Source organism: Anguilla rostrata, chromosome 9, assembly GCF_018555375.3.
Source record: "Anguilla rostrata isolate EN2019 chromosome 9, ASM1855537v3, whole genome shotgun sequence".
Classification (NCBI taxonomy): Eukaryota; Metazoa; Chordata; class Actinopteri; order Anguilliformes; family Anguillidae; genus Anguilla; species Anguilla rostrata.
In genome coordinates, this window is record NC_057941.1 from 18,935,524 (window position 1) to 19,043,402 (window position 107,879).

The 107,879-nt window shown below is 40.2% G+C and overlaps 7 protein-coding genes across 14 annotated transcripts; 3 read left to right on the forward strand and 4 right to left on the reverse strand.

Annotated features, from left to right (window-relative positions):
- Positions 1–916: 916 nt before the first annotated feature.
- Positions 917–41,966, reverse strand: LOC135263193 (protein FAM168A-like). 3 transcript variants are annotated; one of them, XM_064350910.1, is made up of 9 exons: positions 41,728–41,965; positions 27,853–27,959; positions 24,048–24,139; positions 11,318–11,398; positions 7,919–8,041; positions 3,993–4,135; positions 3,625–3,799; positions 2,851–2,984; positions 917–2,463 (listed from the first exon to the last, which is right to left on the reverse strand). In XM_064350910.1, exons 2-8 carry the CDS (start codon positions 27,921–27,923, stop codon positions 2,869–2,871), a joined length of 801 nt encoding a protein of 266 aa, XP_064206980.1. In that variant the 5' UTR covers positions 27,924–27,959; positions 41,728–41,965; the 3' UTR covers positions 917–2,463; positions 2,851–2,868. The 3 variants fall into 3 exon arrangements, with proteins under 3 accessions (XP_064206980.1, XP_064206982.1, XP_064206981.1); XM_064350912.1 differs by lacking the exon at positions 7,919–8,041 and having other exon boundaries at positions 41,728–41,966; XM_064350911.1 differs by lacking the exon at positions 27,853–27,959.
- A 2,146-nt stretch (positions 41,967–44,112) lies between these two features.
- On the forward strand, positions 44,113–49,391 carry plekhb1 (pleckstrin homology domain containing B1). Its single transcript, XM_064350881.1, has 6 exons — positions 44,113–44,293; positions 45,723–45,875; positions 46,593–46,695; positions 46,777–46,816; positions 47,195–47,294; positions 47,512–49,391. The coding sequence occupies exons 1-6, from the start codon at positions 44,257–44,259 to the stop codon at positions 47,643–47,645; spliced, it is 567 nt and encodes a 188-aa protein (XP_064206951.1). The 5' UTR covers positions 44,113–44,256; the 3' UTR covers positions 47,646–49,391.
- Positions 49,392–51,461: 2,070 nt separating this feature from the next.
- rab6a (RAB6A, member RAS oncogene family) lies at positions 51,462–75,961 on the reverse strand. Of its 4 annotated transcripts, none has more exons than XM_064350880.1 (8): positions 75,508–75,961; positions 62,574–62,632; positions 61,443–61,496; positions 58,825–58,930; positions 57,332–57,443; positions 54,995–55,088; positions 53,456–53,522; positions 51,462–53,079 (listed from the first exon to the last, which is right to left on the reverse strand). In XM_064350880.1, exons 1-8 carry the CDS (start codon positions 75,575–75,577, stop codon positions 53,015–53,017), a joined length of 627 nt encoding a protein of 208 aa, XP_064206950.1. In that variant the 5' UTR covers positions 75,578–75,961; the 3' UTR covers positions 51,462–53,014. The 4 variants fall into 4 exon arrangements, with proteins under 4 accessions (XP_064206950.1, XP_064206949.1, XP_064206948.1 ...); XM_064350879.1 differs by lacking the exon at positions 58,825–58,930 and adding an exon at positions 59,039–59,144 and having other exon boundaries at positions 75,508–75,956; XM_064350878.1 differs by lacking the exon at positions 54,995–55,088 and adding an exon at positions 55,822–55,915 and having other exon boundaries at positions 75,508–75,949.
- Positions 75,962–77,022: 1,061 nt separating this feature from the next.
- Positions 77,023–84,209, forward strand: mrpl48 (mitochondrial ribosomal protein L48). The gene is made up of 8 exons (XM_064350875.1): positions 77,023–77,228; positions 77,472–77,530; positions 78,334–78,365; positions 78,601–78,686; positions 81,450–81,619; positions 81,838–81,940; positions 82,407–82,496; positions 83,531–84,209. The coding sequence occupies exons 1-8, from the start codon at positions 77,211–77,213 to the stop codon at positions 83,600–83,602; spliced, it is 630 nt and encodes a 209-aa protein (XP_064206945.1). The 5' UTR covers positions 77,023–77,210; the 3' UTR covers positions 83,603–84,209.
- A 1,017-nt stretch (positions 84,210–85,226) lies between these two features.
- On the forward strand, positions 85,227–90,393 carry dnajb13 (DnaJ heat shock protein family (Hsp40) member B13). 3 transcript variants are annotated; one of them, XM_064350871.1, is made up of 9 exons: positions 85,227–85,365; positions 85,873–85,941; positions 86,064–86,167; positions 86,354–86,515; positions 87,676–87,833; positions 88,051–88,164; positions 88,628–88,741; positions 89,715–89,791; positions 90,185–90,393. In XM_064350871.1, the coding sequence occupies exons 2-9, from the start codon at positions 85,874–85,876 to the stop codon at positions 90,336–90,338; spliced, it is 951 nt and encodes a 316-aa protein (XP_064206941.1). In that variant the 5' UTR covers positions 85,227–85,365; position 85,873; the 3' UTR covers positions 90,339–90,393. The 3 variants fall into 3 exon arrangements, with proteins under 3 accessions (XP_064206941.1, XP_064206942.1, XP_064206940.1); XM_064350872.1 differs by having other exon boundaries at positions 85,290–85,314; XM_064350870.1 differs by lacking the exon at positions 85,227–85,365 and adding an exon at positions 85,468–85,486.
- Positions 90,394–90,537: 144 nt separating this feature from the next.
- ucp2 (uncoupling protein 2) lies at positions 90,538–94,251 on the reverse strand. Its single transcript, XM_064350873.1, has 8 exons — positions 94,092–94,251; positions 93,749–93,904; positions 92,726–92,938; positions 92,008–92,218; positions 91,636–91,833; positions 91,307–91,408; positions 90,914–91,094; positions 90,538–90,824 (listed from the first exon to the last, which is right to left on the reverse strand). The coding sequence occupies exons 3-8, from the start codon at positions 92,849–92,851 to the stop codon at positions 90,710–90,712; spliced, it is 933 nt and encodes a 310-aa protein (XP_064206943.1). The 5' UTR covers positions 92,852–92,938; positions 93,749–93,904; positions 94,092–94,251; the 3' UTR covers positions 90,538–90,709.
- Positions 94,252–94,934: 683 nt separating this feature from the next.
- On the reverse strand, positions 94,935–99,361 carry LOC135263181 (dicarboxylate carrier SLC25A8-like). Its single transcript, XM_064350874.1, has 8 exons — positions 99,190–99,361; positions 98,860–98,947; positions 98,377–98,591; positions 97,914–98,121; positions 97,218–97,415; positions 96,276–96,377; positions 96,002–96,182; positions 94,935–95,876 (listed from the first exon to the last, which is right to left on the reverse strand). The coding sequence occupies exons 3-8, from the start codon at positions 98,500–98,502 to the stop codon at positions 95,762–95,764; spliced, it is 930 nt and encodes a 309-aa protein (XP_064206944.1). The 5' UTR covers positions 98,503–98,591; positions 98,860–98,947; positions 99,190–99,361; the 3' UTR covers positions 94,935–95,761.
- Between the last annotated feature and the right edge of the window lie 8,518 nt (positions 99,362–107,879).

Sequence of the window (107,879 nt, forward strand, 5' to 3'; positions counted from 1 at the left end):
ATATTGTGCTAAATAAAATTCCATTTATGGTTTCAATTAGTGGTTAAATATTCTTATAGAATAAAAGATGGTGTTCATATGGATTTATGTTTTTTATCTCAAGACCAAAGGGTACCATTTTGGGATTCCTTTTCCTAATCTCTTCATAGTTTTAGTACCTGTGAATTATAGAGTATTATTTATACACATTTGTGCACTGCTCCTCAATGTCCTGTTTAACAAAATAATTCTGATATGTGGTCACATTATCTCTAAATATACACGTAATTAATATTAGGAAGGCTGTGCAAATATCCATCATGGCTGACTCCAGGTAGACCTGCACCAGAATCAGTCATTTTGGTTTCAAGCCAGGGACGAAAACGCCTGAACCAAACCCTCCCTTGGGTGAAATCCTGTATTTTTGCACACCAGATGAAGTCTTCAGTTTTTTCTACTCATAGTTTTTCCTTTCCCATACATTACTCCCAAGGCATCCTCTGGTCCCTCCTCTCTCCTCTCTCCAATGTGCAAAGACAGCGGTTTCTCTGGTCTGAGAGAGGAAGAGAGAACGGAGCAGGGATCCATGCATAAGACGGTCACTGAGGAGAGGCGGGCTCTACCACTCCCTCAGTACTCACGGGTGAGTAAATGCTAACTCCATGCAGAGAAATATTACTATAATGGCTCCTTACAAAAAATAAATCCTAACCTACCACCACTACTCAGCCACAGGAGTCCTGTCGATAGACCCTCCCCCCCCCCCCCAGGAGAATGAAACTGGATATGTTCGACAGCTGTACTCAAAAAAGGAACTGTCTGTCCCCTTGTGTCCCCGGTCCTGGCACTTTCAATTACCCCTTCACCACTTCCACCCTGCCCCTCTCCCGTAGGCGGATTATGGCTCACTACCGCCCCCATCAAGCCCTCCACGGAGTAGCTGTAACTATTTATTCTGTTAAAAAACAAGCACAATTACAACCACATCACAAACAACAATAAAGGGCCTGCAAGTAAACATTAAGTTCAATCCTTATTGCAAATGACAGCTCTGTCTTTCACACTGTATATTTAACTATACACATGGGAATTGTCTGTACAACACACATTATTACTGTCATTATTAACTGTAGTACTGTGCACACCTGTTGTTATGAATGTCATCCATTTAAAAAAATCCATTCATTTAAAATTAGTGTGGTAATCTTGGCTGCATGCTTAACCCATGTTCCCTGCTGATCAAAGACCACTGATCAGGTAAAAAGCACTTGGTGTGACGTGCTGAGCACTGATCAGAGATCAGTAGAGATCGTGGGAGTAGGTAGCGTAGGGGAGGAGGGGTCTGGACGGTACCCCCGTGTCTTTGGCACCTGAACTGGTATCGGAGGGGCAGGCTGTTGGTGAGACAGGGTCTCAGACCTGGGTCACATCGCTGCTCTGTCATTCCCTTCCACTCAAACTCTCAAACGCATGTCGAGGATCACACATTTCTAAACTTCTAATCGTTTTGTTTCCCCAGTTACACTCAGTCCCTTTGAATCCTTGACATGATAGATCCTGAATAACTCCAATGATGACATCATCGCCCCTCCACCCCGGCTCTGTTGGCACATGGCTAACACTGGGCTCACATTAGTGCCTGCTCTGCCAGCTAAGTGCATTGCAAGGACATCTAAATTCTGGTTAACATCCAAAACAAGAAACCCCATGTTGTCTATGTGTGCATGCGTGTGTGTGTGTGTGTATGTACTGTATATGAATACATACACACACGCTCACACTTCAGAATATTCTAAGTTTTAACATTGCTTACTATATTTTTGATGCACAAGCTAATTATGTCCACTGACTTAAATATCCTCTACAGAGTGTATAACTAAGATTACTGCATTACTGTTTTCCTAGAGAAGGGATTACCACATTTATACTCTCATACAGTGGATATATTAATAACATGTCTACTCAACGAACTGCTACAAGCTGGAAGACAACCCTTTTATCGGTATTAGAAGATGATCGTTTTAAACCAAATTGGAAGGCAAATAAAAAGAAAAAGGAAAAATATGTAATGTAATCCAAAGCCCTTTCCCGGGAGCCAACAAGGAAACAATAACAACAATAATAATCTTAATGATGATAAAAAACCTGTACTAAAATCTAATTGTTAGAAAATTTGGCAGCATAAGAAGATGTATGATGTCCAGCACTGAGACTGGCCTTGTGAATACACCAGTGTTAATGTAAGAGATCCATACTGCTGCTGCAGGTCAGTGTCAGTATGGAGTATCTGAGAGTCAAAACAAAAGCAACCCAACGAACAGAGGCAAATCAAATAAAAAAGCAGCATTTACAGAAACACTACAGAATGCAAAAGTGACTCTTGCAGTATTTTTTTGTTCTTGCAAACAGGCTTGGTGCCCCAAAGTTGACGACCCAGCACCAATGTAAGACTTGAGAAGTTGCATACAATGTTTGACTCCAGATCTGAAAAACATGGAGGGTAGGGGGAGCAAAGAATGACCAGGGTTACTGAATGAAAAAAAGACTATAATAATTGGTATAATTTGTGTTATATTCATACTTTTTTCTCCATGAGCATGGAGCCCACACAGTTCCATAACATTAAATGTACACTGTCATATCATTACACCCAATACATTTTTGCTACCTAGGTAACGCAGAACCAAAAGGCACCTGTTTTTGATCAGTTTTAGCCTTTTAAGTAGCTAGTTTAAAGACTTGAGCTGGTTTAGATTATACAGTATGCTACCAGTGTCCACCATCAATGCAAGGATAACAGTAAAATTCATGGCACATTTGACAGGCCTGAAGAACACAGCAGGTAAGTGGTGTAAGTGTAAAACGGCTTACATGAATTGGCAGGTGGGTTTACCAGTGAGGAGGCACATAGCTGTACCCAGGCGTTCCTTGGGGCCTGTAAGTCGGCACAGTGACTGGATGTGTGCCAATGTGCTGTGTGTGCTGAGGTGTGGTCAACAGAGTCCCTGTATACACAGAGTAAAACGTACGGTCATCACCTCAGCAACACGGCTACAACAATACAGGATGAAACAATTCACTCAAAAACAGACACCCCCGCAAACTTTCATTTGCAGGCTACTTTGAGCACAACACTTGCTTTTCTTGTTATTTACACCAATTCATAAATTCACAGACTAAAATAGACCTGTTGACAGATTCAGGGCGGCATGCTATACCATGACAGCCCACAGGGTAGCACCAGAGATGCTTATTTCCAGAGCCACAGCTACAGACGTGATGTCAGCCGAAACACTTTGGTTGTAAAGCTGATGAAATGGATAATTTATAGGAAGATTCTGTGGCGTAGTCGGTAGGATGGTCAACTTTCAAGCCATATACAAACCTCCCTGCGGCCAGGGGTACGATTCCCCGCCATGACCATTTCTGTACTGTGATCCCACCTCTACCACCATTCCTACCACCTGTCCCCATCTGAATATTGAAAAAATAAATGAGGGTGGATGGTGCACTGTCCTTTAAAAAATGTAGATCATTTATTTTGCTGGGGCAACAGATGACTGCTGAAATGAATCAAAGGTAGAGAAAGAAGAGGGCAAAACTGGACGGTAAGGAGAGTGAAAAGTTATCTATTTCTGAACTCACCTGCTGACATGGCCATGGTGGTTCCAGCCACCATGCCCATGGCCACGCCGTTGGAGCGAGGGGCAGGGACGGGGGCAGGGTAGATGGCGGAGGGGATGCTGTTGGGCTGGACCACCGTGGTGTGGTGGATCACATGAGGCTGCGCGGCATACACAGGCTGTGTGTAGTAAGCACCCTACAAGAGGGAGGGAGACAGTCACATGACCGCTCTTTACCAACCACAGGGCCAACACAAAGGGTTATATGTCTGTACCATCATCTGAACATAAGCGTCCTGATGGGATCCAATCAGGAGGCTTCCAAAATACTTCATCACCTACAATCTGAGTTAACCAGTCAAACTCCCTCACAAAGATCATACAACTTACCTGAGCATAAAGGTTCTGCTGGGGATAGGCACTTCTGATTGGGTACATGGCCGTCTGGTAGGGGTTAGGGGACGGAGAGTAGGGTGGGGGGGCTCCATTGGTCTGGGTGGGGGGCACCTTGTACGGAGTCCCCGTGGTGTATCCTGCAGGAGAGAGATGGCCAAAGAAAAAGGGTGGGATCAGAGAGAGAGGGGGGAGGAAAAGATAGGAAAGAAAGAGCAGACGGGGGAAGGGGTGGTGAGGTGGTTGGACGTATCTGTCACAGACATGCAACGTGCACAGTGTGGAAGGCTGTAAGGGGGGGGAAAGACACTATTCAGCGGCTCCTCTTTCTATAATCATTTATCATTAGCAGTTACTAGATGGTCACAGCTCAATTTGCATTGAGCCTCAGCAGTTCATGCAAGGCGCCCCCTGTAAAATACATTAAAAAGGCTCATAATTACTTCATTACAGATGTGAAAATATTTCTTGTATAAATAGCTATTTTTTAACTGGGGGAAAAATTATCAGACTTTGTTGAGCATTTTGTAGTTTTCTAACGTTATTACACGTTTGAGGAACACAAGACTGACACAGTGATAGCTCTTGGTTTGTGCACCAGTGCACCACTGTTCCCACAAACACCATAAACTTGACTGTATGCCCTCAAGCTCTACACAGTCAACCAAAGTGGTTTTTACAGTCATTAAACTCCAGAAAAAACATTTCACACTTACAAAAGTTATTCTGCTCTTAAGCTCAAGAATACATAAAAATTGAAGATACTACATGTATGGCGTAGTTCTGTATGGGTCCTAGCCTTCCAGCCTGTTAACACAGAATACCTTTAGCAAAAACAGGGCCCACGATAAAAAGAGGTGTGCGTGACAAGAGCTGACATATCACATCATAAATAAGTCAATAATATGCAGCTCTGAGGAAATGTGCATCAATGTCTGAACAGCCATACAGGGGGATTCCAGGGCAAATCAGTCTGCTCCGAAGTTTGCTCCTTGGGCAGAAACATCAAACACAAGTTTTGTAAAGGAGCACATGGGAGATGAAATTCAGGGGAAGCTAGTGGCTGCGAGGTACATTCACACAAGCTATCTTATCTTGAGCACTTTCAGTCCCACAAGGCAACCGATGTTCTACACCACTGATTTAGGCTTTTGTGCTGTTCCGCTGCTGTTGTGAATCATGCTACAACATGGTTATTATTGTTGTTCTGGGGTTTTGCTGCACTGCTGTTGCGTGAGTTATTACCTTATTGATTTTCACATTTATTGTGCTGTTGCGGTGTGTGCGTTCCTGTGAGTACAGGACTTAACGGTCATAAATATTAAGACAGATACCCCATAAAGGTCCTTCTCTCTCCACTAGGGGACACACCGTCACTTTAAATGCTGCTTTGAGGTTTGCTCATATAACAGCTTGCTTTTGTAATGAAAAATAAAACAAAAGCAAAAAAAAAAAAAAAAATCAACAGCCAGATTCCACAACTGGTGTCAAAAACCACTATTGATGCTAGCATGGGGAATATTCACAAACTTACTGTATCTACAAGGCGCATATGGTAGATGCAGCACAGTTCAGGTTTGGAGGTGGTTTCATGTTACCTGCACTGAATTCTACAGCACCGGACATCAGACTAGTTATGCAAGACGGGTACATTTCATAGTTGAAATGGTTGAAAAAATAACTAAATTGAGTATGCAGATGGTATTTATATTTAAATGGTGCAACTGACAGCAGGACAGGGCCGCAGATTTGAGCTTACTTAACACAAACTACAATCAGACAGCTATGATTAAACTAACTAAGTTGCCACATTTGAAACTTCAGTATGAAAACAGAAATAACTAGCAAAATGCTAATCACTCACAACACCTTTAACAGTGATTGGCTTATTAAATGACAAATTTCAAGCCCACTGCCAGATAAGTTTATTAAAGAAAAACTAATTAACAGCTAATGTTAAATACAGGTTCCTCAACCTCAAACTGCATATAAATTTACTGATATGTTCTCTTGGGTGCTCCATAATGCAAACACAAACTCAAAATACTGATAAATGCTTCTTTGACAGACTCCATAGGATGAAAAATGAACCACTCAAATTAATTCCAGGAAGCAAAAATATGACCAGGATTCATCTGCTGGTAATGGTGGGACTGCCAGAGAGAACATGTTTTTATAAGTTGTTCTGGAAGCATTATCCACTTGCAAAATGCCTCATTTTAGTCGAGCTGGGCTATAAAAGTGAAAAATTAATGCAATGTGCTTTATTGCTTGCAGTTTGGTCTCATTTTGTGAGCCATACTTCTGTCAGAACATTCAAGAAAGACATGCTGCTCTGTGTAAGATAAATAAAAATCCTTTGCATTAACAGTCAGGTATGCAGTTACAAGATTAAAATCACAAAAATTAAGGTGGTTCGCACCATCTTTGACAGCTGTGTTTTGTGTACTTTTAGTTCAATAATGTGTAAATAAAATAAATTAACTCAAGATTATTATCAAATTAAATACAGGTATGACTACTAAAGGCTGTATCCCGTCCACTGCTGGTAAGACAACGATCACACAGCAGTTGTGGAATACACGTAGTGAGTGTAAACATTAAGAATAGGTTGTACTAGAACAATTTCTTGGCGATAGCGTATAGAATATGTTTTTTAAACAGCAGTGCCACTACTGGCACAGGATTCAGTTATCTGTATCAAGCAAGAGAGAACCTGAAGAGAACCCCTCTTGGTATGCAGACACTCATCTCTAGATATATCAACACTGAACTGCAAGCCCATCTACGCAACCTGCTGTGTGAAAATGCTATTAGTGTCTAAGGCAAGGGTGTCAAACTCCATTTCAAGAGGCCTGCATAGCTGCAGCTCTAATAAATTAACTATATATTACTGCCTAAGCACTTTACAACACACTGTATGCTAAAATAGCCTTAACCAATAAGTGCGGTAACTAGTGTAAGAAAACAACCACAAACAACCTTGTTAGAAATTATTGCACATTTTTGGCTAACTGGAGCAGGGCTGAATATATAAAATGGCTCCACAAGAGAGCTGTCACATTTTGAATACTGTTAATTTCTAAATATGAATAATTATTTTCATTAACGAGCATGACCTTCACCATGTTTAGTACAAGAGCTGTGCACCCTGGGGCAGCAAAGAATAAAAACAGCAGATACTCTAAAACTGTAAATAGCCTTGTATTTACATATACGCTCAGGATCACACTGGAAAAAACTGGAAACGCAATGAGTACTCAATGCTAATTACATTAAGCTATGTTTTATGTTAATCTCTTCAACGCAACCAGAAAGGTAGCCAAAGAGACGAGAGGGTGGAAAGGTTCAGCAACTATCAGTTACTCACAAATACACAAGTAAACAAACAGTCAGCAAGAGTGCATTCCACCCGGTCAGGCAGTGACTTAGGTGTGTAATCTGCATCCTTTCTACATCACAAAATTGAAGTTCACAAAAGTGAGCAATAATGGGGTAAAAAATGTAATGCATCATTCCACATTCCAGGCGGTTTCTTACATGTGAAGTAACCAGCTTTAAAGAACACAAAACATTACCCAAGCCTCTAGCACTGTTGATTCCAATTACCTATTGCCTTATTCAGAGACAATATTTAAGACAAAATGAAATGGCAACGCTGTAATTTACACATGATCTCTCAGCCACTCGAAATCAAAAGCCAGGTTGGTCCACAGCCTCCTCTGTGTTCTGTTTCTCCCAAAGACACCGTGCACTCACACCGCGCCATGCTACATCACGCTCGGCTCCTGTATCGCGCTGTCCTACACCCTTCTCTGTCCTCCCGTCCTGCACCCCCTCGAGCCCCCCCGAGCCCCTGCAGTGCAGCGCGTGAGCTCCGTCAGTGATGGGGAGAACGGCCAGAGAAAAGGAGGGATATTTACTGAATGCTGCAGACGAGGCCTGGTAAGATCTGCTCTCTGAGCCCGTGTCCACTGCCAGGTCATAGGAACCCTCAGTGGGCCCTGCTGTAGAGGTCTGTGCCCAGCCCTGCTTCATCAGCAGCACTGTCCCAGCAGATACAACAGAAGAAGGGGAGGGGGTTGGAGGGGGGTTAACCACACACAGTACACAACGACACAAACGCTTCCGGGGATAGTAAAACATACCAGCAGCACCACCACCCCTTCCCCTGCCCTGCCCAAAAATCATGCATCACATCCTTCATAGTCCCTCACAACCTGTCTCTCCTCCATACAGCGCGTTAAAGCACAGTCGACTGCAGTTCGCCTTTATTCCCCTCCCAGTGTCCTTAGCTGACCGTGACGTCACTCTCTTTAACATCCACCGCACTGCACAACACCAGCCAAGACATCACACCTCCTGCCCCTCGCATTTACAAGCACCACTCCTGTGTCTGCTCGAGAAACTGTGCTAGCATAATTACAAGGGGGGCTTCAAGAAAGCCTGCACCTAATTGTACCTCCCGAAAAGGAGATCAAGCCAGCATGCCAACAGTCACAACGACAGAATGCGTTCTGACAATCTGACAACCAGGGTTTTGACAGGTAGCTAAAAATACCTAATCCAAGCCAGGGCAAATTCCCTAAAAACAACATTCAAGAGAAGTGAAAGAACTGAAAAAACCTCACGGCACAGGAAGGTTAAAAGGCATTGGGAAGCTATTGTCTGACTGTGATATCGGACTTCCGATAGTCTAAAGCCAAACTATTTAGCCAACAGCACAGAACTGCAGCATTGTGCGATGCTAACAAAAGGACAGTAACACTCTTCTGACTGGTCCCATAGCAAAATGGCAACAAGAAAGCGAAAGGGAATGTGAGTGGGAGGCAATGGTTTCTGGGAGAAAGGTCAATATTTGAGACATGAGCGCATAATGTAGTTCTAAAACCTTGTTCATTCAGACAGCATGTGTGTAAAAAATTGGCAGAGTACATAAAATATGTGGCTGTTGTGAGATGAGGCACATTCTTGTCAGAGAAATATTGAGCGTGCAAACACACTACAAGTTAAGAGCCATATCTGAAGACACTGATTTATGCATTCACAATTCATGCACTGTAAATTATAGATCACATAAATCTGAATTTTAACAGATTGTGGGAGATGTTCGTTTTTAGGGAAATGTCCTCAATTAGTGCAAGGAAGTATGGAAAAACAGACATGGCATAAATGGAAACACTCACACACACCAGCCTAATGAACCCAGCCATAGATCTGCCCCAAAATAACACACTTGTACTGACATACAATGCAAAACATTTGGGCTTGAATAATCAAAGACAAATTTTAGTTTATGAACCATATCTCAAAATGAGTAATAGAACTTTCAGTTGGGCTACATGGACATTTGGTAAATTTATGACTTCACCACAGTTTTAAAATCAACTACAGACCATACAGTTCTAATTCCACTGGTGAAAATTCAATAGTGTAACATGCTTAGAGTTAGCCTATGCCTTTCCCCTGTTCTGAAAAAGAATCGTCTCAAATAAAACCATCAACAAGGCAATGAACACCTTCATCTGTCATCAAGAGGTCTCCATAGTGAATTATTCCATCCCAACTGGTACTTACAAAAATGTAATAGCTATTTTGGCCAGAAAGGGGCTGAAACACTAGCATGATGTAAGACCAAGAAATACAGCCAGTCAAAGATCACATGCTCTGCAGGCTTACAAGAAATTTCCCGTAGTTCATTCCCTTTAAAAACTAAAACTATATTTATTTTCATCACTATCTAAGAAAAAACATTCTTAGCTAACAGGTTTTCCTGTTATCACTGATCACAAGATCGCACCATGAAAACTACCAAGCTCCTTTCCCTTAGGCCTGTGGCACTGTCCCTTGCAAAAAGGAAGCATTAAATATGGGTTATTAGATATGACTGTCCAAATATCGTTCTTTATACCATACATATACTATATAATTTAAAAAAAAGGTTTGACCAATATCTTATACAGACTATGTATAATCATAATGTTGTCATCATAGTGAAGTCTACATAATTCTGTGTGTAGCTATACATGGCCACACAGAAGTAAAAGAGGTAACATTTTAAAAATATATTAGTTGATTTGAGTAAGTTTTAAGTGGGCCAAGCATCAAACACGGAACCCGCTAACCTTTTAATTTTCTTTTTCAACCAATCTTTAAAAAAAGTCAATGCACAAAAATCTATCTGAAAAACTCACTACATCTCTGGAAGGACCCCAAGGGCTGTGACTACAATCAATGTGCCGCAATAGATGGCAATAATTTTACACCCTGAAAACAACATCTTATACATGCATCATGTGCAGGAGCCCAGAAACACTCTTCACACATGCAACTCCTCATACTGAACATTGCTGGAGTTTCCACCATTTTCTATTGATTTTCTACAATGCCTACACAACCTAAACACGAGTCGAAGAAAACATTCAAAAGTTTCAAATCATATAGCCTGCTGCTTTTGTGCCATTTGATTAAATCCAGAGTTTCTTTTACATGAACTGATAAACACTTAGTTCTTGGTCAGTTTTGCCCTACTGTATATACATAAGTCACCACAGTGTTTTATTTGACTGATGTGAATGTCTACGGGAAGTGTATGACATACAGCTAATTATTTTTCCCAGGAATATATCAAGACCCACATCAACATCACTCATACTCGGACGGGTCCCAACGCACAGTTCTGAGACCGCGGATGAGCGGTCAGGCATGAACCATTGGGGGGCAGCAACACTCTTCTTGGGGACAGAAGCAACCAACCGCTTTTACTTAAACCTGATAAAATTGAATGCAAGATAAATGAAGACTAGGTTTCTTGATCACTGACAAAACTGAAAACTAATGCATGATTTTAAGTGCTTGTCTCTGTGAGAGGGGTCTCATTTTTTAGGGCAGCAAACAGGAATACCTTTCACTTAGATTCAGTGAAACAGCAAAAACCCTGAAATGAGATGAAAAGGTGAACCATCTCCTGTGATTCACAGGCACTAGGCCTTGTTCACCGAACACAAGCATATTAAATGGCTCTTGCTTTGCTCGTTCTTTTGAAATAAGCTTTTTAATAAACTATTAACCCATTTAACAATAGGCTACCATATTGTTTTATTCTCTTTTCTGCATTAAGTTGGGGCAATGTGGATACTGACACAAAAGAGGCAACCCCACAAAAACGCCTTTTTTTGCTCACATTTGTGAGATCCTCTCTGCTAGCAACTCTCTTATCTTTGTACCGGACGTGTCCGCAGGTGCCGCCCAGGGGAGTCGTGTCTGTGCTGAAGATTCACAGGCTTTGGCCTGAGGCCAGGCTCAGGCAGAAGGGGTCTTACCTGGAGGGTACCCAGGGCTGCTGGTCTGGTAAAGGTTAGGTGTGTAGGTAGGAGCTGTGGTGGGATAACCGCCAGGATAGCCTGAGGAGAGAGGAGAGGTGATTAGAATGTAACCTCAGGCTGGCAACAGGGAGCATTCGGGTGTAGAAAATTACAACAAAAAACTGACAAGATCACAGATCCAGTGCTCCATCTGTTCTTCACATTATACATCAATTGCTTTGTAGACCAAGTCAAAAGGGTGCCTGCACAGATTCACAATCACATGAAAACAATGCAGATATACACCAGTCCAATATCCTGAATGACACAGACACCATCTCATTACATCACAAGAGATGGACAGAAAACCACAATGTCAACGCTATTGTACAAACAAAGAGGACAACGCAAGCCCACACGCGCCATTTTAAACATTAATACTCCCTTCAAGCGGTGTCGGAAAGGCAATCTTCTTAAAACTTATTTGTGGTGTGAAGCTCTAAAGGTTTCAGTGCAGCAGACACACAAAAACCTGCCTGCAACTACATTCTAGGGCCTGGTCTGTTACATTGGCCAGCCTCGGTCCAACCTCTTGACCACATACCTGATTCCCAGAACTGTTTAGAAGATGACCCATTTCCATCATTAAAGTTAATGGTGGTGGAAACTGTAGGATAGCTACCTGCATCCCTCAATTTTGCTGTTCAATCACATTCTCAGTTCTTTCCTGCCAGTAATCACAGCTCACTGGGTGAATACAGAGCTCGCTGAGCTCCCTTGGTAAAACACAGATGTGTGGAAATGATTGATTTCCCATTTCATTTCTGATTTCTACGTGGCGAGTGGCTCCGGTCCGAGCAGACGCCTGGTTATTTCTCTCACGCTTCCTTCCTCCTCCATTTCGACATGAGACTGCAGCGAGACAATTCTCCACCTCCCAGAGCAATCAAAGCCAACCCCTCTTCTCCTGCCTGAAGCCCCTGCGGGAGCAGTGGGTGGTCTTAGCGGGGGAAGAGAAGAGGTTTCTAATGGCTGCCGTAAGCACCCTGATTTAATGCAGTGACTCCCGGCTGGGTCCATCACTGCACCCCACTGCCTCTTCCTTATCACAGGGAGATGAGAGAGTAGAGCGGTACTCTCAGTGGTGTCCGCAGAGGAATAACAGTTCATTATTGTCCTATAGAAAACACAAAATGCTATGAGAGCACATTCCACTGTTGGGGGGCCAGGGAGGAAAAAGGGCGAGCTTGGGATGTGCGGCAGCCAGAGATGGGAGAGGAACTGCCAGACAGTCAGGGGGGGTGGGGGGGGAGAGGTCTGATAGCAGATTAGGAGCCTTGACCCTAACAGTCGCAGAGAGCTAGCACCAGGGTCTGGGATTATCAGCAGTCAGAAATCAAAGTCCAACACAGGGATACAAAGAGAGGTGAGAAAGGTCACACTGAGAATGAAGACCAGTTTAATGGCAGGTTACTGAATGAAATCAAACAGTCTGGCAATGGGTCCAGGCAACAGAGTGAGAGCTAGAGAGAGTGAACGCGAGAGAATGAGTGAAGAGGGAATTATGAGAGATATGGGAAACTGAAACATGTCTATGATGACAAAAAAAAACTACAGGTCTGTTACAGAAACAATCTTCTCTGTGAAGATGCACCCCCTAAATCCTTGTGCTTGCTGTGAAAACAAAAATGATATCCAATCAAGGGTTTCAAGGGAAAGGCTGCAATACTGGGGCATTGCTGGCTACTAGTGAGCAACCTATACAAATAAGTATAGGCTAAATGTTTCAGGAACACCAATATTCCCAAAGCTGCTCATCGTTCAGTAGTGTTTCATGACCTCACAAACTCAGAGCAGTGGAGGTGGATATTTTGCTCGTGGTAGTGTCTGCTTTATCTGGTCCTCCACAGATGGCTAGGCTGACAGCCATCACTACATGTTAAGGACAGAAAACGGTGGGGGAGGGGGCAGGCTCAAACAATGTTTCTTTAAAAAAAATAAACAGTATCAAAATTTTTAGACAGATGGCACAGTTTGCAAACCATCTGCTCAATGAGATACATTTCACTAATCCTTCATAACTACAACAGATGAAGAGGATGAACAAATTTGGGGATAAATGGGTGATTTTTCTGATTTATCTATTCGTTTGTATGCCTATTTGCCAGAGATAGTGCATAATTTTCAATATTGATGTTAATGCCTCAAATATCGTTTACCAGAGTTACTTCAAAAGCTCATTTCCATCGGTAGTCCAAGCTACCATCTGAACAGGGCTTGGAAGAGGCTTGCAGTACTCCGAAAGGGAGAAACACATTGTACATGTGGACCAGACTGAAATGCAGCAAGTGTAGGTGTGGGGCCAGTGCCCTCTACCATGGAAACCACTAATGCATAAAATATAAATATTGATTTTTAGTGGTGGGCTAAGAGCTGAACAGAGAGAAGGGGGAAAAAAACATCTCTGCCTAGTTTCTCAGAAACAAGATTTAATATGCCGTTTTATTTATATTGCTACCTGTATTCGGGGTAATGACAGAAGAATCTCTGAAAATAACAGTTCTGAAACATCACCTCAAGAATGTAGCTATATCACAAAGAATGCATTCCAATAATCCAAGACAGTGTGTGATAAAGTGGCTAGTGTATGGGACTTCCAAGTTCCAATGAACCTGATTAACCCCAAGCTTTAGCAGAAATCTGACAATAAGCACAAACTGGATATTCCACTCAATAGCCAAATGCCAAATCTATTGAATGCAAGGTCATCAGCATTGATTTATTCCAAAAACTGGTCATATTATGCAATTAATATCTTGGAATAAAAAAATCTCTGTTTTGCTCAAACCTGGAGCCGAACAGTGGATTTATTCTGAAATAACGTATAAATGTTGGGGGTGCTGGGCGGCTCACCCTGTTAAGGCATTGTTTTAAGGCACAGAGGAGCCTTAATCAACTTGTGACTTTAGACGCTACCCAAGAAGCGTGATTGATGGCACCTTACATGGCAGAGGAAAGAAACTGCACATGCAGCAAGCTGGTGACAGAATGAAGGGTAGTCTGTTTTTATAAGGGTAGCCTTTTTTTATAAGGGTAGCCTGTTTTTATAAGGGGAGTCTGTTTTTTATCGTTCATCCTGGTCCTACAGAACAGCAGTGAGGAGCTGTGGCTAACGGGGCTCACTATGGAATTAAGTTGTTTGGGTCTCCTTCCTGGTGAAGTAGCAGTATCCTGAAACTGAACATAGGACTAAAAGTAGCACACGTCCTTGAGAACCTTCCTTGTCAGTAGTAAATCTCTGATCAATGCCACCCGTGGTGGAAATACAAAAATTCAATTAGTGTCATCATTCCATTTACAGAATTTCTGTAAATCAAAAGAGAAAGAACAAGATTTTGGTGCTGCACCACACTATTCTACTTTTACTTAAACGGTACTACACATCTTCCAAATTCCAAAATTAAAAAAAAAGATAAATTATAGGCTACTTTAAAACATTTTGCGCAAATTACCTTACAAATTGATTCCCCTGCTTTTAACACACCAATTAATATGGAATCATATTAGTGCCAACACCAAAGACTGTGTGAAAAGTAAATTACTGTGCAAATTATACGGACTGGAAACCTGTCACTGTCACACAGGCCTTAATCACTTCCACTTAAGAGCTACAGGGCTCTCAAACTGCCACTGTCGGAGTTCCAGGAGAAATCCACAGGACAGCTCTTCGTTCTGGCTGTGAGAGGGCCATAATCCAAAAGGTTTCTCCAGCTCTCTGTCCCCAGACAGCACTCAGAACTGGGGCAAGTTAAACTGGCATATAAAATGGTCTGTTTGACTGCCTCTCCGGAAGCATACCCAGTTGAGTCTCCTGTTCTTAGTGCAGCATTGTACTAATGCACACCTGGGTCCAAAATCAATTGCAGACCGTGGCCAGGAGTCACCTGTAATGACGCACAGCTTCCTGTAGCGTCACCCTGGAAGGGAGGGCTTCAGTCCGCCTCACCACGCGGAAGGAACGCTTCTGATCCACTGAATTTTTGCGCCAGATTCACAGTCCCCGGGCTCAGAAGCAGGCCGGCTAGTGGACTGCAGAGCAGAAAGGAGCACAGGCTGGCTGCAGCACAATCCGATTGGTGCATGCCACAGGCCTAAAATCATGCATGCGGCACATGAAAAACTGGGGCGACAATAACAGAGCATGCAAAAAGGATCAGTTTTATCAGGTGGCCAAATTATCAGAGAGAACACTTGGGGATACTGATGCTGCCCACAGCCAGGGTACATGGCTTTACAATATTGGGTGCAATTGCTATTCAGGTCATGCCAGTTTAACTTCCAGGAGCAGACCTAGCCGTAAAAGAGAACAGAATGCAAATAATGAGAAAAAATTATCTAAAGCAAGCCTTCTGTTACCCCAGTATAAATAAAAATCCACTATTAAAAGCCCTCTCATCTCAAATACCCCTGCCAAAAAAGCTAAGCACCATCTCAGCCACTGGCTTTCTTTCTCATATGAATTTTGGAGACGACATAAGGAATGAACCCATTCCCTCATGTTTAAGTACAAAATAATTATCCCCCCTTATTTCAAATTGCAAATAAATCTGGTTTGTTTCTCATTTACATGTCATAAAGCACTTGCCATCCATCAACAGAAAATAAAGCTAGATAAAGATAGCAAACAGATGAAGATGAAGCTAAAAAACAGAGGGGTGCAGAGGGGTGAGGTGAGAGCCCATAGGCGGCAGGGAGTGGCATCAGGCTACAAGGGCACACTGTCAGTGACCCACCAGGGTGGAGTAAGAGAGGGGAGTCAATGGTAGGGCCCCAGTCATGCTTTAAAGAATATTCCAGTCTGATAAGAACCAATCAGCGATCAGCTGGCCCTTCAGGGAATGCTAAGTAAAGCAGCACTGGCTGAATGGTGACTACAGAAAGAGGTGGTGAAATTAAAACTGGGTCACCTCCGCTGTGGCTCCACCCTCCCTGGGAGGAAACCTGACCCTGCTCACAGGTGTGGCTCACCTGAGTCACACCTGTGACTCAGGTGGATAGATGGATAGATGTATGCCAAAACCAGACACAGAACCCTAAGTTTAAAGCAAACAACTGAATTCTAATAAATCATGACTTTAATTGAATGAAAAACACGTGTGATAGCTTTCTGCATTAAAATAAAGTACACATTTAAAACACAAAAATGTGCAGTTGTAGTGAATCGGAGTGACGCCATCCAATGTCCTATTAGAGCAATATAATACTTGGGTGTATTCTAAATAGTTACATTCATACACATACACAATTTGCATAATTTACAATAACTTGCATCATCTCAAGGCCTCATTGTCGGAGGACAGAGAGTACCTGCACTCTGCAAACCAACAGCATACACAATTCGGTAATTCTACAAACTGCATACAGAGTAGGTTGCCACTGTACAGCTGCCTCTCCATGTTGCCTTCATTCTAGGCACAGGCAATTCCATAACCATTTTGAACATAACCATTTCTGCCACAGTAGTGGGACGTCATCACGAAAGAACATTCTATACTCTAGCCGGAGGTATTTGCCAATTTCTTCTGTAACAGGGATCACATGATGCCCACACAAGTGAAAACCAGCCTCCCACGCTGTGCTAATTAGCCTCTATATTTATGGAACAGTTTGTGACCAGGAGCTGCAACTAAGGGTGGGTGGAAAAGAGAGACAATTATACAAATGAGAGCAAGTGCTATTAATTCCGATTTCCCATTCAAATGTACCGTCTTCTCAATTCCTTCTGGCCGGCCTGTGCAAGAGTCCCAGATACCACACGTGACACCTCCAAAATGTATTCAGCTCACAACTACTGTCCTGTTCTCTTGAATCCACAATACAATCTGTAACCCTAGTAGTGCCCTACGGAATTCACACCGAGATGACGAGAGAAATTATTGTGGAACTGTATGAATTTACAAGACATACAGTTCATTCAAAACATACACATAAAAACATACATAAAATTTGTTTTATTATTAATTGCACGATATACATACACATATCTATTATGTGCAATTATTAGTAAAACAAGAAAAAAAAAATGAAACAAAAAATTTTGTAAACCTTGTAAAATACCCCTATGGTCAAAGATATGTGTATCTTCACTTGAAAAGGTTAGAGATAAAACAACAATTGCTTATGCAACTGGCCACAGGCTGTAAACCTAGACCATATTAAGAGCAGTTATTAGGGGCTGGCTAACTTTAGGGACAGACAATTACAGTCCTGAGGGCCACCTGCTCCATTTAGTTCTGCCTCACCACTTACGCTCTTAATTAAAGCCGTTAGTTTTACTGAAAGTCAGCTCACTTGGTGCATAGAGTGAGAATCAATGATCAATTTAACAATAACAAAAGAATTAATGTTGGTTCCATCCCTGGGTCAAACCCCTCAAATCCCATTGGCTGACTTGAATTAATTGGGGCCTTATGCCCAGGGGATGACGGACAGTAAAACAAGAAACTGTCTTATTCCCAAAGCATACTTTTGTGAGATATGTCTAGAACATATCTGTCAGTTGCAAAGACTCCATGAAAGCATAAGAGAAAGTGCAATTTTAATCAAATATAAAGTGCTTTGTTGGCTGTTCTTTACCATACAGTATACGAGGAAAAATATGTTTCTTGTATCCAGATTCGGGTCAAACTACATTTGCTATTAACGTTCTGAAAACTTCAAAGGTCTAATAAAGTGAACCAAGTCACACTAAAAAATAATTTTAAAAAGAAGGCAGTCCTTTTTAAGCTTTGAGCACACCCTGTTCTGAAAGGGGTGGAAATGTACCTATTAAAGGGATAGTTCACTTTGTGGGTTTATTTATTTATTTTTTTATTATACAAAATATGAAATATTTCTGACTAAAACATAATTTAAAAATAATTTTTGGATAAATTGTCATAATAACCGCATGTATGACCTCTGGAGGCTTAAGGTCATTGAAGAAGCTGCTGTTTTCTTGTTTTAAACCAGAAACACATGAATACCCACAGCAGCATTTTTAACTAAAAAATCCTTCATTGAACACAAAAACTGGCAGAGCCAATAAAGAAACAATACAACAAAACAGAAATATTTTTTAAATACTCAAGATGTGAATCTCTGTTGAGTCAAAAGAGGGGAGCCATATGATACTATACCCCTGAAAATTTCTCCATCCACTCATCTGTGCTCTACTTGGTCCAAATTTCCTTTTTGTTGGAGGATGGTTCATCCAAGATAAACAAGATTCAGAATTTTTAACAAGCACGGTTTTTCAGCATTGGCATTTTACAGACTCAGTTTGCTTGCTTCATTTTACATTTTTTCCACAGAATGCCAAGGCAGGAAAAAAAGTGAGGAAAAACATACAGCCTGGGGCATCTTTAAATGAATTTGCTTGCATCCACTGCCCCTCATCAATATCCAGCGCCATGGCAACGGCCTCTCCTCTGGCTTGCTGCTGGAATGCTAATTACCAGGCAACAAGATAGCAAGACAGACATGTAAAGGTCCCCTCTCGTCCGTTTCTACCCTTTCTTTCACTCACTCCCGTTTAATGGTGTTTCTAAGGTGGTGTCAGCTACCTCCCTCCGCAGATGGTGAACAAGAGCCAGGGGTCCAATGTCCACCCTTCTTGTTCCTGGTACGAAAGGTGGTGTGGTGGTGGAGGTAATAGGAATATGCCCAAACCCATAACAAAATGGTGTTTCTGCTCCACCTCCAAGTAGTCTTTGATCAGAGGCTCAGCAATGACAAAAAGGGGCGCAATAAATCTGTTGGCCGCCCACACGTTTGCTGTTTTAATGCCTTAATCCCTCTGGAACATGTCCAGCGCACTGAAGGTCAAAACAGGAAATCAAGGGAAAAACCATAAAGGACACGGGGGGCTGTGCTATGCATCAGTAGTTTACAATTATCATTGAGCCAGCTGTGGGATTAGCGGTTATGAAACCAGTCTTGATATAGAAGGCAGCGGGTGCAGGCTCTTGGAGGAGAACTACTGTTATACCCTTGAGCAAGGTACTTACTCTTAATTGCTTAGGTTAGACTACCATACAGCTATAAACTGAAAATATACCAAATATAAGCTCTTTAAGCAGCCTTGGATACAGGTAATTGTTAAGGAAAATTGTTCCAAATGTATGCCTAATTTGATGTTTTTAGGGAATTTTTTTTTTCAAAATGAACTCCTGGGACGATGTTCAGGAAGATAATGATATTATTAACAGCCCAAATGTTCTTTCCCAGAACCCTGCAGGCGTATTGAAAAACATGCATACCCTTCGTTCCATAACCACTCGAGACAGATTTTGCCAAATACTTTGAGAATTTTTCAAAGCAAATATGACAGGCCTCTGGTAGACAGATAAAATTCCAATCACTTTAGTCCCTCAGGAATGTGTTTTGCTTCAGTCCCTGAACATGCATGCTGTGGGTGGTTATCACACACTCTGCCATATTCAGTACTACCATACGGGAAACAAGGAAACAATTTGGACAGATAGTCATATTGAAATAAAAGATGCTTGAAGCATAGCTATGTTCTGCAGGGTAGGACCCCCTGAGGCTGATGGTTCTATCTGAGAATAAACCGCTCCAGTAGAGTTTGAAGTAAGTTAAATTCTTCTGATTTCATTGTTTCTCTTGCCTCGCTTCAGTGCCAAAACTCAGCAGCACTACTGAGCATGTGCAATATGTCACCTACTGGAGCCAACACAAGCATCCTTGTGATCTAACCCAGCGTTTCCCAACCGGTGTGCCGTCAGGCGAGGTCAGGTGTGTCGTGTGAAAAATCCTTTAAAAAAATTTTTAATGTTCAAATGAATTAAAAAAACTTAAATGAACAAATCCCATTCACAAAAGCCAAAATAAATGTCATTAAAATGCATATCGCTTAATTAAAACTCCAAAAGAACATTTTTATGCCTACTGTTGGCACGTCACATCAACGTCAGTACGTCGTGTGGAGGGGGCCTGCAGGGTGTTTATTTTTTATGCTTTTGAGGGTGGTGTGCCATGAGATTCTGTAGATTTGGCAAGTGTGCCGCGGAAGGAAAAAGGTAAAACGCTGGGAAACGCTGATCTAACCGGTCACCTAATAAAACCTCCAATATCATTAACTACAGTAATGATAACAGCAAGCGCCCCCTTGTATAACAAATAATGACAGCAATCCTCTTTGCAGTTTGGTAACTGCCACAAATTAATTGATCACATCAAAGTGAAATTTAGCCTTTTTAAAATTTTGAATGAGTACAATTAAAAAATGAAAAATGAACCATTTTTAACCATTTAAAATGAATTGAAATTTGGTAAATGTTTTAGGAAACTGTAAAAGACAAAAGTAAAAATGATCCTGTAGCACCACAGTAACTAGATTTGCAACAGTCGAGGGGGTGAGCAATATTGCCTGACTGCCCGACCCCATCATCAATTAATGTATCAGGCTGACTGCAGAAGCTCTATGTCCTGAATCAGTCTCTCCCTCTCTTACACACAAACCTTTCACAAACTATCATTCTGAAGGCTTGGCTTTGATGAAAAGCATACATGACATCAGCTGACAGCAATTTGGCTATAGACATTGATACATGCTGATTTTTGACAATGTTTGAGCACTGTCAACCAACCAGTGACATAAAGATTATTGACACAGAAAAGTTGGGACAACTGCCTTGAAATAAAACCATATACATTGTTGTCTAGCCTCGTAGCTTAGTTTATATACATACTGTATTTTATTTGATATGGTGTCCTGAATATATGTAAATACAGTAATGATATCCACAGTTTCTATTGCAAAATAACTCAGACTGGATTAATTTTATTAACTGCCATACACAATGTCAGTGCAGCGCTTCAAAAACTCAACAGTATAGTGAGAACCATTCTTGTAGAGACAGAAGTATCGCACACGCCGTACCTCATCCCTACAGGAGTCCAAACAGAAAGCAAAGCGCAGGGACCCAAGTGGAGTGATGGCTCTGTCAGTGGGGGAGCACTTTAAACACTATCCTGCGCTTGTAAAACCAACCACCACGCGGTTCCACACAGCTAGTAAATTAATCAGGACTACAGCCTCAGTCATCTTCAACTGAGAGCAGCAAATAAATAAATGCACAAAAAGGGCCGTATATTCGCAGTCAAGCGGTGCAACTGTCGAATGCTAGTGGTAACTGCTGGCAAATTAGGGTGTGACCAACTCAATATCGGTTATTTCATGACTCTAAGCATTAGCGCAATTGTGGCGAGTTGTAAAAGGCTGGTTCAAAAGAATAAATTAAGTGTGGGTGTTGTGGGGGTTTCATTATGGCCAGTTTGATCACCCCATTTCCTTCCATTTTAAAACAGTGCGTTAGCGCCACAGCCAGATGCTATTTCGTCATGGGCTGAAGAGCAAGCGTGTTAGAGAGAATGTTACGAGCATCTCCATGAACCATTAAGCATGATATCAAAAGAAAGGTGAGACTGAATAGTTTTCATTTTAATATGTATTTTCCCCCTCAAACAAAACATATTTTATATGCCAGTGCTAAAAACTATTACTGGTTTCAGTGAACAATTGTGCAGGCAACTGACAGGCAGGAGGCAGCTGACTCCACTCAGTCTTTCCGTCATGCAGCTGCTGCTGCTGTTCCAACTTAGCAGACATCAAGCTTGCAAATCAGAGGACAGGAACAAAGACAGCATGTTTACTTTGAAGTTACCACAGCATTTTTGTTTCTTTGCTGTCAATTTTTAATACCACTACTACAAATAAACAAATTTCACCACATCTACCAAGTTTCATGCACTTTAAGCATGCACTTGATAAGATTAATGAAACTCAACAGGGAAACAGACACCTCAGCCCTGCTCTCTCATGCACTCTGTGCCTCTGCAATCTACATCACAATTGTCACATGGCACTCTCTCTGTATAAAAGTCCTGTAATATGTCCATTGAGGTCTATGTCACATCTAAGGTGTATGGCTATGTTGTGTAGAACACAGCACGGTAAGGAGAACACACGGACTTCCTGGGGGCTGTATTGTAATGTAGCACCCGACCCATACTGAAACACATTTTCAACATTCCAGAGATTCACCTAACACTGCCAAACAGATGCCCATCTTACACTATTTGATGAGTGTAAAGTCGGTCTACCAGCTTGCGTCTCCTATTCAAGTAGCTTACACTATGAATCCCATACAGATGCATTGCCTAAATAGCCGGAATTTGACTGCATAACTGAACACAGTATGCATATCAAATATTAAAACTGAAATAGAATATTTCTCGCATCTGTGTTATATGCATTCATATGTGGCACATTCATAACGACGCCAAAATAACACAAAAAGCGTCTGAATGAACGGGTTTGGTTTGATTTAAATTTAAACATATTATTCCGCATCAAACTTGCAGTGCCAAATGTTTTACTGATCCGTCCCCTATTGCGTCACCCACCCCACACTGATGCAAATGGGTTTACTGCAGACCACAAAACTACCGAACCTGGCACAGGCAGAAAGACATATTCTGTTTCCATGAGACGAAACTAGCAATTCCACTTGTGCCCAGGCACGTTCGTGCTTGTGTTGTCACCAAAAAAGGTCCCTAGGAGTTCTTATACAAAAAAAACAGCAAGGGAAGGCAAATGGCACAATCAAAGAATAGGAGGAATCTGGAACAATATACTGGAAGAACGTTTTCACCCCCACACCGAGTAGACAGGAGGGAAGGCAACAAAAACTGTGTACGTCATTGGGCACCTTTAACTTCCTCCTGCAGCTATCTATATATTATATAGTTGTCCACACACTGTAGGATCAAAATGCATTTGATGAAACAATATGTTTGCAGTCTAGTTACTGTTGTCCTTCCAGCAATAAGTTCTGAGTCACACATTACTGAATTCAATAACATCCTCAGCAGAAATTTAATTTTGTTATTAACTGGATTTACAGCAAGCTGCAGGCTCTATGTTCACTGTAATGCAATTGTCCAACACCACACAGGATCTAAACAATAAAAACAAAGGTTTTATGTAATCATCACTTTCTGCAAGAGCATCAGGGAAGTTTGACTAGAATCCCCCTCTTCGCTAATGCACATTCATGCTGAAATTGAACAATGACCATGTTCCAAACATTTGTGGAAAAATATCTAAAGAAACAGTTTATTTGCAAGATAAATTAGATATTACCATATTAAGAAACAAGAAATGGAAACGGTAGGCTATTGGGTTAGCATGTGAATATAAAAACAATGTCAGAACAATCAAATAGGAATAAGCATCAGCTAGCAATATTTAAAGCAATAACTTGTGGCCAGTTTCCATGATCATTTTTAGTAAATACCCTACAGACCTCAGAACAAGAGTGAATGCATACTTTTACAAGAGGTGCATTATTTTGTGGCTTATAATTTTCTTCGCATATTTTGCTTGAACTACCTTGTAGGTTAAAAGGTATCAATTTCAGTTGAACCACTGCTCAGCAGATACTATCGCACAAATTGCTATTCAAACCGACTGAACAGACCGACAAGGGCCGATTTACCCTTTGATGGATGAAACAAACCCTGCAAACACTGTCAACAGTGTCCAAGGAAAGAGCAGTATATTTAATGAAAGCGGTGGCAGTAAACTACGTAATCATATCTGCCCTCTGTCTTTTTTTAAACCACCCAAAACCGCATGAACCACAAGCCAGAACCAATGGTTTGGCACCCAAGTTCCACTCACCTGTGAAGGCCATGTTCTTGGGGTTGCCGTATGGGGTCCCTGGCTGAACGGGACTGTAAACAGGGTTCATGGTGGAAGACAGTCGACCCTTGCTGATAGAGGAGACATAAAGAACAAGTTGAAAATTGAGAGAAATCACATTTAAAACAATGGAGCCTTCAGGAAGAAACTTGACCAGTAATTAAATAATCAGCAGTCATAGGGAGACACAGTTCATGTTTGCAATAAACTTTCAACTTGTTCAACACACAATACCTCTTTCTACAAAAAAACACCAAAGAAAGCACTTAAGTAGAGCATATTAAAGAGCCTATAAATATGGCTTAAACATACATGCATACAAACACAATGCAAATGGTCAATGTCATTCATAGACCATGTATCTACAGAAATGGAATTCTCAGGATCAGCCAAAAAATAAATAAAACAAATAAAATGGCTTTATCATTTGGGGTTTTGAACCAGCTTTATTATTCATTGAGTTATGAACTATCAAATTATGATGATACATAGAGCCGGTGTAACAACGCTAGCTGCATCCTTGACACTGGTGTCATCCCCGCTTCTGGTTCTAGTGCCATCGTGATATAACAACCCCTTATTAGATACAACGCTATCACATGCGTACACGAAGGAAATTACTGCCTGTTAATAGCCTGCTGGCTAGAAAAGCAAGCTTGCTAGCAGTTGTGAATTACACTAGACAACATTAGATATCTAGCATAATTAACAACTGCTAACTAGATATCTAGCTAATGTTACCTATTAAAAGTAATTCACAACTGCTAAATAGCTAGGGAGATAACCTTGTTAGCTACCATTATAGCCAAGAAGGCCTTCTACATGGCTACCAAGTCAACTATCATACCAGTAGCTTGAATGTATGCAGGCGCAAAACTATGGGCCGAAGTGATAGCGTTGTATCTACTAAGGGACAGAACATCAGAAATGCACCAGAACAGGAATGCAGCTATGGGGGGAAAAAACCTGAGATTAAGCTCAAGACCAGCAAGAGAGTCCAGAGAGGGGTAACAACCCCCCCCCCGGAAAAATCACTTCACACAAAGCTGATGCAGTATGCTTTGTGCGCCTTACTTCAGTTTCCTTTTTACAAAAAAAAGAAGAAAAAACATATTAAAAAATGCAGTAAAGATATATGTAACAATGTTAAGTAGCTTGAGACTCTGTAGGCCTCAGCACTGTAGTTGCCACATCAAATTCAGCATTCAGCAAACAGGCCCCAATGCACTTTGCCCTGGGGATAAGCACAGGGAATACATCTACAGCACATCCCACAGGAAGGCACAGCCTACCCTGGAGAAAACACCACTACAGAGCGCACAGGTTTCCCATTTGCACTTCAAACAGTTATGTTTAAACCTGCTAGGAGCACTCTACAGTGAAGACAGCAGTGCACAAAAAGATTTACTTGTACAGGCATCCATGCTTACAAGGTGCAACTGCTACATGGAGCCAAGGAGACACCAGAGAAATATATAAAAATGTGAAAACTGAAAACACGTGGGATAGATATATCTTAGCTTATGTAACAAGACAGGCATAGAGAGGACAGGCAGATATACAGTAGACATACAGGATGGATGGATAGCTCGTGTTTATTATACTGCTATATGAAAGGAGGCCGAGGACAGATAAATCTCTAAGATGAAAGGATAAGGGGAGATGGATAGTTCTGATAAGAAGACAAGTCTGGATTTTTGAGGCACTCCTGTGAATAGAAGTGCATTCCACCTGATTTAAGGACGCCAACCGTCTGTGGCGGTAAACTACACCAACACATCACATTCCAGCCTGGTTATTATGGCATCAGCGCCATGCATGGGGGCTGCAGGACCGTGACTGCAGTGATCAAGAGCGCGCCTGCAATGGCTTCCCCTGCCACAATAGGCTACGGTGTCTGGTGCATGTGTAGAAAGCAGACTCTTGCATCAGACCTTCTCTCTCATGATGAACAGTTTGGCTGTTATGGCGAGAAACAAACAGCTCCTCTTCAGATGGGCTTTGTTGCCTTTACACAACATTTTAGCAGAGCTAAGTCATCAGGCACATTAAAAACAGGCAAGGGTAACAAACTTCATTGTGACATCGTGTCAATCAGCTCCAGAGCTACTGAAAAGCAGTACATGCTACAGGCAATTCCATTAGTACAGCTAGGAAATTAAGACTAACCATCAGAAAATATCATCTTCATCAACTAAACATTTTTTTGCTAATCAAATCCAAGGACCAGCACAGTCTTCAGCACACCATTGTTAAGCTTGGTCAGAGCCACATTAAAATCATGATTTAAAGGAAATGCAAAATCCCTCTATTGTAGTGAGAGGCAGGAGCTCAAATCATTGTCACCCAGGACAATGCCTGCATCACCCACGTCTTCCAACAGTCACTTTCTTTCCCCTACATAAGAAAGAGAAAAACATAATTTTCTCAGACTAGAAGTGAAGCTTTCAGACCTCAAAAGGAAACTAACAAGCACTTCACACAAACTGTAAAGACTGTCTTTTAGATTAGCTGCCCACCAGTTGAATGGTCAGTCTACTGCTTTGCTATTGTGCAATGAGGCCAACCACTCACAAGCCTCAATTTGCTGCATGTTCTGGGCGTTAAAAGCAAGGTGGCATCATTCCTCACCATTTCAGCAGTGAAGTGTAGACAAAAATTGCAAAGAAAAACACTTATCCAGGTATAAATAAAAATAGTCAGAATCTGTTAGATAAAACCATGAGACTCAGCTGTTGTCTTGCCTGTGATGAACAGTATTAGCAGATACAATGCAGAAAAAACTGAAAAATGAGCTGGTGTACAGGGACCCAAACAGATATGTACCTACCAGGCTAAATACACACAGCGTATTACATGAACACTACAGTGAAAGCAAACAGATGTATGTCTTGTAGAAATAAACCCAACATTCCCTAACAGTAGATTGGCTTGTTAAATGAACCACAAATGACCTGCATTTTATCAACATGAGTGGGCCTCCTGAGCGAATCGGTCAGTAAACATATGTGGCTCTGGGCGTAAGGGGACCCCCTAACAGCCTAACTGTGTCCGGGCTATACCAGAAAGGGGGCTATGACTAAGCATAGAATAATCCTCAGCACAGTTGGTTTTGCCTCACTCGGGTACAGTGGGTTTAAGCCCATAACCTTCCAAGTAGCACCCTGCAATGGATTGGCGACCTGTCCAGGGTGTAGGCCTGCCTCTTGCCAAATGCATGCTGGGACAGGTGCCAGCCCCCCAGCAACCGTGACCAGGAATAAGCGGGTTAGATAATGGATGGATGCATGGATGGATGCATGGATGGCACAATATGCAAAAATCAGCACCATAAAAATACAGACATTCAAAGGTAATCAATGAAAATGAGCAAAGCAGTTTGGCAGTTTTCCCACATTCTCAGGACCTAGGCCTACATTTAATCTGATTCCAAAAAAGCTAGAAACACAGAATCGTACATTAGCTGGCAAATGATTCAAATAAAATACTTGGTTTATTCAGTACCAACAAGTTATCTGCGGGCATTGAGCAAGTTAATAAACTACAAATTAATACAAATAAATAGATTCAAATGTATGAGCTAAACAAAGCATCAAGTGTTTTTAAATAATTAGCTAATTTATTAAACATTGTTATAATTAACACGATTCAGTTCAGACACAATAAAATCTGTCTCGTTTCATTTTGAATGTTAACAATCACCCTGTAAACACTGCTGCCGTGGACTAAGCCACCACAGACACATGGTCGCACATCAAAAGTATTCAAGTGGTTCTACACTGACCTCTTCAAGTTTTGACAGCTTTCAGGTTGGTACAAGAAACTGAATTTGTCAGTGGGGTGCCCGCTGGCCATTCTTGGAAAAGCTAATGTAGGGAATGGAAATGCAATCTGAAAAATAATACAGCAAGAGGTCACGATTATAATGGGACACAGCAGGAAGCAAAGTAAAACAGCAGACAAAAAAACAAAGCAAACAAACAAACCAAAGAAAAATTAGCAAAAGCAAAGACAGCTGAGTTCAAAGGTTGGATAAATGGACCTTACTTAACATTTAATAATGAACGACCTTAAAAGATCCATAGCACATTATACACATACTACAATTTTAATTTTTGAATTACGGGCCAGAATTTGACCAATTTTCAGGCTAGTTAATTGCGCGTTATGTCCACAAGAGGGCAAACCAATGCAATGAGAGACATAATTAGCATACGTACATTTTATTTGAACATAAACATGAACGCAGTCCGGTTGAAAAAACTGTTAACATGAACACTGCACATGGCTTAGGATCTAGGCCTACACACAGTACACGGTTATAATCAAGGTTTGACATAAATGGTATGCAAGTACGCATGCACTTCGGAAAATATTAAAATATTTGACAATTTTGTCATAAGGAAAAGTGTACCTAAATATAGATAGGCCTACATACCTAAAGATAGATAAGTGCATTTTTCTCTTTTTGCCATGCATGCATGGTTGCATACTAATTGTCAACCCTGGTCAAGGGCCCAGTACCACGGGAGTCCAAAGGGGGCGTTGCCCCTTCAACTGGACTGGACAGTTTTGGCGAAAAGGATTTTTGATGTCAGCCAAAGGCGCTGCATGAGTTTGCTAGCTGGCTAGAATTATAAACATGGATATCAGAAATGGATGCATAAAAAATACACCTAATTCACAGGACCAAACCAGCCTAAACTATTTGGATATAGGCTACATGGGGCCCAACCAACCGATGCTGTCAACCCAGATAAAAATGAGGTGCAGTCGGTTCTACCTCATCCCAGATGCAGCCAGAGCTCAGACGAAGTTCCCTCCACTGTGGCTGAGGACCTTGGTAATGACCAGCCAGTTCAGGTTTGCCTCAAACCATTCCCTAAGCAACAGTTTAAGAATGACTGCTACTGATAATTTTTGGGAGAGATTGGTTTGAGTATTCACAAAAAGCAGATACTGCTTTCTGTTTTCCATGTCGTAAATTTGGAGGGAGCGATTCAGCTTTTACGAGGACTGGGTTTTGCAACTGGAAGCACACTAATGATAAGGCAAAAGGATTTGGGGGGCATGCTAACAATAAAAAGCATCAGACATGTGGCCATTTGGAAAGAACAACTGCGACAATCCACAGGCAGGAACATTTCAACACTAGTTAATGCTGATCAGCTTGCTCAAAACCGACTTTATGGGTCTACAATTATAGACATTATTGAATTTCTTGTCTCAAATAAATTGCCTTTGAGGGGTCCGACAGTTTCAACTGATAGCCAGGCAGTGGACCTTTACTGTCTTTATTACAATACTTGAATCTTGAGACAAAACACGGCACTCGGGCAAGGTTTCACTACAGTTCTAAAAAATTATACATAGGCTACACCTCACATGACATGCAAAATAAAATTAGAGATAATGAGTACAATTGTGAGGAGAGTCATGGCTCTCAATTAAAGTGAATAGTAATAAAGATCCAACAGGAAATATTTCCATCACCTTTATATAGATAATATTTTCCATTATCTGTAAACCAAAACTACAAGATATAAGAGGCTGCTGTCAATGTCAAGCACCGAAAACACTGTGACACCCTGTCACTCACCAACTTAGTTTTAGAAGAGCTTCCAGATGCTGGACTCAACACCAGAAAAGTACACGTTTGAGAAAGCCCACTGTAGCCGCTCACCATACCGGAGAAATTTTTAAATACGTTACTGGATCACCTGGCCACCTTGAAACTGTGACTGTGATACCGAAATCGTTCTACACACTTTGAGTTACTGACAGAAATCAAAACCACCAGAACTAACTGTGCCATCGTGAAAATCGAAGCAGCCGGTTTACTCAAAGCAATCACAGAACTAAATTTCCAATTTATTGCTGACATAACTAACGGATGCTGAACCCCCCCCCCCAACAAGATGTGGGCAAACTGCAGAGGCACGGATGCAGCGCCTTCAAAATGAAAACTGGTGTGCAAGTCTCTACAAGGTTACATGGTTGAGGGAACACTAGCTCAGCACGATGAGCAGGAATGTAAAAGGTTACAGACTGTTCTTGGGGAAATTGCTCCGTGTTTCAGCGAGCGCAACGGCAAGCTCACGGGAGGCCTTGAGCGCCTACGATCCAAGCAGTCAAAGCTTTCTGCATGTTGGGAAACACAATTGTGAGAAATGTGAATAAAAAGAAATATGATTCAAATTCACAATTTGCAATAAAGTGCTATTAAAAAGTGAAAAGCACTTTCTTGGACTGTTTGGAGAGGGACATACGATCGGCATAGTTTTAACACAATCCTGCCGAAATGCTAGAACTCCCTAAATGCTAGCGTGGAAAAAAAGATAACCAAAATAACCAGATGGTCCACTTGCAAAGAGGCCAGGGCCAATCTCTTATTCTTCACTATATTCCCAGCGGAGGAAGACGCATTACGATTCCAAAGGAATCAGGGATGAAATGAAAGTGCCATATCCATCAAATAACAGCATAGCAATGAGCCTATTACCCAGTGACTTTCATTTTCAACAGAGGAGTCACTAAACTGTAAGTTTTATTTTTGGTTTAACACAACCCAAATTGAAAGGAAGACAGCAGCAATGAGACCCACTGAATTTTTTTCCCTTTCACGTTCGAATGTTAATTTTCACGCTCAAATGTCATTTTTTAAAACAAATTCAAATAGCATCTGAATATCGAACAATCGTTTGATAAAGAAGAACAGAGGCTCTCTTTGCAAGGGGAATAACACAGGAAAGTGACATGGAATGCACAGTCTTTGTCTGCTGAGCTGGCAGCGAATATTGCATAAGCAAGAGAACATAGCTAAAGCACAAACATGCACCACCCTCAATCACTAACCCCCAATACACTGGCCAAATCACTACAGAGGGGGACTCGACAAAGATTACAAATGGTTTGATAGATTTTATCTATGTGCTTGCAAAAACAATTTTTAAAAGGGGTTCACACAAATATGATGTTAGCAGTCATCTTGGAAAATCTGACAATATGAGAGCATGATCCAAATGTGGACCAAAATGATACTTTTCATAATAAATGGAACAAGTTAAACAAGCCCTCACAAATTAGGTATTGATCATCGTATCATAATTATAAGGTTGTCATAAAACATAAGAAAGGCAAAATGTGAAATAAAATATGCATTTTGGACAATAAGTCCAAATAATTTACACTTGCATTCTTGCCAGCAAATCACAGGATGACTTATCCCACAGAAAACTGATTCTTCAATTAAAAAAGGATAAGGATTGTAAGTCAGTCTATTTATGTTACTTAACAGAACACACCAGCTTACTTATTAGTAGGCTAAAGGTTGGAACCAAAAAATCCCATACCACTCAGGCCCTATCCCCAAACCTATCCCCAAATCTAGTGTATGACTACCCAGGCACCTCTTCTCCAATGCCTGTGTAAAACTCAGGTACAAGAGTGATGCCCCACTGAATTTGAACTCCTGGGTTGATTGTGTAACATACTTTCATTTTTATAACACGTTTCTGAAGAATCATGTGTACGTGTGTGTGTGTGTGTGTGTGTATCCATGCTTATTGTACAGGCTGGAAGCTTCTCTTTTGTGCCTATTAACAGTTACAATCATAGGATTACCACCAATGGTAAGGGTAATGTTATTTCATAAATAGCACGCGTTTACAACAATCCCCTTATTAAATGTGGCTGCATTTCAGACACAAAAGGCAACATATTGAATCATAAAAAAACACATCAACATAGCTTACAGTTCATGCAAACACAGTGATCAACACCACTTCCAAACAGTTTCCAAGTCCCCCTGTCCATCTGAATAGCTTCTACTAGGTCAGAACAGTCTCCCTGAGGGGTCTCCTTCCCAGAATCTTGATCAGAGCAGCAAAACCATGGAAAAGCGGTGAATTCTGGCCAACACATTCCATCATTCTGAGCCCTACGCACCAGCCTCCCTCCCCCAACCGGAGCTCAAATCAAAGAGGACTCCCAGCTCGAACCCAGGCTCCACTGCAGGTACCACTCTAATGTAAGCACCAAACTAATCCCTGCCAAGTTGGGTCTGGTTCAAGTCTGTGAGTCAGAGGGCTGGAGTAATGCCAGGGCATCAAGAGGCGCTCGCCGTGAGCCAGAACACTGCTCAGAAACGCACAGCAGTCCAGTGCACATTGCACACAGTGAGGATGTCTGCACAGCGCTGCCCTCTCCATGAACTACAAAGGCAGATTCACACAATATAATCTCCTGTTCCCAACTACCTGGAACTAACACAGGTACAGTATGCTATCGCAAGCATATAAAGAGCGCTCGTGTTAACTCAAGATTGTGGTTTTTACACAGGAAAAAGAGCCAAAATGCAGGGTGGAAAATACAATGCATTTCATAAACGCAGATATTCCATAGTCTTTTTTAAATATTGCAATGGGCGATGATCCAGACATAAACCACAAAATTATTACTATTCCTCTTAGCCAATTGTCTTTCTTTGTCTGATATTTGTGTGGTTGATTGATCATATTTACACAGCCGTTAGCAGCACTGCGAAAAAATAAATAAAAAATGAGATATCAAGATCTAGCTAATTTTCTTAACATGAGTAGCCTAAATTGAAACTGAAATAGTAACTTGGATTTTTAAATTACTATTAGCTTGCGTGGCAATAATTTGTCTTGAACACCAAAACATTATTTGTAGCTTACTGCATCCCACTAATCCTGATATTTCATCCCGCTTTTTGTGAAGTGTCATAAAATAAAGAGCGACATACTTTCATTATGTAATTATTGTGCGTTGGCATTAGGGATGTATCCAAATCCCAATACTGTATTCGGGAAAGCACAAATAATGCGATGGAAACATATTTCTTCTACACGAAGTTGTTCGTTATTATTTCGGATTCGGGGGGGGGGAAGTCAGCTCCATGTCGAGTTCTCATAGTCTCTATCTAACGTTACACAGGCAGAGAGAGAGAGTATCTGGAAATTCGGCACATACCAGCTGCCTTGTGCAAAAGTAGCTAAAAAAAAATAAAATAAAATCCCCACCATGACCCTTAGGGGGCTCTGTAGTTTCTCAATAAAGTTTAAAGTCACTAGTCACCTAGCCAATACTAAAATTTTTGGTTTTAGGTCAGAAAGGTGTCGCGGCATGCTTGTTATCCCAGCTAGCTTCCAGTCCAGTTTGTTTTTCTTCCAGTCCAGGTTTTATTTCTTCCAGTCCAGGTTTTTTTTTTGTTTTTCTTCCAGTCCAGGTTTTATTTCTTCCAGTCCAGGTTTTATTTTTCCATCAGTTTTTCTCTTCCAGTCCAGGTTTTTTTTTGTTTTTCTCAGTAAAGGGATATCTCGGCCTTTTAAAAGTTCTAAAATCAATGCGCTACAAAATCCAGCATTCAAAAGCAGTTTAAGGGGAGGCACCAACGTCAAAAACGATGATTATGGTTCCATATGTCGATTTTGATATTTTGCTTCGATAACTTCTATAGTTTCCTAAAATGAACAAACTAAAGATAAATAATCGTTATAAATAGTTTAGATTATAACACCATTGTCAAGTACACAAAGCATAAAATGAGCTTATGATAGCATCTTTTATGATTAAATGCCTCTGCGGTTTTAAAACTGACCTAGTTGAATCATATAGCCTATCGTTAAAAAGCTTGTTTCCTGGAGCATACTGCTAGAATGACCATATATGGCTATTTCTGTCACTTTGCTGTCACTTGGGTGGACGAAAGACGAGTAGAACTCTTCGAATTCATTGGCCACTAGCGTTTAAAGTTCCCTTTAACAGCCATTTTCTCAAAACTGTATATTGCCCATAGGGTATTCAATTAATCCAACTTTAAAAATAGATACAGCTACATAATGTTACATACTGCTTCTTAAATGTTATAGCTAGGATGTGTCAGAGGCTTTTTTTTATATGTTTTGTCATTTTCATTTTATGTGGCATTTTATCTGTAAAAATAGGTTAAAAAAGGTTTAAATAGGTTTTAAAAAATGAAAGGCAAAAAAGTTCATGTATTACCGTTATGTAATTACTGTTGTAAAGTAGTAGCCTAAATCACGTTTCCCTAACGAACTACAGTAACGTTAACACATCAAGAAACGCGTACGCAGCATCATTGGAATTTAAGATTATTCCCTTCAAATTTTTCTATTTATCTTTACTGTAACTAGTTTCTATTTCCAATGCAAAACAGAATATTTCAATTTATAAAACATTTTTTCCAGTTTCTGATTGTTCAATGTCCCCAGTTAAGGGGGGGTTCAGACAGTTCATAAAACTTAGTTTAGTTAAAAATACAAAGAGAGAGAGAGAGAGATGAAAAGTACAGTATGAGAATGTGGAAATATATTTCATAATGAATTATATGCCAATATTAAATTGATTTGATTCTTTGAAGGCACAGCAATTACATTGTTAATGAATATTAGGTTAGAAAATAAAACATTTGCCCCATTTAACGTGACTTCCGGTCTTTTATCCGAATACAGATACACAGACAGATAATTTTGTTGGTTGAACAGATACAGATACAGACAATGACGTCTCTGTACACCCCTAGCTGGCATATTATGGCAAATATTGTTATTTTTATCAGAAAGAAAGTGAATTAGTGTAAAACAAACATTCTGAAATGTCCTGCCTTCAAAAAAAGAAGCATTCCCTGGGCTAGTGAGACCATCAATAATTATACCTTTAAAAAACACATATTACACCACTTACAAGCATGCATCCTTCATTGCTGCTGATATGGAAGAAAACACCAATGACATAGCAGATATTCAAAAGTAGCCTACATTTTAAATTGATTAAGTCTGATCTTGTACCAATAGTCAGGAAGCCCATCGCATGACAACAAAACAATGATCACAGTTTAAAGACGCTGACTGAGAAAATTCATTACTTGGAAAAGAGTTCTTCTATCCCAATAAATACATTTAGTTTAGTGCTGCTAAGCCCAGTCCCAGTTTTCTGAGGCAATCTGTATCTGCCGCTACACAGCACACTATCCTATTTGGACAAGATAAATGTCTCCTGCTGCTCACTCCATCGATCCCTTTCCTTCTGCACTCACGTCCACCAGTATAAACCTACTGTTCAATCTGTCTCAGGTAAATTCAATCAGGAATGTACAGGTGTACCAGCAGTATCTCATGCTCGCTAGGTAGCTCTAGCTCTTCTCTCCTAACCACTAAAGAAGTAGTGTCATTTCCCTCCTTCCCACGCGGTTATCTGAATGTATTCTGCGCACAGGGCTAAGACAGCTCTCATAAAACAAGAGGAAAAGCAAAGCAGTGGCAATCTTTATAGTTCCCAGGTAATACTGTCTCCTCTCTAATGTACTGGGTGTATGTGGCGATGAAACCATCTCTGGCATGACACAATGGGAAAGTTGCAGGTATGGATAAGCTACTGCATACTTAGTCCTTCATAGGTCTAAACAAACCCACAGTCACAGTTTCCTCCGTTTTGCTTGTAAAATCACAGATAAGGTGTTATGGAATAATACAGAAACCTATTCCCTTTTTCCTTGATTTGGACTGGGGTGGAGGGGGCAGTCTTAGAATGGGGTGCTAGGTGGGTGGCAGGTGGTGCACTGGGAACAAACGGGGCGAAAGCAGCAGACATGGTCCCGTTCCCTTTCGGACCTGCCTGATCACTAGATCCAGCGAGCCCAGCAAACTGCCACTCCTGCACTTTGTCCATCAGGAATAATAGGAACAATGACCACGTGGCAGATGGAAAGGGCCTGGACTGAAGTCGCAGGTCAATACTGTGTCCATGGTGACAGGACAAGTGAGGTCGGCACTGTGGCTCACTGTTAATGTGAGCAGGCTGCCCAGAGAGAGCAGACAGGTCCAAACGGAAAACCAGGTTGAGAAACACATGACCAAAGCAGTGTGCACTGCTTCTGAGATTCATGTTACTTTTGGGCGTCTTTTCGTTTGATCGATAGCAGCATCAAGCTTGACCTACCTCCTTTTACTATCAAGTAAAGCTCTAGATCCACAAAAGCATCCGCGTGGGTTTTTAATGGAAAATTAATATGGAACAAACAGAAATAAGTTATTCATTAAGTACAACACAAGACACAGACTACAACCCTCATAGACAAGGAAGGATAAATAAGTATCCGTAACACAGACAGGGTGATAACCAAGAAGGCACACCGGAAAGAATAAAATTCAAGTAAACTGCAAGGCTGCCATCCAAACCACACAAGATAAATAATTCAAGCAAAAATAAAAAGAGAAATAAGGGCAGGGGGACCTCAGGACCCGCAAGGCTACGGTGTGAGAGACAAGCACAGCTGGTGCCTGAATCAAAGAGAGCGTTTCGATGGGATTCACCGCATGCAGGGGCACACATGACACGGCTGCCCAGCAGGTAATCACAACAGGAGCTGTTCACCAGCCTGAAACACCTGCCAATGCTCTTATCTACAACAGCGCCTATGTCTTCTCAGCAAGGACAGTATCGCTAAAGGGTACGCGCGTGTCCTCTCACGATGGAAGCACATAATACAATTCTCAAAAGTGGCAGGCGAGAGTAGGACAAAAAAACCTGACACGCTATCGGCTACAACCTGGCTTTAGTGGGACTGTGAGGCTGTAGTGTCACCGCCTCAGGATGCTGCTACTATGTAGCTAGTTGTGCACGTTTGCCTTTTTTGAGGGCCTTCTGAATGGTTTCAAAGTACAGAACTCGCTCAGGGACTCCAGTTGTTTCTTTCCATTTTGGTTCAGCTCCAAACGCAAGTAATTTTCTACCTAGCAGAAAAAAAGTCCATGTCTTCCATCAAAAGTCTTCTGCCTTCTTGACGTTGACATTTTGTTGAAATAGGTGCAGGGTTTGTTTCGCACAATAAGGTATATTTTAATCATGACTTGGCTCGTTCCATTCACTGAGCCGGCTATAACAGCCAACCAAAACACTATAAAAACTCACCAATCTGCGCACCACCAGTCCAAGGAAACATTTAACAAGCATAATATGTTGAGTGGTCATTTTCCGATAGCTCTGGCAGTAAGCACTCCGAGTCAGCTGGCCTCCTGAAACCTGATATTGAACATAATTCCAGCATGCCAGAAAAATGACTTTCACCAGCATATGCACAGGCAGGAGAACACTGTAACTCAAACGTAGTGAACAAAGTGTGGTGTGACCACACGAACATTGTCGTTTCAAACCCACAGTAGTTCAATACCATTATATGCCCTTTACACACTGTGAGTTCTAAGTTCTAAGTAATGGCAATCAAAATGTTTGCATGCACATGCAAGAATCACAGCAACACATAAGATGTGCGCTATTGACAGCAGATGTGAAGAAAACCGCAGCTGCCGACAGCTCTCCTGCTGGCAGCCGTGGCGATAAAACATTTAAAATCATCTCCCAACCAATCTCAGCCACACAATAGATCACTCAGTCACATCTATTGGATGTGGAGACGTGAGTTAATGGGCAAGAAACACCTTTTTGATTTGAGGTAATTTTTTGAGAAATTATCATTTGCACAGGTGTTGCTGGTAAATTTGGATTGTTAGCATATCGCTTTAACTAGGCCTACATACTATTAATGCTATGAATATGCCAAAACAAATTAAATACATTTATAATTTTATTTGTTCTGATAAAGATGCATAATTTGCTTCTTTCTGATTTGTTATGTTAACATCTGAAAGCCAAGTCCATGCTGAACTGCGAGACGGTACATCATTACCCCTGAGCAAGCAGAGAGCGTATTTCTCTGTACAGTCTGTTTGACAGGTTAAAACTTAGAGAAGCAGTGAGAAGCAAGAAGACTGTATACTGCAAGCTGAGAAACCCTGTGGCGGAAGACATGCCTGCAAACCTAGCACCCCCTCAATCCTATTATCCAAGAGACTGGCATAACAGCACACCGACCCTGGGGCGCAGCTGACATTTTTCAAACATCTTAGAAGCAACTGGAGAAGAAAGGCGGAATGTCGCCTAGCATCTAGAAAAAGCCACCTCAGGAGCCTTATGTACATGTGGAGGAGAAAGCCTTTTTAACACCATTTCTTTTTACCTCAGGAAAGACTGAATTAAATATTAATAATTACTCTTGTATATGGTGCAAGCACAACCTTTTCTGAACATGGAATGTTCGCAGGGCCTTTGTTGCCATTTGTGAACACTCCCAGGACTGGGCGCCAGTCTATGACATTACAGCTAACCAAGGTGAAAATACATTTCTACAGATGCATTCAGAAGGTCAACAAGAATGAACCCACCAGCTCCATTATGGAGAAATCAGGCAGATGGAGTGACACATACTTAAGGAGCCATGTCAGTTGGGAGCAGGACAACAAAATCCGAGACCTAATTGTTCACCATGATCTTAAACGTCAATTAAGCTAAATGTCTAAGGTTCAATGGCAATTTCTAGACTTTTATTATGCACTCAGCCATTTAACAGCATTTTCCCCAAGATTTCACCATGCTACTTCTGCACACACAGCAAATATTTCAATTTGATCAAAACTTCAAGTGGAAACCCCTTGACTCACACAGGTAAAAAAAAAAAAAAAAAAACAACCACTGTATGATTTTTATCAAAATGAAGACTAGTAGATCATAACGTTATTTCTAACACTGAAAGTGATGATTCAACTGCATAACACAATCACATTTTCATACACAACTAAATAAAACATATGAAGAACAATTAAACCTATTTCATTAACGCATGATAAAGCCAATTATATATCAAAAGCAGAATTCAAAACAACAAAAGGGATCATTTTCACAGAACCATTATGGCCCACAATAACTGTATAACTACATTTTAAATCCCGGGATGTAGTCTGGTTGAGACTAATTTCTTAACCTTATAAAACAATAAAAATTAGTATGAATATAAGACAACTGTACACTAATAAACAAATTCCCTGATAAACTCCCCTATGATGTTGTAATTCAAAGATTCATTAATACTAGCACCTACAGTGCCCTCTATTGATCACATGTCGGCATAATGGAAAAGAAGGCAGGTCAGGTTCAAAATTCCATATTTAATACCGTTTTCAGTTTTTCCCCCCATTCCTCCTCTCGCTCAAGGAAATGAAACGCATTTACTTGTGTGACTGAGCAGAGGTCGTTGCTGTAGAAGCAGTTGGTGTCGTGTGCAAGAACAAGTGATTGGCAGAGCTCTGTTAAGTACATATTTTATTAGTGTACAATAAAATTTTGCACAAGCAGAAATGTCCCAGAATTTGTCTCACTATGTTTTCAAGTTTAAGAGTATTTAAATTTCCTCAATTCATGAATCCACCATTTTAAAATGTTCCCTAATCAATGGCTCACATTAGCCTTCCTCCCCGTCACATGAAAATCCCCACTTATGAAATTTCCTGTTGAGCTGTCGCAGTAACCACATCCATTCTTCACATTAGAAACATATTAGGTCACTGTACACTACACTGCTGAATATCCAAGGGATGGGATGTGTAGCTGTACATTTTGGTGGACATGGTTTGGATTGACCGCATTCATTGTTATTGTCCCCTTGACCGTGTGTGTGGCAACTCAGGTCCAGTCAAATATTCACATAAAAATTAATCTAACATGTAAAGCTATACAATTCAACCATTCAATACAAAATCAACCAACAAAAAATAATGACGCATGAGGATTTTTTTAATAGGTCAACACTTGGGCTGAGTCAGTTTCTGTACACATTCATGATACAAGAATAAATTGATATAGGCTACACTCATGGTAAATTAATGTAGAAAACAGTTTAAAGCATTAATAAATAATCTTTCTAATAATTTATTTTAAAAAATCTTTGTGAAAAATAACTTATCAATCCAATGATAGGCTGCTGACTAACAGGGGCCCTCAAAAAATATGGTGTGGTCAGAGTAATGTGCAGAGATGGGGTGGACTGGGATGGTGGGGCCCAATGTGAGATCTTTTCATCATGACCAAAATCCATAGGGACGCCCCTGTATATGGTTCATCATTTGCACAGTAGCATTACAAATACGCTACTATGCAAATGAAGTACTTTAGATGATAATAATTGTGATTTACAAAACAATGTTGCGCAGTCACGAATTTACTTAATTTTCAGACTGCCTCACAGTGGCCGGACCTGCTAATTTAGGCTATGCTCATTTAATTTCTGACCTAACTAGTAAACTCCAAACTATAAGAAATCACATTAATGCTGGCCTCTGCGTTCATTTTGCAAATTAATCACAAATCGTTTCGCTCCATCGATAGCGGAGGAAGACTATGTTCTTTAGCATCGGCTCCTTGCTGACAGTTTTATAGATGCATTGTTTATCCAGTCATTCCGCTGCGGAACGCCAAATAAACTGCAATAAAGGGGCACGTGGCTGGGAGCAGACAAGTTCATTCATTGTTGCTTTACAGTGTCCTCCTCTCCCGAAACTGTCTGAAAAATATGTAGCTGCGTGTGTTGCCTATTTATAACTGCTGCACCATATAGATTTTTTATAAATGACAATGGTAGGCAACGAATTTTTTTGCGTCGCATGATCTAACGTTCGCTGACATTAGTAAACGAGCTTAAATGCACGGTTAATAATATACACAGACAGCACATTAGCTAATCGCTTACACTTTGTTTCTAGATTTTTGTTAAAATTATAATGTCAAAATTTTAGTTTTCATTTGTGACCCGAGTTAACTAACGTTACAATAGCTATTCTACGTATTATATCTACCTAGACATAGTAAATGGAGGTCACATGCATACTTGAATATAATTTTAATCATATCCGTGGATCGTGTTCCTAAATGGTCTCAAGTTCCATACACCGTGGTCATAATCACACAATAAAATAATTAGGCGTACAACAAATATAGCAAACCTGCATCAAATCAAGCAAGCAAGCAATCTATTTTACCGCAGCTTGATAACCAGTTATGATCAACCAACTAGTCTAGCTATATATATCCTGGCAGTCTCCTTCTTAAAACGATAAAATCTTCAAAAGTCACATTTAATAAATGAATATGTGGCTAATCGGCTATAAGCAGCGTGCTAACACTAAACAACCACAAACAGCTAGCTAATCGACACCACGTCGTCGCTAGCCAGTTCCCTTGTTCTGCAGCTTGACTTCACAATGGTTCATTCTTAATGATTGTTTGCATAGAATTAATTTTTAATTTAGGCTCTCCATGCAACTCGCGTCTAACTACCATGCCTTTTTAACATGTTAGCTAGCTAGCCACTACGCTCAAAATTGCTTTTAAAATGGTCACAGAACAAACTACAGACACCATTTTGAGAAGCCATCTCCTTAAAGGGCTGCAGAATGGAAAAAAAATGTATAGCCGGGCAAAAGTAGGCAATATAATACTCCACCACAATCGTGTTCACTGCCCGGCCACGTTTTCCATTTTGCATCCTGTGTTGTCTGTTCATTACATATTCTTTCTTTTACAATGTTATGAGGGCATTATGGGCACGTTTTTTTGTATTTATGCCCTTTCTCCTCACTTTACTGATCGTCAAGGTCCTGCTAGCTTCACCATTTGTAATATTTTCCTGCTTTCACTATGCCCATTCCATTTTGGGACTGGACAGTTGAAAAAAGAATGTAAAAGGAATCTTAGCACGAACAGGAATACATAAAGAATTTGGTCTTACCAATGCAGTTAATCCAGTTGTAAATATGAGTAATTCTTCCCAATATACTCTAAACCTGTCCTTAATTTCTTCTGCGTTTAATATTCTGTTTGTCTTTAACGTTGGCGTGTTCCTGCAGTGGTTTGCTTCGCTCCTGCGATTTCAAGCTTGCAACGGCGTTGGTAACATCGACATACACAGAGTGGGGGATGGTGATACGGGCGAGAGAAGGAGGGGGGACATTCTGTTTCTGACGCTACAGGGGATGGAACAGACCGCCCACAATCCTATCGCTTTGCGCTGAACTGAAGTTCACTTTCTAATCGGACACAGTGCATTGGGTTCTGATTAATAGGTCTTGATTGTCTGGGAGTATACTAGTCTATATTTTGGTGCACTTGTTGAGACAATACAGCTCATGTTTCTCACCAATGTATGTGAGTGCAGGGGTGTTTCTATAGTTTTTCGATATTTAAAGGCTAGACATAACATAAGCCAAGAACAAGTGTATGTTACTAGCATTGTCTATGCTTTATCTCTCGTTGCCAGCAGCGTGATTAGAACACAAGCTCGTGATACACGAAATTAACATGATGCGCTACACCTCATTCTTGTTACTGTATGGCAATGATTTGTGCACATTTTATCCCATCCCTTAAACCTAGTCTTCAGAAATATCCGTCGTGGCCATATCTATTTTTATTGTCTGAACAATGCTACTGTTAGGTCACCAAAATAAAACATTTTTATTTAATTTTTTAATTTTCTGTTTTTTTTTTTTTTTTTTACGTTTTCTTAGTTGTCCTTGCAGATTGTTGTTAAAGTTCCTGGGACATTGTCATTAGTGTACTGAATAAATACACTATTGTAAGACTGCCGAAAAATGCTTTTATTCTATAATTGTATCACGAAGAGACTGATTAAGCCCGAGAGATGCAACACTGGGCAATGCTTTGCAAAGGTCATGTTAACACTTTTTCAATATGGAAAAAAACTTTGAGATTCGTAAGGTACTCGGTGTGTGGGAGCTTCAATATGTCCATCCATCTCCTCTGAGTACCTACGGTTAATACCCCAGTCGTTTTATACCTGTAAATATATTGAGAAATAACAAAATGCCTGAATTCATCTTTGTAAAATGAAATAAAAATTTGAGTGTCGTTTCTGAGTAGATTATGTAATAGTTGGATTGAAAAATATGTTGTACACAATGTAGCTACCTAGTTCTTCAAAAAATGAACGGGCACCATGAACTGTGTGCAATGGGATTAGGTCGCCCCCTCGTGGTTTTAAAGTAAACTGTGGAAATGAAGGAAGTCCTTAGAATGAAGGTCATATCCAACACATCAAGCCAACGTTCCAAATAGCTTTTATTTATTCGCCAATTTATTTCTTATCCACAAAGGGCCCTTATTACGTCATAAAGGCGACTACTATCGCAGATACAAAAATGCAATTCTACATTAATCTAAAATATGAACGTCCTAATGCAAATATGTGAGGTCATTTAAAAAAAAATCAATACAGTTAATGAGGTTAGCACTCAATTGCTATTGTACAGAGCGGATTTATTCTTGAAAAAATGTTGCTGGAATATGAGCTATATTTATTCTTGAACACCCATTATAAATCCCAACGACAATGTAAACTAGTGTGAGATAAGCAGTGAAAAAGATGAGGTAATCCAGGATTTAGCTTCCTGGTCATGTGATTACCTACCATTTGTTGACAATAAGCTTCACTGGGCATTAACTCTTGTTCGTCCATATTGTTTTTGTTTCTGCCATTAAAAACAAACATACTATACTTTGTAATTTTTTGTATATTTTACCTAATATAGAACCTACAGATTCATCTGGAAAAATTAACATGCACAATAATAGTAATAATAGATTATTACTATTACTACAAGAAATTATTACTATTGCTACAATGAAGCAGTAAACATACATTGCTTATCTAAGACTAGTGGTTTTTAAAAGGGTAACAGTTCAGCAATCTGGCAACCACACGCAGACACAAGAGAGTTTATATTTACTCAGTTGTTGCCCAGGTCACAACTGCTACCAAGATCTAGACCACATTGCTGACCTGACCACTTATACTCTGCTTCTCTCTGATGAAAGACATGCTGCTTTTGTATAATTTAAATATAGCAGAAGAACTAGGAGTGTGATGATCATGCACAGCAGGGCTGTGTGTTGTATTCTGTCTTGGGAGAACAGAGTGGAACAGGTGTCATCATCGTTGCAGCATTCTGGCTACAGGCTTCTCTCCTCAGTAAAGGAGGAGGGATAGATGAGTAGGGGTGTGGCTCACATCTAATCTAGAATTAGCCAACAAGTCAATGCTCTCTCTCTCTCCCAGATTAGAAGGATAATGCCTCAGGATAGGCCAGTCCAAAACAAAGAGCGCCAAGTCCCGCCCCACTGAGCCCAGTGAAAGACTGTCACTAATGGCCTACAAACAAACAAATTCCTGATACACTTCCTGGGGGCTCTTTGGCTATTTCCTCTCAAGTGGGAGCACAGTGCAGCCCTGAACAGCACCATGGCTCTGATGAAATCGGGCTGGCTCTGGAGACAAAGTAAGTGTCTATGGATATTCTCATCACATTCTCGGGTAAATGCCGAACAAGATTTAAAGATTACAGCTTTCTATATAGGACTCAGGCCCAGATTAGATTGGACTAGAGCACACTCAACTGCTAATCACAAATTTAAAATGTCTAGATGTTTGGTCTTTATTCAATATGAGTAACAGTAGCTGTAGTAACATCTACTATAGCAAACATGCAAATTCCCCCTTCTGCTGAGTGTGGTTCGGTGTTTTTGACCATTTTGTTACTGACTATCAGGCTGAAGAAATATAAATCAATGTTCTTTCATAATTTAGCCCCAGTTTCATATGACATCAGGCATAACTGATACAGTATTATGGCACAAGGCAAAAAACAAGACAATTCAAATATAAAACGTGTAGTAAATATGGATAATAATTAGCACAACACAGGTGTTGTTATGTTTCTGCGCTTAATGAGGAATAATTCACGACATGGCCACAGCTGAGCAGTTAGAAACAAACTTCATCATTTTCAGACTGAAGAAAATAAATGAGCAGCTCTGGAGTCAAATATAACACTGGGAAATGTTTAAAACAGTACTTTGTGCAGCCAGACCAACACAGGTGATACAATACACATTTTCACATGTAGAAAAGAGGTTTAGGTATTAATATAGTGAGAAATTGTATATTATCCAGGATAGTTTCCAGGACAATTCTTATAGAAATTTTTTGAAACTAAGATTGCAAAGCTGTTTCAGGAAAGTGATATTTAAGTTATGAAAGTCAAATCCTTAGGCTGTAATGTGTAATCTCTTTATCTGCTGAGAGAGAGAGTGAGAGAGAGCTTTACCTTCATGCTGGGAGATTCATGATAAAAATAACTCAGTCAAAGCAGAGCAGTGCCCATGCTTATCTCTCATGGAAATGATCAATGTCTTAAGGGGGAGGGGGGGGGGGGGGTTCATGTTACATATTTATAAAAATCTGCTTTTAAATAAACATACCTGGATCAGGAGCACGTAGTAATATAATATTATTAGATCTGCAGGTCAAAATTGTTTTTTTTTTTTGTTTTTTTTCAGAAGTAAATAGTGCTGCAGCATATTGTTGATGTCATGTTCATTTTTTATTAAATTTCTTTTGGGGGGTTTTTATACAAGCTGAAATTTGCCATCCAGTTTTACATACTTTAAAGGCCTCACAACTAAATAACTAATAAAGCTTCAAAACCCTATGCGATTAAACCATGGTGTCATTTGCCAATGTCCAAAAAATAAAAACAAAAATAAAAATAGCGTTTTTTTTGTGTCTTTTCACATGATATGTGAAAGCACACAGTTGCCTGTTTTATCTCTCTTCCCTGTCACCCCTGGCTCCACACACCATGTCCAAGAACCTGGTCAGTGTTATTCCTAAAAAGAGTTTTATACAATATTTAATCATCTTCCCAGGCTCTGTCTTCAAACGCTGGAAGCTGAACTGGTGTGACCTCTGGATTGATGGGAACCTTATCTACTACAAAACCGAAAGCCGTCGGGACTATGAAATCAGGGTGAGCCTCAAGAGCAAATGTGTCGCGGTTAAGTCTGGGCTGGAATGCACAGGTAAGATGGTCTTACAATGCCTGCCTCTGCAACAGTGGCATACAATCTATCATCAGTTATCAGGCCAAACTGTAATTTAATACTGTAATACAGTATGTATAGTATGTACTGATTGTGCACAGCTCACAATCGATTGCCCAATAGTCTTTCGAATGGACTTTTGAAATTTTGTTCTGACATGTATATCCTAATCTCGTGCTTGCATCGCCTACTTGGAATTTGTAGCAGACACTCTGAAAAGCAATGCAGACACATTGCCAAACGTGGCTTGAAGAAAAGGGTATTTTCCTCTAGCAACAGGCAGTGGTTTAGCTCAATGGAGATTCTAGGGGATTGACAAATTCTGTTGCTCATTCTCAATATTCTCTTTGTTCAAGTGGGGGATGTAATGCAGTGTGATGCATGTGCTTTGTCTAGCTGGGGATCTAATGCAGTGTGATGTATATGCTTTGTGAAGGTGGGGATGTAATGCAGCGTGATGCATTTGCGTTGTGCAGGTGGGGATGTAATGCAGTGTGATGCATGTGCAGGTGGGGATGTAATGCAGTGTGATGCATGTGCAGGTGGGGATGTAATGCAGTGTGATATATGTGCTTTGTCCAGGTGGTGGTGTAATGCAGTGTTATGCGTGTGCGTTGTGCAGGTGGGGATGTAATGCAGTGTGATGCATGTGCAGGTGGGGATGTAATGCAGTGTGATTAATGCGCTTTTCTGCAGGTGTAAGTCCTCCAGAGGGCCGCCCCAGGGAGAATCTTTTGGTGCTGTATTTGAGAGATGGATCCACCGTTGCCATGTGTGCCAATAGTGATGATGAGGCATTGTGAGTCAAGTCTTATGCTTTTTTAGAACTACCTTTCTGGATTTTACTGTCATTGCCTCACTTGCTGCATCTTATTTACAGGGCATGGGAACTGACAATATTGGAAGCAAAAAGAAACCCAGTAAGTTTTTCTCTGGTCATATAGGGCTGTGTGTGTGTGTGTGGTTTGGGAAACTGGTACCAATTTCTGTTCAGAAACTGCTGTTTGGTGTCCCAGGGACGGGAAGCATAGATTGACTGTCAGTATCGTGCCACTACTCCAATAACTGTAATACTAAGAATAATTCTGTACACATATGGAGAAAAACATTCACAGCAAAATACATATAGAAATAGTATGATGGTGTACATCTAAATGCAATTAACAGAAATGTTCACAAAAATGTATCAACCACACAAATGATACAGAAATATAAATAACTACATCAAAACACAATGTATTTGTGTTTTAACCATATAAATATTAACAATTTTTCACTGTCTATTCTCTGTGACTCAGGTGTACACTTATGATCCATATGATGACAGTTATCAGTACGTGCCCTTGAACAGCCACAATGCAGTATACATCAGTCCAGGTTACCACGGCAACGGAGGAGGTAACACCAGAACCTGATACCTCTAATATTAAATGGCTGATAAGCACCAATGATTTATCACTGGCAGTCTAACATATGCAGTGTTTCATATATGGTACATTTGAAATTTGAATATGTTCATGGACCATTTCAATTCACTTCTAGTACAAGGTTCTGTTGTATTTGAAAACAAGAAAAGCAGTCTATTTAATTATAATTTTGCCCCTCCCTGATGCAGGTACCCACCATATCTTGATCCATCGAGACCCATGTGATGGGATAGGGCACCAGGTGGCCCTGGGTATGCTGGCAGGAATGGCCACAGGGGCAGCACTGCGGTCACTTTTGTGGATGCCCTTCTGGTTCTGCTGAGAGAACCTAACCAGAAAAAGTTGCAGTTTGGCCTGCTGCCATCCAGCCAGCCACAAGTACAGTCTGGAACACATTTCTATAAAACATCCAGGCCTTGTGTGGCTGCTGCTGCAGGTCTTGGCCAAATCAGATTCTATCTTTTGAATTAGGCTTTGTTTCATTGTTTTTTATCGAGGGAAATACAGCCAAAGCAGAAAGCAAGCTTCCCTGCTGCAGATAGATTACACAGATTGGTTGCCCCGGGTTATAGTGGTGCAGATGTTTGCTCTTGGATTAATGGCTATTATAGCTCCTAACCCAAACCTGAACATACCATTGCCACTGGACCACTGGTCATTAGTCTTCATGGATGTAAAATGCCTGACTAATTTGATAATTTATACTTTTTCTCTCTGAGAAGGGCATCTCTTGCACAATAAGGGCCAAATATGTAAATACTACATAAAGCAGTGTAAATCATTGTTGATGCCAGGTACTTCATGAGACCTGACCTTCACTTCCTGTGCATAGCAATAAAAGTAGAAAATAGTTCTATACATATTAATGACTGCAATTTACCTCAGAAAGTGTTTCTTGTCAGAATATGTAGCGTTATGTAATTCACTCTAAACTGCTACAAAAAGATCAATCCCCAAATCTTCTTAGCAAACAATAGCTAAAACTATAGATCAATATTTTTTAGTATGCAAAAAACATGTGTTCCTAGCGTAAGGAATGCATCATAATTATGCTTAGTTCCACAGCTAATGCATATAGAAATAAAATCAGCATAGGTTCCTTGAATTTGTCTAGATTTTTAAAGAACTATTTCCAAACCATTCGTGCAAAGGTCACCAAATTAACAAGCAAAGAAAAGAAACAAAAGCAAAATGCCTGAAGCTTTTAATTTGAACAGTGGGGAAAATATGAAGTACTATTAGTATATGCCCATTGATTTTTAATGCACCTTCAATCAAAAAGTATTAAACCTCCAATATATTTTATATCAGTTTTTGAGTGTGCATAAAGCTAAAATATATATTTTTTTCCAACTTTTCTGCAAAATTTTTTGACCATAATGAATTTACTGTAGCCCAGACAGGCACAGGTAGTAACAAAAAAAAAAACATACATACACTGCAAAAATGAGGGACAATAAGTATATGCAGAGCAGATGCTACCACACAGGCCTATCAATCACAAAAGTGTTGGTCAAGCCTACTCACCCATAATTATGACTAGCACAGCTGAAAGGGCAGGCCTCAGTGATTTTGAAAGAGAGGTGACTGCGTGTTTAGCAGGAGATTCAGTCACCAAGTTGGCTCATCTTGCTGATGTTTCACAGTGTCTTAGGCATGAAACTCCAAGAGAAAGACATCATTAGCAGCACTGCATGAAACCACATACTCCAGGATTGTCACATCCAGACAAGTGCGAGGCACAACAGATAAGCATCCACAGATCAATTGACCACAGAATTTGAATCTAGGGCAGGAGCAGCCAGTTCAAACAAAAATGGTGGTGGCCAAACAGCCAATTAAGTATGTTTACATTGTTATTTACATTTTTTGTTCAGTACCTGTGCTGTACAATACAAATATTATGGAACTTCAGAAATTGAAAGAATGAAAAGAATTTAGTTTAGAATTTTAATTTAGTATTTATTTTCTTAAATATACTGAATGCTATACATTGTATATAATGCTCTTATTATCTTGCAACTGTACAAAAGGAAAAAAAATCCAATAAAGCTTTGCTTGGAAGGTTTATTTTAACATTTTATATGATTTTAAAATAGAACAGGGATTCTCACTCATAGCTCTGGGGTGCTGTGTGTAAACTGGATTTTGTTCCAAACACAATTGCAGCCCATAATTTTAAGGGGCTATTAATTGTTCACACTTTAATGTTTATTGAAGTATTTATCCATAACATGCCTGTTGTTTTCAAGAACATTAGTTGATCAAGAGATTGGCTATAACAAAAACAACATCCACAAAGCAGGACTGGGTTTGAAACCCCCCAGACCAGAATGTTGCACGCATTATGTCCAGCTCCTTGAATATTTATTTGATGTGTATGTTGGTACATGTCTTTAGCGAACATGTTTATCCACAGTGATGCCTGAAATAGTATAGAATAAAAGAAGAAAAGCATACAATCAAAAACCAGGACTCTTTCTTACAAGGAGTTTACAATAGAAACCAATTAGCTCACATTCGTAGCTCAGTTTATGTGGTTATTCCCGATCTACTGAGCGTTTCAGTAATCATCAACCAGAGATGAGAATAACACCAGAGGGAGACAAAGGACTGACATTTCATAGAGCCTCCTACTTAAATCATTCAGTTCATATTTGGTGTAGAAACACAGGAACTCATGGGTGGTGGTAGTGTGATCTTAGATCTGCCCATAAATAAACTACCACATGGTACCACGGGCGTAGCAAGGGATGGGCCCACAGGGACACTGGCACTAGCTGAAATCTGATTGGCCCCATCAGTGCCCCTCTCCTCTCACCACTCCAAGGTGCGTCCCCACCCGCCTTTACAAAAATCGCTATAGCATAGTACCACTGCAGACCACTGTCCATTGCTTTGATTATTAAAAATGTTATCAATTCAAATGGTAACAAATTTCCCACACAAGCTCCGAAAATTCACCACCGCACTGAAAATTCAGAACAATCTGAATATCTCCATGATCAAAGTGGAAAAGCTGAATGTAGCTGGTGTGTAAATATAAAGACTACTGTTTCAATGTATATCAAGCCATGGACCCATTAATATTTGAAATTAAGTGCATTGCTAATCTGAGACACTGTTGTTAATCACAGACAGAAAAAACGTAAGATAATGCAATGGCTCTGCCGTGCTAATGGTGACAGCAGACACTGGAGGAACTGGAAGATCGTTATCAGGTGTATTTTTGAACTGTTCAGAAGACTACAGACCTCTTAAAACCGCAGTAGGGAGAAAGAGCAGGGTTTAGTGAGATTGCCCACTAATTACAGATGATGAAAGCATTCATGAGAATTTTAGGTGTGGTAAGGACTCTAAACACCATCAAGTCTGTGCCAATATCACTGGCCAAAAATACTTTGAGGGTGATGAGGGAAGCAAGGAAGATCAACTGCAAAGGTTCTGTCCCTCCTCACTGCTGTTTGCAGGTTCTAAAACACCATGCCCATTAAGAATTGAGGTTAACATAATTTTGTAACAAAATAATTTCTAAAAATTGTTTAAAGTGACCCAAAACACTAACCCAGTCTTGGTTTGGCTCTGTTGACAGACTCAACTCATTACATTCTGATACCCTTCAGTATATTATTGATCGTTGTGACAAGGCAAAGTGTTAATTTCCTACATTATATGAAGAACAATTAAAGGAATTTTGCCCCTAATTTTGCCAGGGAAAATACCTCCAGCATTTACTTCTGGTCTACAGCAACAGGACACCGTGATGGTGACATTTTCTTATGAAGTCAGTTTGACAGGACATTTCAGAAGGTTGTGAGGGAGAATGAGGAACGCTAATCTATCAGCGGTAACTCATGGACCGAAAATAGCAGGCTTGCAGAAATACATCACAGATGGTGCACAAATCCACGCAGCCAGTGGGCGGAACTTCAAGTTCTTCAATCGAACTCACTCCATCGTCGTGCCTGACAAAGGCGTTGCAGAGGGAGTCCCTCTGCAACCAACGAACAAGACGTCAAGACACCCATCTTCCTCGTTCCATCATGAAATCACTTAGAAGCGTGCAGTATACTGTGGCCTATGTCAAAAGGAAAATCAGAAATGCAAGGAAACTGGTTACCCTGGCAACCAACCCAAATTCGGATTTAAATTTCTTTTTATTTAACAAAAAAAGCCATTTTCCATAGTTACTAAATACAGGTCTTTATAATAGCCGACAGACACACAGCTGTGCCACAATGGAGTTTAGCAGTGCGAAACATGAGTCTGAGTGCTTGACAGCACATAGCAGTGACATTTTAGCCTACTTTTCTTTTAAAATAAAAATAAAATAACCTAGAGGTACAGTAACTAAAACAACTACCCTTCCATGGAAAACACTGTACACTGTCACTTATTGTTATATCTGTCACTGGGTGAGGGGCAACGATGCACATATTTCGTAATATTTTTGTACGCAAGGATATGCTAGTTGAATCGGTGCAAAACGCTCATTATTAAGAAACATATTTGCGGTTTTAGAAGAACGATAAAAAAAACTCCAGTAGAAATAAATAACAGAAAACACTTGATCAAATGAATATGTTAAATATTTCTTGATAACAAAAGACCTTGCTAAAGCCAGTATTACAATGTTAAATCAAATTTTACAACATTGACAAAAATCAGCCAGTGGAAGCCCTATAGTAATTAATGCTTTAAAAAAGTGTCTGCATATATTTTATGTAGGTCTAGTCACTTATTTAATGACACTTCCCTAAATTACAACTTTATCATGTTAACTAGAGCACTCATACCCATATATGTAATCTAGTTATATGCATTTCTTTAAAAAAGACTAAATAGTTTACATAAGATACAATCGAACATGGCAGCCAAGGCAACAGATTCTTTGACTACATCCTGAACAGGAAAAAGACTGTGGTCTGACTCTGATTAATTAATTAATTTATAAAATATAGCTTTTGAAAATTTTCCCACACTGCAGAAAAATCTCCTACAATTTGTATTATGAGTCTGAGTAGAGGCTGAACTCCTGCTGCCACTGCAGGTTTTAAATTTATTACTCATTTCATAAATTTTAGGATTAAAAAAAATAAAAACTAGAAACCTCTGCTTAAATTCACCATTTACCATCTCCACAAAAGCACTGCATGGTACCAGTACACATTTATTGAGCCCCTCAGCCAACTGATGTTTGTTCAAATTATCAAACAATATCAATCAAAAAAATCATACCAACACTTTTCCAATGCAGCTAAGTTTTGGGATAGCTTGTTCGATTCGTTCGTTATTTACGGCAATTTTACAAATGGTTAACAAAACGATGTTAACTATTACAGTGCGTTTTAAAAAGAAAGTTCGAGTTAGAAATCTGCTGAATCAGTGTAACCAAACCAAAAGGCGGAAGTTTATCAAAAATAAGAAAAACAAACAAACAAACAAAAAACGGACAAACAAAACTTTCACATCCACATTGTGCTTGTAAATCTTTTAAAGTCTTCTTAGTGAATCAATGAAACGAAGACAACGGACACAGGAAATGCTAGTGTTCTTTTCTTTCTGGCTTTCACTGGCACAGCAGCTGATGAGGCGGAAGAGAAGCAGAGGCGCTGGATGAGAGAGAGAGAGAGAGAGAGAGAGTACAAGGAGCTCGAGTGAGGGTGAAAGAGAAAGGCAACAATTCCAGTATTAACAGGAACAGCCTCCTTCGCTGACTGGCTGTTCCGGGGGCTTCTCCAGTTTTATGTCAATCACTGTGAGGGGAGTGGTTAAGGACTGACAGAAAGACAAAAGGAAAGTTGTGTAAAATGAGCCCTGAATACAATAACAAGCTGACAGGAGCTTATGAACCAGCCTGTCAAAGTCTAAAGAAACTGGAATGACAAGAGCTAGAACCAAAATCAGAACTGCATTTCCACAAATAAACAGAACTGGATTGGCAGGGTTTGTAAACATAATGAACAATTTGCACAAAAATCCTAAGTGAACAATATGACCTGGGATTCTGTGGCATAAATTTGTCCAAGCGAAGACAGTCCTGTCAGTCATGGTAAGTCCCACCCTCCACAGGCAGAAACGCATCTCATTAAAGGAGCAGGTGAGCACAGAGCTCTTGCTGTTTAAGGATACTGTCTTCCCTGGTCTTGTCCTGTGTGCTCTCCATCCCGGGCAGAGCAGCCGCAACCCGCCGGAACAGCTGTAGGGGAGGGGGGAAAAAAGGCTCAGACCCATCTGTCCATCAACGCAACCACCCAATCAGGATGAGGAGGGGGGCATTTCAGTTCTATGGGCATTTTAGACTGAAGTGCCTCCCCTCTGTGACACTGCCAACAATCTCTGGGCAGCTGAAAAGAAGCCACCAAGCACCAAGTCCACAGAAACGCAATGTTAATCGGAAAGGCTGCGCAGCTCAGCTGAACCGGTTAGCTGGTAGGACCACCTGGGCTAGGAATCGGACACTGTCATATGCAGATCCCTCTTATTTAAACAAACAACCTGGACTTTGGCAACATTAAGGCAAGTCTTGTGTGTGACAATTGTCTTTAAGGCGTCCAAAGCAGGGGTGCACAAGTCCGGTCCTGGAGCGCCGGTCTGTGTGCCGGTTATTGTTCCAACCAATGACCTTACTTTTAGTTTTCTGACAGGTCAACAAACTACGTTGTTTCACTCCTGCACTTGAGCACAGTGAAATCTCTGGGATACATTTGCAGCCTACGGCTGTATCTGGTGCTCATATAAATGTCAGATAAAGATATGACTAAGTGAATTAAATAACTAAGAGTCGAAGTTGGCACAAAATCCCGAAACCAGGCCTTGTTGTGTACCCTTGGTCTAATGCACTGTACTGAGTGCACCGTCATAATTTCACCTCTTTGGGGAAAAAAGTCGTATTTTAAAGATGATTCAAATATTAACTTATTAGAAGGGACAGGTATTTAATGAGCAGCAGCACAGCAAACCGCACATGGTATAGCACACACATGTATGCACGATGATGACAACCATCTGATGATAGTCATTTCACAGAGACAAACAAACCAATGTATTTCTCAAACTCCTTACCAGAAAACAATAAGCAAGATGCAATATAACTGTAAAGCATTTTTTCCCAAGAACTTGAGATTCAAGAAAGTGCTAATTATTTTTCTTGCTTAAATCGTGCAATCTCATAACTGTGTTATTAAAAAAATAAATTTAGAAGTACTTGGGAATACCTGCCATTTAAAATGAGGAAGATGCTTTTCAGCTACATTGAATCTGGGTCTAAAAAGTCATGCAAATTATAATGATTAGAATATAAGTTAAAGAAACACTGCAATAAAATCAATTAAAATTAAGACCAAGAGCTGGATTAAATCAAAACTTTGACCCACGCACTTTTTATCATGCAAAGAAACATCAGAGAAAGCATCAGAGAAAAAAAAAGCATCTCTGGCCATTAAGAAACCTGGCTAGGAATAATATACTTCAGCATTTACTAGTAGGTGGGCCAAAGTTCTGCTACAAAAGTGATCCCTTGTGAACATCCTTCCCATTCACGCAAGCACGCACGCACGCCCGCGCGTGCTGGAGAAGCCATCAGACAAGTCAACGCGGTTGCGAGGGCGACAGAGCGAAACCCCGCCTCCAGGCTTCCACAGCGCCGCCCACAGCAGCCATGCGCTCTACCTGTTTCACATTGTAGCCTGTCTTTGCGCTCGTTTCGATAAAGAGAACACTCAGCTCTTTCGCTCTCTGCTCTCCTTCCTCAGTGGTAATCTGCCTGTAATGGGAGGCAGGACAGACCACACACAGAGACGCACGCACACGCACGCACACACACACGCGTGCGCACACACATGCGCACAAACACACACACACACACGCACGCACACAACAACACGCAGCAAAAACAAGGAAAGAAAGCAAAAAGAAAAGAACAGGTAAAAATAAAACACTGGAAGTACACACGCACCATGTCATCTGTCCACTGCTGCTTCTGCCATTATCTAAAGCACACTTGCAGAGCCGAGAGTATTTATTCCCTGTGCAAAATTGCAGAAATTAATATTCAGATTCTTTTACTCAATGTGCTCAAGGCTTAAAGCATTACTTTGGAATTTATTTTACCAAATCGTTCCCCTGTATGTTGATTCGAAAAACTTAATGATCCGCTTATGATCAAGCAAACAAAGAGGGCGCATTTACGTTCATTAGCAAATGGGTCATTTTCCCCATTGAGGCTGTCATTTCTGCTCACATCTATAGCAACCGCACCTGTGATCTAAATACTGATTTACATGTTTTTTTTAAATATTGTCTCTATCCAGACATGAGTCAATTTAAACTCTTAGAACACAAAGGCAGTGAAATGTGAGCGACTGTGAAAGGTTCCTCCGGGACGAGGGAAGCCCTTCCTCCTAAGCTCAGCCGACTCTGAGAGCGGCCCTTTAGAAGCGAGCGGCGTCAGCAGCAGGGAGCAGAATCCCGGGCGCGTGGTCTCACTGCACACTCACCTGTTTCACATTGTATCCTGCTTTAGCACTAGTCTCAATAAACATTACATTCAGCTCTTTGGCTTTCCTCTCCCCCTCCTCGATTGATACTTGCCTGTGGCACAGAAGAGTGTTAAGGGAGGCGGCACACGGCATCTGTCGTAAGCACACGTTTATGCATTTAATAGACATATGTTGCTTCCGCCAATGGGGAAAAAGCACTTTGTACATCAGGCGATATATCAATCAGTATCTTCCCACAAAAACGATAAAAAAAAAAAAAAAAGCCTTAGTATACATCACGAGCTTGCTCTGGAGGTTAATGACAATGTGCATTGTGTGACTCTTCAAGCACTTATTTTATTTAATTATCCTGAAAAATATTTTCCTTAAGTCAGGAATGTACAAAGGCATTCAGGATCCTTCTCTGGAAGAACAATGTCTTCGACTGAATAGACCAGTATTTTACAAATACAAGTTGAATGTGCTTCTACAACAAATTCTAAAACAAGCACTTTTCTGATATTAAAATACTCCTGGGAGCATAAAAATATTCATACAATAAGCCCTTTAGATATTACTGTGTTTTATTTCAGTTATTTGTTTCTTAATTATTGAGTTATCTGAGTGTAAATTCAATCCTGGCAGACAGGCCATTGATAAGGGAGGCCCTGCAGAGCAATGACCACTGTGGAACAGTGTAGTCCCTTTCAGTCTAAATGGACATGACAATGCGCACACTAAACATCATGACATCATGATTTAGTATAACCAGACTAGTCCAAAACCTTTTCCCAGATGAACTTTCTGATGCATCCCAGCTAAACAAGCAAGCCGAAACAAGAAGCTAAATCAGCCTTATAGCTAGTGTGTACAAAACATCAAAAAATGTTATTTCCAAAACTGGTTTCATAAGCAGAATGTCAGTTGGTTTTTTGTCCTTCTACTGCTACCACTACTATAAATAAATCAGTACATTCTATTATTATTATTATTATTATCATTATTATTATTATTATTATTATAAATCAGCAGAACATAATTCCTATAGCTGTAAACTGAAAACATCTTTCAAAGGAAACATCCTTTAGCGCTTTCGGGTTGCAAATACAGCATTGGTTACTTCCTGGATTTCAGTTTCATTGCAATCTAAAATTAAAAGTAACATTTGCTGAAAAATTCATACTGAATTGACAACTGTTTTGTGGGCGGACTGAATCAGGCACTTAATGAGAACTATTTGAGAGGCAGACGCCCTGCTGTCGAATCCAGGCTTTGGAAGATAAGTGGGTGTTATAGACATGCTAATGCTTATGCGCATCACAGCAGTGTCGTAGGGTCGGAGAACACCAGGAGACTCAGGCCAGCGTCTTACTGTGCCAAGCTGGAAAAATACTTTATAATGCAAATGAGAACATTAAATACACTAAGGAGGAATAATGCGTAGGTTGTGCTGGACATGAGACAAGGGTCTGACTGACACAAGCTGCCGACATCATCACTGTACGACTGATATTTTTCTGTGACGCACCTTTTGTCTGCAAGATCGGTCTTGTTCCCCACCAGCATAATGATGACATCACTTCCTCTCTCCGTTCTAACATCATCAATCCACTTAGTGGTTTGCTGGAAAGAGTTAACATCTGATAACAAAATAAAAAGGGGAGAAACAAGCAGCTCAGTAAACAGTGTGCCAGCAGGACAGGTGATCCTGACAAAACACACGGCTGTGAAAATGAAAGACAGTGGGTAAATAAAGCAACTGAATGTACTGAAACACCTCATCGCCCCCAGTGAGAATGCGGTCAATGATGTCACAATGCAAGCTGCAACCGGAGCTGCCGCAACACTGAAGCAGTGTGGAAAATGTGCAGGGCAGATAACATGGGGACTGAAGTGGGAGGAGCTGGCACTGTAAAATAACAGTAACAGATCATCACGAGCTACAAGGACATATATAGGAAAGGAGCACTTTTAACAAATGACTGCTCTCCAACAGCACAAGTTGGTCAGACCTGTACCTGAAAGTTAACAGAGAGAATCTTTCCTTTTGAACTGAATCCGATAAGATTACCATTGCTTCATTCAGAACGCAGATGCGTATCTAACCCTATTGTAGTATCATGTTTGCATTCCGTTCAGACACCATGTCAGAAAAAACCCAGGGAACACGAAGAATCGCCGTGGACAATGGGCCACATACTCCATGGACAAACAGTCCACTGTACATCAAGGAAATACGAATCAAGGAAAAGCTCCTTCCCTGAAGAGGTTGTGAATATTACACTGCACAGTGCTTACCTGGCACAATCTCAATGAACAAGAGCTCTCTCTGTAATTTAATTTCGCTTTCATCACTTTAAAATGCCTTTTTTTCTGGCACTTCCCATGCACCCTCGTTAATTCAGTTTTCATAAAGGATTTGAAGCATATTCAAACTCTTAATTTAAATCGCACTACAGCATCTGAGAGGTTCGGTATTGGCTTTTCACTATCAATCCTATTTTAGTACCCTGATCCCCTTCCAGTGAATGTATTACATTTCTGTGGCAATGCAAACATTACAGCATACAAATCAGTATTTCATCATCTACTATAATACTGTCAGCATTTATACAGTGCATATAAAAACATTTGCATATATAAAAAATGACAAGTAAAAAAATCCTTTATGGCAGAATGAGACACATGCACGTACAACATTCATGAAAGAATACAAAACAACATTTATTCTTTTTGGATCCAGGAAATCCAGAAAAGGAAAATTCTAGAGGGTTAAAAAGCCATTTTTTGCTGAAACAAAGAAATAACGGATGCTACAAAAAAGAAACATGCAATGTTTGCATTTCAACCCCTGAAAATCAAAACACGTCTGCGCAGGTGGCAAAAAAAGCAACACATATAAAAAAATACAATTTAAAACCAAGAGAAAGAATAGCAGAATGAGAGCCAGGGGAGCCAGGAAGACAGAATTCTTTTTTTCTCAGCAGGATGAACACCAACATCAATGGGAGCCCCACTCACTTGTGATGTCATAGACAACCACTGCCACAGTGGAGTCACGTATGTAGCTAGGAATCAGACTCCTGAACCGCTCCTGTCCTGCTGTGTCCCACAGCTGCAGTCGCACCTGGCCAATCAGGTAACACCAGAGGAACAGAGCAGGAAGAGGGGGGGGGAGAGGAAGAGGCAGCGGTGAGACCCCGGGGCAGAGAGCGAGGGGGAGGAGGATACCTACTTGTGATGTCGTAAACTACGACGGCGGCGGCGGAATCGCGGATGTAACTGGGAATGAGGCTACGGAAGCGCTCCTGACCCGCTGTGTCCCACAGCTGCAACCTGATCTGTGTGGGATGGGGGGGGTGGACAAACAAAAAAACAAAACAAAACAAAACAAAACAAAAAAAACAAAAAAAAAAACAAAAGGAGAAGAAAAAAGAAAGGAAAAAGGAAAAAAGGAAGTGAACACAGAAACAAAACAATACAATGAAAGTCAAAACAGCATAAGAAAATGCTGAAATGAAAACGAATAATGAAAAATGAACAAAGATGTGAAAACGCATGCAAAGTGTGTGCATGCGTGTGTGCGTGTGTGTGTATGTATGTATGTATGTGTGAAAGAGAGAGAACTTAAAAAGAACAGGCAGATAAAATAAGAAGAAAAGAAGACCAGCATTCTGTAGGGGGACTGAGTAACTGAAGTTGGAAACAAGGGTGATGAGACACAAGCAGCTGCCCCAAAAACGGAGGGTCCCCCACACCCCCCATCGTTCAGAAGTGAGCCCCAGAGACCCGGACAGCACACAGATCCATGTTTTACAATGAAATAAAAAGGTGGAGGAAGACAGGGCCTTTCACCATTGATTTAGTACACAAAAAACCACACACAATCAGCAATTTTCCTGGAATGCCACAATAATAGAATTGGTTTCTTTTTACTTTTTTAAAAACATTTTTCAGACAAAATCATTTTGATGCCATTTAACACAGGGAAATCAAAGTATTTTATTCCATCATTAACAGATCTGAAAACTGACAAACCTGAACCTACGCACTGCATAACTTTCAATTATTCTTTAATGAAAAATTCATTTTTCAAAACCAATATGGGATCTTATGTTCAGCCAGGGCTCTGCTAAATGAGTTAAAATAATAGCAAAAACAGCTAAATTTGAGTCAGTAGTTTAATTTCTCTTTCATTCAATTATTAAGTTAATCTGCGGAAGTGCTTTGGCAATGTGTCATATATACTGGTTGGGGAAGGCCATTAAACAGGTCTGGCAGCATTGCTCACATTAATCAGGCGAATGCACTTAGCCTACATTCTCCTACATTATGAGCTACTCTGGATAAGAGCGCCTGTGAAACGAATATAATGTGCTGTAATTTACATAAAATAGCACTGTCGCCAGCACAGAAGCACTATTTCCTGTTCGTTATGCCACCCTGGCTCGTTCATACACGCACCGCCTTCACACGCCATGTCGTCTCCAAACATTTACAAACACACATATCAGAAGGTAAATCACTCATGTTTATTGTGGCTCTAGGGGACACATTTTCAGTAAGGTAGTGTCATATGAAAAAGAGTTGACATTCACCAATCAGGAAGGTGAATATCCCACCGCAGCTCAAGGAAGGTGAATACAAAGAAAGGTGAGTATAAACCGAGTTATTAAAGGGAAAGCACACTCAGCCATAGCTCAGTTGACAGCAAAACACAGTATAAGGACTGTTAAGTGTCACTCAAATGACGTGAAATTGAAATACAGGCTTGAGCTAAAAGTGAGAGCTTACTTGGTTTTTTTTAATGTTTCCATTTATAATGTATATTTTCGATTGACCCAGACAGGTTAAGTATATTTCATATATTTACAGAAGTTTCTGATGAACTACTGGCTTCGCAATAACTGGGACTGGGGCATTCAGGGTGCAAAATACACAAAGAAAAACTGAGATAATATCACAGCCACAGAAGTAAACTATCACTTTAAAGTCAAGATTTACGACAGATCGGAAATAGGCCTATTGCATCATTTACGTAAAATACTTAACACTGTAAAAACATGTTGAAATATACTTTTTGTGTTGACCATGTACTGATTTGCTAAATCCCAATTCCTGAAGCTCAAGATTTTAAGGTTGAAGGCAAGTAATATGGCCATGAGTGTGCACAGAGCATAGAATGAGGTTAAACTGGTCAAAGGAAGGCGAATCAATAAGGTGCTCGTATAGTTTCATTGCCGTTATTTTGTTTGTGATTTTCATATTGATTGAGTAGTAGTAGTAGTAGTATTTTTATTCAGTCATCACACACAATACAATAAATATAAACAGTCTAGACAGTATAAACAAGTCAACAATCTATGTATTAGGTAGTGACTGAAAAGGCACAGGCAGAAGCATAATGCTTATATATGCCTATCCTACATTCTTATCAATTTATGCTACCCTCCAAAAATAAACATAATAATAAAAAAAAAATCATTGAGACAATAACATTTTTGAAGATTTTGAAAAAGCCTACACCCCCCATCCTGCTCCCTGCACACAGCATTGAAACACCAATCATATACATTGAGGACTTAACGTATATGAAAAAAAGAAATCCAGACAGACAAGAAAAAAATGGTGACACTTACTGTTCTGTCTTCAAGATACATTGTTTTCGACAAAAAATCTATTCCTATTGTAGCCTGAGAAGAAGAAAAAAAAGATGGAGACAGATAGGGGAAAGGAGAGGGAGAGAGAGTAAATAGGTGAAAACAATCACATCACTCTAACCTTGCAGCACATCTGCACAAGAACAGCACAATCAGATAGGGTAGAAAAACTCTACCACTTAGCTTAGTCAAGACTACTAAATAAAAAATAACTTACAGGCTTACTTTGCAGGACAGTGTTCACATTTCCATTATATGGTCAACCAATTGAAATATATCAGAAATGTTTCTGATCAGATAATTTGCTAACTGAGCAAAGAAAATGCTCTTTAGAACCATAGCAAGAAATGGTTATTCAGAGACATACATAAATTGCTTAAAACTGATGCTTATACGTCCTATTTTCCTTTTCAGTCATGAAGTAATGACAGTGGTCTTTAAAGTAACATGGAGACTGGGAATTAAACTGAATCAATTTAACCAACTTTAGAGGTCGTAAATTAGTTGACACAGAGTGCAAATCCAATGGAACAGAAGAAAACCTATTGCAATAGACCTGTAAAACCCAAAGGATGTTCTCTACCTCCACGGCCTGAAAACTAGGATGCAATTGGATCCCACTTTACATCATGCTAACAATAATAAAGTACATTACTAAGAACCAAAGCTTTCTTGAGGAATCGATCAGAGGAGGGCTCCACTAGCCTAGCATGCTCATTAATTCTGCTGACATTAGCATTAATGCAGGGGCCCTCAGGAACCTGCCTTCGGACAGGCCGTAGCTCACGCTGCCCTTAAGCCAAAGAACACCTGCAAACACTCCTTACAACAGCCATGTTGTTTTTCAGTACCCACGGCCAAACTCAGAACCACAAGAGAATCTGTAGCCCATGACTACAGATTAGTTTCTCTCCTAGCAGGATAGAATGTGCTAGCTCACTGCCTGATACACGATCTCCAGACCTTGTGTGAGGATCACATATCAGGACTAATGAGTGAGGCAATAGTGAGCAGGTGTGGAAAACACCACAAACTGTAAAGGAATGCAAGAGCACAATTATTATTTTAAACCCAGCAAAAACATTCTTTGAGGTGAAAGCCTGAACTGACCTGATAGGTGTTGTCGAAGCTGTCGTACATGAACCTGGTGATCAACGATGTCTTCCCAACTGGAAATGAAGAATAGATAACGGTTTAGCAAAGACTTAGGCCTATTGTCATTCTGATTATGGCTGTGCAATGTGGCAAAAAAATTCTTGTCAAAATATGTAAGCTTTTTGGCAATATATGATATTCATCTCAATGCGGCAATGCAATATTAATAGCTTAACATAGTGATTATCAGAATAATATACTTAATGTAAGCAGGCTTTTATTTGATATAAAGTTTACCTTTCATCTCAATGAAACTGCTTTTAAAGCCTAGTTATCAGAGGAGAGGCAAGTGAACATCCGGGAGAGATCGATCCACTGAAAAAGCAGACGAATCTCATCGATCCCTCCTAAATCACCCACAGTTGGAGGACATTATAAGAATGCCATTGGCTTTGCTTTCCATGACTGTATTCAACCTTATATTCAAAAGTTCAGTTCACACTGAGGTTTGAGCAAAAACATCTAGGCTATGATCGAGGAACACCCTTAGGAGGAGATTGACCCAACTGTCCTAATCAATGCTGGAAACACAAAAGAACAAGAGAAAGTCTCAAGTGTCTGGATCAGTGAAGAGACTGAGGATATCAGTGTATGACAAACATCTAGAATAACTGAATTCAACTGATGAAAAACCCAGCCACTCCGACCAGTATCGAAACCAGTCAATGTCAAGAAGCAGCTCATTTCCTTCCCAAATGCTTTCCTCATATTACATACAATGCATGTTTAATGCCTTCCGATTGGAAGGAAGAGAAAATAGCTCAGATGTGCTCATGTGATAGCCACTGAGAAGCATGCAAGTGCAGAAGACACCGTGTACACAAGGAACAGGAAAGAGGTTGAGATTCTTACGGTATTAAACGGAAGATGGCAAAAGCAGTATGCTCCTAATGGAAGTCTGTTGACCAATATGATTAATCTGGTTCCTTTTTCTAGAGTACTGGACAAGTCTTCCCCCACATAATCACAATTATGCAATGACACACTGTCAGAACAGAAGCATATTGCAATACCTTGTGTGCAATGCATGCAGGCATACAAATACAGACGTATGCATTTCTTTAAAAAAATTAATAAATAAAAATACAGCAATATACTTTATATAAATATACTTTATATATTTATTTTGTATATAATAAAACACATATGTGTAAATCTTTAAATATTCTAAAAACCCATTGAGACCATTCAAATCTCAACTCAAATACTTTCTGGAGGTGCCATTCTGTTGTAATGTTTCAAGAAAACCTGAAGGGATGAAGAGGGGGGGAAAGAAAAAAACCAAAAAAACACCTGAAACCCTTATAACCAAAGGGATTAAAACCTTCCACACAGCAAGCAGTTCGGCAGCTCAAGCAAATTTTTCTTCCTACTGCCGGAGGCAAGCACAGCTGAGGAACTGAAACCAAATGACACACCTCGAGTTCACAGAGCGCCAGTGTGAGCCACGCACCCAGCTGCTGAAGGAATGCTGGGAATGTCCTCCGCAGGGCCCCTCCTACAGAGGCACCCGGCATTCTACCGAGAACACAGACAGCCTTCCCCATCCTAAACCCAAACCCAAACCCAAACCCAGCCCAGGGGGAATGTCAAAGCACACAGCCCTCCCCAAGAATGGTGAGTCCTGCACATTCCACCTCCTCAGACTCACCACACACAAACTTCTCCCTTCCCATCGCGCGTCACCTGTTTGTCAATTATGCTAACCAGCTAGAAACTCACGGTGGTGCATCACTTTTTCCACAGCACTAAATCTGTATTCCCTCTGGAATCTCACACACGTACCTGTCTGCTTCTTAGTGTGCCATGACTTGCTCAGTGAAAAATGCTGTCTGTAATCTCAAAGCTGTTTATTAGGGAACACTGAGCCAGAGACAGTGGGATTCCCTGCACAGGGTTACGGGAAGACCCCTGTGAGAACAATGCTATGAGCAGGGACTTACGGCACCTTGGAATGTCTAACCTTACAACTTATCAAAAAATGACATGCTCACAAAAAAAAATAATTTTAAAATAGCATTTCCAATTTCAGTAAAAGCCATTTTTCATAAAAACTCCTGAACATCCTGAGCGTATATCAGTTTACCGCATTTAACAGGTGGTCAGAAAGCACTTGAGCAAGTCATCTTGATTTAGGAGATCCTGATCATATTAGGTAACACCAGCCACAGATTCTTCCTACTTATTGTCATCACAAGTGGAAGGTGGTGGTATAGTACACTGTCCAGGAGATACAAGGCAGCAGTGGGACAGAGTGGAGGAATGGCCTGGAGAAGAAGCATTGTTTGACTCTAACTGCCGTTCCACCCCTTCCCCCTTAGAGTGAAAGTGACAGAGGCCATGTGGGATACCGCATGCCAAGCCCAGAAATAAAACCTCTGATAAGAGTGGGAGGGGAAAGATAGCAGAAGAGGCTGTGTATTTGCACTCTCTGCCTCCACCTCCACTCCTCACCCAGCCCAATGTCCTCCGACTGGCCTGTTATCAACTGAAGTGTCTGCTGACAGCAACTTCACCCATGTATTACATCACTATCCGAATCTACAGCGCTGACGTAGTACCACCCCCCCACCCCCAAAGAAAAAGCCAATAAGCTCCAGCTTTGCTTTTCATCACCCATTAAAACACGAGGCTTTAAATTACAGCAATCTTTAATGGCAGAGGTACTGTGAGGTTATTACCGCAACACGTATGTAGCTATAAAAACAAATGAGCTGTGCTGAGCAAACTGTAAGAATTAGCCACAGATTTAATAGCATTGTGAGAATGTCACAACGTGGCAGTGCTGTTCCATCACATTCACCCGCTGAGGCATTAGAGCTCAGAGCTAATCTCCCTCTGAGCGGCACAATGAGCCTTAATGAGCAGGCATGAGACCTGTCATAATGACCGTGTCCGCAGCTCAAGCAGACCTGACCCGTTCCACGGCCCCCGTGTCTGTGTAAGCAGGTTGCTCTGGTCTCCCTGCCGTGTCAGTGAGGAGAAGCACTGACCAGGACCGGAGGGCAGAGATAACAGCAACACCAAAATAGCACTGTGAGGCCCGCCAGAGCCGCAGGCACTGCATTTCATTCAATCAACAAAAAAAAGCTGTTCAGCGTTAAAGCTTAAATCATAGTCTTTAAAAAAGAAAATAAAAGCAAGATTTCAAGATTAAAAAGAATATTACAAGTGAAGGCTTAACTGCCTGTAAGTAATGGTGCTTCAAGCAGGACTTCTTCAGCAGCTTTACTGGAAGATTGTGGCACCTGCTATGAGGAATGTGGACTATAGAACTTCTGGTTCAAAAAGAGTTTGCTAAAGAATTGGTTTACTCATTCATATCTCCACCTGTCCAGGGTGTATTCCTGCCTTTTGTCCAATGCATGCTGGGATAGGCTTCAGCATCCCCCATGACCCTGACCAGGATAAGTGGGTATAGATACCGGATGGATAGATGGATTCATAACTCCAATCACGTTGCCTCAAACTCCCTCCTTCTGACACAGATGTGCATTAAAATTATGTGAATGTTTTCATAAAGTATCTGGAAGCAGGAAAGCTGAATTAGGATCAGGTTCCCCATGTCCACATCCTAACCTTACCATTCATGAGCCAGAGGCTAAACTAATTTAAGGAATTTATTTTTACTGGCTATCTGCAAGATGAGGGTGAGAGAAAACAATGGCTGACTGCGAGTGGGAATGCTAAATATCCCCCACGTACACCTGAGACACAGCTATAGAATGTGTGAGTTTGTGGCAGGCACTTTCACCCAGATGATTTTGAGGAGAAAATTTGGGCAATACAACTGAGCATTTCAAGCGATCGTCTATTAATTCGGTCCATTCTCTCTTTGCCTAATATCAGAGGTTGGGGAAAGGCATCTCCAAATTCAAATTACCTGCCCATTGTAGTTCTTCAAAAATGAGCAAGGGTAGTCATTATGATGTATACCTCCACTAAATTTGTAATTTCTGTGAAGACACTGCTTTGGACAGGTCTGAATCTCACTTTTTGCCATTTTAAATATTTCACAAAAAAGCAACAACAACAAAAAAACTTGCTGCATTCTGCTCTCTTGTCAGGTTCCAAAAGCAAGCAAGGTAATTGAAATAGGCTAACCTATGTACAGCATAGACTGACCTCAGACAATATCCTCGTTTAGGCTAGCGTGATAAGAAAACGTGACGATGAGATGGTATTGTCTGGATTGTGTAATCTCACCAAGTAAATAAGCCTTTCAAAAAAGTGCCTGATCAGGAGTCACACCTATGAATTATTTATCAAAGGAAGTGAGAAAGCACAGAAACAGAGGCCAAGCTACCGTCAGGCAGTTTTTCCAATGTCTTCATGAACAATCAAACAATACAGGTCATCACGTTTCCCATAAACTATGATTACTTAAGCACAGACAGACAGGATGTGTGCACTCTTTCCCCAAAATCCAACTTTTGCAATTCTAATTTAGCAAGAGACATCTTTAACAGCCTTTTCATGATTGCATATTTCATTTCAGCAGCCTGCCGAATGGACTGAAATCAATCACCATTACGTGCACTGCTATGCTTCAAAACGCATTCATTCCGGGAACACCTATTATGAATTTCAGAACGTTGTCTGTCTGTTACCATAGGAGTTTGGCTACTACCCTGATTTTAATACCATCACACAGTGGAAACGTTGCAATACATCACGTTATGGTTGCTGGGGGACCTGCAGGCTCCAATGAATTCACTTTTCCTCACTCGTATAAATTTTCTAAATTAATACTTATAATTAGTCAGAGAGGGGAGGGAGCGTACACACACTCTCGCATGCTCTCACACACACCCTCACACACTGCATTTCAACATCTTATAGGCTAAACCTCACAGACATAGACTCTGCATTGAACTATGGGAAACTGAGGCAAGGAAACAGAAAGGGGTGCTTAAATAGTCTTTCAAAATAATGTTAAAACAGGAACACTGCCTCAGCATGCCGACTTGACAGACTGACAAGTACCTGCCCATGCATATATGACCCATTTTGCAACTGCAAAGATAAAGACAAGTGGCTAAAAGCAGCAAGGCACTTTCTGCGCTAATGTATGCTATTTGTATTAAACAGGAGCAGAATTATTCTCATATCATCACGGGTAAACTGTCAGGCTTATAGGAATTCCATCATGCCATGCTCTGGGTGTTTGTATTAACAAATGATAATACAACGTTTTATGAATTTCCTTCCTTTTTATTGGCTGCTTTCAAGGGAGCTCAGTTGTGAAGTAGAAACTGGGCCCAATTCTGAATGGACAGTTTAACCTGGTGATTTTTTTTCTTATGCAACAACAAAAACATGTGACATGTTCACATTTAGAGAATAGAGTTCACATTTTACAAGCACATAAGTACCATGCCACACTGCACAATCAATGACAAATTCTGATTTCCAACATACGTTATCTTTAAAGGTACCAATAAGGTTGTACCCAAGCAATTTTTGACAATTTACAAAAACATGTACTTCTCATGAAACCCCCCCACCCAACCAAAACCACAATTAGGCCTATATTTCAGACTGGTGGGAAACACAGACCACACCCCAATAAAACTGCTATAAATGCTCCTCTGAACATTCTTCACTTTCGAATTGGAGTTAAATATTTTGACAAATGGAAATATGCATGCTTTAAGGAGACACATTTGCGCCTTTCAATGAGAGAGGAGTAATGTGGAAATGATTTCCTTCTCGGCCTGCTCTTAGCGCAGGAGAGCGAGTAGCCCAGAACCACCCTCCTCTCTGGTTATGAGCACTTCATGCACTGCACGTCGAGCCCCTCAGAACAAGGGCGTGACTGGTTGTAAAGAGCACCTCTGCCCTGATCAGTGCCAAAAGCAAACCTCAAGTCTGCACCATAAGCAGCCTGCAGCAGGGCGTGTGATTTAACCGTATTGCAAAAAAACAAATATAAATCCTGAGGCATCAAACGCAGCCCACACTGTCAGATTTTCAGGATCAGAGACGAGACCAGCATGCAGTGACACACAGGGCTGAAGCCCAGCTGCGGGGACTGAGGAGAAAAGCTTGGCTTGTGAAGCGCCTGCTGCACAGCAATGAAGACATCCATCTTAGAAAATGCTACATTACAGCATGCTGAGTGCAGTGCACCCATTAACAGAGTAAACCCACTAGCCTTTAGCATAACTAGGAGAAAGCACTGCAACACTCCTGGTAGATACTGCACAAAATCTGCCCCACAGGAAGAGGGATGCACACTAGGAGCTGACCGACTGCTGCAGAGAACTGAGCTCTTCACCCCATCCATCCATCCATTACCTATACCCGCTTATTCCTGGTCAGGGTTGTGGGGGGTGCTGGAGCCTATCCCAGCGTGCACTGGGCGAGAGGCAGGGATAGACCCTGGACAGGTCACCAGTCTATCATAGGGACCACACATCACTGTTCACTCTACCCAACCCTAAAAAAAAAACTTAAAAAAAACAACAACAAAAAAACAGGTGGTCTAGTCTTTTATGACCACCCATAACAGAGCACTCAAAACTAGGAAAAGTCCTATTTTACAATTGCTACTGCTACATTGCCCTTTCCTGTTGCAGAAGGCCAGGTTTTTATTGGTTTTTGTTTATTTATTTATTTTTAAATGACCAGAATTGGGCATGTGGAAATTGCTCAATGCAAGCCCTAAATGCCTTTGAAAATGAAAAGGAAAGGCTAACTTATGCTTCATCATTCTGTTCATACCAATGGCGGCTACCTGTATGCAAATTATATTTGTCTTTGTATTTAACAACTCAGAAGCTATTTAAAGACATCTCCCTGCAGGCACCAGACACCAGTTTGTCTGTGTTGGTCCTCAGCGTCGATTTCCACACACTTCCTCTGCTTCAGTAATCATTACAATCCTCACCCTAATCCTTAGGTCCCTTGCTCTCATCCGGCCATACTTTAATCCCCTACTCCCCCATGTTCCCTCCCTCACACTTTATTTTCCCCATTCCTGCAAGTGTACATGTCATGTCAAAGGACACAGAATGATGGGGGGAGCAGTGTGAGGTAACAGCTGTTACATTAACATTCTCAAACACACCAGTCAGTATGGGCAATTCCAAGGGGTATGAGAGTCCTCGGGGATTAAATGAATGGACATGGAGCGACAGCATTACTAGCACACTGGGCATTATGAATGGGACACGGCTTCCAGGTTTCACAGCCCACTGCAACTATAGGAAGCAACACCATCAGAGAGGTCTCCATTAGAGGGGACCCATAGTCAGGTTAATTAGGATGAAGATTTGAGCAGGCCCTCTGTGCCGGTCTTTATGTTCAGCCCCCTGGGCTTAAGAACACAATAGCACAGTACCACCAGCCCACATTGAGACTCTTACCACAAACATGAGTTAGCAGATGCCCTTATCCAGGGCAACACTGTAGCTCACTGCTGTGTATATTTTCAATACACCAGGTACATGGACTTAAATTAGACTATAAACTAACAGATCCTGAAGACTGATTTATGAACCCTGGTATTACCTTGCCAAATGGCAACATGTTTTCTTTGCAGTCTGCACAGCAACTCTTTCAAGATGAATGGTCAAGGGTTCCAGGGATAGGGTTCCTACTTTCTCCTTCAAATTAGTTACACTTAGCCAAGAGTAGACTCTGAAGAAGATGTAAAGTCGAAACATCAGTCTTATTTAAATTTAAATGGTACCAGTGCCTAAATGAACAGCAGCAACAATTGCTATAAATAGATTACACAGAAATTACTATACTCTTAAAGATACGGGTCTATTGCTTCAAAACGTACCCCCTTTCATTTGGTAACATTTTTTTGTTACATTTCTGCAGTAATAAGCTATGCAAATGACCTGAGAGTGAACTGACAGCGTCTGGCAATGCATGACAGGGACATACGGGGAGACCGGTTGCGAAATGTTCCATCTGTGCCCCTGCTTGCTCCCCCACTGCTTTTCCCCAATTGCCCATTTTTTTGCTCTGGTCTCCCTCTCCCACCGTTGCTGCAGCACTGAGACGCCTGAACACTCTGTGCCCCCTCTGTTCCCGGCCACATACTGCAGCAAATGTGCACCCACAACCAGTGACTTCTGCATTCATCCCTAGTAAAGTAAACCACTCCATGTAAAGTTCGAGAAAAATGGAAAGGAGCAATAACAAATGTCAACCAGCAATATTTTATCCACCCACAAGAGGAAAGCTCAAGAAAATACAGTGAAGGTCGTTCCCGCTTTATAAAAATTTGAAAAGCTCATTGTTTGCTTTTGATTCTAAATTCTATTGGCGTGTGGAGATTCATGGCAACCGCTAATTATTCAGTACAAAAATGCAGTTCAGGCTTGTTTTCGGATGAATATTCTTAAGTACAGTGACAGAGTGTGGGTAGAACAGAAACCCTCAAGTTATTGCCAGTACATGTTAGCAAGAACATGAAGGAACACGGAGTACGGGATTTTGGCAATAGGCATATAACAGACTCGACAATCCTAATGACCAGGACATGATGACCTGAGGGGGATGCAAGTATTCACAACACACCTTGATCAGCACTGTAGAGTCATCAAAAAAACTTCACTGCATGAGTCCTCTTTATTCAGCCAAAACAGTATGCTACACTGTTTAGTATGTGAAATGCGTAATGACAAGTACCAGACATTGGCCCTGGATTTCACAAACTTCCTTCAGGGCAGAGACAAGATTTGAGTAAACCCACTAAAAATCCAGGGCTTTTTGTAAGACCCCCCCCCCCCCCCTCCTTCTTAAATAAACCCCATTATCTCTGTAATTACATACAGTACAGACAGTACAGACATGGTTCAAAGCTTGAAATAAAGAGGACATTTGTACCAAAATGGCCAAATGCTCCGACCCTGAGAGTCTCACTGTGTAAACATACAGGACATATTTATTCTGAAAAAGAACAAAGAAATAAAAAAATCCTTTTATTTCCTTTATGTTGTAATGATATATACTTCTGATACTGGAGGAACCAAAGGTATGTGGATACCCCTTCTAATTAGAGGGATCGGCTACTTCAGCCACACCCATTGCTAACAGCTGCATAAAATCAAGCATACAGCCATGCAATCTCCATTAACAGACATTGGCAGTAGAATTGGTTGTACTGAAGAGCTCGGTGACTTTCAACATGGTACTGTCATAGGATGCCACCTTTCCAACAAGTCAGTTTGTCAAATGTCTGCCCTTGTAGAGCTGCCCAGGTCAACTGCAAGTGCTGTTATCCTGAAGAGGAAACATCTAGAAGCAAGAACAGCTCAGCCAAGAAGCATTAGGCCACACAAGTTCACTGAACTGGACTGCTGAGTGCTGAAGCGCGTAGCACATAAAAATCACCTGTCCTCGGTTGCAACACTCACGACAGATATACAGACTGGCTCTGGAAGCAATGTCAGAACAAGACCTGTTCGCCGTACAAAAGCCTAAGGTCACCATGCACAACGCCAAACATCGGCTGGAGTGGCGTAAAACACATCGGTATTGCACTCTGGAGCAGTGAAAAAGCGTTCTCTGGGGTGATGAATCACGCTTCACTATCTGGCTGTTTGACAAATTAATCTGGGTTTGGCAAAAACCAGGAGAACACCACCTGGCTGAATGCATAGTACCAATCGTAAAGTTTGGTGGAAGAGCAATAATGGGCTGGGGCTGTTTATCATGGTTCGGGCCAGGCCCCGTAGTTCCAGTAAAGGAAAATCGTAATGCTACAGCATGCAATGACATTCTAGAGAATTGGAGCCCCATGTAGCATTCCAGTTCAACCCCAACAAACACCTTAGGGATGAACTGGAACGCCGACTGCAGGCCAGGCCTAATCGCCCAACATCAGTGCCCAACCTCACTAATGGTCTTGTGGCTTATGGAAGCGAATCCCTGCAGCCATGTTCCAAAATCTAGAGGAAAGCCTTCCCAGAAGAGTGGAGGCTGTTATAGCAGCAAAGGGGGCACAAACTCCATATTAATGCCCATGGTGTTGCCCATGAGATGCTCATCAAGCACATATGGGTGTGATGTTTGAGTACCCACATACTTTTGGCCATGTAGTGTAACTTTCAAGCTTAGATATGTAGAATTAAAGCCTTTCTTTATTTGGGTGTAATGTCCAGAGTTTGAGACTGCTGTCGAGTCAAATGTTCAGTGCAAATTAGCTCAGTGTTAAAATGTTATTACACATTCAATGATCCACAGCTTTAACTATACAATGGTAAAGCCTAGCTTATATTGCTTTCTTTTGTGTTGTCGGGTAGTCTGATGTTACTGTACTGTACTACACGCCCACCCTGTCCTTATTTGTTCAAGATAAGCTAACTGTTTATTACAATTTACTGGTTATATCTGGTTCAAAAACTTGAAAGGAATATTAAACCAACAATCAATTGTCACTTCTGGGGAATATAACCACAATTTGAACCCAGTCGACTGGACCTTTAAACACCAGTGAAGAACATTTATGCACTTCTTACTGTCCGAAAACATTTTAGCCCCACATTAATAGTGACATTTTCAGCAATGTCTTGGGATAATAATGACATTTTCAGAAATGTCTTCAGTGGACATGCATTTTGTAGGTAATTTTCAAGACATTGTGAAGATGGTACTTACATTAAAAACCATGATATCCTCCATGCAAGATTTCACAATGATAACAGTCTGGTGAGTAAGCAGGAAGTATGACAGGATGTCAAACCTGAGGGTTGGGTTGAGTTGGTGCTGAAGGCTGATGCAGTACAAAACTGCAGGATGTACAGCATGTTAGTATAGTTCTGGACATCAGCTGACATCAACACCACTGTGAAATGGCATGCCTTGCTTCACCTCATCCTATTTTTCATTGTGAACAAGTATCTATAGGTGTAGCTCAACCAATATGTCCTTTTTATATTCGTATTCTGCAACAGTACCTTCCAATGCCCTGTAAATTTCCCGAGAGAAGGGCATCTGCTATGTAAATAAAAGATACATTCACCAACACGTGCATATCATCTATGACAATGTCCCCATGATAACGAAGAAAATACTCATTTGGGATGTAGCTTGACAGGTGGTGGTGGTCAATATCAGTTCATGCTTCTCTGAATTCTTCCTAAAAACCCACACTTTCCACAACTGCCAAATAACTAAACAAAACTTGCAAAACCTCATTAAACATACCATAAGCCTCCATTGGATATGAAATATAAATACTTTCAAACTGAACTAGGAATTATGACAAGTCATTAAGCGTGTTATATCTCATTTCGAGGAACAATATATCGACGATAATCGGTTTCAGTATTGAGCTACCCTTCTTTACCAAAATGAAAAGGAAATAATCAGTCCAGCATGTATTGTACTGCTTCTAACGCCCATCTGTTCAATCTAATGACTGTAAATCATGTTAAACAGCCATGCATACCAACAGAAAAACACAGGCACACATACATAAATTACGATTCAGGTTCCATACACACGCAGAATGAAAGAGATCCCATTTCAATATATTCCAGTTTTGTTTAAATGTTACTCAACACAGCAAGGTTATATTATGGTTTATTTTGTTAAATTAACGGTTTAGTGCCAGCGGGACCAGCTGACAGTAACGATTAAGGGTGAAAATATCAAGATTATGTTACTTGCATAATGCCAATAGCACTATGTTCGATTGGTTACTAGTCTAACTAGCTAGACTAGCTAGCTACCATTAACCAAAACAAGCTCGATGCTAACGTTATTCGGTTTTAGAACTAACGCTAGTAAACATCTGGTATCCATTCGTTTGAAAATCGAGAAAAATCCCATTCACAGAGCTTCGATGTTGTATTTATTGTGACAATTACGATGAGGAGTTGCTAAATCAGCTAGTATGTTAGTCTAGCTACAGAAGTGTGTGCGAACATAGCTGGTAGCTAGCCCTAGATAGCCAACATTAATGCAACAACCTAGCTATCTAAAATAACTAGCTTTAGTAGCTACTTGGCTCTAACCGATGACAGTAACTTGAATCTATTTACAAAAAATCGGAGGAATGTTAGCCAAGTGATACATCTAGAAGTCAGCTTTTACCTAGCTAGCCTACCTAGTTATTCCATAGACAGTACCTAGCTAGTAGCGCCATGTAAATTATACTTAGTTTAACGAGAGAGCACACTAGAGGATGCAACTGCAAGCTAAGCTACTGGAAACTGTCCGGCAAATTCGTACTAGCTATCATAGAGTTCAGTGCAGCCAGCTAAAGTCAGATAGTTGCTAACGTTAGTGGTCTATGAACGCTGGCTTAGCTAGACTAGATCTATCAGCAAACGTTATACGAATGCGTTGACATAGCCTAATGTCAGTTATTTAAAAGCCCAACATTTGCTCATGTGTTACCCTATGGTGTGGGTAGCTGTCAATCAGACATCAAACACTAGGCTAACGCTAGTTAACTTAACTAGCCTAGCTAGTTATATTGACGGAAACAAGAAAAACCGGCTAACAAGTGCTTGGCTAATGTTCGCAAGCTAGCTAGCGATATTTCACCATAGCTAGATAACCATAGCAGCCAATACTAAATTCCTTCGCATCGAGTCAATGCAAGGGAACAGTTGACAAGTGGCAATCACCAGTTTTCAGCTTTGCAATTAGCGTTTGTCTACACAGACTGACGAAAAAACAGCTGGTGCTTGCTGACACATTAGGTAATATGCGGTATGGTAGCATAGCCTTGTACTAGCATGTAGGTTCATTATACTGCGACAAAATTGAACAGCCACGGCACTCGTCTTGGCTAGTCTACGTCGGTGAATACCGATTAAAGGGACTCGCCCAAAAACAATACTACTACTAGCAAGCAAGCTAACCTTAGCGAACAAAAATCTAAACACATTTAGCGTAGCTATCTCAGTCTACTTACCACTCTGTTCGCCCAAAAACACCAATTTAAATTTCCTCAGCGGGTTTCCAAAGTCTCCTGCCGTGGACATGACTCCAGTAATTGAAGACCCAGGAGCTGGGATAAAAGCTATGCTGGCTAACGTTACTTTATCTTGAGAAGTTGGGATGAAAGTAGCTAGTGAGCTAGCCCCCTACCCATAAACAGACCTCTGCAGTATCAAGTTAGCTAACTATCTAGTTAATAGGTTATAACTGATAAACTCGATAGCCGCGTAGAAAAACAAACCCCGTTGTCTGACCAAAAACCTCTCCGATAATACGACTTTGAGTGCCTAGATTTAGCTATATCACTCCGTAACACTTCACTGACTGTGCTATTTCTGAAAAGAGCTGGTTACAATCTAGCATGCTCATTCGTGCTAACGTGACTGATCTGTTCTACTGACCAATCCAAATCGAGAACTGCAGTCCAGTTTGCCATACTGAGTGTGGCAGCACAGATTATGTTATTGGAATTTTTGAATTCCAGACCTCATCCAGATTTGTCAAGGCGGCTATAATGGCTTGGTTTATTTTGCTTTTTAATCAGTGGGGAAGTTGAGTACCCGCCACACACATGTTTCAACCATCCTTTTATTGCTGTTATGCTGTGCTGTTTCTTTAACGTTGTGATCATAATATGTGTCTTGTTATGATAGCCTTTAAAAAGCCATTGGGATTTTTCTAAATAACCCCATTTCTGTTACAACCATGAAAATTCTTAAATGAGCACAAACTAAATGCAAGCATCTAATCTAAAATAATATTACTGAAAACTCGCATTTCCTTAACATGTATGGTGCGACATGATTGTGTGGTTCAGTCAAGGCCAGAACATTTACGCACACTAAGGGAGTTTGAATAAATAAACTTCAAAAACCGCTTTTGAAATACAACAGGTCGTGCGCCATATTTGTTTTCCTCCACAACAGACATAGCTGTTTAAATGTGTAATTTATATATTTATATATATTTTTTTCATTAACTTAAGATGTTCTACTTTCAAAAAGATTCACACTAGTTTCTTCAGAGACGGGGATGCGCGACCTTAATGCGTTTGGTTGATCGTTACAGACGCCACGTTTCCTCTCAGCCTCCACACAACGTCACCGAGTTTGAGTCTAGTGACGTCATTCTTGTGCTGTCTCAGAGTTCGAGAAGCTGTTGCATTCAGACTGTATTACCCACTTGCCCATTATAACACGTAAAATATGCATGCAGTGTAAATTGTCATCTCTGAAACCAGTCCTCAAGTAAAAATTTAAAATTACGTTTTATGCGGTTTTATTTGCCTTATGATTATATTATCTTTATACAAAACGTACTACCTTCCGCGTATTTATTTTTTGGTAGGCCATAAATGAGATATTTTACGTAGTTGACAATTAAAGATAAAATCAGGTACCAACATAATTCACATACAGTTAGTAGACCTAATATCTGTTTAACAAAATTCCAAATAAATCGAAGCGTGAAGCTATTCTGCAAAAAATCACGGCAAGAAGCAGGAGGAACCAATGCCAGAGTGACGGAGTTCTTGAACTTCCTTTTATGCAGACGGACCGTCGGACCTGAGAAAAGTCGGTTGCGGCATGCGAGGCTGACGTTGAATTGCTTAGATAAATATTATGTATGTCGTTTGTACAATTTGATTGCGAATAAAAAGTTAAGTTAATTGGGACTATGAATCTACCGGCAAAGGTAAAGTAAGACGACGTGAAACGCAGTGTGTTTAAGTTGCCATATCTTGTTCGATTCTGTTCTATGGAAGGTCATAAGATAACGCTAACTTAGCTATAACGTTGCACTAGTGCCACTAGCTAACGTAGTAGTTGTATTGTTTCGCTGATTTATACGTTTGCAAAATATAAAAACACATTGTAACCGATCTTATGGTGTTGTCCAGACAAATCGGTGACTGTTTCTATCTATGCACTTTAACAGTTCCAGTTTGCTTTCGCTCAACGTACACTTGTGCTGGATCTGGCAGCGTCTATTTTTCGGTAAGTTTGTGCACAAAGCGATTTTTACTGATCTGTTATGTATGATCGCTATATTCAATGTAATTAGGAAAACATATATTCAGTTCTCTAATCAATGTAATGTCGTATACCATATAATGAAATATTCATGTAATTTAAGTATTACATATCCCCTCTCCATATATCTGGATGGATACTATTACACCCGCTGTTAATTTGTCAAATTTGATAATTTATCTGACATGTATAACACAGCTGCAGTCAAACTGGATATACTATTTTTGGGGAAACAGTCAGTGTCAATTCGGTTGTATCATGTAGCCTATGATGTGATGACTAATGTTTGATATTGCGAAAGACACGTTTGAAAGAAATTTAACCTAACACATTAAAGGAATATTTACTGCGACCTCGCAATTTACGGCGAGTGTAGTGAATGAAATCGCAGTAGTTGTTGATTTGACACGGTATGAACGATAAAGTAATAATGTACATTACTGGTAATGAGTAATGACACCGATTGAGTTGTATAGCCTACAACAGACAGTCGGAACAGTAATGTTCTCTCCAAAGTTGGCGGAGTCTGAAGCAATTCAGTTCAGTCTGTAAAATTAATGTATAGCGTGGAGACTATTTCGTCTCCAGCTATGCCTGGGGCAAGTTCTAAGGTTCCAGCCCACATTTTTACTAATCCAATATCCTTTGTTGTTCAGGCCCACATATTCTAATCACAAGTTTATGTGGGCAGTTAAACATTGCATGTTCAGTTTGACTTTGATCTGTTCTGTCTGATATGTATTCATTTTTATTCATCTATTTTGTAGACCATCTGTTTTGAATCAAGCCCCAATTCTTGGTAAGATGTTTGTGTTCTATGTAATAATCTATTATTTCATTTTGGCCATGGATGCTAAACAAGAGCTGAGCTGTAATATTAAGCGCATACTTTCTAGAAAATTCATTTATTCTCTGAAATTTCAATTCTGTGTTGTTTATTGCTGAGAGTTTTTATGACTGTTTTGGATGAACATTTTCTGTATTTGAACACAGAGGTGATTGGTTATATGAAACTGAATTTCTGTCCTCCACAGGCACATTATTACCCAATGCAAGACAGTACAGGTCTATGCCAACCCATGGAATTGGCCGATATAAGTACCTTTTACCAAAAGAAGCGGTAAGGCTGAATTTCTTTCAACCAGAAGAACCTTTATTGCAGTTACTTGATTGCGATTTTATATGCAGTAAGCTCTATAATGTTTGGGGTAGAGACATATTTGTTTTTGATTTGGCTCTGTTTTTAATTTGTAATTAAATAATTCACTTGTGGTTAAAGTGCACATTCTCAGCTTTTATTTAAGGGTATTTGTATACATTTTGGGTTCACCATGAAGAAATTACAGCACCTTTTATATGTAGTCCCCCTATTTCAATATAATGTCAATAAAAATTGTTATGTTTAGTACTTTGTCACATATCTTTTGCATGCAATGACTGCTTGAATTCTGTGATCCATAGACATCACCAGGTGTTGCATAACATCTCTGGTGATGCTCTGCCAGGACTGTACTGGAGCCAAATCAAAATCAATCTGTCTCAAACATATATATGTGTGTACTGATAAATCAAGACCTTTTCCATAGTATATGATTAGATATGCAACCTTGTTTATTGAAAGAATATTATCAGAATCAGAATCAGAATCAGAATCGGGTTTATTGCCAAGTAGGTTTACACATACAAGGAATTTGTTTTGGTCAGGTGGTGCGTAACAGTGAACATAAAATAAGATAAATAGAGTAAAGCCGCGTTTCCACCAAAATTACCCGGAACTTTCAGTCCCAGGAACTACGTTACCAGGAACTAAAAGGTTCCTTCAGCCAATGGTTGTCTGCGTTTCCACCGGGGTCTAAAGTACCGCGAAGATTAGGCAAATTAGCCCACTGACGTTGTCGTCGGTCCATCTGTCATATGATTTCTTCTGTAACCCCATATTACCACCGAAGTAGCCTACATTATTTTCTAATAACCGGGACAGCCCGGAGGGGTTTATTCCACTTATATACAACGGGTTACCAACAATGACTATATATGGTTACTTTTGTATTTATTGATTTTCATATATCCTCTCAAACACATTCATTAACAGCAGAAAACATGCACACGTTGTAAACAATTTGCTGTTTTATTACTTTCTCGTCGTCAATTCCATATAGGCTAATCGCAAAATGACAAGAATAGAACGAAAACTCGGACTTGCGTGAAAATGTAAATTAGTAGTGGTACAGCCACCGTTTGCTTTCCTTCGAAGTTACTGCTAGCCGAGCAGCGAAGTGTGCCCTCCAGATGCGAACCATGCACCATAAATGAGTCCATAGTCTTCCTGGTCTTTTCGTGGAATTGAAAAATGGCAGTAAAATTGAGTAAAATTACGGCAGTCTGAAAAAGCTAAAGGGAAGATTACTAGAATTAACCTGTTATTTTACCCGGATAAAAAGTGCGGAAGGTGATTTCCAGTTTGCTTGTACTGTATCACCAATGTTAATTATGCAGAACTACCGCATACCTCATATAACTGTATCAAACGTTTTGAGTCAATTACAACGGGCTAACAAAGAAAATCCGGAAGAAAATATTCAGCAACCGAATTAATCCGTTTGAATGTTTTGGTAGCCTACGTAATATGCTGTCCCAGCACGAATGCTTAGCATTTTATAAAACGAATACTAAACCAAGAAAAGAACAGAAGAGCACACGTTATAATTCCAAGACGTTGACAGGCTATAACCAAAAGTAGGCTACTGCGCCGCATAACATACAAGTTTGATTTGTTATTATGAAAATAAATTGGTTTGCCGCTGCATATTTTCAAACATGGCGGGTAATGGCGGAAAATAAATACAACACAAATGCTACGAGTACTCGACCAATCAGAAATGTTCAGCGCTGCAAGCTCCACCCAAAAGGTTCCTGTACTTTCGGAAAGTACTACCCCCCGAGCAGGAACGTTTTGGGGGGTAAAACAAAGCCCCCAGAACTAAATTTAGACCCTAGTTCCTGCGGTGGAAACGCACTGAGTTCCTCAAAAGGTTCCTAGTTCCGGGGTATAGTTCCTGCGGTGGAAACGCGGCTTAAGATGAACATAGTGCAGTAAAAAACATAACAGACATAACATAACATAAACATAGTGCAAAACAATAACAATAGTGCAAGGGGATAAAGTGATTTTAAGTACAGGTGCTGTCTGTTGGTGTCCGTGGGGGTCAGGATAACAGTACAGTGTCAGTGGTATCAGTGGGGGTCCCGGGCCTTGTTGATGAGGCCAGCTGCAGTCGGGAAAAAACTGTTCTTATGACGTGAGGTTTTGGTCCTGATGGACCGCAGCCTCCTGCCGGAGGGGAGTGTTTGCAGGAGTTTGTGTCCAGGGTGGGAGGGGTCGGCCACAATCTTTCCTGCCCGCCTCAGGGCACTGGAGGTGTGCAGGTCCTGGAGGGATGGCAGATTGTATATAAGAAGCAAACAAAAGTGAAAGTATAAAATTTCAGTTTTTATTAAAAATGGCTTAATTTAAAAAGGCATGATGTTCCTTTGCAGCCTATTATTCAGGAGAGTTTCTTAGACACATAAGGCACATTCAGGGAAAGGTCTTGGTAAAATGTAGTTGAAGAATGTTATTTTAAAAACCATGTAATTTTAAAAGCAGATTTAATATATACTATTATTGTCAGTGCTTGATGCAAAACACCATGGTTGATCCATGAGAATGCAATTTTTGTTTTAAAAACATTTCTATTTGAAGTAATCATATAATGTAAAATATGCGTATGAGGTTCATATCATAAGTTGGTTAATGGATTGGACAGGTCACATTGATGTAATTGTAACATTGTGTGTCCTACAAGGTCACAATGATGAATCTCTGTGATCCCTTTGCCCTTAGGCCAAGAAGAAGAAGGATAAGATACAAATGAGACCAATCAAAGCTGCAACAGAACTTGAATATGGAGATTTGAACATAGAGGTTTTTGGCCATGACATGACCCTTGTGGAGCACTACTTGCAATACATCCACAACCTTTGTAACCGGCTAAAGATCAAAGTTGTTGAAAGGTGATGTTGTGTTTCTGTATGTACCATTTTTCAAGCCATTATGGATTTGTTGAAATGATTGTTTATGTGGCATGTGAAGGATGATCTTGCCTTGACCCGTAGCAAGCTCGTCATTTGTATGCAGTCAGTTTGAAAAGATCACCAGATGGTGCTGTATACCATGTGAGTTGCAATCATCGGGATTATTAACAAGTACACTGATCGTTTTCCCCTTTCAGCTATGCTCTACCAACCAAGAGCACAGAAATTTTGTCTTTGCAGGAGAAAGGTGGCAAGATGAGTGTGGATGCTGTGCTGAAGACTCATCAGCGTGTCATCCAGGTGATGAAAATAGTTAATTAAAGGATAATTCTTTTTTCAACCTGGGTCTTATTTTCAAAGTGCCTTCCATCATTCATATCAGTTCTGATAGTATTTTATGCAACTGTTGCTTCATTGTCAAGTTCTTTAGTTTTTTAGAGGGGTTTTTTTTCCCATGTCATAACTGAAACTCTTATTTGGAAGTGAAAACAAATGTGAAAGTTGAAATTTATTCACCAAAAGTAAAAATTATTCTGTTTCAATTTTCAGAATTAACCTTGAAGAAATGGTTAGGAAAAAAAACAGAATTAAAGGAAAGTGATAGTTTCCTTTATACTGTCCTATTTTCAAAGTACCACAAGTGCTTCACCACAAGGAACTGAGGGAAAAGTGAATTTATGTTAAATTAAACCCAATGAAGTGTAGACACCAAGCACACCGCACCGAGAAGTTTGGCTTATATCCTCTCGTATGCCTTCTGTTTCAGCTGACTGCTTTGAACGCCACAGTTTGCCCTGTTTTTATTGAAGTTTTGCTCCAAAACCAGCCAGAGGGAGTTGATCTCTCTATAAAGGAGGTGAGGACTTTCTGAAAGGTCTTTGTGTTTGAATTGGGTTAAGATGATGACTCATGAACAATTACGGGGGATGTGAAGCACTCAGATTATAGTGCACAGTAGTTGTGGTCTTGTCAGAGGCAGCTTGTAAAAATTAATATGTTTTTTTGGTCATATTTGAGTATCCCAGGGAAATAAAAAAGGACTTTTCTTGGTTTCTTGTTTTGTTTTTTCCTCAAGATTCATTATTTAGCTCATTGAAAGCCAGTTGTCTATTAATAGGAATAGCTTGAGCAGCTGAGACAAACAAAATGTGTGACGTTGCAACCTAGTTTGTTCCAAGATTACTGTGCCCTAGTGCCAGTAGCTGCAAAAAAGTAAATTTTCTGACAAATATGGGTCAATTTTCAGATTAAAATGCAGGGCCATATCTTATATCAGGTAAAAAGCAAATGAACCAGAGTCATATTACAGAGTGCTTCCTTTTAACCCCCCTTTTAACATGTAGTGTAAAGCAGTATTTATGAAAAGGGTAGTTTTTATCTTCCTACCAAAACAAAGTCTTCCTTTTAGAGGTTCTTGCAGGATTGTCTGAATTGTTCAATCGTGTTTCCATACCAGAATTGCATTGAATAGTTTATGTGGGTCCGTGAGTTGGTCTGTGCAGTTAGTGGTGTATTCTTACTCTGGGTGGGTAGAATTGCAAAGCAATATTGCAGGAACTGCATTAGCCTGGGCTGCTTTGCAGATAGGTCCCATGGTGATGTGGTATAGATTACACCATTTACATTAACAATAATGACGTGCAATTTTTTATTAATTCAGTGAAAATGTTGGGGTAGAAATCATGTTATACTGGTTGAGAATTAACTGATTAATGGGTTTACTGACCACGCTGTGATTTTCAATTCATTTGATTTTTAATCAGAATATTTATTGATAGTGGTGTATGTGCAGATGAATTGCAGCTCTTTGGACTAATTGAGAATTGGAGGTTTTCTTGTGGGTTGTTTTTTGAACTATGTTATAAACTTTCTTCTTTTTTTGTCTCCAAGCACACCGAGGCAGATTTCACAAGCCGATTCAAAACACGACCAGAACTAGAAGAGCTGATGGCAAAACTCTGATGAAAAGAAGAAACACCCAACATTCCCTGTCTCCTAACCAACACCTGAGTCCCTCCTAGTTCCCTCCTGTGAACTGAGAGATGTTAATATGTTTTATGTAATTAGCTGTTCTGTTGTTTTTCTTTCCTATTGTAATCATACATCAATGTGTATCCTCTGATCCATGGCTAAATTAAAAATGGTTATGTTAATTATGATGAAGAATTAATTTGACAGTTTGTCCTTTCCACAGTGAAATTTTGTTGTGTCCACAAGGTGGTGGTGACACCATTTATAAAGCCCAGCTGATGTCTTTAGTTCCAGGTCACAGCTTCTGATTCTTCCAATTTGTTTCTGTGAGCAACTGCCAGGACAGTCCCCAGGGGAAAAGTTTCATGGTTCTTTTTTCACATTAGCATGACATGACAAATGTTTTACCACATGTGAGTTTTATTCATTAACATCAGGGGTGGGGTGAAAGAATAGATTAAAGGATAATATTCAAATGATTTTCACCGAGAGAACCATTATCCTGTTGTTACTTTAGATTGCAAAGTATTGTATCCCCTCTCAGGAATATGCTGTCACATAACCCTTTTTATTAAAATGACTATAGTATAAAAATTAATTGTATGTTCCTTGTGACACCTATTTCTGATCACGTTTTCCACTTCACTGCCAAGTTTCAATGTTTAACATCCTAGACATTTGAGTGTTCTGAAAAATACCTCTGTACCATAAAAAGAATAAAGCTTTATTGTGCAAGAGAAAAGCATGATACATTTGGTGTTTGGAGGAAATCCAACACATGCAGGCCAGTTTTGAGGAGAGACTGGGATGTTGTTTCCCCCCCATCTCACCCACTGTCCTCTATGGCTCTTTTAAATCTGCTGTTGGTTAGGGAAACTGAAACTACCAGTTTCATCCTTGCCTGGGCTATTTAGTTTTCAGGGACAGCTTAATCTTGGACAGGGGTGGAAGGCGTTGTGTTTTCATTTCAGTCAGCAGATAATTAAGTCATTGAGAAGTTTGAAGAATCAGCAACTTAATTGAATCACTGTTGATGAAATGCACTGAAAACCAGCAGACGTGTCTCTCGCGACTGAATTCTTACACCCATAATCTTGGCAGTGTTCTGGGTGGTGTGAACTGCCTGCAGGGCTCCTAATTGATATTTAAAGGGTGCACACATTTTTTGTATACCCTTTCATTTATCTGAGCCTAAACACAACTTTATCATTAATTTTTGCATATGATTCAATTTAACAGAGGGACCTTACAAAGAAGGGTGTATTTTATTAAAATGCATTTTTCTGAACTCATGTGAACCACTACTATTTTGCCCATGCCATTCAGTAATATGTGACCTTGAATATATATTTGGTTACATGTTATTGTAGCAATTGTACGTTACATAATACTTATGCAATCACTTGCCTTTTTTACTTTTAATAAATTAATTATGTATACTTTGCTTTGATGGTGTGGAGTAGGCTGCATAGAAATATTAGCTCATTTTATTAGTTGAAAGCTACAAGGGGCTGTATAATTTTTACATGCCTGTGTGTGTGTGTGTGTGTGTATGTGCGCGTGCGTGCGTGTCTGTGGACAGCCTTTCAAGTCTTGAAAAATCCATTATGGGCGGAAACTGTTTGTGCGCGAAGCTTGTTTAATTGCGTTGTGCTTCTGACAGACAGTTCAAGTGTTCATGTTTCTTTCTTTTTTATTACCTGGTGATGAGACAACATCCACTGGGAACTTCTGTTTGACTTTTTTTTTTAAATGTTCGTATATTTTTATATTTTGCGGTTGGATGGTTGTTTTTCTTGGTTTAATTCAAGGACAGGCCATACAGGACCTTATAACAAACAATTCGCACGACGTCAACACTTCTGCACTGGTTGTGTCAGTTCGGTTTTTTTGAAGATTACAAGAGCATTGACAGCACAGGCAGACTAATTTGTTTCAAGTCGCTGTCAACTGTAGTTAAATATTAGTTGGGGTATTTTATTTTTTTAAATGCCGAAACAATGCAATTAAATGTTTACTTTACGTAGCGAGCGTTCTGGGTGATCTCCCAGCAATCCGTGCGGCTAGTTAGTTGACCCTAGCAACCAAGCGTCGTTAACTGCTTGCAAGTTCATTGTTATTAGTATGCGTCTAGTATCCACACTGTGTTATCATTTCTAACAACAGAGAAGTGCGACAGCAGGCTAAACCTAGTAGCTGCGAACTGAAGTGTCTGATGTTTGACAGTTTTACAAAATATAAAACTGTTTTTTTTTCTTCAGAATGGGTCAAGATTATTATGCTGCTTTGGATATAAACAGAAGTGCCACCGACGCAGACATCAAAAAAGCGTAAGGATGATCATTTAGCTAGCTAGCTATGTTATTTCGCGTTACATTGGATAAATCATTAAGTAGATATGTTAAAGTGAAATATATTATGCAACGCCATTCATTCTGGTGTTTATTTGCAGTTACCGAAGACTTGCGTTGAAATACCATCCTCACACAAACTGTCAAACGGGTGCCTATGAAAAGTTCAGTCAGATTGCTGAGGCATATGATGTTTTGAGTGACCGTAAGTATTTCTCATTTTAACTTGATACATTTAAACAGAATTGTAGGCCTAATATTTAGTTGCAACGTGGTATAATATGATAGAATATTAATCATTAACATGCCATCTAGAGGTGTGTGTCTTATTTATTTTGCTCCCCATCTGCCATTGTGAAACAATTCTCAACGCATTTTCCCCCTGTGACAGTAAGGAAGAAAGCGACATACGACAAATTTGGGGAAGAAGGCCTAAAAGGAGGCATTCCACCTGAGTGTGGAGGGAATGGAGCTTGTACCACTGGGTATTCCTATCATGAAAATCCAGAAAAGGTTTTCAGGGATTTCTTTGCTGGAGACAACCCTTTCTCAGGTAAGATACATAATGGAAAAATATAATGAATCAAATTCATTCTAGATTCCATACAGTGCCGTGAAAAAGTGTTTAAATTTTTCATGGGAGAGCAACAAGGCGGAAACCACTGATAACCAGATAAACATCAATGCTCATATCACATTTACAAAAAAGCACCTGAACAATCCCAAAGCCTTTTGGGATAATGTTCTACAGATGAGTCAAAAGTGGAATGTTTTGGATGACACAGGACCCATTATGTCTGGCTTAAAGCAAACACAGTATTTCACAGTAAGAACATCATACTAACAGTCAAACTTAGTGGTAGTGTGATGGTATGGGGATGCTTTGCTGCCTCGAGACCTGGACGATTTGCCATTATTAAAGGAACCATGAATTTGGCTCTTTGCCAGACAATTTTTAGGGAGAATGTTCAGTCATCTGTCTTTGAGCTGAAGCTGAAGCGTAATTGGGTTATGCAACAAGACAATGATCCAAAACCCAAAAGCAAGTCCACATTTGAATGGCTGAAAAGAAATAAAATTAAAGTTTTGGAGTGGCCTAGTCAAAGTCCTGACTTAAACCCAATTGAGATGCTGTGGCAGGAGCTGAAACTAGCAGTTCATGCTTGAAAACAGTTATGCAAAGAAGAATGGGCTGAAATTCATCCACAGCAATGTGAAGGACTGATATCAAATTATAGGAAGTGTTTGGTTGCAGTTATTATTGCTTAAGGTGGTGCAACAAGTTACTAAGTTTAAGAGGGCAATTACTTTTTCACATGGATTATATGGGTGTTTGATAACATTTTTCATTAAACAAATAATAATTTAAAAAATGTGATTAGTGTTTATTAAGGTTCCCTGTCTAATGTTACATTTTGTCTAATCATTCAGTGTGACAAATATGCAATTAAAGAGGAGACCAGGAAGGGGCAGATACTCTTTCACGGCAATGTAGTTGTTCATGGATCAATGTTGTAATACATAATGCATTTCTTCACAAAGTGTATGCTAAGTTAAAGCATACAAACAGGATTTAAGAAATCTACTCAAGTGCAAAACCCTGAAGATTCAAGCCCCACGTTGTTGTCTTTAGTTCAGTCTCCTAAACAGTAGCCCGAAGATTTGAGCAATCAGTGTGTGTGTGTGTGTGTGTGTGTCCACTCCCCTTGCCAGATTTTCATGTTGAGGACAGGAGTGAGGTTAACATAAGGTTTGGAGGCCTGCATGGACGGGGGGTGAAGAAGCAAGATCCCCCAATTGAGAGAGATCTGCACCTGGCTCTTGAGGACCTGTTCTTTGGTTGTACCAAGAAGATCAAAATATCTCGACGGGTAAGAGTAAGACCTTGGTTTGGCTTACCACATTTTTTGCCTTCCTGATGGTGTTAATCAAAGAAAGTGACATGTTACTGGTGTGCTATACACTAGGAGGCCTGATCCAGCTCTGGTTGGATCTGTGCTTTGTGACTTCCTGAAGTCTTATCAAAGAGTACAGGGGGTAGTATGAATAGTTAAATGTCCCAGTCTGTTTTTTTTTTTGTTTTACCAGGTTATGAATGAAGATGGACATACCTCCAGTATCAAGGACAAGATTCTAACCATCCATGTAAAACCGGGCTGGAAGCAAGGGACAAGAATAACTTTTGAAAAAGAAGGGGACCAGGTGAGTGCAAGGAAATATTTCAAGCATTATAAACAAACTATACTGCCGGTGTAATGATTATACATCCAGTAGAGTAATACAGTGGTAATTTTGTCCAATTAGTTGGTGGTACCGTAATTAATAATCTTGCTGAATAAACCGTTATGCGCTTTCAGAATACCGCACCTTGAAAACTCACTTTTTTAGGGACTGGAATTTGCAATGTCAAGTACAAGTCCAGTTTTGCAACCACCATACAACTTTCTGATTATTGCACCTGTTCTCGATGCCTACTGTACCACATTGCCCCAGTATAGCCATTGTTCTTTAACAGCTATAATGTACTGCCTGGATATTGCTCTATTCCACTCTGACAGATTCATATGAACTGCAGGGAACAATGTGCATTCAAAATGTAGCTTATGTCAGTATTATTTACTGTTGGTGCTTTGTTTGATTTGGTTTATTTGGCTGTATTTCCCAGGGACCCAACAGTATCCCAGCAGACATTGTTTTCATTGTACGGGAGAAGAGGCATGCACGGTTTTCCCGGCAACAGGACAATTTAATCTACACGTCCAATATCTTCCTGGAGAGGGTCAGTTTACCTGCGCTCATTTCATGTGATGGATTAAGGATATAAGGACGGATCATTCTCAACCAGACCACTGCCTTCTTTATTTCTATCTCATGTCTTGCTTTTCTTGCGCCTATTTTATTGTGAAGTAAAATAACTGCCTTTCAAGGCTTTATAACCATTGTATATGGAAAGGTAAAACATAAAATATCTTAAAATATCATAAAATATTTGAAAATGAGTAATTGACCAAGGAAAGATTAATCCCAAACCATGGTGTAGATGTAGCCAAATGGGTGATTACATCAGTCATTATTTTACACCTTTGACTGATCTCCTACCATAGATTGCTTAAACCTTTTCAGTTTTGATTTATTTCTAAATGAATTCTGTCTCATTGTTGCTAGTAGGAGACCTATTGGCCCATTGTTGATCACCAGTGAGTTCACTGTTAGTTTTCCATTGCTACATCAATCAGTTTGAAGGAGCAATTATTTTAAAGCTTTATTAGTTTTGAATTTCATTTCCTACATTTAAACTAGAGTTTGTTCAGTCAGATATACTGCACTGTTTGTTATTGTAAGGAATTTCTGTGCTACTATTTAGGGGTATTGTGGATGAATTTCTACCTTGTATATCTGTACAATGCTGCCAGTTTTGTGACTTTCCCTAATGTCCACTTTTAACAAACTACCCACCCTGTTATGGGCAGTAGTTATACAGATACTTAAATGGTTAACAGTTCTATCTGAGAGCTCTCATTAATGTGTAACAGACATACATACAATAAGATCATCCAAATAGATGAATTACTATTTGGTGAAGGATGAATTACTGGGAGTGGTTGACGTAGTAAGTACATTACATGATTCACTGTGCATGTATAACTCATTGAGAGCTGTTGATTCGCAACAGATGTCCTAACTACCCCACCTGAACTATGGACTCTGATGTGGGTTTTATGAGTGGTTGAACAACGTTGTTTGGTACACAGGCTCTGACCGGGTTCTCTGTAGAGGTGGAGACCCTAGATGGCAGACTGCTCAACATTCCTATCAACGACATTGTGCAGTAAGCTTTGCTTGTGCTTGGAGTGTTTGTTACGCCTTTGCTTTTATTTGTCTTTAGCAGTATAACTTAATTCATTTCAGGAATAGGGTGGATGTAGATTGTGGAATGAGTAGTTACATTGTTTTGAGTTCTTGCATTTACAGGATGAGGCACCAAAATGTTTTCAGTACGTGTGTGCCAGCTTTTATCTATTGAACCTGAGTTTTTGTATGAGCCTTCTCCAGTCTCCCCACAATCAGAGGCAATACTTTACTAATTAATATTAATAAGCACTTGCCTTTACAAGAACTAATTGCATGGAGAGATATGAATTTAAATGCAACCATGGCAGGAATGTATTGAGATTGTAGCTTTAGTGGGGGCTTCAGATCTAATCTTTTCTTTCTTGTTCAGCCCTAAATACAGCAAAGTGGTGCCGGGTGAAGGAATGCCCTTATCCGACAACCCCAGCCAGAGAGGGGACCTCATTATCCAGTTTGACATCCACTTCCCAGAAAAACTGTCCTCAGAGAAGAGGAGGCTGATCAAGCAAGCCCTTTCCGTTTGACCTCTCACATAAAAAGCAATGTTGTAATCTATTAAATCATGATCATATTTCCTTAGGTTCCATCTGATTGTAACACTTTCTTTTTGGGTACCAAAATCACTCCATATATCGTATTTTAGATTTAACTGAAATTACTTTTTTCTGATGGTGGCAGGTTTTCTCTGTGGGTTTGCAACATTATAGAAACTCCAAACAGAAATAATGCTTTAACAAATAATCTTTTATTGTTGTTAAAGGCTTCTTTAAAAGCAAGACTAGCATTTAGCCTTGGGCAACACTTCTGTGAAGCAACCAGAGAAAAAAAACTATAGCGTGACAAAACGAGCTACAGAAGAGGTACAGACAGGGAATGATGTTGACGTTAGCAGTGTTCACAGAGGAACGGCCCAGTTGTGGCGAGCCACCATCATGGCACGCTTCAGCTGCTCGTAAGTGACGAACATCACCACGTTCCAGGACCCCAGCCTCAGGAAAGAGGGCATGAACCTGGCGAGTTAAAGAATAATTAATTCGTTAATTTCTCACCAAGGACGATTATCCAAAATAAACAGTCAAGCCAAGTAGTTGTACCTTACCCCTTGTAGAAGGCAGTGGGCCCCTCCTTTGTAATCATTGTGAGGGCACAGTTTAAGGCACTGCGGTACTGGCCTCGGGCAGAGTTCATGTATCTTGTCTTCACCACATCCACAGGGGAGGCAATAATGGTGGTACAAAAGCCTGCTCCAAATGCAGACGTAAAGTGGCAGGGAAGGTCATCTGTAAAAATGCACAACATGCATCACTTTAAATAGATTTAAGCTTAAGGTCAAGATGTTAACTGCATCTGGACGCCAGCAAGCATATCTCCAGTTCCCATTCTGCTGATAGAGGTGTGATAACCCACTCATGTGATATAAAATATAACAAAATGAAGGTTGGTTTTCCCTGGGGATTTCTCAAATGCTGCGTGGTTGGAGGGGACGGCATACCAGTCATTGGAGTGGTTTTCAGGAGAGCATCTTTGATGAGATCGTAAGTCACCAGCTCCGTGCAGTTCACAATAGCATTGCGGGCAACGTTGGGCCCAGTTCCTGGAAGACAGCAGAGACGTGTAAGCAAAACAATGTGGGAAATCACACTGGGTTGCGTATTGTGCTTTATTACTTTTAAGACCACTGCTAAGTGTGAAATGTAGAGTACAGTATCAACGTGGCCCCTGGTTCAGTCTTTGCGAGCAGAAACTGTCTGCTCAATAACACCAGATCAGAAAACCTGCCCAGATTTTTCAGTACAAACAAATGGCCTCCCAGAAACGCACCTTTCCACAGTCCGCGCATGCCTTCCTCCCTGGCAATAGTCCGATAGGCATGCATGGTGCTCTGGTAACGTTTGCTAGCACCTGTGGTGCTGGCCTGTGCCTGGAATCGGACCTTCACCACATCTGTAGGCTGAGCCACGGCAACTGCCATGGCTCCTGTGGTGCAGCCTGCCAGCAGGCGACTGCCAATCCCAGCATCTGGAAAACAGATACAAGTCTACTGTTGGCAACTGGAACTTCACTAATGCCCTGTAGTTATACCTTACAAGCCCAGCCCAGTTAGTGATAGTACAAATGAATTTTACTTCAATGTATTTGCACTCACTTAGCTAGTAATGATTGACAGGTGTAAACCAACTCCTGTGAACTTACGCTCAGATCCCTTGGTGTAGAACTGCTTGACGGAGTCGTAGAGCCCAATACGGACTGAGGCGAAGCTCATCTGTCTCTGCAGCCCTGCCACCAGCCCTTTGTACAGACTCCTGGCCCCCTCTGTACGCACCATGGTGGTGATGGTGCCAAACACACCGTGGTACCGTGTCACCTTGACACCACCACCAGCAGCTTTGGCTTCACCCTGGATCTGTATAGAACAAAAGGGGCATGGAGAGGCTTTACAGAGACTTGAAGGGGCAGGAGAAGGGCTTGCCTAGCCCACTGCAGCAACAGTTTCCATGGCTCAAGATCTTGGGACTGTGGACTCCTATGGCATAACCACCAAGTGGAGAGTTGAAAGAGAGATACACAGAGAGATACACAGAAGACTTGATCAGTAAAAGTGGACTTGGTTGTAATTAAAATGAAACATTTCTATTTTTCATTTCATTGAATTAAAATGAACATTCTGCATGCACTAAAGAATGAGAATAGTTTTCTTTTACATAATGCTGATGTCAGAATGATTTAGAAATACTAAAAGAACATTTTTTTTCCCCCCAAAATAACCCAGCTGACTGACAAAATAGAGTCTGTGACCACTAGGTCATGTAAATATACTCATGAAATACATTTTGGATTTAGAGTGAATATTTTTGAATAAAAATAAAACTTATGTAAAAAATGGTCCTCATAGGCTTGGAGGCACTCTAACCTGCAGCCTGACTTTGGCTGTATCCAGTGGAAAGGTGAAGAGGTCAGCGATGCAAGCTGCCGTTCCTGCCCCAAGGAACTTCACAGTGGCTGTGGGGGGCATATCAACTGGTCCAAATCCAACCATTTTTTCACCGAAATTACAGGAGCGCAGAGATCAAACCAATGGCTGGTGTTTTGTGGTGAAAACAAGGCAGATGAACGCTACCCAGTTCTAAAACAGAAAAATAAATTATGGTAAGAACAGATCCTGTGCCTGACGGCAGTGACAAAACACTGCTTCGTTGAGAAAAAAATTGTAGGTGATAACAGCAAATCATTTTACAGTGTAAATGGTTGCATAATATTAAAATATACATGTTAATATTGCAAATTGTAAATATTGTAATCTACTGCACAAAATTGGTTGTAGCCTATTCACAGTGCAAACTGTATAAAGCCTTTATGCTAGATGCGGAAAACAGCTCTCCAGCAACAGAGGTGTGACGTGTTAGTGGCCTCAGCACAGACTGTTCTCAGTGGGGGATGGGTTGTGGGGGACGGATATGTTAAACACGGAACAAGATATTTCGTTTGACCAAAGTACTTCGTGGAACTGAGCCTGCACTCATTGGCTTCCCAACTGTTTGTACGCCTCAAACATAATTAAACAGTGTTCTGTCGTACGGATGTACCACGTTTGCTCATAAGGTTTTGTGTTCCAAAAAAGACAATGGCTGTTTGTACCAACTCACTAACCACGTGACACTAATTATGTAATCGACCCCCGGTATACCCCCCTGGTATGTTTCCAAAAGTTTTGTCTATTTTACTTAAAATCAATTAAGAATAAAGACGTTTAAAATTTTATTCCATACATGGTCACCATCATGTGAATATCGTATTCTTAAAACAAATTAGAAAACCACAAGCAGGTGCTGGCTACAGGAAATACATTTCGATCAGAACTGTTGTACGGTTGCTGTTTACGATCTGGATTAAGTATCAAGCAGAATTCAGCCAAGTGGATCAACATGAACATTACCTTTTATAAGCAGCAACTGAGACGGGAAAGGCGGTAGATCAGGATTCTCTGAAGGCGTCCCTCTCGTTGAAATTACTTTCAACTATAATTTGATTGCCTTGTTCTTCCATAGAAATATACTCAAAAAAGAAACACTTAAAAAACATACTCTAAATTCTGAAAAAACAAACAAAAAACAGGTTGGTCAACAATACAGAGTGCATACAATGAAAGGCTGATCACAAGAAAGCCTTTTGTTAAAATTTTCTAACCCTTAATTTTCTTTAGCAATCACTGGGAGCATATACAACTAATGTTAAGATGGAAAAGAAGAAATGATAACGTTTAAAAGCGTCGACTTTACCGTTTTAAAAAATGTTGTATAAATGTTGAATAAAACAGATAACTTCCTTGCCAGTAACAGCGCCAAATGATCGCGTGCCCAAGCCTGTCAGCGGGGTTTACAGTGGAAACAAACTGACCGAAGCTAATTTATAGTCCTCTTAAAAGAATGTGACGTCACGACAGAACAGCCGCTTTTGTTCCAGTGGGGGATGCATCTCATGCATTGAAGTGTACACATCCGCTTCCTGTTATACTGCAAGCTGCCAACAGATCCCGGAACACTATTCTTGTTATTCAATTTAACCTTTGAATTTTTACGGAGTTGGCTGTTTATTGAAATACACTGTATTACGAAGAGGCGTTTCTTGTTTTTTTATAACCTTTACATTTCAGAAAATGTCTACGGTTAACCTTATAGTAAAAACAAGCGCGAATCCGCAATAGCTGAGACCGGACACGCGCATGTCCATGTGTGCATTAGGGATGTATCCGAATCCGAATACGGTATTCGGGAAAGCAAGAATAATGCGATGGAAACACCAAAAAAACTTCATAGAATTTCAAGTTGCGAAAACCTTCATCACTCATTATGTAAACATGATTCATCCTAAAATTATCTTTGATAATATAAGTGTGTAAATGGCCTATTTCATTAATTATTTTGCAAATAAATTAGGTTATAAAGATGAATTTAAAATGATTTCTGTTTTTTGTTTTGTTTGTTAAGTATGTTATAATTGTACAATTAAATAAGTTGGAACATATTTGCAGCTCGTACTTCATCTTAAACACTGTGACCCGTGTCTACCACCTGCATTTTTAGCTGGATTTCAGGGAAAAAATGACAAAGTTAACAGAAGTGTTATATTACTTTACATTTATTTGACAGACGCTTCTATCCAAAGAAACATACAGTAAGTGACTGGTGGGACAATAGCAGTGTCCCGCTACAGATTTTCAACCCAAATCTGCATCCACCTGGAATGAACTGGCCTCACCACTTTGCCATATGTAGCAGCAGTAGGGCTAAGTGCTGTTTTACAGGAAACATTCAAATGGTTCAAGCCGCTTTTGTTAAACCATTGTATGCTATTGTAATACAGCATAATCCATAAATCCAGACTGTAAGATTAATTGATTGCATTTACTTTTTTCATTTTGTTTATCTGCAGTTTTCTTTTTCATTCATCATTCATTGCATTCACTCAGCAGATGCCCTTACCCAGAGAGATTTACAAAAAAAGAACATTACTCACAGAGCATTTTACATTGCACCAACTGTAAACATATAATTATGCAATGGATACACACATAGATTTATACCTGGGTAACATCGGCCAGCGATACACAAAACCTTCATCTAAACACAATGCCATGTTCAAACTGAAAAAGTAATTTAAAAAATTACTTGTAAACATTTATTTTCATGTACTGTACAGTCTTTTACAGATAGAAGGAGACTCCCATGCCTGGGTGATAAAGATGACACAAAAAGGGACTGTGAGTGTCCGTCTTGAGGATATCAATGCCTCTGGTCCTCTCATGGGCTCTGAACTACTATCCTGTCCAGTGGTTTTATTTGCAAGTCTGGCATCTTCATGCCCCAGGAACAGGAAGCAGTTACACACCAGTGATCCTGTACAGTTCCCAAGATGTCCAGCATTATGATTACGGTAAAGGAATCACAGTTCAGAAGGGGGATTCCCAGGACTGTTGTGCTATAGTCATAGCTCTCTTGATTTGCTCATAGGAGACAAACATTACAATGTTCCAGGAGCCCAGTCTAAGGAAGGATGGCATAAACCTGGAGCAGAGAAAAAACATTATGGTATCGTTATGATTAATTCCAGTACAAAAACAGACATGGACTTCAATGTTCGTCCATTCTGAAAGCCCTTCTCTGACATGCTTGGAGACTGGTACACGTACCCTTTGTAGAAAGCAGTGGGTCCCTCCTTGGTCAGCATGGTGACTGCACAGTTTATGGCATTGCTGTACTGGCCGGGAGTAGAGTTCATGAAACGAGTCTTCACCACATCAACCGGAGACGCCACAATGGTGGTGCACCAACCAGCACCAAAAGCGGCAGTGAAGTGACAGGGCAAATTGTCTGTAAACCATGCATCATAACTGCCTGTCAAAACTCGTTATGATGATTATATGTTTTAGTTTTTGGCTTAAATATTTCCTGTGTATATCTCACCTGTCATGAGGTCATATTTCAGAATGAGCTCCTTGATGATGTCATAGGTCACCAGCTCTGCGCAGTTCACAATGGCATTGCGTGTTATATTAGGCATACAACCTATAAGGAGAGATAAACATAAAAGTAAAGGAATTTTAAATACATTTCTTGAATGGCTTGGCAAAATAAAACTGCTGTCTAGATCAATGTTTCTCAGTCCTGGTCCTGGGGACCCACTGTGTATGCTGGTTTTTTGTCAAAGCCAATCTTTTGTTCAATTAAGATTTTTGAAAATGTCTTCAAGTTCTACCATAATTGTGTGGTTAAACTTATTTACATTTATATGCATTACTATTATCACTTACTCACAACAAAGACAGTACAAAAAAGAAAGTAAAAAATGGCAAGTTACTCACACATACAAAGAACTTTCTATAAGTCATTAATTCAAACTTGCATAATCTAGGTCTACCATTAAAAGTACTAATTGGGGCAAGTTACAAGAAACGATATTGGCTATCTTAGCTAACAGAAATTAAACAAGCTGTATTCCAAAGCAGTGCTACACAATGTTTCCTAAATTATTTCAAGTAACATAAAACTTCATCTTGGTCTTCATCTGTGTTTTTTCATCTTCCTATCTGAAGAAAATGTAGTCATTCTCTTCAGATAGAAATGAAAGTATATGAAAGTATAAGTTGGTCTGAACGATTGAAATTCCTGCGATGTGAATATGGGACATTTATTTTTCAGGCATGATTATTCTTTGTTACATGCAAAAAGTCAAATTAAGATGAATTATCAGCTCTTAACAATATAGACCTTGTTACTATGTTTGTACAAAAACAAGCATACACAGTGGGCCCCTAGGACCAGCGTTGAGAAACACTGATGGTGTCAGATGGTGTCCTGAGGCAGGAACCTGGGATAATTATTTACTGTTGCTGTTGGGTTTCCTACCTTTCCAGAGTCCCCTGATGCCTTCGTCCCTGGCGATAGTCCTGTAGGCATCCATGGTGCCGTTGTACCTCTTCACCCCATCTGCCGGTCTCACCTGGGCCTGGAAACGTACTTTGACCACATCTGTCGGCTGAGCAATTGCCACAGCCATTGCCCCTGTTGTGCAGCCCGCCATCAGCCGACTGACAATACTGGCGTCTGTGGGAGAAATTTTTTATTGAGTGATTACATTGGTAATCTTCATTTTGATAACCAACCAAGTAGTAATATGTAAAATCTTGTTTGAAGGAGAGACAAATAAACTGGGACATTCTGCCACCAAACTTTTGTAATTCAACCCTGAGCTGCACTCATGTACCCATGGTCAGGAGCTACCCCCTCAAGTCTGTACAAGCTGAATGACTCTTGTGGATTCCTCCCTACTAACCTCTTCAATCTAGATATGAGACCTCAATGGTTTTCATTTTATTTGGGTATTGTTTGCCATCTTATTGTATTTAAAAAAAATCATGTGTCTGACATAACTTTTGCTTTGAATCTCTTGAGTCACTCAGGTAGCACCACTTCAAACTCTTATAAACGATTAAGGGACTTTCTCAGTAGTGCCAGCCCATGGTGCTGTAGCTCTTTAGGACTTCCACCTTAACTCATCACACTATAGAAATGTATGTATTCACCACAGGAGGACTAACTCACTCTCTGATCCTCGGGTGTAGAACTGCTTCATGGAGTCGTAGAGCCCGATACGAACTGAGGCAAAGCTCATCTGTCTCTGCAGCCCTGCTACCAGCCCATTGTACAGACTCCTGGGCCCCTCTGTGCGCACCATGGTGGCAATGGTGCCAAACACACCGCGATACTTCACTCCTTTGGCCCCATCCACTGCCTTCGCCTCTCCTTGTATCTGAGAAAGGCAGAGATGAGCTATCACCCAGTACTATAAACCATTAATATTCACTGCCTCCACAGTAAATAAAAAACGATGTCTCATCTGTCCTTACAGAAAATGGAGTTTATTTTAAAAAGTTAGTTCAATTTATTTATTTAAAACAAATAAGACAAGGAAGAAGAGCTCTGGTATTATATGAGAGATGGGTAACTGAGTGACATTCAGGAGGTGGAGCTATTGCATTTGGGGAAGCACAAACATTCTCCTCACCTGCAGCCTGACTTTAGCAGTGTCTAGTGGGAATGTGATAAGGTCCGCAATACATCCTGCAGTTCCAGCTCCAAAGAACTTTATGGTGGCAGTTGGTGCCAGTTCTGTGGGTTTGATTCCAACCATGCTTGCATCAGAACAGCTTTGATTGTAGTGGTTATGGTTCTGTCTTCTCAACTTAACAAAGAACAACTGCAGTGCAGTCCTGTCAAGACCTGAAGAGGAGAGCCAGAGACCATGCACTGTGAAACACTTTCTTATGTGCTTACAATGCAAACCCATTCAGAGATATAAACATACTACCCACAAAACTGTTATTGTGCATTTGCATTTACTGTAAGTTCTACACAGTTTATCTCTGAGCTCTCTTTAATATTATAAGACATGATACAGTATTTGTAATTCTATCTTATCTTAATGCAGGGGTTGCCATATTCATCCCTAAATGTATATATACACACACACACACATATTTATAATTACCCTGTAGGACACTGGTTCAAATATCTGAGCTTCTCTGTGGAAAGTGTTTGCCAGCACAAGGTCCTGCTCAAGGGCAGCATTACACTCACTGTGAACACAGAAGTGCAATGATTTTGATGCATATGTATCTTATTTGTACACTTAAGCACAACATTCAGTATCAAATTACTGATTTCCAGAGGGAATTTCCAAGAATGAAGTCATGTTATACTACATTAAATCTGCAAAAAAATGTATTATTACTTTATAGAAATTATTTTATGAATATGAATACATCTGTAAGAATACATCTGTACATCTGTAATGAAACTGACAGCTTTGTAAATTTACCTGATTAAATTACGTATTGTAATCCAATTTTTGAATTCAAAAATTAAAGCAGAGATAATCCAGTTCCGTCCTGCGTTATTTTCAAGGTGTGTTGTGTTCCATGTGAAGCATTGAGACACTGGAAGTCCCTTGCAATTTATAGACACCTCTTCTGACGAGCTGTAGATGGCATTTCAAGTTGTGTGTGCTGTTTATCTCACGCTTACTGAAGGGCGGAGTTTGTACTCGCATAGTTGTTTATTGCCGTGTGTGAATATGTAAGTATAATAAGAAAACAACTGCTGTGCCACACATTCTAAAAGATGATTATTATTATTATTATTATTATTATTATTATTATTATTATTATTATTATTATTATGTGCTTAAAATTTTAGATACATACACTATATGACCAAAAGTATCTGGACGCCCCTTGGTCGGTTGTTGTTTTTCATAGTTTGGGTTTAGACCCCTTAGTTCCACTTCAGGCAAATCTTAATTCTACAGCATACAATGACAATCTTTTAAAATTGGAATCACAATTCAGTGCCACTTAGAGCATAACACAAGAAATCAAACTCAAGTTTCACGGAAGCTTTACAGCATGGAAAGTGCAGAGTTCTTTTTCCCCTTCCCTTTCCCGTTCCAAACCATTAAAGTTGTGTAATGTTCCAGCTGGAGCTTACGTAATTCATTTGAGCCAATCCATACATGGAGCAGAAGGGGGTGTGTTGGAATCTGCATGCAATCAATCACTCATAGGTCTCTGAAGTCTGTGCATCTGACTTGAAATATTTCCCCAGTAGAACTCCAGGTTACTGCCCCCTGTTTTTCTCAGGGAGACGCACAGTTTAACAGAATGAAATATGGGCACTGCCTGACTGTCATGCTACCAGGAGATTCCCGTGATCTGTTCGGTCTCAGATCAACAGCTGAGTTGAGTCAAAACTTGTCCAAAACTGCTGTGGCTGCACAGGCAATGTTATTTATCACCTCACCTTACCAGCTGTACCTGATGTTGAGTGCAAATCATTGTGTTCCTGAAACGGCTCGTGTACGTCATGCATACTAAGATCTATTCTGAAATGTCAATTATTATTATTATTATTATTATTACTAAAGATTAAGGCCATTTAGATAGACATCAATTTGCTCATTGACCACCTCATTCACTGACTGACATGTTAAGTGCTGAATTTGGCAAAACTACTTCACTAAATCACATTTTAACCCACCTAAAAAGAATCTGAGGCAGCCTCATTTATATCCAGTTGGAACTGCTGTCCTCAATGCCCCATGTGAAACCTGATTTTGTAGTAAACAACCTCACCCCCCATTTTGAAACCAAATCTCAGTACTGCCGCCTGTCATAGACTTGCTTCTAAGAAGATCCTTGGCTGGTATCCATTGTATGTCTGAAAGGTTATCCGTGTATGCTGACCGAGTGGAAATACATGCAACAAGTCCCCTTTTCCCCATTTACTAATGACCCCTATGTTACACGACATGACCAAAAGTATCTGGACACCCCTTCATCTGGGTCTGTTTTTGATGGTTTGGGCTAGGCCCCTTACTTCGACTGAAGATAAATCTTAATGCTAAAGCATACAATGGCAATCTAGATGATTCTGTGCTTCCCCAATAGTTTGGTGTAGGCCATTTCCTGTTTCAATATGAAAATACTCCCAGGCACACAGCAAGCTCCATATAGAAATGGTTCTGTCGAGAACGGTATGGAAGAATGCCCTGCACAGAGCCCTGACCTCAACCCCAGCCAACACCTTTGGGATCAATTGGAAAGCCAACTGTGAGCCAGGCCTATTCGCCCAATCAGTGTCGACCTCACTAATGCTCTTCTGACTGAATGGAAGAAAATCCCAGCGGCAATGCTCCAACATCTAGTATAAAGCCTTTCCAGTAGAATGGAGGTTGTTATAGCAGCAAAGGGTGGACCGACTCCATATTAATGCCCATAATTCTGGATGAGATACTTTCGGCCATGTAGTGTAACAACAAAAACTAGCAATTTGTTTACTTTTAAACAAATGCTCGTCACAAATACCAATAATTACAAACATGATAGAATACAATAAAAGTGTACAATAAAATGTGAAATTTTTAAATAAAATACTTTGTCTGAGCGATTATTATCCATGATTCACCTTAATCAGTTAAATATATGCTTTGGTTTTCAAAAACAGTAAAGAACATATTGTGACATCTCAGAGCTCTGTGGCTTACCTGTGTAAGCTGACTGAAACCAAAAAGGCTGCGGTCTCTCAAACATTCAGATCGAGAGAGACCACAGCCTTTGACAGGAAATCTAGCAGAAAAACAGCAGACTCACAAACCAGACAGTCAGCTGTTGAACAAACAAGTAAGAAATACAAAGGGTTTGTTTCTAACAATGGCTCTTCAAGTTTACATCAGATTGCAAGAAAGCAACCATTTTGAATGGCAATAGGTGAAACTCTCACTAATGTGCTTTTATTTTAATTCCATTATGTATAAGGCTGTGATATCATATATACTTCAGAGCGCTAGTACAGAACCTGAAGCAAAATGAATAATAATCAAAGGACAAGAAAAAACCCTGTTCCCAAAGCTCAACAATTATACAGGCACTTCAGTGGCACTGAATGGGGAGATGGCTGTGGAGTCAAATGTCAGAGATACTCTGGAGGATGGAACATAGGAGCTCCGGTTTCATGAACCCATCTGCAGACCTCAGCCTGAGGAACAGAGAATCTCCTTATGAAAGAGCTAAAAAAAAGTCTGACATATCCACCAGTACAAACTGTGCCATTACGAAGGTGAAATTTAGACCATGAAGACGAAGCTTGAGTATAAGGGATAGAGAAGACCAATCAAGAAATTAGAATGATTGTGTTCTAAAATGTTTTACTAACAAAATTAGTTATTAAAATGGGAATGCTTCTTGCTGTGCCTTTTTATATATACAACTGATTAAATACCTGGAATTACTTTTTTTAGAGGCAATTGGGAGAATGCATCTTCTAGGTTTGTATAAGAAACATGATATTTGTATAAGAAACATGACATTTGTTCTGATGTTTGTGTTTGTGTATTAAAAACGATGGGGACAATGCCATAATTTCTCTTTTTGTCTGACGAAGTCACGTAAAAATAGTGTCTCTGCACCAACCAGACAGGTGCCAATCTTTCACCCTCCAGCATAGGGTGTCAAAAATGCTGTTAATATAATAGAATGTTATAGCTGTATAAAAGAGAACCACACTTTGTGTCTCTTTAATGCTTTGTGAAAGGCTTGTATAGCTATGCCTGATAAATCAATTTTCCTGTGTGTGTAATAGACATCTAGTCAGTCAGTCAACGGTTTCGTATTTGGCTCAATTATGAAAATACTGCCAGAGATAGATTAATCATTTTTAATACAAACAACCTACATCCCTTGGCTATGATTACACACCACAATGAAATTTCTGGAATACACCATTCACTTACAATCTGCAATCTGACAATCTGGCCCGGAGCTCCAGCCCTAGACCAGCTAGACCAGCTGGGCACCCCCACCTCCTGCCACTGTTGATTTTCCATAACAAACCGGTGCCTGCCAGTGGCAGATGGGTTCCCCCTCTCAGTCTGGTTATGCTCAAGGTTTCTTCCTGCTATCAGTCAGGGAGTTTTTCCTTGCCACTGTTGCCCTAGACTTACTCTTTGGGGGCCGGTTCTCTGTAAAGCTGCTTCGTGACAAAGCTCCTTTGTTAAAAGCGCTATACAAATAAAAATTGATTGAAATTAAGTGATTAAAAGTCAGTATAGTGGCTCTCCCTCTCTTCCCCATCAGTTATTTCTCTGCCTGCTGACTTATGTCACTGAGGCCCACCAATCACTAGAAGTCTTTGTCCTCATGTCAAAAATGGTTGTTGGCTCCTGCTGACTCGGTCTGATGAGTATCAGCAATTCCTCTGGGTGCCATCATTCCATCACACCACCCATTTCCTGCAGTGGTGTGTTACTGACTCTGCAGCTTTCCAGGCCCAGGGAACCAGCCCAGCTCTGTCAGCCAGAAGCGGTACAGTAAAGGGTGAACCATTGTTAGACACTATTGGCCTGTGAAACAAGGCAAGATCACTTAAATCTGCCAGGGACTTTATACCTGAGTTTGTTCACAAAAATAAGAACCCATAATTCTCTCAGAGGTTTAAGCCTTTTGCACTAAGCGTCAGAAAAGTTAATACAGCATATGTAGCTTAGTGAGAAAGATGTGGATTTAAGAACACCAATTTTATATTGCTACACAGGACTCCATAGTGGACAGTGGGACAAACAGAATTCTGCTGCATCACGATACCAGGAATTGTTTTTTTTTTTCAGCTTGACATGCAACCCAGGAAGACAAATTCTATAATCCATATGAATTGGTTTGCTTTTTTTTTTCTAATGATAGAATAATGGTATATTTCAGTGTTCCATTAGAAGTGATAATCTCTGAGGCTAGAGAGTACTTTAGATATCCTAATATTTTCTGTGTAAACAGCTGATTTGTTGCCATAGACACTCCAAAATATTATGACGATATATAATGTGTATTATTATCTTCACAGGCATTCCAGAAGCCTTCATTTATTGGTACAATGTTTTGTTAAGCCCTTAAGTGTGCAAACACTCATATAACAAGATATGTGGAACTCTCCAAATAACTAAACCAGTCTTTCCTCCTTCCCCTGCCTTAAAGTCAAACAGTATGTTAGGTATTTCACAATGCTTGAGTGTGCAGTACACTTACTGTCAGATGTTCACCAAGCTATTTCCAGGCTGCTGGAATGAGAGGCACGGGTGGTTAAAAAACTATATCATGTGGAATTCCAGCTCTTTCACACCAACAGCTGTCAACAACAGAGTCACAGCAGGGTCAACCAGTCAACCGAGAACTACATATCTGAACAGTAACCACGACAACAGTGACTCAGAGTACATGGAGTTTTGTTTAAGCCATCAATCAGAAGGAAAATGAAGAGTGCAGATCGAACAATATTTATGGACTACATTCAGAAGGCTAAAAAAAGCTAAACACAATAAACACGTGACTAACACAATGATAACACCAAAAAGATATTACAGAATCCTAAAATTCATAACAAAATCATAAAAAAATTCATTCATTTCTTGTCATCACTGTTCAAGTGAGACCAACATCAAGGTCATGCAGGCTGGCCAAATAAATGTAAATCAATTATGTAGCTGCAATTGAATAGGAGATGATGGGCCCATACTGTCAAGATCCTGAAAATTTATGCCTAAAGTAACTGGAGGTGCCAAGAACATTTGAAAAAAATTATGTTCATATGGAGTTGTGGTTTCCATTCTACTTTCACTACTGAAAAGTAAACAGAAAATGCTTTTAAAGGCATATAATACATTAAAATAGCTGTTACTCTACCTTTCACAACAAATCGACTGAAAAAGTATTCAACAGCAAATATGTTATTGCATTTCATCACTCATTTTTAAAAGATTACAGTGAGCTCGATAATTTTTTGGGACAAACACATATTTTTAATTGATTTGGCTCTACGCTACACAATTTTAGATTTGTAATCAAACAATTCACATCTGGTTAAACATTCTCTGTTTATACAAAAGGGTATTTTTTATACATTGTGGTTTCACCATGAATACATTACAGCACTTTTTACACAGTCACATCAAATGACTTCACAGGTGAAGAATTTAATCTTTGAGAAACATACAATATAATTTCTATGACCATAGCAATGAATCTATTTTCTCTCTGTCCCCCTCCATGCTCCACAAACATCAAAGCAAACATCCTTGGGCAAGAAGGGTCATCCTGGAGGTCTTCTAACTGGGGTGTCCTAGAGAAGTTTCTCTCTTTTGAAAGTTATATTGCTTTATTACTTGAAGGCAGCACATCACATTGGGGGTCAGAGGCTCTGCATGGCTACAGACACCGAAAACGAATGTTCCTTTTGGTTACGTTTAAATGCAATCTGTGATATTGAAATTTTCCAGCCAGTGTATGGCGTGTTACCAGCCATCACACTGGTGAAATGGTATTTTTGCCATATACACTACATGGCCAAAAGTATGTGGACACCCCTTCTAATGAGTGGGTTCTGCTACTTCAGCCACACCCATTGCTAACAGGTGCATAAAATCAAGCATACAACCCTGCAATCTCCATAGACAAACATTGGCAGTAGAATGGGTTGTACTGAAAAGCTGAGTGACATTCAATGTGACACTGTCAGAGGAGGCCACATTTCCAACCAGTCAGTTTGTCAAATTTCTGCCCTGCTAGAGCTGCCTCAGACAAAAGTGCTCTTATTTTGAAGTGGAAACATCCAGGAGCAACAGCAGCTTAGACGCAAAGCAGTAGGCCACACATGGTCACAGAATGGGACTGCCAAGCGCTGAAGCGCATAAATATTGTCTGTTCTCAGTTGCAACACTCACTATCGAGATGCTTCTGGTTTTGGAATGAGATGTTCAACAAGCACATATGGGTGTCATGTTCAGGTGTCCATTTACTTATTGCCACGTAGTGTATTTCGACGCACCTGTGCAGTTTGGTAATTCTGTTACTTTCTGTGCGCCGAAGTGGGAGGGAAGCCATGGCTGGAGGTGTGTCAGTCAATATTGCATTGCACAGCTCAATGTTGGCAGCTCATCTGAATGAGCCTAGTCTGTCATTTGCCCCTTTGCTGACAATCTACCAAGACCAGGTCTATGGCGTATGGCACAGGCCGTCATGTTGCTGCTACTCATATTCTGTCCAGTTTGACTTAATATATATCCCATCACCTGGAAAAGTGCATACTTTGCATTTATTGTTCATTGTATTTTTTCTTTTTTTAAAATAAGTTTAACTGTATCTATTTACTTGCCTTTTCTCATATGAGCACCATACCGTGTGTTGGTCCTAGGATTGGTTTTAGAAATGGGACAAAGAATCACAATAAATCAGTATCAGATCTTCTCTTCCTGTGTGGTTTGTATATTGAATACGCTCAATAGTGTTGTTTAAGTGCAAAATTCTTCCTGTCTTAGTCTTTAAAAAGTAATTGCCTGTGTCCAGCCTCTGTGAAAGGCACACATTAGGTTACGTAAAAAGACCATCAGACATTTGCAGTGAGTTTACCAGAAGATGGCAGCATTTACCCTCATAATTACCAACACAACTGGCCATTGTGAAGAAATTTTACACAGTTAAAGTCACTTAGATTACATGTCTTGTCCATTATAAAGTTTGTTGAAACAACAATGAAACCTCTTCACTATGAGATGTGGCTATGTGATTTACTGTTTACTGAGGAGCAGGCTATTTGCGTTGATGAGCAGGGGCACCTAATAAAGTGGCCACTGAGTGTAGATAAGCACACTATGTTCAGTATTTTTGCATGAAAACCCATATTTTTCTCTTCAGTGATCAGAATGTTGTCCAGTTTTAGGACTAAATATAGCACCACTAACTCGGAAGTCTGAGAACCCCATGTTGTATGGAGCAACTAAACAAATAATGTCCATCTGCAATTTCCACCATACTGCTGTCCTCTACTGGATCAGTAGAATATTACTCTCACTTTGAGATGGTCTTCAGGTGTTGCAGTTGCATGGAAAAGTGGTACTGTAAACAAACTGACAGTAAATTCCAGTCTTTTGGTTAGATTGTCTTGCATCTTGTCAGGTTGGACTGAAAAAATACAATTATAAACCTTTCATTACATTACATTGCAAGCATTTAGCAGACACTCTTATGCAGAGCGACTTACACAACTTCTTTTTTTAGACAGCATTTACATTGCATCCATTTATACAACTGGATATATACTGAAGCAATGCAGGTTAAGTACCTTGCTCAAGGGTACAACAGCAGTGTCCTACTCGGGAATCAAACATGTGACCTTTAGGTTACAAGACCAGTTTACTTTACGACGCAGTACAATTTAAGCGAGATCTTGTCAAAAAATTGAAATGATTCTTATGAATGTTCATGCACGCTTGTGTATGAAGAATGTTCATTCACACAATTTCATAACTTAGTTAGTTAGCTGGTTATCAATGGTTAGGTAGCAAACATGTCATCTTTGTAAAGCCAGATAACTGATGTTCATTAATTGTAAATGTAAAATGAATCAATTTTGATATATTAATTTTAAAATATCAATTTTAATATTATTTAATATTTTAATGTCATGTCTGACAACTTGTCGTCAATGTCAATGTCATGTCAGCTTGCTGTATTTCAGACCTGGAAGAAAATAAGTTCAGCCCCATGCCCTGGAGACAGTACTTTGAACCTCTGGAAGACACTGTGGTGAAATATGAGTACAGCATAAATATTTGAATTGGCTCTATTTGCCTTTTCTCATATGAACAACATACTATGTGTTGGCCCTAAGGTTGCTTCATCAGTCTCAGATCTTCTCTTCCTGTGTGGTTTGGATATATCAAACCTGGTTTCATATTGAATACACTCAGTAGTGTTGTTTAAGTGCAAATTTCTTCCTGTTTTGGTCTTTAAAAAGTAATTGCCTGTGTCGAGCCTCTGTGAAAGGCAGACATTAGATTACATGAAAAGACCATCAGACATTTGCAGTGATTTTACCAGAAGATGGCAGCATTTACCTTAATAAATCATAATCACTGACTCAATTGCCCTCAATTGTCGGTAAAAGACATTTCTTGTGTAAATTTTACAC

Excerpts from the sequence above, each read along its gene's own strand:
- LOC135263193 (XM_064350910.1), bottom strand. The coding sequence starts at position 27,923 with ATGGCCAGCGGGCACCCCACTGACAAATTCAGTTTCTTGTACCAACCT. Across the intron at positions 24,140-27,852 it reads AGCTGTCAAAACTTGAAGAG|CAAGGGTCGACTGTCTTCCA; the intron begins GTCAGTGTAGAA and ends CTCCTCTATCAG. Across the intron at positions 11,399-24,047 it reads CAAGAACATGGCCTTCACAG|GCTATCCTGGCGGTTATCCC; the intron begins GTGAGTGGAACT and ends CTCTCTCCTCAG.
- plekhb1 (XM_064350881.1), top strand. The coding sequence starts at position 44,257 with ATGGCTCTGATGAAATCGGGCTGGCTCTGGAGACAAA. Across the intron at positions 45,876-46,592 it reads GTCTGGGCTGGAATGCACAG|GTGTAAGTCCTCCAGAGGGC; the intron begins GTAAGATGGTCT and ends GCTTTTCTGCAG. Across the intron at positions 47,295-47,511 it reads TTACCACGGCAACGGAGGAG|GTACCCACCATATCTTGATC; the intron begins GTAACACCAGAA and ends TCCCTGATGCAG.
- rab6a (XM_064350880.1), bottom strand. The coding sequence starts at position 75,577 with ATGTCCACGGCAGGAGACTTTGGAAACCCGCTGAGGAAATTTAAATTG. Across the intron at positions 62,633-75,507 it reads GTTTTTGGGCGAACAGAGTG|TTGGGAAGACATCGTTGATC; the intron begins GTAAGTAGACTG and ends CTTCATTTCCAG. Across the intron at positions 53,080-53,455 it reads GGACAAGACCAGGGAAGACA|TGATTGACATAAAACTGGAG; the intron begins GTATCCTTAAAC and ends CTCCCCTCACAG.
- mrpl48 (XM_064350875.1), top strand. Across the intron at positions 78,366-78,600 it reads GAATCAAGCCCCAATTCTTG|GCACATTATTACCCAATGCA; the intron begins GTAAGATGTTTG and ends TGTCCTCCACAG. Across the intron at positions 78,687-81,449 it reads ACCTTTTACCAAAAGAAGCG|GCCAAGAAGAAGAAGGATAA; the intron begins GTAAGGCTGAAT and ends CTTTGCCCTTAG.
- dnajb13 (XM_064350871.1), top strand. The coding sequence starts at position 85,874 with ATGGGTCAAGATTATTATGCTGCTTTGGATATAAACAGAAGTGCCACC. Across the intron at positions 86,168-86,353 it reads ATATGATGTTTTGAGTGACC|TAAGGAAGAAAGCGACATAC; the intron begins GTAAGTATTTCT and ends CCCCTGTGACAG. Across the intron at positions 88,165-88,627 it reads TTGAAAAAGAAGGGGACCAG|GGACCCAACAGTATCCCAGC; the intron begins GTGAGTGCAAGG and ends TGTATTTCCCAG.
- ucp2 (XM_064350873.1), bottom strand. The coding sequence starts at position 92,851 with ATGGTTGGATTTGGACCAGTTGATATGCCCCCCACAGCCACTGTGAAG. Across the intron at positions 92,219-92,725 it reads CAGCCAAAGTCAGGCTGCAG|ATCCAGGGTGAAGCCAAAGC; the intron begins GTTAGAGTGCCT and ends TGTTCTATACAG. Across the intron at positions 91,409-91,635 it reads CATGCGCGGACTGTGGAAAG|GAACTGGGCCCAACGTTGCC; the intron begins GTGCGTTTCTGG and ends GCTGTCTTCCAG.
- LOC135263181 (XM_064350874.1), bottom strand. The coding sequence starts at position 98,502 with ATGGTTGGAATCAAACCCACAGAACTGGCACCAACTGCCACCATAAAG. Across the intron at positions 96,378-97,217 it reads CATCAGGGGACTCTGGAAAG|GTTGTATGCCTAATATAACA; the intron begins GTAGGAAACCCA and ends CTCTCCTTATAG. Across the intron at positions 96,183-96,275 it reads GAAATATGACCTCATGACAG|ACAATTTGCCCTGTCACTTC; the intron begins GTGAGATATACA and ends CATGGTTTACAG.